The sequence below is a fragment of the Carassius auratus genome, unplaced genomic scaffold (genome assembly GCF_003368295.1).
Source record: "Carassius auratus strain Wakin unplaced genomic scaffold, ASM336829v1 scaf_tig00216092, whole genome shotgun sequence".
NCBI classification, from domain to species: Eukaryota; Metazoa; Chordata; class Actinopteri; order Cypriniformes; family Cyprinidae; genus Carassius; species Carassius auratus.
The window spans coordinates 54,637-192,713 of record NW_020528403.1 but is presented as its reverse complement, the minus strand read 5'-3'; the positions used below and the strand labels follow the sequence as shown (position 1 = coordinate 192,713).

The 138,077-nt window shown below is 38.4% G+C and overlaps 2 protein-coding genes, 3 long non-coding RNA genes and 1 pseudogene across 6 annotated transcripts in view; 3 read left to right on the top strand and 3 right to left on the bottom strand.

The window, feature by feature from the left end:
• Positions 1-2,182: 2,182 nt before the first annotated feature.
• Positions 2,183-6,245, bottom strand: LOC113097042 (neoverrucotoxin subunit alpha-like; annotated as a pseudogene).
• Positions 6,246-14,976: 8,731 nt separating this feature from the next.
• LOC113097041 (uncharacterized) lies at positions 14,977-15,571 on the bottom strand. The gene is made up of 3 exons (XR_003288759.1): positions 15,414-15,571; positions 15,122-15,218; positions 14,977-15,043 (listed from the first exon to the last, which is right to left on the bottom strand). It is a non-coding gene; the product is annotated as an uncharacterized LOC113097041 (long non-coding RNA).
• A 3,805-nt stretch (positions 15,572-19,376) lies between these two features.
• Positions 19,377-74,298, top strand: LOC113097043 (verrucotoxin subunit beta-like). 2 transcript variants are annotated; one of them, XM_026262275.1, is made up of 4 exons: positions 19,389-19,475; positions 36,295-36,426; positions 37,622-37,714; positions 72,360-74,298. In XM_026262275.1, exons 3-4 carry the CDS (start codon positions 37,624-37,626, stop codon positions 74,219-74,221), a joined length of 1,953 nt encoding a protein of 650 aa, XP_026118060.1. In that variant the 5' UTR covers positions 19,389-19,475; positions 36,295-36,426; positions 37,622-37,623; the 3' UTR covers positions 74,222-74,298. The 2 variants fall into 2 exon arrangements, with proteins under 2 accessions (XP_026118059.1, XP_026118060.1); XM_026262274.1 differs by lacking the exon at positions 36,295-36,426 and having other exon boundaries at positions 19,377-19,475.
• Positions 55,753-57,835, top strand: LOC113097044 (uncharacterized). The gene is made up of 4 exons (XR_003288760.1): positions 55,753-56,773; positions 56,892-57,053; positions 57,249-57,345; positions 57,424-57,835. It is a non-coding gene; the product is annotated as an uncharacterized LOC113097044 (long non-coding RNA).
• A 35,028-nt stretch (positions 74,299-109,326) lies between the features above and the next one.
• On the top strand, positions 109,327-110,226 carry LOC113097045 (uncharacterized). Its single transcript, XR_003288761.1, has 2 exons — positions 109,327-109,486; positions 109,616-110,226. It is a non-coding gene; the product is annotated as an uncharacterized LOC113097045 (long non-coding RNA).
• A 25,452-nt stretch (positions 110,227-135,678) lies between these two features.
• Positions 135,679-138,077, bottom strand: part of LOC113097047 (tripartite motif-containing protein 16-like protein) — a 5,589-nt gene continuing 3,190 nt past the window's right edge. Inside the window, exon 3 of the mRNA XM_026262277.1 lies at positions 135,679-136,369. Coding sequence (XP_026118062.1) covers positions 135,816-136,369 — 554 coding nt within the window. The 3' untranslated portion in view covers positions 135,679-135,815. The remainder of the gene's footprint in view (positions 136,370-138,077) is intronic.

Genomic DNA, 138,077 nt, shown 5'->3' with positions numbered 1-138,077 from the left:
TTTGAACTCTCTCACTTTGAGACACCTAACGATGTGAAGCAATTGCTCTTCAAAATGTGTACTTCGGAGTCCATGTACTGTTCAAACTTTATTATTTTCAATAAAACAGTGCTAAAGTTTCCTGAAGGAGAAGTGAGGGCTGCCAATGCAGGGCCAGTGCTAAGGGGTCAATGCTTTATGAATGAGCAAATTCTCAGGGGCCCTGCGCTGGTAGCAATAAGTTGGCCTATCACAGGCCAGTGCAGACTTGTTTGCAGGGAAAGAACATCACTGGACTGGTTAGTCTATTGTGAGTTTATTCATTAAAAAAAAAAACACTCATAAGTGAAGCTATCTACACTGTATATATGAATTAAATCTCTTACCGCACTGCACATATCTGCAGTGCATTACGGCTTTGATAGGGCCACTGGAGCTGATCTTGCACTCTAGTCAACTTTCTGAAGTGTCCCAGAAGTGGCTCTCTGTGCTACATCACTAAAGTTAGGTGCCTATAGCCTCTTTTTGATGAATAATAATAATAATAATTACCCTCTTGCTTTCACCAAAGACATCAGCAACAGCCAATATTCTGACTATAGGCAATACACGATACTATCATCTATCAGCACAGCCCTAATAAAGGTGATACTCCAAAGATACTCCACAGCAGAGGAAATGGATACATGCATGGCAAGCACACAGACCTAGCAAAACCATGACCCTCTCTCATCCTAATCACCCACAGCTGAGTGATGTCACCTTGATTTTGACCACCCAGCTTGATTTTTTTTGGTTCTAAAAATGTTCTAAGAACATTCCCATGGATTGTTGTAACAATGTTTTTAGCGGGTAGTTTTATTTTTGTTGCCAGAATGTTCTCTCAAAAGATAGGATAACGTTCCTTAAAAAACATAAAAAATGTTATTAATAACATTATTTGAATATTATCCCCAAACATTATAATTAAGATTAAAGCAGTGGTTTAGATGTGGATGTCTGTTTAAAAGTAATAGTTTGGTTTAATGTCACCATATAGGTGGTAAGTGTTGGCTTTAGTTGTGCAAATCTTTATTAAGGCAAAAGCAGTAAGAGAACATCTGGTTAGACAATGCTGGTTGTCTCAATGGGTCTACAACCTGAGACCCTACAGAATTTAAAGCAGATCATTTCAAGGGTTTAAGAACACAAACCTCAAGATTCAGTGTATGAGTCTCAACAATGTTGAGATGCTTCATGCTCCAATGTATTCTGGCTGCATCATACAAAACTCATACACTGCACCCAGAAGTCCCTGTGTGTCTAGGTATTCTGTGGTTCATGATTAATGTAACTTAAAAAGAACAGGCTCAAAAACTTATGATATAAATCTACAGGATCTTGTGAGTTGCAACACATCTGCTTTAGTCACTAATATTAAATTAATAACATACGAGAGACTCCAGGTAAAAGCAGTTGACTAGACCGTTACATGAGAAAATTTGTAACATCAGCAAGTAACCAACTTCACCTGATGAAATTTTTCGCTTACTATTTTTGCTGTAACAACTATAGCCACAGCAGTTAAATGAACAATTACACTGAAAAGAGTCATACTGTCCAAGTACTGATCACAATAATGGTGACATCAAACTAAAACTATTATTTTTAATAAACATCAACACCTCTGTTAATCTCAATAAAAACTTTTTTTTATGACAGAAATAAATCTTGTTTATAATAAGTGAAGTTGGTAATACAGTTTTTGGAGTATTTACACTAGAGTTTGACACCAATCAGAGGTTGGGTTTTCACTTTACACCAACATCTGACTTCTGAGCAATGTCAGTCCACATCTAGTGTGATGGGAAGCTTTATTAGAATGTTAGATGATAAATGTTGTAACAATGTTATCAATAGACATTTTTAGAATGTTTTAAGAGAATTTTATCCTACCTTTAGCAGAACATTCTGGAAACTAAAATAAAACTAGCCGCTGAAAACATTCCTAGAACATTAAACATTTCTAGGTGGGCATGTACCTAATACACCTAATGGGTTTTTATTAATATAGTAGCTGTTCAAATAATGAATATGCTGCTATGTGAACAGGACAGTTTGGTTGTCACACTTGTTAAATACAGTCCTGAACATAGTTCGATGTTCAATGTTTTGAGGAAGTTAAAAACAACGTAATATATACAAATGTGCAGATGATACTTACTTGAAGAGGGTGTAGGGCTGACAGTCTCACTGGCTTCACTCATTCCCACTTTACCCACTATCCTGTAGCGGATCAGGTACTGATTTCCAGGCTTCAATTCAGTCAGCGTGAAGTCATCATCAGCTGTGTCTATGACAAGCCACTGTTCCTCAGCTCCAGAATCTGCTTTCACCTGCTTGTACTCCACTCTGTACTTCACTGTATCTCCAGTTGGGGACTTCTGCAGTTTTAGGGACACAGTTTGTGCCAGGACATTATTAACTACTGGTGGGGGTGGCCTGGACACAGGCTGGAAATTTGTGTCTGTCAATTTTCCATTTTCATACAGATAGATGGAGGAGCCTGGAATGGAGTGATTGGAAATGGCAGAAATAATGAATCGGATACTCTTCACATTTTTATTGGCCTCTGAAAATCTCTTGAAGAGACATAGGTTTGCTCTCATCTTTGCAATGACATCAGGATCTTTGAACCACTTTCCATCTGATGTCAAAGAAAGCAGGGTCTTGTTTCCATCTAGCTCTTTAAACTTGTCAGATTTTAGAAACTCTGTCAGATTTGAAAGATATGGGTCTTTGCATTTTAGAGATGTGAAGGTCAGAGACAATGCTACATCAGTTTCAGGATCAAGAAGGATGGCGTTGAGCCTGTCTGAATCTTCAATGTTGATCTCATTCAGCATATTGATGTGATATTGCAATAAGAAAAGCTCAGAGTTTGAATCATCTAACCATTGATTAAGTAAGCCAGCATTAAAAGGGGAGCTGCTGTGTGCCTTCAGGATGTCTGCCAGAGATTGTTCCTCCAGACCTCCTCCTCGAATGGCAGGCAGGACCCTGGCCAGTTCTTTCTGGAGCACCGTCTTGTAAATCTTAAATGTAACCTGAAATAAGTGCAACCTTGCATTAATGTCACTGAAAACATTTACCTTTGTTCTTCTGGCCAGGTCATTGCATGTCCTCTCTACCTCCCCCAGCCCCTCCATTATATCTTCAGTGTTGGAAATCAAACAAGTGCTGATTTCCCTCTCCAACCGGGCAGAATTTTTTTCCAGTAAACTCAGAGGATAGAGCCAGACTTTTATTGGCACTGCATTTTCTGGATTTCTCTTCAGCAGAGTGGGGAGCTTCTTGTACACTTCTAGGGCCTCTGTGTACGTGGTGGGATTCTGCTCAAGGCCAACATCACCGTGAAAGGTGCAGGTGATATTCTTAACCTTTTGTTATCCTCATCTGTCATTTTTACACCACCTTCTCCCTCAATGGAAAATTTAGGGAACTTCTTGACCATGACATTCAGTTCTCCCTCAATGTCCTGACTGTTTTCATCATCTGCAAATGAGCGATCAAACACCATGAAGGCTTGAGCTCCGTAAAGCACAGCCGTGACCACATGAGTTGCAGTTTTCTGGTCAAACACCTGAGGGTAGGTGATCTGGCCCAGCTGAGTCATAGTGAGTTGATCAAATCTTGAGGTTTCACTGTAATGCATTGTTACTCTGGACTGTTGGTTGGATGATTTGGTGTTATGCAGATACTTGGCAGATCCTTCCACCTCCACCAGCCCCCCCAAAAAACTGGCCTTTAGTGAAGCACTTACATTCAGGAGACTTGACTTACTAGAGATGGAGTCAGAGCTACTGAACTTCAAATCCGTCATGAGCTTTGAATGAGTGTCCACATCTTCCCTCAGTGATTGCTTATCCCACAGAGTAACACCTAAAATAAAATAAAAAATGTTTTTAAAATCTACATCCCGTTTCTCAAATCTTGTCCTGGAGGTCCAATGCGCTGCAGAGTTTAGCTCCAACCAAGTTTATCAAAGTCACCTGCCTGTAATTTTCTAATGATCCTTAAGACATTGATTGGCATTGATTAACGTGCTCAGGTGTATTTGATTAGGGTTATAGCTAAACTCTGCAGGATAGTGGATCTTGAGGTCCAGATTTGAGCATCCCTGTGTTATATTGTTATATATGTTTGTTGTGTAGTTTAAAGGGTTAAAGATTTAAGATGAAAGAAAAATAATTTAACAGTAATATACTGTAATTAATGTGCGACAACAAACTGTAGAAAAACAGATGTTTACTGGCAACCGTGCTGACAGTAAATAACAGTTTTTTCTACAGTTTGTTGCTGTAAATTAATGAATGCCAGTAAATAACTTTTTCTACAGTTTGATGTTGTTAAGTCAAGGAAAAAACAGCAATATACTGTAAAATGTAAAAGTCACATTTACCATTTTTTTTTTTAATTTGACTGAAATATTTGTGAACATCCATAGAAAAAAAGTTATGCAAAGTCAAACACTGATAAGGAAAGTAAATACTGAACTCAACTGTATTAACGTGTTTTTGCACAAGATAGATCTGCTTCAGTCAATGATGAGCCATAAACACTGATATTGTGCTGCTTAATTTAAAGACAGAAAATGTGGAGTTGCTGATAAAGTGATGACCTCTGCGTTAAGTACTTCAGCACATAAATGTCTGCTATAGCTGTCAATGAACTGCAGTGATTTGAGTAAAAGTCATGCTTTTGGTCACTTTACTATTACACATTAAGTGTTTGCAGTTTTATATTAAGAAATATTTATTCTCAGTGGACTCTAATGAAATAAGTTCACAGTACTAACTGTATGAATGCTAGTTTTTAAACTCGAACTGTTTGAAGCAGTGGGAGTGGAGTTAATTTCCACTGCAGAATTATGGTAAAACACTTTAAGAACACTAAATTACAATTCAATTCCCCAGGAACAGGTGAAAGGTAAAAATCAACAGCCTGAATGCACTGTAAGTCGCTTTGGATAAAAGTATCTGCCAAATGTATAAATTTAATTTAATTTAATTTTAATTTAATTTTATTTAAATGTACATCTCTCAACCAAATTCCAGTTCAAATCACCAAGTAAAATAATTTCTTTCTCATGTACAATAGCTGCAAGTGCAGTTAAACTTATGGATAAGCCTTCATTATTAGCTGAAGGGGGTCTATAACAGCAGGCAACAGTTAGTCTGGTATTTCCTAATGTTAAATCAATAGCCAACATTGGGATTTTAGGCATTAAACTACAGAAATTCAAATGAACAACTTTCAAACCAGGTCGACTTGAAAACTCAGACAGAACATACAAACATTCAGGTTTCAGGACCTGGATTTGATTGAACATTTCCTGCCATAAGTAACATCAGTAATATAAGACGACGTTTCCACTCGTTTCGATATTCCTTCCTCAGACAAAAATTTCAATGAGTCAAATAAAACAACAACAGTTTTCTTTAACCAAAAACAAATAAACTAAAGTGAGATCGACTTTAAGTCCATGTTGAGATGATTTGCAAAACTCCTGTATAGGAGTGTACGTGTACAATGTACATTTTGACGGCGCCTGTGAAAACAATGTCCTTTGTACATTTGGTGCTTTATCGTTCGTATAGCAAGTCTTTAAATCTAAAAGACTATCTATTAATCTATTAATGAAAGTTATGATAAAGTGTTAAGAAAACATACTTATGCTTATACTCAGATCTGGACCTCGAGATCCACTATCCTGCAGAATTTAGCTATAACCCTAATCAAACACACCTGATCACGTTAATCAATGCCAATCAATATCTTTGGGATCATTCGAAAATTACAGGCAGGTGACTTTGCTAAACTTGGTTGAAGCTAAACTCTGCAGCGCATTGGACCTCCAGGAAAAGATTTGAGAAAGGGGGATATAACATATGTAGCTTAAAGACACAGATATAGCAATCAAACAAAACTTAAAGTTCAAAAGTCAAGGGTCAGGACCCCAACTAAAGCAAATACTGATTTCCACAATGTGTGACGATGTGACATGAAATAAGCAATTAAATGTTAATTTATCCTAGTTTATTAGTCATTTTTAATTTGTAAAATGATCCGAGTTCATTATCCATGGGAATCGAAGTGACGTATATAGTATGTGAATCTGCGGTCGTTATAGGATAACGATGAAGATGGTGACGTCAACGGCATGGCCCAGTCACCTTTATCTGGATGACGTGCGCTGCTCAAGGAAGCCACTGAGTGTACCTCATGGAGCTCCGCTCGAAGACTCCCGCGATTTATTGTTTTATCCGTGGCAAAAGTGTATCATCTGCGTTCTAATCAATCACGCTCTGGATAATTAAAAGGAAAGCATGGTATCCTCGTCATTGTGTTACTAGCGGGTGGTCATTTAGACGCTGCAGGGCTAACAGTAAGAGTGAGCAGTTCTAAAACCTGGGCAGAATTGACGGATTGGGAGCCTCCAGCCTGTATACTCACGTCTGAGGCCAGTTCTGATGACAGCTTTCACGTGACTTGACTTTTGACTGTTTTTTCATCGGGGAAATGTATTTTTATATGTTTTCCCTTATTGACTATGGGAACTATATGTATTAAATTGTTAGAATTACTGCTGATCTTGTGACTTGGAATAATTTTGTTTCTTTTTTGTAGCTTTGTGGCGGGTCTATTTGTGAACTATTTTTTTGTTGATGTTGTTTTTCTTTTTCATACTCAAACCAAAAAGTCATTTTTGAGACACTTGAAACATACACATTTTTGAATGAATTCTAGTTGTTTGTCATATTGATTGTAGTAGTGGTCTATTTAAGAGAGTTTTTTGGGGTATTATTTATTGCATTGCAATTCTTTTCTCAAATAACTGAGGGGTTTTGTGAAAGACAAACCAGACTGCACAAGACCTTGGAACGTTTTCGTAAACTGAACTAAATTAATGACAGAAATCCTGTCTGGCACCCCAGCATAAAAGAAAACAACCCAAAACAAAGAGAGTGTGAAAACGTTACAAATGGTAACGTCAAACAAAACAATAAAACATCATCATCTAAATGGCTGTAACTCTCAGTAAGATCTTTTGATCTCTGATCTGACAAAAATAATGTCAGTATGGTTAGTAATGTGTGAAGCTGGTAAAGCTGTTTGTTGATTGTTTAAACCTTTTGTTGATTTCATCTAAGGCTGTGGCTGAAGTCAGTTGTAGTTTTTGTATGTGTCTCGTTTCTATTTTCTTCAATGATTTGGCTTGTTAACAGCAGCTGTTCACCAGTGTCTGAATTCACTCATTCATTTTCATTATGGAATGCAGACCTGCGGTTGTCGCTGTTGGACAGTGTTATTCCTGTTTCCTGATTGCCTTGCTGCTGTTTTGTGATCGTAGCTTCGTGTAGCTTTGTTTTTTCTGTAGAATCTTTATCTTGCTATTACTCTCTGTTGTTTAAAGTGATAAAATATAACTTAATTCCCACCATATTTCTGATATTATTTATCAATCTTATCTGATTCATTTGATCGTTCACTTTTATTTTAAATCGTTAGCATTCGTTAGCTTGTAATTAACGTTTCCATTTCCATTCAACACTGTTTTCTTTTCTCCTCTCCTCTCTCTCGCTACTCTCTCTCTCTCTCTCTCTCCAGTTTTTCAAAAGTTCATCAAACAACTGTAGTAAGAACTTTTCATCAAGCACGGTGAGTTATGGCTTCTCCTGCTATTGTTATTTGCACCTCTTGCCACATGTATAGTTTATCTATCTCTGTTGGAGATGAGGGATTCACATGTGATAAATGCTGGGAAATAGTTAGGCTGACAGAGAAGATTTCAGAATTAGACACACACATCCAAACTTTAATTGAGGACAGTAAGAATGTTAGGGCTCTAGACACTGCTTTGGATGCGTCTAGCTCAGGGATTCCTGTACATTGTCCGGTTCCAGCAGAGCCCCTGCAGCAGGGCAACTGGGTGACAGTGAGGCAGCGTAGTCTTGGGTCAAAACACCGCTCTTCTGTTCGGATAAAAACATTAAACAGGTTCTCCCAACTCAGTGATGCATCCACTGAGAAACCCGATGAAAGTGCTCTAGTTATTGGTGTTTCTATTATATGGGACGTGAATATAGAGACACCAGCCACCATACTCCAATGTTTACCGGGAGCCAGAGTGCCTGACACTTTTAAAATGTAAAAGTGCCGGCTAAACGTAAATTCAGTAAGATTGTTATTCACGCCGCCGCTAATGATGTTCGACTTCGCCAGTCGGAGATCACTAAAAATAACATTAAAGAGGTGTGTGAACTTGCAAGCATGATGTCAGACACTGTAATATGCTCTGGTCCCATCCCTGCTTACCGTGGTGACGAGATGCATAGCAGATTGTCATCACTCAATGGCTGGATGTCTAAGTGGTGTCCACAGAATAACATAGGTTTCATAGACAATTGGACGAGCTTTTGGGGCAGACCTAACCTGTTGAAAAGAGATGGTCTTCATCCCTCCTGGGGTGGCGCCACTCTTCTCTCTAGAAATATGGCACATAGTCCTATAGTGGCACATATCTTCCTGATATATCCGAATTCTTTAGCAAATCCAAAACCTCAGAACAACTTGATGTAACAGAAACTATGGACTCTCTTTTCTACACTGTAAAAAATTGTGCTGTAAAATAAGGGTAATCTACTGGCAGCTGTGTTTGTCAGCATTGTACTATTAATTTATATCTCTCTACATTTAATTTACAGCTCTTCATTTTTACAGTATGTTACTGTTATCCGACCATGTGGTAACTCGTTTCATTTGGGAAACCGATTAGTTTAAACCATTTGAGTTAAAAACAACAACAACAACAACAAAAACGACTGTTTAGGTGATGTTATTGTGGTGAACTTATTTGAGTCCACTAAAAATAAATACTTCTTAATAAAAAGTTGCAAACATTAAAAAGTATAACAATAAAGCAAACAAAACATGACTTTTAGTCAAATCATTGTAGACTGTCAGTAATTAGCAACAGTCACGTATTACATTCACATATTAAAATGTTTGATAAGGAGAGAGTCATTGAATCAAAAACTATACAGTTATTGCTTTAAACAAAGCCACAGAAAATCTGTGTTTGTGGCTCATTATTGACTAAAGCATGGGCTCTACTCTCCAGCACTATGGTGAACCACAAAACCACATTAATACAATTCAGTTAAATATTTACTTTCCTTATCAGTAAATGACATTCCATAGCTTTTTTTCTAGGAACATGTACTAATATTTTAGTGAAATTAACTTGTTTTGCTTGGTAAATTTGACTGTTAGGTTTTACAGTATATTGCTGCTTTTCCCTTGAATTAACGGTAGTCTACTGGCAGCTCTGGTTACCAGCATGCTACTGTTTTTCTACAGTTTGTTGCCGTAAATTAATTACGGTTTATTGCTGTTAAATTAAGTTTCATGCTGTTTTTTCTTCATCTTACATCTTTAACCCTTTAAACTCCACAAAAAAATCCTCAGTTTTAAATGAACACTTATAATGTGTGCACTACAGAGTGTTAGAGTAACACTGAATCAGTGAAGTTAATGAGACAATTCTGTGATTAATTGATGATTAAGCATTAGTGATGAACACCTGTTATTAACAATAACTGAAAGAAAGAGAAACACAAGAACTACTACTGACTACAGCCACAGCCTTAGATGAAATCATCTGAAATAAAAGTCATTAAGGGGGCTTTCACACTGGCAGTTAAGTGCAGAACGGGGCATTGTTCGTATGAAAGATTGCTAATGTGAACACGGTCATCAGACCCTGGTGCACACTGGGGTAGCAAACCCCAGACTACCTGGAGAAGGTAATCTTAGTTCGGTTGCTCCCGAACTGGCTTGCGGTTCATGTTAATGTGTAAGAAACACGGACTCGGGTGCGCACTTGTTCAGGAAGTAATAACACTGTCGATATCACTGTTTCCTCAACACACGAGAGAGCCGAGGTTGATTCCACACACTCCTAAAAGTCAAAATTAAATTAATTATAATTTAATAATTAAAATGTATTATTATGCTGCGAACAATAGCACCAAAATAACAAAAAATTACAACTATGCTCAGTCGCATTGTGTTCTCCAGGTGTTTTCCGTGTGCGTTTGTGATGACGTATGGTGACTGCAAACGCACCTGGGTTTGATAGAACTATTGAATGTGAAAGCAGACCAACGCTGCAGGCGGCACCAGGAAAATTGCGCTCAGGCTCGGACTGCAGCAAACGAGCCCAGTGTAAAGCTCTATAAATCTCACCAGCTTCACATTATTAACCAGAATGACTTTATTTTTGTCAGGTGTTTACAGAAGATCTTATTGAGAGTTACAGAAGTTTAGGTGTGTTTTCTCTACCACAATGGAAATCAAAGTTTACATTAGTTGGGCTCTTGAACAGTGACTTTTCAACACTAAGTTTTTTTTGCTTGCTTTAACATTGGGTTTTTGGAACTTGTTATAGCAAAAAAAAAAAAAAAGGTTAGCATAAAAAACCGTGATTTGATGTTGTTATTTATAGATTGATAAGAACAAATGTTCTCTTACTTCTGATCTAATCTCAGGTCCCTTCTCTTATTGAATATTGATACTAGAGCAAAAGGAGGAACACTACTGAAGCCCCGAAGACTTAAGAAAATATCATTTCTTGTTGAAATTTAGACAGACACATTGTTAATAATTGCTGTAAAAAAACGGCCAAATGTTAACAGTAGTATGCTGTTTTTTTAACAGTGCATTCTGGGTAATATTCATAATTTTCGAGAACGTGGCCTGCTGCTATAAATCGTAAATTAACAGCATTCAAAGTCGACACTCAGAGGCTGTGTTTCAAATCACACCCTACACCCTCATTCACTATTCCCTACATGAGTTTGCTAATACAGTCCACCTGACAGAGAGAATGAAAACTAATGAGTGGATTCAGACACTGATCAACGGCTGCTTTTAACAAGCAGAATTACTGAAGTAAAGAGAAACAAGACACACACAAGAACTACAACTGACTTCAGCCACAGCCTTAGATTAAATTAACTGAAGATTTAAACAATTAACAAACAGCCTTACCAGCTTCACTCTTTACTAACCAGTCTGACCTTATTTCTGTCAGATCAAAGATCAAAAGATCTTAATGAGAGTTAGAGATTTAGATGAAGATTTTTGTTCAGTATTTGCTTTAATTGGGCTCCTGACTCTTGACATTGAACGTTATTTTTTGTTTGATTGCTATATCTGTTTTCTAAGATGCATATATTATAGCAACAATGTTTATTTTAGATGTCAAGTTATTGTGGCTGTTTCTAATAGCCATAATCTACTATATCAGCATAAGGTGTTGGGGAGTTAATTTGGCATTTTGGAATTTAGAGAATTTTTTTCTCTGATTTATTCTTTAAGACTGCACAGAGATGTGATTACCAGAAAATAAGGATTTAATTGAAGTTTAAAATACTCTGAGCTTTCACTTGTAATTAACACTCAAAGAGAGGTATCATCAATCAGCATATGAATCTCAATGGTGACAATAAAAATGTTCATGATGCAATGCATTCTGGGTACCAGCACAGGACAAAACTCATCCATGACTCCCAGCATGCACTATGCCAGTAATAAATTATGCCTCTGAATTTTCCCCTTACTGTCTTAAAATCTTATGTGCTTGTATTTTTTTTTTTTTTTTGTCTTAAGTTTTAATAGCATGTTCAGAACTTATCTCTTTATTCATTCTCTGATTCTTGATGTGTCTGTCTAAACTGAGTGATATTTTATTAACTGTCTTTCATGGCTCAGCTGTGTTCCTTCATTCTTTTGATCTAGTATTAATAATCAATAAAAGAAAGGGCACAGGATTAGATCAGATAACACTTAATTTTATAAATGACTTTTACTTTTATAAACAACATTACATTACAACTTTTTACATGCCGACTTTTTTCTATAACAAGTTCCAAAAACACATTGTCACAACAAGCAAAAAAACAAAACAAAAAAATCTAATCCTAATCTCCATCATGGTAGTGAAAAAAACCCCCACCTAAACCACTGTAACTCTCAATAAGATCTTATGTAGACATCTGACAGAAATATATTTATTCTGGTTAGTAATGTGAAGCTGCTGAAGCTGTTTTAGGAGTTGTTTCATCAGATCTTGAGAGATTTGATGTATTCTTTTATTTCAGTTGATTTCTGTGTCTGAAGTCAGTTGTAGTTCTTGTATTTCTCTTTTGTTCAGTGATTCTGTTTGTTAACAGCAGGTGTTCATCACTAATGTTCAATCATCAATTAATCACAGAATTATCTCATTAACTTCACTGATTCAGTGTAACTCTAACACTCTGTAGTGTGCACACATTATAAGTGTTAATTTAAAACTGAGGATTTTGTTTTTGAGTTTAAAGGGTTAAAGATTTAAGATGAAGAAAAACAGCATGAGTAATAAACTGTAATTAATTTATGGCAACAAACTGTAGAAAACCTGTGCTGCCAGTAAATAAATGTTTTTCTACAGTTTGTTGCTGTAAATTAATGGTTGACAGTAAATAACAGTTTTTCTACAGTTTCTTGCTGTTGAGTCAAAGAAAAAAACACCACTAAACTGTAAAACAGAAGTCAGATTTACTAAACAAAAAAAAGTTAATTTGACTAAAATATTTGTGAACATCCATAGAAAAAGTTATGCAAAGTCATACACTGATAAGGAGAGTAAATTCTGAACTCAACTGTATTAATGTGTTTTTGCACAAGAGAGATCTGTTATGTAGTTTGTTGTTCACCATTGTGCTGGAGAGTAGAGCCTGTGCTTCAGTCAATGATGAGCCACAAGAAGCTGATCTTCTGCTGCATTAACTCAATGAAATAAGCTGCATTGACTCAAATGAAATAAGTTCACAGTACTAAAATCGTTTGATTGCTCATTTTTAATCCTCTGGAGTCGATTAACGCGTATACGCGTTATGAGGAATTTTTCTCCTGATAACCCCGAAAAGAAGAAGAATTGTACAGATAAGAGCAATACATCAATCGAATCTGTAAAGGGTCTATTTTTTTGTATAGACATAATAAAAACAGAACTTTGTGCAGTTATAAAATAAAGATAACAAACAAGGTGTGCTGTCTGCAGCCTTTGTCTGCGCTGATCTTCATTTACAAACACGTCAATAAAATCGACTGTAACTCTGTGAATACTCAACGAAGAGACATGAGAGATATCTATAGATATAGTACTGCCGAAGACAAATATTCTGTGATAAAGAAATCCATATGAAAACAACGCGATGTCCGTTTTTCACGTCTTCCTTCATTATCTTCTAATGCAACCACGCCCCCGCGTTGAACATGCTATTCAGATTCTAATGTTTCACTGAAGTGTGCGGCTTGAATACACCCATAACAGAAGACAACGCAGCCAGACTGTTCTTCAAATTCTTTTAATTTTACTGTTTGCTTCGCGATGAGACGAATAAGACATAATTCACCCCGAAAAGATGGAGGAAGAATTTGGATTTCCTCAGAAAAAAAGGATGAAGTGCTTTATTCAGCAGAGATCATAAACATGAGTAAGTCTCTTTTTATTTATTTATATACTTGTACTAGTTTTCACATAACGTGTAAACATTTTACTAGTTAGACTTTTTCCAAAGACATTTTCCAAACTGTAATTCATGACTAAATGTATAATCAAGTGAAATATTATGAATATTATGTTTCAATAACAATATACAATACAATACAATTCAAAAGCTTGATGTAAATAAATGTAACAATTAAATGTTACTGTAACAAATGTAACAAACAATGCTGTTCTTTCAATTTATTCCCCCTAAAAAACCTGAAAAAATATTCTCAGCTCTTTTCAACATTAATAATAATAATAATAATAATGATAATAACAATATATATATATATATATATATATATATATATATATATATATATATATATATATATATATATATATATATATATATATATATATACTTTTGTTTGTAGAAAATAAGATTGTTAAAAGGATTTCTGAAGGATTGTGTCACTGGAGTAATGATGAAAATATTCAGTTCGAAAGTCAGCTTTGATTGTTCCTAATAAACTGTTTAACTGCTCCCCCAAGTGGATATTAAATTACACTGTAAACCCTGATAAGTTAACTCAAATAATTTGAGGAAACTTATTACCTCAACTTTTAAGTTGATAAAATTAATTGTTTTAAGTCAGTTACACTTAAAATCATAGAACAGATTAACTCAAAATTATTTATTTGAATACACTTTTTGTATGCATTTTATAACTCAAAATTTTTAAGTTGATAAAATGTATTGTTTTAAGTCAGTTTCACTTAAATCCACAAAACAGATTAACACAAAATTATTGATTTGAATAAACTTTTCTTCTATGTATTTTATAACTCAATTTTTATTGATCAAATTAAAAGTACTATATTTTTGTTATACATTTAAAAATGAATAAAATACTTAATTTGCAATTTTCAAAGAAATTTGACCTCAAAATTAGCATTAGCAAAATATTATTCCATAAACATTAGAAAGAAAGACAATTTCAAACTCCATATAAGAAAGTATGTTTTATTTTGCAAAAGGCATTTTTTGCAGCATCATACAGACCTCTGTATACATTAGAATGTAACTGTATGAGACACAACAAATGTAAAGGACAGAGGTGTAAAAAACTAGTGCATCCAGAGATACAGGAAAAACTCTCTAACAAGTAAATAATTTTTTTAAACTGACTCAGCAATCTGGGAGTGTCAGTGGCTTTGAGTCATCCAAACCAAGTAAGACTTTTTGGATGAAGTTAAAGGTGTGGGTCAGCTCTTTGGGGTAGTTGACATGTAATGCATATCAAACCAAACATCAAAAGAAAAGAATCAGCCAACCTGGAAATGTCCCTTAGAACAATGTCACCTTCCAGCACAATAGCAATCCCAGCAGGGTCAAACTGAACACAAATTCGAGTCTCCATTCACCATGCTGACAAGAGCTACAGCTGAATCTGTAATGTCTGGCTCATCCACCTCTTCAGTCTGGAAAGCATTAGAGAACTTCATAAGCATAATCAGATAAATAACATTAAAATTCAAATGAGATGTATAAAAACCTACATTCCACATCTGGAAAAACACAGAGTCATATTCGCGCAAGTAGACAAGGGAGGGTTCGAAGTACAGCTGTACGTCTGTTGTTAATATCGTAGTGATCCTGAAAAAAGACAGAACTGTCTTAGTGATGCAAGAGAAAAGAATAAAATAGAGATAAAAGTACAGATGAAAGAAGGGAAGAAATTTAAAGCAAAAAAAGTTCAAAGCCAGGTTTAAACAATTACCAGATAGCAGTAAAATACTTGTGCACATTAACCAATTAACTTGTACTATAAATGTAATTAACAAAATTCACCGTAAGATCATAGGCACTACAGATGCTTCTTAGTCCTGCCTTGCCTGTACGGGCAGCCTTCTGCCTGTAAACAGCAATCAGTCGAGGATTATGGTTGTCCAGCTCTGCATAGAACTTGTTTTTCAAGCTGATATTAGTAATTCTGTGGAATTCTGCAGGAATCTGAAAGCAAGCATTCAAACGAATAACATAAAGAAATGTTAAATAAGAAAACAAAAGTAACAGATACACATAAACACACAAAAAATGGAATCTAACAGATAGCAACTGAGAAAATTACCTGAGATTCCAAACAAAGTGCAGGCAACTTTTCCAAAAAGTCCTTCACTGGTTGTGATGGGTTATCTACAACGATCTGTTTGCGACGCAGAGCAAATGTACTTTGCATGAGTCTCTCGATCAGCCCAAGACTTCTTTCTGTCTTAGACACTTTCTCAACTATTTGCAATCTTTGTTATTCCAAGCTTTTAGCACTCTCTCCTTTTGGAAAATTTGGTAGGTAGTTTACCTCAGCTCGATGAGCTCTTTTGATGTTGGAGTGGGGAGACTCACTCTCTGGATTATTTTGGCTTCTCTTCCCCGAGTTAACAGCCACCTCTTCACAGCCAGATCTGCTGAGTTTTGTGCGAAAGTTGCCCATTTTAAACTTGTCTTCCAGCCATACCATCCACATTGACTTCCTGGTTCTGTGAGGCAGGGGTGCTTCGAAATAAGAGCCTCAGCTGCTTTAGCTACTTCTTTGTTGCTGGGGTAAGCCTTAAAGCTGTGCATTGCCTTGGCCATATTTTCGAGATTTTTCGAGATTGTTTTTGGCCTTTAGTTAATTTTAAGAACTTTCCACTGTTTTGATAGGCCATATTTCCACCATTGAGTCTGTGCTCGACATCATAAGAAAATTGAGGAACTGGGAAGACATCAGGCCAACTCTGCAAGCGTCCTGGGGAGTATTTCTGTGTGTGAAGTTGCAGCTGACCCGGCATCAGTCTCAGATCTGTGTACTTTCAATACAGCCTTCTCTGGCAGTTCTGAAATGTCTGTTAGAAAGCAGAGTTGCCCCCCAAAGTGTGGGTCTTCATATTGGAGGTTGAAATCAAAATCAATCGAGGTCTGAATTTCTCTTTAATCACTGTAATCAACTCTTCTACTGTACTTTGGCGTGTAGAAGGGTTATCTTGTGGGCGATGTCAGGAGCAATGTAAACTCTTTTAGTAAAAGTTTCTGGGATTCCGCCATCTAGGAGACAAAAACAACAAGGTAAAAGACAAGTTAAAAATATAGCTTCGAACAAGATGGACTGGACATTATGAACTACTTTACTTCTAAAATCGATACTATTAGAGATAAAATTGCAACCATTCAGCCGTTAGCTACATTTTCATATCAGACAGTGCACTATAGACCCCCTGAGGAACAGTTCCACTCATTCTCCACTATAGGAGAGGAAATATTGTATAAACTTGTTAAATCATCTAAACCAACAACATGTATGTTAGACCCTATTCCATCTAAGCTCCTAAAAGAGGTGCTTCCAGAAGTCATAGGTCCTCTTCTGACTATTATTAATTCCTCATTGTCATTAGGATATGCCCCCAAAACCTTCAAACTGGCTGTTATTAAGCCTCTCATAAAAAAAAACACAACTTGACCCCAAAGAACTAGTTAATTATAGACCAATCTCGAATCTCCCTTTTCTGTCCAAGATACTAGAAAAGGTGGTATCCTCACAATTATATTCCTTCTTAGAGAAAAATGGTATATGTGAGGATTTCCAGTCAGGATTTAGACTGTATCATAGTACTGAGACTGCTCTCCTTAGAGTTACAAATTATCTGCTCTTATCATCTGATCGTGGGTGTATCTCTCTATTAGTTTTATTGGATCTTAGTGCTGCGTTTGACACAATTGACCACAGCATTCTTTTGCATAGACTTGAACACTTTGTTGGCATCAGTGGAAGTGCATGAGCATGGTTTAAATCGTACTTATATGACCGCCATCAGTTCGTAGCAGTGAATGAAGATGTATCATATCGATCACAAGTGCAGTATGGAGTACCTCAAGGCTCAGTACTAGGGCTGCTACTCTTCACACTTTATATGTTACCCTTGGGAGATATCATCAGGAAACATGGTGTTAGCTTCCACTGTTATGCTGATGATACTCAGCTCTATATTTCCTCACAGCCCGGTGAAACACACCAATTTGAAAAACTAATGGAATGCATAGTCGATATAAAAAATTGGACAATGAGTAATTTCTTACTGCTAAATTCAGAAAAAACAGAGGTGTTAATTATGCTTGTAATAACCTAGAACACTGTCTAAGACTTGATGGTTGCTCTGTCAATTCTTCGTCATCAGTTAGGAACCTAGGTGTGCTACTTGACCGCAATCTTTCCTTAGAAAGCCACGTTTCTAGCATTTGTAAAACAGCATTTTTCCATCTCAAAAATATATCTAAATTAATGCCTATGCTCTCAATGTCTAATGCAGAAATGTTAATCCATGCATTTATGACTTCAAGGTTAGACTATTGTAATGCTTTATTGGGTGGTTGTTCTGCACGCTTAGTAAACAAACTACAGCTAGTCCAAAATGCAGCAGCAAGAGTTCTTACTAGAACCAGAAAGTATGACCATATTAGCCCGGTCCTGTCCACACTGCACTGGCTCCCTATCAAACATCGTATAGATTTTAAAATATTGCTTATTACTTATAAAGCCCTGAATGGTTTAGCACCTCAGTATTTGAATGACCTCCTTTTACATTATACTCCTCTACGTCCGCTACGTTCTCAAAACTCAGGCAATTTGATAATACCTAGAATATCACAATTAACTGCGGGCGGCAGATCATTTTCCTATTTGGCGCCTAAACTCTGGAATAACCTACCTAACATTGTTCGGGAGGCAGACACACTCTTGCAGTTTAAATCTAGATTAAAGACCCATCTCTTTAACCTGGCATACACATAACATACTAATATGCTTTTACTATCCAAATCCGTTAAAGGATTTTTAGGCTGCATTAATTAGGTAAACTGGAACCGGAAACATTTCACATAACACCCTATGTACTTGCTACATCATTAGAAGAATGGCATCTACGCTAATATTTGTCTGTTTCTCTCTTGTTCCGAGGTCACCGTGGCCACCAGATCCAGTCTGTATCCAGATCAGAGGGTCACTGCAGTCGCCCGGATCCAGTACGTATCCAGACCAGATGGTGGATCAGCACCTAGAAAGGACCTCTACATCCCTGAAAGACAGCGGAGACCAGGACAACTAGAGCCCCAGATACAGATCCCCTGTAAAGACAAGACCACAGGAAACAGATGATTCTTCTGCACAATCTGACTTTGCTGCAGCCTGGAATTGAACTACTGGTTTCGTCTGGTCAGAGGAGAACTGGCCCCTCAACTGAGCCTGGTTTCTCCCAAGGTTTTTTTCTCCATTCTGTCCGATGGAGTTTCGGTTCCTTGTCGCTGTCGCCTCTGGCTTGCTTAGTTGGGGTCACTTCATCTAGAGCGATATCATTGACTTGATTGCAAATAAATGCACAGACACTATTTAACTGAACAGAGATGACATCACTGAATTCAATGATGAACTGCCTTTAACTATCATTTTGCATTATTGAGACACTGTTTTCCAAATGAATGTTGTTCAGTGCTTTGACGCAATGTATTTTGTTTAAAGCACTATATAAATAAAGGTGATTGATTGATTGAAAGGAAATGAGGATGCACAAATAAGAATTGAGAAGCACCCTCAGTGTCACTGATTTAACACTTTTAATAACTTCCACTTTCTATTTCCAAGAAATGCAGTATGTTCTTGTAAATGTTGTTTGCTCTTTTTTTGCCCCTAGGGCCTTTTTAAGTCACCTTGAAAGTGAAAGTAAAAATGTCACAATATAAAATCTCTGCAGCAGTTGCTTTCTGTTCAGTAAAGCAGCAGAAGGAATCAACATCAGCATAGTTTGAAGTGTTGTGATCTGTGTTATCCTCCAGGAAACATTAGGATCCCCTCAGACGATCTTCAGGCCTTGAAAATAAAAACAGGTAAGCAAGTTTTTATTTTTTATTTTAGTACTCAAGTTCATATTTATCTCATTTGAAGTCACTATAATGACATTAATAGACATGATTGAAGTTTATTAATTAGTACTGATTAAAATGTATTTGTGTAATTTAGTATATACAGTGTAACCACAGACTAGCAATCACATATTTACTGCTAAATGTTTGTTTAATTGAATTATATATCTATCAAGCTAGGAATTGTATTGTTCTAAGAATGTTCCAAGAACATTGCATGTTTCTTTTAACTGTATTTTATTTTGACAATGAACAAACTGCAATGTCAATTTAGCAAAAATATGCAATCAAAAAATGTTTCAGTCTAAATTCAAACTGTATGTATTTCAATTACATTACATACAAATTTTCCATCCATTTAGATCACATAGTTTTAACAAATCAATAAACTAAATGTGACTCCATGAATGAAACCGGTAGGTTTTATGTAATGATGAGATCCAACAGTAAAATAATAACAGGACTACCTGAATCTACATCTAATAAAGTATAATTTGAAACCCTCAGTAATGCAGACTCTGTACTATGACCAACTCTAAAACCTGACTGAAATCAAAATATTATTACTAACTAAAAAAATCAATTTTACAAATACAATCTTTTCTAAAATCTTTGAAATAAAAGATAGTTTTTAAATAGGATGAAAATTAACAATGTTTTTAAGTTGTGACATAGAGACAGGAACAAAACTTGCTAAACTCTTAACCCACACCCTGACGCAGGCGTCCTGAACTCCCCTTGTTTGCACTTGTCAGTATTTATGAATAGATTAAATTTGTCCCTTTCATTTAATCTTCACAAACTATATATCATTATAAAGATCTACACTGTAAAAATTTTTTGCCGTTAAATAACAGTAATTTTCTGGCAGCAGGGGTGCCAGTAAAGTACTGTTAATTTACAGCTCTTAACCATTAATTTACCGCTCTTATTTTTTAACAGTATTTTACCATAAATTCTACCATGGAAATTAACTCCACTCCCACTGCTTCAAACAGTTCGAGTTTTTAAAACTAGCATTCCTACGATGTTAGTACTATGAACTTATTTCATTTGAGTCCACTGAGAAGGAATATTTCTTAATATAACGATGCAAACACTTAATGAGCAGTAATAAAGTAACTAAATACATGACTTTTACTCAAATCACTGCAGCTCATTGTCAGCTATAGCACACATGTATGTGCTGCAGTACTTAACACAGAGATCATCACTGTATCAGCGACTCCACATTTACTGTGTTTATATAAAGCAGCAGAAGATCAGAATTTGTGGCTCATCATTGACTGAAGCACAGGCTCTACTCTCCAGCACAATGGTGAACAACCAAACTACATTAAACTAAACGATCTCTCTTGTGCAAACACACATTAATACAGTCAAGTTCAGTATTTACTCTCATTATCAGTGTATGACTTTGCCTAATTTTTTTTCTATGGATGTTCACAAATATTTTAGTTAAATTAACTTTTTTTTCATTTGGTAAATCTGACGTTTACATTTTACAGTATATTACTGTTTTTCCTTGACTTAACGGCAACAAACTGTAGAAAAACACTTTTTTTGCTGGCAAACATTTATTTACGGCAAGAAACAGTAGAAAAACAGTCATTTACTGGCAGCAGGGGTGCCAGTAAATAACTGTTTTTCTACAGTTTGTTTCCTGTAAATTAATTACAGTTTATTACTGTTAAATTATGTTCAATGCTGTTTTTTCTTCATCTTAAATCTTTAACCCTTTAAACCCCACAAGAAAATCCTCAGTTTTAAATGAACACTTATAATGTGTGCACACTACAGAGTGTTAGAGTAACACCGAATCAGTGAAGTTAATGAGATAATTCGGTGATTAATTGATGATTGAGCATTAGTGATAAACACCTGCAGAATCACTGAAGCAAAGAGAAACACAAGAACTACAAATTACTTCAACCACAGCCTTAGATGAAATCAACTGAATAAAAGAATACATCAAATCTCTCAAGATCTGATTAAACAACTACTAAAACAGCTTCACCAGATTCACATTACTTACCAGACTGACTTTATTTCTGTCAGATGTCTACAGAAGAACTTATGGAGAGTTAAATAGGTTTAGGTGTTTTTTTCACTACCATGATGGAGATCAGTGTTTACTTTAGTTGGGCTCTTGAACGTGACTTTTCAACAATTAAGGTTTTTTTTTTTTTTTTTTATTAACATGCTGTAACAATGCGCCTTTGGAACCTGTTATAGCAAAACAAAAGTACACAGAAGAAAAAAAATCTGATGTTGTTTATAGATTGACAAGAACAAATACTATTATTTCTGATCTAATCCCATGTCTCTTCTCTTATTGATACTACAGCATAAGAAGGAACACTGCTGAGCCATAAGTTATAAAAGACTGTTAAGAAAATTTCACTCATAATAATAAAAAAAAAAACCTTTGCTGAAATTTAGACAGAAACATCAAGAATCAGCGTATGAATCACAGCAATGGTGACAATCCATAAAATAAATGAACAGATCAGTTCTGAACATCACAACACATGCTACTAAAACTTAAAACAAATGCAAAATGATAAGCACATAAGAATTCAAGAAAATAAGTGAACAATTCAGTGGCATAATTTATTCATGCCGCAATGCATGCTGGGAGTCATGGATGAGTTTTATCCTGTGCTGGTACCCAGCATGCATTGCATCATAAACCTTTTGATTGTCACCATTGTTGAGATTAATATGCTGATTGTTGATGTCTCTCTTTCAGTGTTGTGAGGACTGCTGCCCAAAATATTTAAAGCTCAAAAATCCATATCCAGATAATCACATTACCGTTCAATCTTATAAATTTGAAGAAACAATCAAAAGAAAAGTGTTATTCACTCACATATTTCATCACCAAATTATTATTTGACTACTATAACAACAAGTCAGTCTAGTAGATCATGCCTGACAGAAACAGTCATAATCACTTGACCATGAAGATTAATATTGCTGTAACAGATGTATCATAAAGATACAAATATAGCAATGAAACAAAAGTTGAAGTACAAAAGTCAAGGGTCAGGAGCCCAACTAAAGCAAACACTGATCTCCACAATGGTGATGCTAAACGAAACTAAGATTATCATCTACACCTCTGTAATTCTCAATAAGATCTTTTGATCTCTGATCTCTGATCTGATAGAAATAAAGTCAGTCCGGTTAGTAATGAGTGAAGTTGATAAAGCTGTTTGTTGATTGTTTAAATCTTCAGTTGATTTCATCTAAAGCTGTGGCTGAAGTCAGTTGTATTTCTTGTGTTTGTCGTTTCTTTTTCCTCAGTGATTCTACTCATTAACAGCAGCTGTTGATCATTGTCTGAATTCACTCATTAGTTTTCATTCTCTCTGTTAGGTGGACTATATTAGTAAACTCATGTAGGGAATAGTGAATGAGGGAGTAGGGTGTGATTTGAAACACAGCCGCTGAGTGTCGACTTTGAACGTTGTTAATTTACGATATATAGCAGCAGGCTACCTTCTCGAAAACGATGAATATTACCCAGAATGCACTGTTTTACTGAAAAACAGTATGTTACTGTCGAAATTTGGCCGTTTTTTTACAGCGATTTTTAACAGTGTAAGCCTCAAGCATCGACGGCGGATTGCTTTTTTTCAATGGAAAGCTTATAAAGAATGTATTTGCTAAATTTGTGTAAACAGTACACATCAAAACATTGAGAATGAAAATGCAGTACATACAATATTCATTGTAATAATGAGTCATAAACGCATCCATAGCTATATGTAAGTAAAAGTTACTTATAAAATCTTGATATGAGGGGGGTCTATAAATAAGGGCGCATAGCACAAATTTAAATTAATTCAGCATAATTGATTGCACCTCAAACATTGAGAAAGCATCAATCAGTTTGCATTTAAAATTATTTTTAAAAATAACAGCAAGACTGTCCAGCTGGCTTTGGGGTGCTTTGGGGACCTTGGGGTGCTTGAAAAAACTACAGTCTGGAGGAAAAAGTAAAGTGGAACGCACTTCAAAATGGCAGCGGGATTCCCCTGGGTGGAACTGCTTGGGGAAGTTTGTGAATGTGTGTCTAAAAATGGAGTGGAACTCAGCACAAGAACTACAACTGACTTCAACCATACCCAAAGATGAAATCAACTGAAGGATAAAAGACATTAAATCTCTCCAGATCTGATTAAAAAACTCCACAGACAGCAGATTGACCCGACTGACTTTATTCCTTTCAGACCTTTCAGAGAATTAACAGAGGTTTAGATGTTTTATTGTTCCATTTGAAGTCACCATACAAAACATCAGTGTTTTATTTTATTGTGCTCTTGACTCTTAACATTTTAGTATTGCTATTGCTATGGTCATTTTAATTGTGTGTTCATATAGAAAACATTTAACTTAGAGAACACATCCAAGAAAAAAAGTATTTCTCACAATCTTTCTCTCTCTTTCTCACATGTCTTGCAGAATATCTAAAAGATGTAAAATATGAGGGAGTGAGCAAAGGCCTGTGGCCTGTGGCATAAAGTGACTGATTAATAATATGCATTGCTAAGAACTTTAAAGGTGATTTTCTCAACAACAAAAAAAAAATCTTTTTTTCATTGGATTCTCAGATTCCTGTTTTTTTAAATAGTTGAGTCTCTGCCTTATTTATTCAGCTTTCAGAATATTTATAAACCTCAATTTCGGAAAAAGAAAGACCCTTATTGGTTTTGTGGCCCAGGGTCACATATAAGCAGTGAGACACTGTCATACTGGAAGGCAAAGGCTGTACTACGGACTATTTCAATTGAGCAGCGTAACTTTGTTTCTGTTAATGTATTTTATTTTGTTTGTTTATTTAACTAACATACTGAAAGTTACCACAAATATGCAATCAAAAATGTTTCAGTCTAAATTCAAACTGTAGACAAATTTCCATCCATTTAGATCACATAATTTTAACATAAATCAATAAACATAATCCAATTCAAATGTGTCAGTCATATGTGAATGAAACAAGAAAAATTTATGTTATCACTTAGCAAAAAGTAGTATACTTCAAGTTTATTTTATTAAGTTTACTTAAGTAACGTTCAAGTATACTTTAAAGTATACTTTATGTAGCAAGTATACAAAGTGTTCTAGTAGTATACTTGTAAGTGTACTGTTTCAATACTCCTTGGGACTAAATCGGCCCACTTTCTAGTATATAAAATATACTTTTAAATATACTTTAAGTATAACAGTAGCAAACTTTGAGTACACAACTAGTTTACCTCTATGTTTTTAGTTTGTACTGCAATTATAATAAAAGTGAACTTGATTTGCTGATAGTTTACTAATTAAATACTTTGAACACTTATAATGCAAGTATACTCATAAGTTGTCTTTAAGTGAAATTTATATCATACTTTAAGACTACTATGTCCCTATTTAGGTTAGAATTTATATAAATTTTGTTATATGAATATCTGATCATGCAAAACATACAAAGAAAGAACAGTGTATCTGCTTGTAAACAAAAACATTTCATTCTAGCTTCATACATTCTTTTTTTAAACACTTTAATGTGGGTAAGTTACAAAAAAAAAGTTGATAGATGCAGGCTATGCACACAGAAATCCTTGCAAAATTCCAATCAGACAACGGATGAGGAGATTTCGCTCGAGCAATTGAAGACATGGCTGAGAAGAAAATGTTTAAGTGTAGGTATTATTATAGTTTTTATGACCAAGATGAACATTTTACCAGTTGTTACCTACAGTTTATACAAACATTATGGTCATCGACCAGTGATTGATATCTCAAACATAATAATAGCGGTTAGACGTTGGATTTTGGTTGAAAATGAAAATCGTGTTGACGTCTAAATCCAACGACTGTTTGACGTCAAGCTCCAATGTTGGCAAGCTCCAATGAAATGCATGGCAGTACACGTATTACCAACTTCACTTATTACTAACCAGTTTGACTTTATTTCTGTCAGACGTCTACAGAAGTTATTTTTGAGAATTAAGAGAGGTTTAGATGTTGATGTTTTATTTGAAAATGTTTGGTCACCATTATTGTGATCTGTCTTTGCTTTAGTTGGGTTGTTTGACTCTTGACTTAGTAAGTTTGTGGTTCCTGGGGCCTGTACCATGATGGCAGCTGAACAAATTCTGAGTCACAGGATTAGTTTTGAGTTGACAAAACCAAACCTCTCCAATCCGGCTCTGTTGGTACCATGATGCTGTTCATCAACTTTCTTTGTCAACTCAGGCTTTGATCCTGAGTTTGTGGAGCGCATGCACATGAATGTGTGACATCACTGGCGAACAGCCAATCACGAGCCTTGCAACAAAAAGCAAGTTTGATTTACTTCTAGAGAGAGACCCAGCAAGATTCAAAACTAAAAGTTAAATGTTTTCCTAAGGGTTAAGAAACTGAAGAATATGACAAATTTAAACAGGACAAATAAAATAAATAATCTTGCTCTATCAGTGAATTCACAAGTGAAACTTGTTAACTTAGTTCATACATTAGAAAATATATAGCGGTAGAGACTAGAACATGTAAGATCAGATTTTTTATTTTTTTAAATAGTGCAATATTTTGATATTACAGCTTTTTTATATCACATGATCGGTATACATTTATATTTATTTAAAATAAACGATTTGAAATAACTGTTTAACTAAAATTGCTTGTGTGAAAAAGATAAATAATAATAATATGAACCACAATAATTATATAACTCATAAAATGACTGAGTAATTATCATTAAAGTCAGACTTCCAATTTTTCTTTTTTTTTTTTTTTAGCATTAGTGACCTTTAATTTGGAGCAAGATAAACTGGAGTAACTCGGTGTCAGACATGTGTCACTTCTCTCACATCTGATTGGTCCAGCTTCAGTTTGAGATCTCTAACCCAGAACATAACCTGCCATGGAGGAGGTTAGCCGTGGAGTGTAAGTTACTATGGCAATGAATGCCGCTAAAAGCCAAGCCACTTACATGGTACCTAAACCCAGGATTGGTGCAAACTTAACTGAAACTTACCTGGCTAGCCAGCTAATCCATCTTTATGGTACAAGCCCCTGTAATAGTGTTTACCAAAACATGTAATATATGTTTTTTAAAAGGAGCCATAAACAAAAATAAGGTGACATAGTTTTCATCATCATGAAGAAAAATGATTGAGGAAAATTTAAATTTTATCAATTTTTATTGACCCAAAGTGGTTATTTATTATTAATGAACAATATTCAAGAGACAATACTTTCTTACCTCAGATCAGACATTCTGATTTTTTTTAAATTTTTAAATACATTTAGGGTTAAAAAGCTTTCGCGACACATAAACATCAATAATCAGTATATGAATCTCAACAATGGTGACATGCTTCATGCAGCAATGCATGCTGGGAGCCACCACAGTATAAAACTCATGGCTCCCAGCATGCATTGCTGCATGAAGCATGTCACCATTGCTGAGATTCATATGCTGATTGGTGATGTCTGTGTGTGTCACAGTAGGTTAAGCTTTTATTAAACGATTTTAACTGATTGTTATAATACCGCTGGATCTCATGTGGCAGAAACATAGGGTTTGTAATATGAATGCACTAATGGAACAACATAACTGTTAAATAAAAAACATCAGCGAATCAGGTTATTTCATGACTATTATAAAACCATTAACAGGTTACAGCCATCACTTGGTCTCATGTCACTTTAGCTTTCTTTGATGCTGCAAATGTGCTTGACAAACAAACTGTCACAATAGCCAATACATATAATAAGTGTTAAGAGCTCAACTAATGGAAACACTAATCACTGTTATGGTGTTTAACTGTTATGCTGTTATGGAAATTAAACACATTAGAGTTAAACCCCTGTTAATTTTCAATAAGAGCTTTTGTAGACGTCTGACAGAAATAAAGTCAGTCTGGTTAGTAATACGTGAACCTGGTAATGCTGTTTGTGGAGTTGTTTAATCCTCCTCTGCTGAGATCTTGAGATATTTAATGTGCTGCCATGCATTTCACCCATTATTGCAGTGTGGTACTTATTCCAACCAAAATTCAACGTCTGTCTGATGTCGGAGTGTGATGTCAAACAAAGTTGGGTTTAGACGTTAATTTTCAACCAAAATATGACGTCTGACTGACGTTGGATTAGTTGGAGTCCAACGTCTTCCTGACGTCACATTGATGTTACTGTTTCTTTTTCTTCTTCACTTATGTATTTTTGAAAATTTTGTACAGAAGATGCATACTAGCACCCTCTACTATAAAACAATGAAAACACAGATTCTAGGAGTATAGCTCAAATATATTTAGACTTTTTGTAAGTATAAGTCAAGTATACTTAAACGTAATTTTAAGTATATTTCTGAGAAGTACATAAGTAGCATTTCTGTGAAGTACATAAAAAGTAAACTAAAAGTATACTGTCCTATTTTTAGTTTAAAAGAAGTATACTAATAGCACACTTGAATAAACTTCTTTTTCGTAAGGGATAGTTCACAGCATAGTCCCGACACTGCTCAGTCAGTGTATATGTATTTCCACACTACACAGTGTTATAGTAGTAAAGGTGATTTTCTCAGATTTGTTTTTTGTTTTTTTTTTTGCACCCTCAGATTCCAGATTTAAAGAAAAACAGTTGTGTTTCTGTGTTATTTATTCAGTGTTCAGATTATTTATATACAAAAATGTACCCTTACTGGTTTTGTGGTCCAGAGTCAAGAGTGAGTGGAAGCTGGAAGCCTAGAGGCATAGAGTGAGCTGTGGTCTAGAGTGAGCTGCGGTCTACAGTTAGCCACGGCCTAGAGTGAGCGAGGCCTAGAGTGAGCCATGACCTAGAGTGAGCTGTGGCCTAGAGTGAGCAGAGACCTGTAGTGAGCTATGGCCTAGAGCGAGCTGCGGCCTAGAGTGAGCGAAGGCCTAGAGTGAGCCGTGGCCTAGAGTGAGTGGAGGCCTAGAGTTGAGGGTTAGAGTTAGGGTGGCTGGCTGGCGGATTCTACAAAGGAGTGGATGGGGGTTACGGCAACCACATGTGAAGACCCTGGGCTGGACTCCGCTTCATCCACAGTGCAAAGTTGATGAATATCCTCAGCGACCAGCACGGATCAGTTCCAGGCATGACGAAGCGGATATCATCTTCTTTTGGAAGACCAAATAAAGTAGTTTCGCTTCCACAATGAAACACACAGCGTCTAAACGACATGGCGATGGCGGCCACAACAATACTAAAATGAGAATCAAAGCTACTCCTCCTTTCTTTGAGTGAACATCTGGGCAGAGGTGTAAAGTCCAGGGGTCAGAAAGTAAAAGTCCTACCATATGTTCATTCCACCCATGAACTCAGCAGCTGATTTCACCAGAGGAAACAAGTCATTCCTTTTGAGTCAAATCCCTCAAAGCCCTCAAAGAGTTAAAGTCAATGAGATAATTAAGTGACTAATTAAATGATGATTATGCATTAGTGATGAATACTTGCTGTTGTTGAGAGTTATAGGCGATCAGATTATGTTTTATTGGTTAAAATGATACCACCATTATGGATATCAGTTTTGCTATAGTTGGGCTCCTAATTGGATGTTATCTGCACAATGTTTGAATTTGATATTAAATGGTTGTGTTTCATTCAGTTATTTTTATTTTGAGAAATATTGTTTTTAAGCAGGCTCAATGAAATATGCTTAAAGTATTAGTATGTTCATGTTAAAAAAATGTTTATAGACTTGATTGACAGTTGATTAATCTAAGTAAGTCGTTTTAAAATAAATTAGTTAACATGAGTTTTAACTTAATACACGGTATCTTTACAGTAAAATACTTTCAACTAGACTACAGTAAATAACTGCACAATTAAAAGTAAATTATTGTCAACAGTATTGCCAATATTTTACTATGAATTTCCAATGCAAGGTTTTAATGTAGATGTTTGACCTACAGTAACAAGCTGGCAAAAATGTTGCTAATATATTATAGTAAAAATGCCTGTTAAGGTCTAACAGTGTGGCTTCAAAATAGAAGACTCCTGTGCTGGATAAAAATATCCCTGTCCCAACTATTTTGAGACAAACTTTCTCAGTTCAAAAGTGTTATTTTATCTATAATATACAATATTGCCTCATGTGATTTGAAATTCTTTTAGTTTTCATTTTATTCAAATTTATAAATCGTCCCAACATTTCAGAAATTTGGGTTTTGCAATATTGTCTATTTTTGTCATATGAACAATAGCAACGATAATATAAAACTATTGTTGTTATAATCTAATTGCTTGGATTCTTAAAATAATATGCTTTAGTTGGGCTCTTGAACTTTGAATTCCTGCGTTAGATTTTTCTCTGTAACGCTGTATGTGGTGTTGTAAAGTAGTGAAATCAGTGTTATGAAGTGAATAGCTATTAATTGCTTTTATATGGTGAAATACTTCCAAAAAAACTATTTTTTTTCATCATTTATATGTTTAGATTTTGAATACTCAATTCTGTGGAACTACAGCATGAAAGAGAAAAGTTGATTTAATAATCTTGAACGATTGTTTTAGCTAGACACAGAGACATTACGAACCAGCATATGAATCTCAACAACGGTGAAAATCAACAAAATGCTTCATGCTGCTGTGCATGCTGGGTAACGCCATAGTAAAGGCTCCCATCATGCACTGCAACATGAATAATTATTGAATAACCACTGTTGAGGATCATACGATAAGTGTTCATATCTAAAAGCCTGAGCTGAGGCAGATCTTTTAAATTACTTAAATATCAAAGCATTACAGAGGTGTTTGTTTAGTGGGATTTTTTGTTTAATTTAGTTCATTATTGGCTGTGAATCAGTTGATAACCCAAAGAAAAAAAAACACCTCATGATGTTCATTCATTGTGAGTTACTATTAGAAAGAGTAAGCTCAACTGTTACTTCAAGGTTTGATTTAACAATGTACAATCGTTTGTTGTGAAGCAGCCTAGCAATTACTAGTGATGGGAAGTTCGGTTCTTTTCCACAAACTGATTTATGTTCACCCATTTGAACACACCAAGAGCTAAATTTAGATGTTTGTGAGCTGTTAAACTGAGAAAATGAAACCACCATTTACTGAACACTGGAAAGAAAAAAAAGTCTACATACAGAAACTACATCCCTTTACATTAAAACACTCTGGAGAATCAACACAAAACAATTAGAAGAACATATTATACAGATGAAAATTTGTGTTTATGAGTGCTTGTGAGATTTTCTTTGTGTAAGGGCTGAACATCACATCGATTGCTCTGCACTCCAGCACACGGTGATGTCTGGCTTTTCGGCACTAGAACGGACAAATAAATACACATTCCATTCCCACTGACAAGCTAAACTAACATATGTTATTATTACTGGTCAGATCTCATTAATAATTGATGTCTTGCCAGAGAACAGTGATAAAGACCAGAGAGGAATCACAGGGCAGTCTCACAAAGAGCTCATAATAAATGCATTTTTATAGTTTTAAAGAGCTTTTTAAAATAAAATATTACCACCAATGCACACAATCCACCCATTAGAACATAACAAGAGGTAAATTCAGGTGTTCGTGAGCTGTTAAAGTGTGAAAATGAAAGACTATCTGACAGTGCGAGACTGCCGTTTTCTGAACAATGGAAGGGAAAAGTCTACATACAGAAACTACAGCCTTTTACATTAAAATACTAATATATCAAGAATATATTATAGAGATTAAAATGAGTGCTTGTGAGATATTTTTGTCTAAGAGCAGAATAACATCGATCTCTTGAGCTCCAGAGGACAGTGATTCTTGCTTTTCGTTGCAAGAACGTACAAATCACGTACAAGATTGTTTAAAATACATAATAGCTTGGCAAATATAAACCAAAACAGCCACGTGAACATAAACTATTGAGAAATAAATCATAAATGGATCCTGATACTGGATTTGAATATTAAAGTAACTACATTTACCATCTGCTTTCTATCTTCAATTTTAATCTATTAAAAAACAGAAAATCAAATAGTCTTGGCTGCTTTTTTTGTATGTATGTATGTATGTATTCATGTTTATTTTTGCTCTAACAAGAATTTATCTATATTTAACCCTTGGGCATTGTTCAAATTCACTACCGTTTCGTTATGTTCGGGATGAAAACATCCACTTAATTAAACTGCTGTAAAAATGTATCAGATTCATATATATTTTTCTTTTTTTTCATAAATCTGTTAGTCAACTTCAGTCCTGATAAAAAAAAAAAAATCCAAGATTTGAACTCTTTAATTGCCAAGTTCATAAATGATGTCACTGATTTGGGGAAAAAACACACACAAAATGACTTATTTTCAATATAAAGGTAATTGTGGCTGGATTTTTTTAAAAACTTTTTATAACAGTCTTGGGCATGTCAAAGATTAATAGCAACACTGGCTTTGATGCATTGTTAGTTTTTGTGCAGCATTAGATTTAATTTTTTTCTCCCTCATTTACTGTTCGTGGCTGTTTTTGCCCCATTGACTTCCATTATAACGATTTTTTTGTTTATTGCAAAGCCATGACATCATATAATCATGCATTCTGATTGTTTGTGGTATTCCCTTTTGGGAAGAGGTCAAATTTGTTATTTTTTCAGTTGATCACTAGGTGGGACCATTAAACACTTCTTAAAATGTAAGTTGAAAATTTAATTCTTAAAGCATGAAATAAGACACAGAATCAGTAAATTAGTGTTTAATTTTTAGTAATGACCATTATTGTTGTCATAAAAACCTTCCACATTACAATACAAAATACCAATTGTCAATAATAAATATCATGAAAACAATAACTGTTGTACTTTTTTCATTGTATAGATTATGTATTATAATTGTAAAAACAAAAACAAATTTAGCAACTCGCATAGTAATCATTCAACACTGCTTAAATATTTTGAAAATTAAAACTCTTAAAGCATGAAATAAACAACAGAATCAGTAAATTGGATTTTAATGTGGGTATATTATCAGTAATCTAATTATTTAAATATTTGTAATCATTAAAAAAATATTGGCCCCTTTCATAATGTTGTTCAGAAATGAAAGCCACAATGCTGATTTTGTCCACACAATGGCACCACAGGATAGCAAATACTTCAAGATTTCTTCAAAGACTTGAAAATGTTTCATTTATGTGCATGAATAAAAAATGCATATACATTCATTCTTTTTTCATAAACTTTAATGAAGCCCAATATAGTTATTATGCAAAAACTATAATCTCCTAAATACCATTACTTTTTATCTTATTTTTAATAGTAATGACAACATATTTCTCAAGTTATCACACATTACTGAAAAAGTGAAGAAAAGACACTATATTAGTTATCTATTTTCATGTTTTGCATATAATAGTACTCACATAAGGACTCATAATTTACTTGAAAAGAGATACGTCCATTGTGTAACTGTATCATCTACACAAACCATTGTGCTTGGGTCCCCTAATGATCACATTGACTTAAAAAACATTGTTTCAGTTACCTTCTGTGTCGCTGCCCACAATGCTTCAGTGACGGGAATGTGAAACAGTAAACAGGGGAAAAAATAAAAGGCATGACTTTATTTGCATCCAGCTAGCCAACTTTATTACAGATGTTCCATAGCCAAGACTTTTATTAGAATAGAAAATATAAAGGGTTCATAGAAAAATACTGTTGCACGTTTTTTGCAGTGGAGCAGCTCAAGAAAGCTTGGCACACAAGAACTCTGGCTCTTTTGCCCCAAGGCCAGCCAAGCCAACATCAAAGTTTGGACCTCAAACTTTAGCTTCTAGTTATTATTATTTTTCTAAGACTAAATTTCTGACTGCTATTCCTCCTAGAGCTTTAACTCTAAAGACTCCAAACTCAGCCCAGTTCATCAGACTGATCTGACTCGAGTTGATATATCTTTTCTAACTGATCGGACTTAGGGTTTAAAAAAAAAAATTTTTTTATAATAACATACTTCTTCAGTCTACTTCTACTTGGCTATACCCACAACTAACATTGATGACACCGTACTTGAGTCCATACAACTTTTAACAAGTAAAGCAGAGACTACACCACCATTCAAGGAAAGATTGGAAAATTTGTTCATGGACTGGCCTTCTGTCTGCTCTACAGAGGTTGGGCATACAAAGATAGTTAAGCATAGAATTATAACCACGGATGAACTCCCAGTCAGAAAAAGGGCATACAAACTCTCCATGGAAAAACAAAGGTAAGTTGACAATGAAATCCAGGAACTGCTGGACAAAAAAAATTATACAACCTTCTGTTTCCCCATGGGCATCTCCAGTTGTTGTTGTCCGCAAGAAGGATGGAAGTTCTAGGTTGTGCATTGATTATAGAGGCTTAAATTCCAAAACCCATCTTGATGCATACCCCATGCCACAAATCCAGGAAATATTGCAATGTTTGATAGGGAGCCAGTGCAGTGTTGACAGGACCGGGCTAATATGGTAATGCTTCCTGGTTCTAGTAAGAACTCTTGCTGCTGCATTTTGGACTAGCTGTAATTTGTTTACTAAGCGTGCAGAACAACCACCCAATAAAGCATTACAATAATTTAACCTTGAGGTAATAAGTGCATGGATTAAAATTTCTGCATTAGACATTGAGAGCATAGGCCGTAATTTAGATATATTTTTGAGATGGAAAAATGCAGTTTTACAAATGCTAGAAACGTGGCTTTGTAAGAAAAGATTGCGATTAAATAGCACACCTAGGTTCCTAACTGATGACGAAGAATTGACAGAGCAACCATCAAGTCTTAGACAGTGTTCTAGGTTATTACAAGCAGAGTTTTTAGGTCCTATGATTAACACCTCTGTTTTTTCAGAATTTAGCTTTAAGTTTTTTATATTGACTATGCATTCCATTAGTTTTTCAAATTGGTGTCTTTCACCGGGCCGCGAAGAAATATAGAGCTGAGTATCATCAGCATAACAGTGAAAGCTAACACCATGTTTCCTGATGATATCTCCCAAGGGTAACATATAAAGCATGAAGAGTAGCGGCCCTAGTACTGAGCCTTGAGGTACTCCATACTGCACTTGTGATCGATATGATACATCTTCATTCACTGCTACGAACTGATGGCAGTCATATAAGTACGATTTAAACCATGCTAATCCACTTCCTTTAATGCCAACAAAGTGTTCAAGTCTATGCAAAAGAATTTTGTGGCCAATTGTGTCAAATGCAGCACTAAGATCCAATAAAACTAATAGAGAGATACACCCATGATCAGATGGTAAGAGCAGATCATTTGTAACTCTAAGGAGAGCAGTCTCAGTACTATGATACGGTCTAAATCCTGACTGGAAATCCTCACATATACCATTTTTCTCTAAGAAGGAATATAATTGTAAGGATACCACCTTTTCTAGCATCTTGGACAGAAAAGGAAGATTTGAGATTGGTCTATAATTAACTAGTTCTTTGGGGTCAAGTTGTGTTTTTTTTTGATGAGAGGCTTAATAACAGACAGTTTGAATTTTTTGCGAACATATCCTAATGACAATGAGGAATTAATAATAGTCAGAAGAGGATCTATGATCTATGTTGTTGGTTTAGATCATTTAACAATTTTATACAATTCTTCCTCTCCTATAGTAGAGAATGAGTGGAACTGTTCCTCAGGGGGTCTATAGTGCACTGTCTGATGCGATACTGTAGCTGACGGCTGAATGGTTGCAATTTTATCTCTAATAGTATCGATTTTAGAAGTAAAGTAGTTCATAAAGTCATTACTGCTGTGGTGTTGGGAAATGTCAACACTTGTTGAGGCTTTATTTTTCGTTAATTTAGCTACTGTATTGAATAAATACCTGGGGTTATGTTTGTTTTCTTCTAAAAGAGAAGAAAAGTAATCGTATCTAGCAATTATTAATGCTTTTCTGTAGTATAGGTTACTTTCCCACCAAACAATACGAAATACCTTTAGTTTTGTTTTCCTCCAGCTGCGCTCCATTTTTCGGGCTGCTCTCTTTAGGGCGCGAGTATGCTCATTATACCATGGTGTCAAACTGTTTTCCTTAACCTTCCTTAAGGGTAAAAGAGCAACTGTATTTAAAGTGCTAGAAAACAGAGAGTCCATAGTTTCTGTCACATCATCAAGTTGTTCTGAGGTTTTAGATATGTTAAGGAATTCTGATACATCAGGAAGATAACTTAAAAAGCAGTCTTTTGTTGTAGAAGTGATGGTTCTTTGATACTTGTAACAAGAAGTAGAATTTACAATTTTGGCTATATGAAGTTTGCACAAAACTATATAATGATCTGAGATATCATCACTTAGCTGCATAATTTCAACTCTATCAACATCAATTCCATGTGACAGTGCTAAATCTAGAGTATGATTCCGACAATGAGTAGGTCCTGAAACGCCCAATAGAGTTCAGAATGTCTATAAATGCTTCACACTCTGACAATATTGCAGCCCGGAATTGAACTGCTGGTTTCGTCTGGTCAGAAGAGAACTGGTTTCTCCCAAGGTTTTTTTTCTCCATTCTGTCACCGATGGAGTTTTGGTTCCATGCAGCTGTTGCCTCTGGCTTGCTTACTCGAGCAGCGATATTGTTGACTTGATTGCAAATGATTGCACAGAAACTATTTAAACTGAACTGAGATGACATCACTGAATTCAGTGATAAACTGCCTTAAACTGTAATTTTGCATTATTGACACTGTTTTCCTAATGAATGTTGTTCAGTTGCTTTGACGCAATGTATTTTGTTAAAAGCCCTATATAAATAAAGGTGACTTGACTTGACTCTTCCTCAATAGCCTGCCAACGAGCCTCTGGGATCCGGTAGGGCCGTTGCTTAACAAGGACTCCTGGTGGTGTTTTGATGTCATGTTGGAGGACACTGGTTCGCTCGGGGACTGTGGAGAACACATCCAAGAACTGACGATCAGGTATTGCAACTCCACGTTTTGACTGGCTGACAGGTTGGGGTTCGTGTCCACGGTTACTGGTTCCACAATGGCGAGGTCAGCAGCTTGGTCTCGGGTTCCTACCCACCTCTTGATCAAGTTGATATGATATAACTGCACTGTGTTTCGTCTTCCCGGCTGGTGCACCCGATATGTCACCGGACCCACTTTTCCTATGACTGTGTAATGCCCCTGCCAGGGGGCCAGCAACTTGCACGCCATCGTTGGTACCAGCACCATCACCCGATCTCCCATTTGGAACTCTCTTGGCTGGGTGGCCTGGTCATAATTACGTTGTTGCGCTTTGGTGATAGCCATGGTATTACCCTTTCAAACCTCTGCCACATTTTGGTGACATTTTCGACTACTGAATGTTAGGGAGAAGGCTGCTGTTGTTCCCAAGCCTTTTCGGCCACATCCAGTAGCCCCCTCGGCTGCCGGCCGAAAAGAAGCTCAATCGTTGTGAAGCCTGTGGATGCTTGGGGGACCTCTCAGACTCCGAACAGGACATATGGCAGCATCATGTCCCAGTCCCATTTATCTTCTGCGGCCACCCATCTTAGCCACTGAGAAGGAATAAGGAATTCTTAATATAAAACAATAACATGAATATAACAAATATTCTGGGTAATAAAACATGAATATTACCCAGAATGCACTGTTTTAATGAAAAACAGCATGTTACTGTCAAAATTTGGCTATTTTTTACAATGATTTTTAACAATGCATCTGTCTAATACTCAACATCAAACCAACTTTATCTCGGTTAGGGTTAAACGTGTAAGATAAAATGACACACCAAGGAAAAATGTCAAATCACAAGAGGGAGTGGGTGAGGCTGACAGGTTTGTTATCAGAATCCAATAATTACCCTCCTTTTGAGCAATATGCCATGCTATGTTGTTAGACTTTAACCACCTTTCAACATTTCTTGAGTAATAAGTTTTTAACTGTTGTAAAAACTGTTTCTGTTGTAAAAGCCCCTATGGACAGGTGTTGAAAATTAGCACATGTGCTATAACGCTTTAAACAATGCATCTGGTTTGTCCAATGTTAATGCTATGTCCATATGAAATAAATAAATAAAAAAAAAACAAGAATTTTAGAATGATAAAATTATGATGTTTAGAATTTAAAACTATTCTCTTTGTTCTTGCTGTTTTTTTTTTTACTACAGACATGGCATCAAAACCCATTGAACTGGCAGCCCTGGGAAGGCCTCTGTTTCCTGGTATGCTGTATGACTGCAGAATGGATTCCTTCATTCCAGGTGCTTTACCTACTTTAAAACTTTTTTTACTTTTTACCCAATTTGAATCCACAAAAAATATGGAAACATTATAATTTTTTTAATAAGATATTAACATGCATTATATATTGTTTAACAGCTCATTAGTTATTACATATACAAATACCTACACGTATGAGATAATGTGCTCCTAAATGTGTACTAATGAAATTATTAAATATTACATATTGATTAACCAAATCATCAGTTCATGTGAATCAGGGATGGACAACCTTGAAATGTGACGCTTTTTCTCTTTTATACCAAAGGGCCTAATTACTAGTCCATGTCCAAAAACCTTTAACATAGTCTTACTCAAATGACTTTTTATTAAAGGAAATCAAAGTATAATCAATGTAATTTGTTTTTAAATATTTTATGGTTATATTTTTTTGATAGTCCACTTTAGACATTCTACTAACTATTAGTAACTTTTTATCTACATTTATTTATTTAAAAGTAATAGTTTGGTTTTTGGTCTTTTTTTTTCCGGCCGATTTTTGCGCCCGTGTGCACAGACAACATTGTAATCATTTGCTATCCTGTAATTTGTATGGAAGTATTTCGAAATCTGTGCGCAGAACACGGGCAGCCGTTCAGCACTGGAAGTGCAGAACTTCATGTCTTAGGCACCGATAGCGGGAAGCAAACAGCAGCTGGTAAACTGGTGCACAAATAAGAGCCTTTCCCTGCGCGAGCGTACTGTACCTGTCCACGCCTATATAATTCCATATGTGTCCTGCACAAGCGGAGACAATGAAGGGATGTTCAGCTCAACTTCTCGCATGTTGGATGAGAAAAGAAACAGACTAAACTGTGACAAAACTGAAATGCTTTTTTTTTTTTTTGTATAGTATAACTTGCAAACACGTTTGAAAAGCCAGAAGTAAACGTCAGTTCTATATAGGATGATTATTTTTCTTTTACCTTAAAAATACATCGACTTAATTTGATTTAAAAATCACCTGCTGTTGCACACTGAAAAAAAGTGTTTCATTCATCCAATGAAAATATTTTAGGGTGATGATTCACATCTATATTTTTTAACTTGAGCAAATAGTTATTTAGTTTTTCATTGCCTCAAGTAAAACAATATAGATGGGAATCATTACCCTATTTTTTTTTAATTGGATGTATGAAACACTTTGCATCTTTGTTTTAATCGCACCAACATTATTTGATTTTAACATTTTGGTATAATTTATTTATATAGCATGCTATTTTTATTCTCACTGGTGACGTTTTATTTATTTATTTATTTAAAACCAAATTTAAAAACTAAAACAAATACTGAATGCTGATTAAGAAACATCTTATTGAATGTGTGTTGATTGTGTTGTTTGGATTGTAGAACTATGCAGTTGTTGCCTTTAATTTCACATGGTTACAGTTAATCTTTTCATTTAAGGCCAGTTCTCTATAGTTTCAACCAAATTCAAAAACAAAAGCTAAATGCTGATGTCTGTACCATCTATGTTTTTATTGGATGTAGGCTACTTATTGTGCAATTACAGCCATTTATTTTCAGATGGATACGGTTATTGTTTTCAATAGACAAAAGCCAGTTTGGCCTATTAAATACCAAATAAACATCTTGTTTATGCATACTTTCCTTCTTTCTTGTTTGTTGCATAAAAAAAATGGAAATCGGTATCAGAATCGGCCAGTTTTCTTGTAAAAAAAATCGGTATCAGAATCGGCCATGAAAAATCATGATCGTGCATATCTCTAATAGTATCGATCTTAGAAACAGTTCATAAAGTCATTACTGCTGTGATGTTGGGAAATGTCAACACTTGTTGACATTTTATTTTTCGTTTATTTAGTCAATGTATTGAATAATACCTGGAGTTATGTTTGTAATTTCTAAAAGAGACAAAGTAATCAGATCTAGCAGTTTTTAATGCTTTTCTGTAGGATAGGTTACCTTCTCGCCAAGCAATACGAATTACCTCTAGTTTTGTTTTCCTCGAGCTGCGCTCCATTTTCCAAGCTGCTCTCTTTAGGGTGCAAGTGTGCTAATTATACCATGGTGTCAGACTGCTTTCCTTAACCTTCCTTAAGTGTAAAGGAGCAACTGTATTTAAAATGCTACACTGCACTGTAAAAAAAGACTGCCGTTAAATAACAGTAATTTACTGGCAGCATGGGTGCCAGTAAGGTACTGTTAATTTTACAGCTATCAGCTGTTAATTTGCAACTCTTCTTTTTTTACAGTGTTTTACCGTAAATTCTACCATGGAAATTAACCCCACTCCCACTGCTTCAAACTGTTCAAGTTTAACCCTCTGGAGTCTAAGGGTTTTTTTGGGGCCTGGAGAAGTTTTGTCAGGCCCTGACATTTGTGCTTTTTCAGTTTTTTATACACATCTAGATGGCTAAAGTCTAATCTCACTGTAATCAGCACAAACTGGGCTATAATAATATGTGAGCAGTATGTATGTACATGATTGTGTTTTTGAGAAAAAAAAATTATGCGTGGTTAGTGAAAAACTAAAAATGTTAAAACACTTGGCATATAAGGCATATAAGGCAATAAAACACGTAAAGAACATTGGTTCTCTGGATTTTTGAGAACTGGATCTGGTAGCCTAGAATTTTTCTTTCTAAATTATGTGAAAACCATCTTGTTTACTCACTTATAGAAAACAATATGTTTGTGCTTAATTTTACAGTACGTGTACTAACATGTACTTATAGTATTCTTACAGTGTATTTATCTAAGAAAGTTCTGTTAACAGAAGGTAACTACATGGGGTAGGGTTTGGTTTAGGGGTCGGTACAGGGTTAGTACCTAGTTATTACATAGTTATTGTTATTACTATAATAAGTAAATAGTATGTACATGAGGAACAGGACTGTAAAATAAAGTGCTACCAACAATATATTGATTTAAACTTTCTGAGACACTTTTTATTGGTAAAAGTCATATGCGAGTAGGCGTCAACTATCATGAATATCATTGTGATTTACACCTGAGAAGACAAAGCCCTGCATAATGAGCTGCATAATGAGACTCTCAGTCAGCTGTTTGTCACTGAGAGGGAGGAGTAACAAGAAAGAATGTGAGGACAAAATAAATCTATATAATTTTATGTTTGTAGTTTATTTAGAATATATTTAATTATCCCACAACATACACTGTATTTCCGAACAGTATAACCTACTTATAAAAAATAAGTGAACTATACTTAAAACTGTGAAACAGTTCATTCAACTTAAAACTTCTAAGTTTGTTCAACGATTTGGGCGTTTTAACTTCCAGGAACTTAAATAAAATAAGTAAAACATGACGTCATCTTATTAACATAGCCTTATTTTTGCCTCTTGGTGGCGGTAATGAGCTTTATTGCGTTCCAATCTGCCAAGAGTCTCTACACTCAAAAACATTTGAAAGCCTTTTTAATAGATATACAAATATCAATAGTAATGATATGATGATCCTTACATATTTTAATTGAATAATTGATTAGGGATTGTTCATTTATTCAATTAAAATATGTATGGGTTATTTAATTCAATTTGATGGAATTTTACTATTAATTGAAATGCATAAATCTAAATTGTAGTGTACTCAATGCACTTTATTTGCTATTTTTAAAACATAGTAGGTAAAACTCTCCAAAACAGACTAGTCAACATGACCATCATGATATGTCCGTTTATTTCATGACTGTAAAAATAACAACGAAGTAAAACTAATTACCAAAGCCTAATTTTTGCCTCTTGGTGGCAGTAATGAGCTTTATCGCATTCCAATCTGCCAACGAAAAGGAAGAGTCTACTTGGTGCACTTTATTTGCATGTTTTTAAAAACATAACATACCAGGTAAAACTATACAAAACGCAACAAAGAGTCAACATATCATACCATGTCCGTTTATTTCATGTTTTACTCAAATGACTGTAAAAAATAATTCTGATCCGATTTGAAATTGAGCGCTCAGATTTGAACTCGGAAGCAGGCCATGTCATGCAGGAGTCATTGCCTCAACGTGGTTCTGTGGAATCAGTATCGTTCATCATCGTCATCGTTTCTGTGTTTGCTGCGGTTTGTTTAGCGGCTATAATCTGGTAAGTACTTCTTAATTCTAGTAATCTGCATCAGAATGTGACAATATAGTCATCAAACTGAAACTATTGTTGCATTTAGCTAATAGACGACCTAAAATAGGATATTAATTTGTGGTACTGCTGGTTATCGCAGTTGCTTGTATTGCAGCTTTTCGGTTATAGAACCTAAATTGAAACAGAAAAAAAAAAGATTAAAACCACTTTCATTCAATATTACTTGTTTTTTATCCAATGCTTAAAATTAAATTAGCTGCAATGGAAGCCAAATGTTATAAATTCTGAAATTGTTGTATGACTTTGACATGTCTCTGCCTCACTATTAATTTGTGTTTTTATTTTTTCTACAGGTTAAAACTTGTGAGACCAGAGCATATATGTGAGTAAAATTACAATTTGGAATTTGGGGGTGAAAATACACATGTAAACACTAAAAGTATGCAGCATTTTAAAACTGATAACAACTGATTTTAGAGGTTGGCATAGCTCAGGGTTTGCTCATGTCTTGTCATTGTCATGATTTTTCATGAAGGATTGGAAATGCAGGTGTGATTCCTCCTCACTTACCCGTGCACAGTTACTTGGGCACTATGGTTTGCAACATAGCCATTTTTGAAAGGTTAGCCCTTTACCGTGTCTCTATGACTCCACATTTGTATCATTCAATGCACTAAAAATTCATGTATCACGATTTCACAATGAGAAGGATAAGCGTGTCAAGAAATCCAGGTGGTGTACACATGTCCTTTATGTGGGTTCAAGCAACCTTTTTCAGAAAAAAATCTCTTTGGTCATTTAAGAGGGCATTTGAGAAGTCATAAAATGGTAACATGTCCATATAAAAACTGTAGGTATACGACAAATGTTTACTCATTTAATTCTCACAAAACCAGGGCCCATGGAGTAGATGTTAGTTCAGCTTGCTTGGACCTTTTTGATGATGAATTTGCTGAAGATGATGGCTGTTCTGCAGCTGCGGAGCCTCCATTTGAGGATCCTACTCAGTCTGAGAATGCAGACATTTTGGATATTGTTGATTATACAGTGTGAAACAAGCCAATTAAAAGCGCAACTACAACGCAATTTAGACTCTCTGTTTTTGAAGATGCAGGCTATACTTCATGTGTCCGATATAGCTGCACAGGAAATAGTAGAACATTTGTGTCAGCTGTTTTCTTTGTCAAGGCCGCTGCTGAGAGAAGCAGTTAATGACGTATTACAGAGACATTGCTATACTGTGAGTGAAGCTGCTCTTGATGAAACTTCTAGTGTTGTTATGTAATTATCAATGAAGATTTGGGAGGAGCGCGTCAGATACTTAGCCTAATCATCACAGGTGGACCACAATCAAGTAATCAATCCCACAGTATAAATATCGCTGACTTACCTCTATCCATTGACGGTTTATCAGCATGCTGGTTCGCTTCGTCAGTCACCTTATCACAGACCCAATTTTCGTACCAACGAAGAGTGCTACACAGGGGATTTATAAGACCTGCTGCTTTTGCCGGACCCGAGATCATTTCTACCCAGCCAAACACGGCCGTTGAGCAGCATTAAGCGTCATCGCGACAGCTGCTATCCTCACCAAGCCACACATCGTGGCCAATAGACCGTGCAACTCCGAGCTCGCCTTGCTCGATACAGGATCGTGCCGCCCGAGACCGAGCTCTCGTCGAGCGCTGGATTGCAGCAGAAAGAATCCAACCACGGCTCAGTCTTTCACCACGGCGTTCTGGCCGAGTGGCAGTTTGAGGCCGCTTCCTCTAGCGGCGCAGATTAATACATTTCCAGGCGAAGACGCAAAAAAAAAAACAGGTTCTTCTTTTTCTTCATTGGATTTTTACGGCAGTTTGCATTCAAAGTGTTGCATCTAAAAGCAGTTTTGCGGCTAAAGTTTTGTTAAACTACGTCTTGACGTAGTTCCGTCTTCTTCTAGTAGTGTTTTATGGCGGTTTTGGCAAACCAACGTAAAGGTGCATTGCCGCCACCCGCTGATCCGGGGTGTGGATCCTGCATAGATTTGGACTACAGATACACCGTTCCGTCGGATGATGATGCCACTTTTTAACCACGAAGCCAAAGGCATTAGGTTAGATTATTGTAATGCCTCGTTCTCAGGCCTTCCAGCTAAATCGTTGAGCAAGCTACAAATTCTGTCGCACGCTTGTATTTCTCCTCGCGAACACATTACACCGGTTCTTTCACAATTACACGGACTTCCCGTAAATGTGAGAATTGATTTTAAAATTCTTATCTTAACATACTAGGAACTTCATGGGACTGCACCTGAGTATCTTTGTGAACTCATCAGTCCTGATATTCCATCACGCTCTCTTCGCTCTACTAACTCTCTTTCACTTCACCAGCCATAATGTGAGCTAAAGACCATGGGGGAAAGAGCCTTTTCATATAAAGCCCCTAAGCTATGGAATGTACGTCTTCTACACGTCAGATATGCACCTATGTTGGGCGATTTTAAAAAGTTGATTAAGTCACATTTATTCAAGACTGTCTGTCTTTAATGAATTGTTGTACTGCTTTTGGCGTTTGTTCCTACAAATAAAATGCATTATTATTATTATTATTATTATTATTATTATTGTTACATTCGCCTTAACGCGCACGTTTAAACCTCGCCGAAATGATACAGACATAAGTTAAAAAAAAAAAAAAACTTAAGTCTCTGGATAAAAGCGCCTGCTAAATGCTTAATTTAATTTAAAATTTTCATTTCCATGCAAGTCTTCTGGTAGGACCAAATCATTTAGGGACCTATATTACCATTCACTGGCGTGATCACTCAAAATTAATCTAAAACGCATCTGCCCTCGTGTTTTGATGCAGGATAGCAAGCGTGAGTAAAATTACCATCGCCTTTTAAGGACCGTAATACGGAAAACCGGAAAGTAAATCTCTTTAGAAACCACTTGGAAGCGAATAGCACATAACTGCCGTTAACCCATTTGCTGCAAGCATCGCCAACGGCCCCAGTCTATGTTTCGTTTTCACAGCACGTTAAACATCACTCTCTTACTTGATCTGGATAAACCGCGCATCAATTGAAGTCCAAAGACTTTGGCTTTTATATTTGACCAATATTTCGATAAAACATAATTCCAGTGATTAATTTTCCATCATGTCAGGAAAACTATTCCTATTCCTGAACGGTAAACGTCAAAGTGTTAGCTCGTGTACAAATGTTGATCATGGATCTAGTCAGAAAGAATCATGAACAGAAACATCTTTATTTTGGGTATATAATTTCTGCCTCCATGCCAAAAATGGGGGGTGTCTTGTAAGGGGTTAACGTTACTGCTATAATCATGTCTTTCGGTACAACGCCTTACAAGACTAAACATGCTCAATCGTTTCCAAAAGCCTCTGTTTCCACAGTCCATAATACAACGTGAAAACAGCGTTCCAAACGTATCCGCTCGGGAGTCCGTCTAAAGAGCCTGGAGGCCAAATGAGAGGAAAGATGCTTTTCCAACAGGAACATAATAAGGTGGACAAGGCCTGAGGAATTGTCAAATCAGGCAACAAATTGCTAAGCTGGTAACACAGTAGGCTACCCATCCATTTTTAGCTTGCCCCATCAAATATTACTAACACTTTTTACTCTTCCCACAGCCAACATCTACAGCAGACGAAGCAAGTAGCCTTTCATGTACCTCCTCACTGCCGCACCAGTGTCTGCTCCCGCAGGAGCCTTTCCTGTACCTCCCTACCGCCGCTGCAGTGTCTGCTCCTGCAGGAGCCTTTCCTGTACCTCCCCACCGCCGCTGCAGTGTCTGCTCCCGCAGGAGCCTTTCCTGTATCTCCCCACCGCCGCTGCAGTGTCTGCTCCCGCAGGAGCCTTTCCCGTATCTCCCCACTGCCGCAGCAGTGTCTGCTCCCGCAGGAGCCTTTCCCGTATCTCCCCACTGCCGCAGCAGTGTCTGCTCCCGCAGGAGCCTTTCCCGTTCTCCCCACTGCCGCAGCAGTGTCTGCTCCCGCAGGAGGCCTTCCTATACCTCCTCACTGCCGCGCAGTGTCTGCTCCCGCAGGAGCCCTTCCTATACCTCCTCACTGCCGCGCAGTGTCTGCTCCCGCAGAAGCCTTCCTACAACTCCTCACTGCCGCGCAGTGTCTGCTCCCGCAGGAGCCTTTCCTGTACCTCCACACTGCCGTAGCAGTGTCTGCTCCCGCAGGAGCCTTTCCCGTTCTCCCCACTGCTGTAGCAGCGTCTGCTCCCGCAGGAGCCTTTCCTACACCTAAATATATATATAAAAAATAAATAAATAAATAAAATACCACACATCACCTCCGTCTAAAGGCATGCCATGCATCCGAGGTTGCGGTGATAGCATCATGTATCGACAATAGCCAAGACGATATTAGGCCCATTCTCCAACCAACGTTTTGTATAATAATCATTAGGCGGCCTACCTTAATTCGGCTATCAAACCGCTCCGTTATCCCATCTCAGCACTGCATTTCCCGCTCGCCCGTGCCCTCAAAGGACGATGTGAGCCCGTAGGTTTAAAAAAAAAAAAAAAAAAAAACAAATTCACTGGACAAGCGAGATGATCGTAGTGCCGACTACATGAACTAGCAGTATTTAAATATAGTATTTATACTTAATACCAGTGTATCAGTACGTCCGAAAGTATATTTTTTTGATTATGGGCGATTCCATAGGATCTTTTCGTGCACCTGCATGGTCAAAATGGTAAATAGTAAGCTCAGACAGTATAAAGAATCTTTCTCTAACTCCACCCATGCACGATTACATCGTCGATATGTACCATCGATCTCACGTGCTGACAATGACCACATCGCCGATACATGGCACCCATTTGTCGTACACTGGCACAGGAAATCCTAATTTATTTTTGCACGCTTAATTTCGGATACTATGACTGCACCAAGATTTTTTCGGACTCATTATCGGAAGCAACTCATTGGATTTGCTAAACAATTATTCAAGTAAGCCTCACAGCGTCTACCCTCGTAGACAAATAAATCATCCTTAGTATCAAACTCCCTGCCAGGCGCTGCAAGAGGGCTCCCGGTAGAACCAACCTTTGCCTTCTCCATTCAACTATCAGCAAAGCTTACTCGTTTGACAACGCAAATATTAAAATCCTGCCAGATGCTTTCCCACTTAATCAATCTTGGACTTTCCATCCGACCACCAGCGAAGCTTACCCGATTAAAAAAGGCCGATTAACCAAAAAAAAAAAAAAAAAAAAAAAGCAACATTTACCTATCGAACACCAATGAGTACATTGCAGCCCAAATAAATTTTCCCTCAGATGGCAAGATGTACCCATTCAATACCGCAAGTTACGCTTTCGCCGAACACTAACGGGCTCTTCGCAGATAAAACAATCTAAATTTTCCCTCCGATGGCTGGAGAGACTACCCATCTGGTGTCGCAAATTTTAATAAATATAATAAATAAAAATACAAATAAATATAGAAAATAAATAAATAAATAAATAAATAATAAATAAAAAGACACCGGATGCTGGCCATAGCCTCCCGACCAGATAACCTTACCTTTTTCAATCCTATGGCCGGCAAGGCTTCTCTCTTCGATGCCAAGAGCTTGAGCTCCCATCGGATGCTGACGAGAGCCTCCCGGCCAGACAACCTCACCTTTTCCATTCTGCGGCCAGCAAGGCTTACCCGTTCGTTGCCAGGAGCTCACACTCCCTTCGGACGTATTTGAAAGCCCCCGGCTACCTGCTTTACCATTCTGTCTTACGTACGGAGAGGTTTACCCATCCAATGCACGGAGTCAGGGCTCCCATTGAATGTAGGTGAGAGCTTCCCGGCTAGACAACCTTACCTTTTCCGTCCTTTGGCCAGCGAGGCTTAACCGTTCTATCCGGGAGCTAAGCTCCTGTCGGACGAAGGTAAGAGCCTCCCGGCCGGACAACCTTTTCCGTCCTTCAGCCAGAGAGGTTTACCCGTTCGATTCTTGGAGCTAAGCTCCTATCGGACGTCGGTCCGAGCCTCCCGGCTAGACAACCTGACCTTTTCCACCCTTGGCCAGTAAGGCTTACCCGTCCGATGCGAGTGCTCCCATCGGACGCTAGCGACAGCCTCCTGGCCAGCCAACCACGACCTTACCGCGTGGTTTAGGTTACAAACATACAAGCAAGCTGTTCAAATGCTGCAAGTACCAAACACACAATAAACTCTCCTTCCTTCCTATGGTCGCCAAGGCTAACCCGTCTCTTGCCGGGAGTAGCAAACTCCCTTAAAACGCTGACGACAGCCTAACGACCACACAAACTTACCTTTTCCATCCTACGGCCTGCGAGGCTCACCCAGTTTTGTCCCCGCCGGACGCTGGCAAGAGCCTCCTGGCCACCTATCGTTACCTTTTCTGTCCGCCATCCGGAGAGGCTTACCCGTTCGATGCGTTTGCTCCCTTCGGACGCCGGCGAGAGCCTCCCGGTTAGACCACATTACCTTTTCCTTTTCTATGGTCAGCGAGGCTTACCCGTTCGATGCGTGTGCTCCCTTCGTACTCTGGCGAGAGCCTCCTGGACAGACTTGCTTTACGTTTCCACTCTACGGTCGGCGAGGCTTACCCGTTCGATGTGTGTGCTCCCTTCGGACGTCGGTAACAGTCTCTCGGCCACGCAACTTACCTTTCCATTTGACGGTAGGCGAGGCTTAGCCGTCCGACGCTACGAGTCTCGTCCTCTCGCCAAATCCTGCAAAAAAAAAAAAGCTACCCTCAGCTACTCTCACATCTTTTAACCCCGTCTGGCGAGGCTTACCCATTCGATGTTCTGAGTTAGAGGCCCCATCGGATGCTGCGAGAGTCCTCCCAGTTGGGTTTTCCTTTCTAACCCTCCCCGTCCGCCGAGGCTTACCCATCTGTCGCGTGTGCTCCCTTCAGACGTCTGGCGAGAGTCTCCCGGACGGGCCTATGCTTGCCAGCCGCAAGCGAGTCTCATCCATCCGATGCCATGAGTCGGGATCTCCCTTCGGATGTTGCCAGAGTCCTCCTTGTCGGCTAGCCCAAAAGCTTTTTATCTGCCAAACCGAGAAGACCCAGACGTCCGTCATCCTGAGTCTCAATCTCCTGACGGAGGCTTCATGGGCCCTCTCGGTCAGCGTTAGGCCCTTCACCCACTGAATAGCAGGGGCTATCAGCCAGTAGGGCCCGTACGCCGACACCGTGACCTATTCCGGTCGAGGCAACTCGGGTCCTCCCGGTCGGGCACCACAACCACGCTGCTCCTCCTCATCGGCCGGTAGGGCTCACCATTCCAACGCCAAAAAGCTCCAGTTGAGCATCGGCCCGAGCCCTACCGACCGGGCGCCAACAACCACGTAGTTCACTAGCTGCAGCCCGTAGGGCCTACTCTCCCAACTCCCAAGTCGCTCCCTCCGGAGTACGTAGGCCCTTCCAGCCTGCCAACGAGATGACTTCTTAGAAACCAAATCAGCCCCCGCCAGTACTCTGGTTTTTTGGGGGGGCATTCTTTAAACTGGCGGCTGTCCTCTTGTACATTTGCCTTTTTGGGGGGTACTCTAGGTTCGGGCAATTCCCGAGCTCGGAGCCCTTCCCCGGACAGCACGCCAAATATGCATACCATACCTCAGCTAATTGTATGTAAGCGTGAACTAGTGAAATGTAATTATCAATGAAGATTCGGGAGGAGCGCGTCAGATACTTAGCCTAATCATCACAGGTGGACCACAATCAAGTAATCAATCCCACAGTATAAATATCGCTGACTTACCTCTATCCATTGACGGTTTATCAGCATCCCTCCTCCACCCCATCTCCTCACTTCAAGTTCACTTTACAATATACGGGGAAGGGGGGGTACTCTAGGTTCGGGCAATTCCCGAGCTCGGAGCCCTTCCCCGGACAGCACGCCAAATACACATACCATACCTCAGCTAATTATATGTAAGCGTGAACTAGTGAAATAGACAGTAATGTTTTTGTCAGTGCAACTGATAAAGGAGCAGAATTGTCCTTAAATAAGCGACGAAAAACCTTTATTGAGAGAAATTACCCAATGGTTATGCCGTTTCAGTATGTTGTAGCACCTGGGCGCACAGCTGTTTATGTCCCTATACTGCCTATGATTCAGTTGTTGTTTAAACATACTGATGTACTTGACAGAATTAAATAATCACATTCTTCACAATCCGGTCAATACACAAATCATCGAGATGGTTTGTATTTTCAAGAAAATGAGCTGTTATCAGCATCAGAGGAGTTTAAATTGCCACTGCTGATTTACATCGATGAGATAGAAGTTGCAAATCCATTAGGTACTTCGAGGAAAATACACAAACTCTGTTCGGTGTACTGGGTACTTGCTGATCTACCTAGCAAATACCGATCAGCATTGCATGTGATACAGCTAGCTTTGCTGTGTAAAGTTCCTGATGTCCAGAAATGTGGCTATGAGAGTGTGCTTGGCCCTTTAATGCAAGACATATGTAAATTAGAACAAGATGGTGTGTTCATTGAGTCTCTTGGTCAATCTGTTAAAGGCACGGTTCTTTTTGTTGCAGCAGATAATCTTGCAGCTCACAGATTGGCAGGCTTTGTACAATCATTCTGTTCAGAGTATGTGTGCAGATTCTGTCTGGCAACTCAAGACCAGTTTCAATCGCATGAAGTTGCTGAGGGTGAATTCAGTCTGAGAACTAAGGTAACTCATGATCTGCATGTCCAGAATGTCTCCAGTAGAAATGGGGAAAGTTAATTGTGGTGTGAAATGGGACTGTGTCTTAAAACAAAAGCTGCAGTATTTTCAATCAATCACTGGTTTCCCCCCTGATATTCTCCATGACCTCCTTGAAGGTATTGTGCCAGTAGAGTTGGCTTTATGCATTCAAAAAATGATTTGTCTGAAACACTTCACACTTGATTATTTGAACAGTAAAATTTAATCATTCCCATTTCAGCATACAGATAAGGTTGATAGACCCAAGCCAATTTCCAAAACTTATACTACAAAAATGACAATAGGTGGTAATGGTCATGAAAATGCTGCATTACTTCGGCTACTTCCATTCATGGTTGTCAGTGTTGTACCAGAGGGAGATAGTGCATGGGCAGTGTTAATGGAATTGAAAGACATTGTGGAGTTTGTGCTGTCTCCAACATTTACTGAAGAGATGATTCAGTATTTATGGAGTAAAATTAGGGACCCCAGGCAGATTTTAAGCTTAGGCCAAAACATCACTACGTCGAACATTATCCAGAGCTGATCAGATTTGTTTTGGACCTCTTGTACATTTATGGACCATGCGTTTTGAAGGCAAACACCGCTTCTTCAAACGGGTTGTGCACGATACACACAACTTTTAAAATGTGCTGAAGACACTGGCAAGCAGACACCAGCATATGATGGCTTACCATCTAAGTGCGCCAGCGTTCTTCAAACCACATTTGCAGGTATCAACTGTGACATCTGTTTTAGTTTCAACACTACCTGAAGTGGCAATACAGTATATTAAACAGAAGACTGATAGTAGCACTATATACTGTGCATCTCAAATCACCATTGATGGGACAAATATTTCTACTGGGGAATATTTTCCTGCTGGTTTTGAAGCAGGGTTACCTCAGTTTTGTAAAACTGAGTCAATCCTCCTTGTGAATGATCATGTGGCCTTCCTATGCAGGGAGCACAAGTCCCATTATATTGAACACCTAAGAGCCTTTAATCTGTGTTTAGGTGATATACAGTTTTGTTCAAAATAATAGCAGTACAATGTGACTAACCAGAATAATCAAGGTTTTTAGTATATTTTTTATTGCTACGTGGCAAACAAGTTACCAGTAGGTTCAGTAGATTCTCAGAAAACAAACAAGACCCAGCATTCATGATATGCACGCTCTTAAGGCTGTGCAATTGGGCAATTAGTTGAAAGGGGTGTGTTCAAAAAAATAGCAGTGTCTACCTTTGACTGTACAAACTCAAAACTATTTTGTACAAACATTTTTTTTTCTGGGATTTAGCAATCCTGTGAATCACTAAACTAATATTTAGTTGTACGACCACAGTTTTTTAAAACTGCTTGACATCTGTGTGGCATGGAGTCAACCAACTTGTGGCACCTCTCAGCTGTTATTCCACTCCATGATTCTTTAACAACATTCCACAATTCATTCACATTTCTTGGTTTTGCTTCAGAAACAGCATTTTTGATATCACCCCACAAGTTCTCAATTGGATTAAGGTCTGGAGATTGGGCTGGCCACTCCATAACATTAATTTTGTTGGTTTGGAACCAAGACTTTGCCCGTTTACTAGTGTGTTTTGGGTCATTGTCTTGTTGAAACAACCATTTCAAGGGCATGTCCTCTTCAGCATAGGGCAACATGACCTCTTCAAGTATTTTAACATATGCAAACTGATCCATGATCCCTGGTATGCGATAAATAGGCCCAACACCATAGTAGGAGAAACATGCCCATATCATGATGCTTGTACCTCCATGCTTCACTGTCTTCACTGTGTACTGTGGCTTGAATTCAGAGTTTGGGGGTCGTCTCACAAACTGCCTGTGGCCCTTGGACCCAAAAAGAACAATTTTACTCTCATCAGTCCACAAAATGTTCCTCCATTTCTCTTTAGGCCAGTTGATGTGTTCTTTGGCAAATTGTAACCTCTTCTGCACATGCCTTTTTTTTAACAGAGGGACTTTGCGGGGGATTCTTGAAAATAGATTAGCTTCAAACAGACGTCTTCTAACTGTCACAGTACTTACAGGTAACTCCAGACTGTCTTTGATCATCCTGGAGGTGATCATTGGCTGAGCCTTTGCCATTCTGGTTATTCTTCTATCCATTTTGATGGTTGTCTTCCGTTTTCTTCCACGTCTCTCTGGTTTTGCTCTCCATTTTAAGGCATTGGAGATCATTTTAGCTGAACAGCCTATCATTTTTTGCACCTCTTTATAGGTTTTCCCCTCTCTAATCAACTTTTTAATCAAAGTACGCTGTTCTTCTGAACAATGTCTTGAACGACCCATTTTCCTCAGCTTTCAAATGCATGTTCAACAAGTGTTGGCTTCATCCTTAAATAGGGGCCACCTGATTCACACCTGTTTCTTCACAAAATTGATGACCTCAGTGATTGAATGCCACACTGCTATTTTTTTGAACACACCCCTTTCAACTAATTCAACTAATTGCCCAATTGCACAGCCTTAAGAGCGTGCATATCATGAATGCTGGGTCTCATTTGTTTTCTGAGAATCTACTGAACCTACTGGTAACTTGTTTGCCACGTAGCAATAAAAAAATATACGAAAAACCTTGATTATTCTGGTTAGTCACATTGTACTGCTATTATTTTGAACAATACTGTATCTGTTAAAACAATAACAGATTTGAGTGACACATCCCCCCTTTCTGCCTACAGCATAGAGGGCATGTTGCTGTTGACGCCAAAGTGATTTCTACCTTTACAATAAGGTAAGATTTCTACATTATTTGGAAACCCATGTCAATCAATCAATCAATCACCTTTATTTATATAGTGCTTTAAACAAAATACATTGCGTCAAAGCACTGAACAACATTCATTTGGAAAACAGTGTCTCAATAATGCAAAATGCCAGTTAAAGGCAGTTCATCATTGAATTCAGTGATGTCATCTCTGTTCAGTTTAAATAGTGTCTGTGCATTTATTTGCAATCAAGTCAATGATATCGCTGTAGATGAAGTGACCCCAACTAAGCAAGCCAGAGGCGACAGCGGCAAGGAACCGAAACTCCATTGGTGACAGAATAGAGAAAAAAACCTTGGGAGAAACCAGGCTCAGTTGGGGTCAGTTCTCCTCTGACCAGACGAAACCAGTAGTTCAATTCCAGGCTGCAGCAAGTCAGATTGTGCAGAAGAATCATCTGTTTCCTGTGGTCTTGTTCTGGTGGTCCTCTGAGACAAGGTCTTTACAGGGGATCTGTATCTGGGGCTCTAGTTGTCCTGGTCTCCGCTGTCTTTCAGGGATGTAGAGGTCCTTTCTAGGTGCTGATCCACCATCTGGTCTGGATACGTACTGGATCCGGGCGACTGCAGTGACCCTCTGATCTGGATACAGACTGGATCTGGTGGCCACGGTGACCTCGGAACAAGAGAGAAACAGACAAATATTAGCGTAGATGCCATTCTTCTAATGATGTAGCAAGTACATAGGGTGTTATGTGAAATGTTTCCGGTTCCAGTTTACCTAATTAATGCAGCCTAAAAATCCTTTTATGGATTTGGATATTAAAAGCATATTAGTATGTTATGTGTATGCCAGGTTAAAGAGATGGGTCTTTAATCTAGATTTAAACTGCAAGAGTGTGTCTGCCTCCCGAACAATGTTAGGTAGGTTATTCCAGAGTTTAGGCGCCAAATAGGAAAATGATCTGCCGCCCGCAGTTAATTGTGATATTCTAGGTATTATCAAATTGCCTGAGTTTTGAGAACGTAGCGGACGTAGAGGAGTATAATGTAAAAGGAGGTCATTCAAATACTGAGGTGCTAAACCATTCAGGGCTTTATAAGTAATAAGCAATATTTTAAAATCTATACGATGTTTGATAGGGAGCCAGTGCAGTGTGGACAGGACCGGGCTAATATGGTCATACTTCCTGGTTCTAGTAAGAACTCTTGCTGCTGCATTTTGGACTAGCTGTAGTTTGTTTACTAAGCGTGCAGAACAACCACCCAATAAAGCATTACAATAGTCTAACCTTGAAGTCATAAATGCATGGATTAACATGTCTGCATTAGACATTGAGAGCATAGGCATTAATTTAGATATATTTTTGAGATGGAAAAATGCTGTTTTACAAATGCTAGAAACGTGGCTTTCTAAGGAAAGATTGGGGTCAAGTAGCACACCTAGGTTCCTAACTGATGACGAAGAATTGACAGAGCAACCATCAAGTCTTAGACAGTGTTCTAGGTTATTACAAGCATAATTAACACCTCTGTTTTTTCTGAATTTAGCAGTAAGAAATTACTCATTGTCCAATTTTTTATATCGACTATGCATTCCATTAGTTTTTCAAATTGGTGTGTTTCACCGGGCTGTGAGGAAATATAGAGCTGAGTATCATCAGCATAACAGTGGAAGCTAACATCATGTTTCCTGATGATATCTCCCAAGGGTAACATATAAAGTGTGAAGAGTAGCAGCCCTAGTACTGAGCCTTGAGGTACTCCATACTGCACTTGTGATCGATATGATACATCTTCATTCACTGCTACGAACTGATGGCGGTCATATAAGTACGATTTAAACCATGCTAATGCACTTCCACTGATGCCAACAAAGTGTTCAAGTCTATGCAAAAGAATGCTGTGGTCAATTGTGGCAAACGCAGCACTAAGATCCAATAAAACTAATAGAGAGATACACCCACGATCAGATGATAAGAGCAGATAATTTGTAACTCTAAGGAGAGCAGTCTCAGTACTATGATACGGTCTAAATCCTGACTGGAAATCCTCACATATACCATTTTTTCTCTAAGAAGGAATATAATTGTGAGGATACCACCTTTTCTAGTATCTTGGACAGAAAAGGGAGATTCGAGATTGGTCTATAATTAACTAGTTCTTTGGGGTCAAGTTGTGTTTTTTTTTATGAGAGGCTTAATAACAGCCAGTTTGAAGGTTTTGGGGGCATATCCTAATGACAATGAGGAATTAATAATAGTCAGAAGAGGACCTATGACTTCTGGAAGCACCTCTTTTAGGAGCTTAGATGGTATAGGGTCTAACATACATGTTGTTGGTTTAGATGATTTAACAAGTTTATACAATATTTCCTCTCCTATAGTAGAGAATGAGTGGAACTGTTCCTCAGGGGGTCTATAGTGCACTGTCTGATATGAAAATGTAGCTAACGGCTGAATGGTTGCAATTTTATCTCTAATAGTATCGATTTTAGAAGTAAAGTAGTTCATAATGTCCAGTCCATCTTGTTCGAAGCTATATTTTTAACTTGTCTTTTACCTTGTTGTTTTTGTCTCCTAGATGGCGGAATCCCAGAAACTTTTACTAAAAGAGTTTACATTGCTCCTGACATCGCCCACAAGATAACCCTTCTACACGCCAAAGTACAGTAGAAGAGTTGATTACAGTGATTAAAGAGAAATTCAGACCTCGATTGATTTTGATTTCAACCTCCAATATGAAGACCCACACTTTGGGGGGCAACTCTGCTTTCTAACAGACATTTCAGAACTGCCAGAGAAGGCTGTATTGAAAGTACACAGATCTGAGACTGATGCCGGGTCAGCTGCAACTTCACACACAGAAATACTCCCCAGGACGCTTGCAGAGTTGGCCTGATGTCTTCCCAGTTCCTCAATTTTCTTATGATGTCGAGCACAGACTCAATGGTGGAAATATGGCCTATCAAAACAGTGGAAAGTTCTTAAAATTAACTAAAGGCCAAAAACAATCTCGAAAAATCTCGAAAATATGGCCAAGGCAATGCACAGCTTTAAGGCTTACCCCAGCAACAAAGAAGTAGCTAAAGCAGCTGAGGCTCTTATTTCGAAGCACCCCTGCCTCACAGAACCAGGAAGTCAATGTGGATGGTATGGCTGTAAGACAAGTTTAAAATGGGCAACTTTCGCACAAAACTCAGCAGATCTGGCTGTGAAGAGGTGGCTGTTAACTCGGGGAAGAGAAGCCAAAATAATCCAGAGAGTGAGTCTCCCCACTCCAACATCAAAAGAGCTCATCGAGCTGAGGTAAACTACCTACCAAATTTTCCAAAAGGAGAGAGTGCTAAAAGCTTGGAATAACAAAGATTGCAAATAGTTGAGAAAGTGTCTAAGACAGAAAGAAGTCTTGGGCTGATCGAGAGACTCATGCAAAGTACATTTGCTCTGCGTCGCAAACAGATCGTTGTAGATAACCCATCACAACCAGTGAAGGACTTTTTGGAAAAGTTGCCTGCACTTCGTTTGGAATCTCAGGTAATTTTCTCAGTTGCTATCTGTTAGATTCCATTTTTTGTGTGTTTATGTGTATCTGTTACTTTTGTTTTCTTATTTAACATTTCTTTATGTTATTCGTTTGAATGCTTGCTTTCAGATTCCTGCAGAATTCCACAGAATTACTAATATCAGCTTGAAAAACAAGTTCTATGCAGAGCTGGACAACCATAATCCTCGACTGATTGCTGTTTACAGGCAGAAGGCTGCCCGTACAGGCAAGGCAGGACTAAGAAGCATCTGTAGTGCCTATGATCTTACGGTGAATTTTGTTAATTACATTTATAGTACAAGTTAATTGGTTAATGTGCACAAGTATTTTACTGCTATCTGGTAATTGTTTAAACCTGGCTTTGAACTTTTTTTGCTTTAAATTTCTTCCCTTCTTTCATCTGTACTTTTATCTCTATTTTATTCTTTTCTCTTGCATCACTAAGACAGTTCTGTCTTTTTTCAGGATCACTACGATATTAACAACAGACGTACAGCTGTACTTCGAACCCTCCCTTGTCTACTTGCGCGAATATGACTCTGTGTTTTTCCAGATGTGGAATGTAGGTTTTTATACATCTCATTTGAATTTTAATGTTATTTATCTGATTATGCTTATGAAGTTCTCTAATGCTTTCCAGACTGAAGAGGTGGATGAGCCAGACATTACAGATTCAGCTGTAGCTCTTGTCAGCATGGTGAATGGAGACTCGAATTTGTGTTCATTTTGACCCTGCTGGGATTGCTATTGTGCTGGAAGGTGACATTGTTCTAAGGGACATTTCCAGGTTGGCTGATTCTTTTCTTTTGATGTTTGGTTTGATATGCATTACATGTCAACTACCCCAAAGAGCTGACCCACACCTTTAACTTCATCCAAAAAGTCTTACTTGGTTTGGATGACTCAAAGCCACTGACACTCCCAGATTGCTGAGTCAGTTTAAAAAAATTATTTACTTGTTAGAGAGTTTTTCCTGTATCTCTGGATGCACTAGTTTTTTACACCTCTGTCCTTTACATTTGTTGTGTCTCATACAGTTACATTCTAATGTATACAGAGGTCTGTATGATGCTGCAAAAAATGCCTTTTGCAAAATAAAACATACTTTCTTATATGGAGTTTGAAATTGTCTTTCTTTCTAATGTTTATGGAATAATATTTTGCTAATGCTAATTTTGAGGTCAAATTTCTTTGAAAATTGCAAAATAAGTATTTTATTTATTTTTAAATGTATAACAAAAATATAGTACTTTTAATTTGATCAATAAAAATTGAGTTATAAAATACATAGAAGAAAAGTTTATTCAAATCAATAATTTTGTGTTAATCTGTTTTGTGGATTTAAGTGTAACTGACTTAAAACAATACATTTTATCAACTTAAAAGTTTTGAGTTATAAAATGCATACAAAAAGTGTATTCAAATAAATAATTTTGAGTTAATCTGTTCTATGAATTTAAGTGTAACTGACTTAAAACAATTAATTTTATCAACTTAAAAGTTGAGGTAATAAGTTTCCTCAAATTATTTGAGTTAACTTATCAGGGTTTACAGTGTAATTTAATATCCACTTGGGGGAGCAGTTAAACAGTTTATTAGGAACAATCAAAGCTGACTTTCGAACTGAATATTTTCATCATTACTCCAGTCACACAATCCTTCAGAAATCCTTTTAACAATCTTATTTTCTACAAAAAAAAAAAAAAAAATATATATATATATATATATATATATATATATATATTGTTATTATCATTATTATTATTATTATTAATGTTGAAAAGAGCTGAGAATATTTTTTCAGGTTTTTTAGGGGGAATAAATTGAAAGAACAGCATTGTTTGTTACATTTGTTACAGTAACATTTAATTGTTACATTTATTTACATCAAGCTTTTGAATTGTATTGTATTGTATATTGTTATTGAAACATAATATTCATAATATTTCACTTGATTATACATTTAGTCATGAATTACAGTTTGGAAAATGTCTTTGGAAAAAGTCTAACTAGTAAAATGTTTACACGTTATGTGAAAACTAGTACAAGTATATAAATAAATAAAAAGAGACTTACTCATGTTTATGATCTCTGCTGTATAAAGCACTTCATCCTTTTTTTCTGAGAAAATCCAAATTCTTCCTCCATCTTTTCGGGGTGAATTATGTCTTATTCGTCTCATCGCGAAGCAAACAGTAAAATTAAAAGAATTTGAAGAACAGTCTGGCTGCGTTGTCTTCTGTTATGGGTGTATTCAAGCCGCACACTTCAGTGAAACATTAGAATCTGAATAGCATGTTCAACGCGGGGGCGTGGTTGCATTAGAAGATAATGAAGGGAGACGTGAAAAACGGACATCGCGTTGTTTTCATATGGATTTCTTTATCACAGAATATTTGTCTTCGGCAGTACTATATCTATAGATATCTCTCATGTCTCTTCGTTGAGTATTCACAGTTACAGTCGATTTTATTGACGTGTTTGTAAATGAAGATCAGCGCAGACAAAGGCTGCAGACAGCACACCTTGTTTGTTATCTTTATTTTATAACTGCACAAAGTTCTGTTTTTATTATGTCTATACAAAAAAAATAGACCCTTTACAGATTCGATTGATGTATTGCTCTTATCTGTACAATTCTTCTTCTTTTCGGGGTTATCAGGAGAAAAATTGCATCATGAACATTTTTATTGTCACCATTGAGATTCATATGCTGATTGATGATACCTCTCTTTGAGTGTTAATTACAAGTGAAAGCTCAGAGTATTTTAAACTTCAATTAAATCCTTATTTTCTGGTAATCACATCTCTGTGCAGTCTTAAAGAATAAATCAGAGAAAAAAATTCTCTAAATTCCAAAATGCCAAATTAACTCCCCAACACCTTATGCTGATATAGTAGATTATGGCTATTAGAAACAGCCACAATAACTTGACATCTAAAATAAACATTGTTGCTATAATATATGCATCTTAGAAAACAGATATAGCAATCAAACAAAAAATAACGTTCAATGTCAATGTCACAAACACAGCCTCTGTGGCTCCCTCCGATCACCACCAGAGGGAACCATCGCCCGAGTATTAACCTCTTTCAATACTCCATTTCCCATAACACCCCGTACCTGGGGCTGATTACCTGCACAGGTGTCGCTCATCTCCATCCCCTATTTAATGAACTCGCCCTGTTCTCTCAAACGCAAAGTCTTGTTGTGCCCATGCAGACATTACCGAGCGTTTTCCCATTGTTTGATCTCCCGTGTATGACCTGGACTGCTTATTGGACTCTGATTCTTTGCCGCCTGCCTTACCGACCACTGCCTTGTTCTCTCGTCTCTGCCTGCCAGCCGCCAGCCCTGATTCTACGCTCTGTCAAGGTTTATGATTCTGATTTGTCTACGTTGTATCTGACGCCCCTGATTGATCTGTTTCTGTTTACTCTGTTGATTATTGAAATAAAGCTGCTTATGGATCATAACGCCCCTGACTCAGCGTTACAGAAGACTTTGCCCTATATTGATCCAGCGGCTTTCTTCCAGATCACGGCAGAAGTATCCGCTCAAGCCGCGGCGCTGACAGCCCATCAGCAGCAGCTGAATCGACTCACCTCTCTCAACGAAGAAATGATCCGAACCCTCCAATCACTCCGCCTGCAAACCCCGGAGGGAAATATTCCAGCAGCACCCCAACCACAGCAAATGGCCGCCGCCGTGGCCACACCTCCCGCTTCAGTAAGCCCGCGCTTGGCGTTCCCAGAAAAGTTCGATGGATCACCTGCCAGATGCAAGGGGTTCCTATTACAATGTTCGATGTTTGTTAACCAGCAGCCCTCGTTATATCCCACAGAGGACAGCCGGATTTCGTTTGTGTGCTCTTTGCTCACGGGGAGAGCACTAGAGTGGGCCACAGCCATCTGGAACGGTGATCGATCAGTTTTCACCACCTTTTCAGCATTTCTGCTCCGATTCAGAGAGGTTTTCGAACATCCCGCAGGAGGAAAGGAGGTTGGCGAACAGCTTATCGCACTCCGTCAAGGAGGAAGATCGGCCGCAGATTATGCTCTCTCATTCCGCACCCTAGCTGCACAGACTGGCTGGCCAGACGACCCTTTACGCCTGCACTTCAGGAGGGGACTGGATGCTGAGCTGCAGACCGAACTAGCCTGCCGAGATGAGGGCAAAACCCTCGAACAACTCATCGATCTGTCCATCAAGGTAGACAATCTGATTCGGGCACGTCGGCCCCGATACCGAACTTCATCACTCACCCCAGTCAACAGCTCAAGCCCGGATCCAGAACCCATGCAAATCGGAGTTACCCGATTAAGCGAGGAGGAAAAGTCACGCAGGCGACAGCACAACTTGTGTTTATACTGTGGCTTGGCTGGACATCTACGGGCTTCATGCCCCACTCGACCGCCGCGACATTCAGCTGCGGTGAGTTGTCCTTCCAGATCTTCTTCTATGTTAGAAATACCAGTCATGTTATATGTTAAGGGAATTAGCATCGAGGTGAGGGCATTGATTGATTCCGGAGCTGCGGGAAATTTTATTGATACCACTTTCATGGAGACTCATAACATCCCTTGTACTCCATGTACCTCTCACTTGGCAGTGGCAGCTCTAGATGGGCTACCGCTGGGCTCCGGTCGCATCCAAACCATCACTGAGGAGTTAGAACTCACCGTCGGGGCCCTCCATTCTGAAAAGATCCACCTCTACAGCTTCCAATCTCCTCATAACCCCATCATCTTGGGACTGCCCTGGCTGGAAAAACACAATCCAATCATCTCCTGGTCCACGAAACAGATATCACAATGGTCAGATTACTGCAAACAACATTGTCTCCATTCCTGCAACCGACCCACGATCACTCATACTTCCTCATCGGTCTCTCAACTGCCTCAAGAGTATGACGATCTCCAGGAGGCTTTAAGTAAAACCAAGGCTGCGCAACTACCTCCTCATCGACCAGGCGATTGCGCCATTGAGCTGATGCCAGGCGCTCAACCACCCAAGGGCAGAGTGTTTCCGTTATCTCAACCCGAAGCCGCAGCCATGAAGGAGTATATCGAGGAGGAATTAGCCAATGGATTCATTCGACCTTCAACTTCACTAGCCTCTGCAGGATTCTTCTTCGTGAAGAAGAAGGACGGAGGACTCCGCCTTTGTATAGATTACCGCGGCCTCAACGACGTTACGGTGAAGTACCGATATCCCTTGCCACTCGTCCCAGCGGCTCTAGAGCAACTACGCCGAGCAAAGTACTTCACGAAGTTCGACCTCCGAAGCGCCTACAACCTGATCCGAATTCGAGAAGGGGATGAGTGGAAGACGGCCTTTTCAACCACCACTGGGCACTACGAATACCAGGTCATGCTGTTCGGCCTTTCCAACAGTCCTTCCGTGTTCCAAGCCTTTGTGAACGACGTATTCAGGGATATGTTGAATCGTGGGGTCATAGTCTACATAGACGATATCCTCATCTACTCCGAAACGTATACAGAACATGTGAAACAGGTCAAAGCCGTCCTCCAACGCCTAATCCAGCACCAACTGTATGCTAAACTGGAGAAATGTGAATTCCACAAGCAGACTATCTCCTTCCTGGGTTATGTAATCAGCGCTGGAGGAGTAGCCATGGAGGAGGGGAAGGTTCGCGCTGTAGTCAACTGGCCCCTACCCCAGACTCTCAAAAAACTACAACGCTTCCTGGGTTTCGCTAACTTCTATAGAAGGTTCATCCGCGACTTCAGCTCCATCGCAGCACCAATGACTTCTATGGTTAAGAAGGGCTCTCAGCGTCTCCACTGGTCCTCCGCCGCCCTCAACGCCTTCCAGGCCCTCAAGGATAGATTCACCACAGCGCCCATCTTACATCATCCTGATCCAGAGCAGGAATTCATTGTGGAAGTAGACGCTTCAAGTTCAGGTCTCGGGGCTGTACTCTCACAACGTCAGGGAGATCCACCGAAATTATACCCATGTGCCTTTTATTCTCGGAAACTAAACGCAGCCGAGAGGAATTATGATGTTGGAGATCGCGAGCTCCTCGCTATGAAAGCAGCATTCGAGGAATGGAGGCACTGGCTAGAGGGGGCTAAACACACCTTCACAGTCCTTACGGATCACCGCAACCTTGAATACCTCCGGTCAGCCAAACGCTTGAATCACAGACAAGCCAGGTGGTCGCTCTTCTTCACAAGATTTAATTTTCAAGTCACTTATCGTCCGGGTTCCCAGAATACCAAAGCAGATGCACTCTCTCGTCTCTACGAAACCAACAACCAAACTCCAGACCACGAACCCATCATTCCTCCCACGATCGTTCTTGGACCCATCCAATGGGACATTATGACTGAGATCATTGAGGCCCAACGCATCGAACCTCCACCTCCTGAGACTCCCCAGAATCGCACATTCGTCCCTCAAACACTGAGACAACGAGTACTACATCAGGTCCACTCTACCCCAAGCTCAGGACACCCCGGTATAACCGCCACCATCCAGCTCCTATCTAACCGCTTCTGGTGGTCCTCAATGCAAGCAGACACCATCAATTACGTTAGAAACTGTATCACTTGCAACACCAACAAATCATCCCATCAATTACCCGCTGGTCTTCTTCACCCGTTACCCGTTCCTCAACGTCCTTGGTCCCACATAGCCATCGACTTTGTTACTGATCTGCCTCTCTCGCAGGGCAAAACCACAATTCTATCTGTGATCGACCGCTTCTCCAAAGCCTGCCGCTTCATCCCATTACCCAAACTCCCGACTGCCTTCGAAACAGCAGAGGCACTTTGTGAGAATGTGTTCCGGTTCTATGGCCTCCCGGAGGACATTGTCTCCGATAGGGGTCCCCAATTTACCTCCAGAGTATGGTCGGCATTCTACCAACAGTTGGGCATCAATGTTAGTCTCACATCAGGTTACCACCCAATATCCAACGGACAGGTCGAGCGTCTGAACCAAGAACTCTCTCGTTTCCTTCGATCCTACTGCAACCAGAATCAAAATGATTGGAGCCGCTTCCTTCTCTGGGCCGAGTACGCACAAAATTCCCTTCAAAAACCTTCCACTGGCATGACTCCCTTCCAGTGCATCCTAGGATTTCAACCTCCTCTCTTCCCATGGTCTGGCGAACCATCCGAATTACCTGCAGTTGATGCTTGGCTGAGACGCTGTGAGGAGACCTGGGACAGCGCTCATGTTCACCTTCTCCGAGCAGTTCGTCGGACCAGAAATCAGGCCAATCGACACCGCAGAGCTCATCCGGATTACCAGCCCGGACAATGGGTCTGGCTGTCCACACGGGATCTTCGCCTCAGACTACCATCCAAGAAACTTAGCCCCAGGTACGTGGGCCCTTTCAAAATCCTCCGTCAAATCACCCCAGTATCATTTAGACTATCTCTCCCATCTCATTACCGTATCTCACCCACTTTTCATGTTTCCTTGCTCAAGCCCGCTGGTGGACCGAGAGGAGCGGAGAACCTAGAGGAGGCTGGTGACCAGAGAGCGCCTCCCCTCATCATCGATGGCCAGGAGGCCTATCAGGTACACGAAATCCTGAATTCACGTCGCCGGGGCCGATTTCTACAGTATCTGGTCGATTGGGAGGGGTACGGTCCGGAGGAAAGGTCCTGGGTCAATGCTGATGACATACTGGACCCCACTCTCATCACGGACTTCCATCGAGATCACCCAGACAGACCCGCTCCTAGACCCCGAGGAAGACCCCGGCGACGATCACCTCATCGCGTCAGGAGCCGCTCGCAGGGGGAGGGCTCTGTCACAAACACAGCCTCTGTGGCTCCCTCCGATCACCACCAGAGGGAACCATCGCCCGAGTATTAACCTCTTTCAATACTCCATTTCCCATAACACCCCGTACCTGGGGCTGATTACCTGCACAGGTGTCGCTCATCTCCATCCCCTATTTAATGAACTCGCCCTGTTCTCTCAAACGCAAAGTCTTGTTGTGCCCATGCAGACATTACCGAGCGTTTTCCCATTGTTTGATCTCCCGTGTATGACCTGGACTGCTTATTGGACTCTGATTCTTTGCCGCCTGCCTTACCGACCACTGCCTTGTTCTCTCGTCTCTGCCTGCCAGCCGCCAGCCCTGATTCTACGCTCTGTCAAGGTTTATGATTCTGATTTGTCTACGTTGTATCTGACGCCCCTGATTGATCTGTTTCTGTTTACTCTGTTGATTATTGAAATAAAGCTGCTTATGGATCATAACGCCCCTGACTCAGCGTTACAGTCAAGAGTCAGGAGCCCAATTAAAGCAAATACTGAACAAAAATCTTCATCTAAATCTCTAACTCTCATTAAGATCTTTTGATCTTTGATCTGACAGAAATAAGGTCAGACTGGTTAGTAAAGAGTGAAGCTGGTAAGGCTGTTTGTTAATTGTTTAAATCTTCAGTTAATTTAATCTAAGGCTGTGGCTGAAGTCAGTTGTAGTTCTTGTGTGTGTCTTGTTTCTCTTTACTTCAGTAATTCTGCTTGTTAAAAGCAGCCGTTGATCAGTGTCTGAATCCACTCATTAGTTTTCATTCTCTCTGTCAGGTGGACTGTATTAGCAAACTCATGTAGGGAATAGTGAATGAGGGTGTAGGGTGTGATTTGAAACACAGCCTCTGAGTGTCGACTTTGAATGCTGTTAATTTACGATTTATAGCAGCAGGCCACTTTCTCGAAAATTATGAATATTACCCAGAATGCACTGTTAAAAAAACAGCATACTACTGTTAACATTTGGCCGTTTTTTTTACAGCAATTATAAACAATGTGTCTGTCTAAATTTCAACAAGAAATGATATTTTCTTAAGTCTTCGGGGCTTCAGTAGTGTTCCTCCTTTTGCTCTAGTATCAATATTCAATAAGAGAAGGGACCTGAGATTAGATCAGAAGTAAGAGAACATTTGTTCTTATCAATCTATAAATAACATCAAATCACGTTTTTTTATGCTGAATTTTTTTTTTTTTTTTTTTTGCTATAACAAGTTCCAAAAACCTAATGTTAAAGCAAGCAAAAAAAACTTAGTGTTGAAAAGTCACTGTTCAAGAGCCCAACTAATGTAAACTTTGATTTCCATTGTGGTAGAGAAAACACACCTACACTTCTGTAACTCTCAATAAGATCTTCTGTAAACACCTGACAAAAATAAAGTCATTCTGGTTAATAATGTGAAGCTGGTGAGATTTATAGAGCTTTACACTGGGCTCGTTTGCTGCAGTCCGAGCCTGAGCGCAATTTTCCTGGTGCCGCCTGCAGCGTTGGTCTGCTTTCACATTCAATAGTTCTATCAAACCCAGGTGCGTTTGCAGTCACCATACGTCATCACAAACGCACACGGAAAACACCTGGAGAACACAATGCGACTGAGCATAGTTGTAATTTTTTGTTATTTTGGTGCTATTGTTCGCAGCATAATAATACATTTTAATTATTAAATTATAATTAATTTAATTTTGACTTTTAGGAGTGTGTGGAATCAACCTCGGCTCTCTCGTGTGTTGAGGAAACAGTGATATCGACAGTGTTATTACTTCCTGAACAAGTGCGCACCCGAGTCCGTGTTTCTTACACATTAACATGAACCGCAAGCCAGTTCGGGAGCAACCGAACTAAGATTACCTTCTCCAGGTAGTCTGGGGTTTGCTACCCCAGTGTGCACCAGGGTCTGATGACCGTGTTCACATTAGCAATCTTTCATACGAACAATGCCCCGTTCTGCACTTAACTGCCAGTGTGAAAGCCCCCTTAATGACTTTTATTTCAGATGATTTCATTTAAGGCTGTGGCTGTAGTCAGTAGTAGTTCTTGTGTTTCTCTTTCTTTCAGTTATTGTTAATAACAGGTGTTCATCACTAATGCTTAATCATCAATTAATCACAGAATTGTCTCATTAACTTCACTGATTCAGTGTTACTCTAACACTCTGTAGTGCACACATTATAAGTGTTCATTTAAAACTGAGGATTTTTTTGTGGAGTTTAAAGGGTTAAAGATGTAAGATGAAGAAAAAACAGCATGAAACTTAATTTAACAGCAATAAACCGTAATTAATTTACGGCAACAAACTGTAGAAAAACAGTAACATGCTGGTAACCAGAGCTGCCAGTAGACTACCGTTAATTCAAGGGAAAAGCAGCAATATACTGTAAAACCTAACAGTCAAATTTACCAAGCAAAACAAGTTAATTTCACAAAAATATTAGTACATGTTCCTAGAAAAAAAGCTATGGAATGTCATTTACTGATAAGGAAAGTAAATATTTAACTGAATTGTATTAATGTGGTTTTGTGGTTCACCATAGTGCTGGAGAGTAGAGCCCATGCTTTAGTCAATAATGAGCCACAAACACAGATTTTCTGTGGCTTTGTTTAAAGCAATAACTGTATAGTTTTTGATTCAATGACTCTCTCCTTATCAAACATTTTAATATGTGAATGTAATACATGACTGTTGCTAATTACTGACAGTCTACAATGATTTGAGTAAAAGTCATGTTTTGTTTGCTTTATTGTTATACTTTTTAATGTTTGCAACTTTTTATTAAGAAGTATTTATTTTTAGTGGACTCAAATAAGTTCACCACAATAACATCACCTAAACAGTCGTTTTTGTTGTTGTTGTTGTTGTTTTTAACTCAAATGGTTTAAACTAATCGGTTTCCCAAATGAAACGAGTTACCACATGGTAGGATAACGGTAACATACTGTAAAAATGAAGAGCTGTAAATTAAATGTAGAGAGATATAAATTAATAGTACAATGCTGACAAACACAGCTGCCAGTAGATTACCCTTATTTTACAGCACAATTTTTTACAGTGTAGAAAAGAGAGTCCATAGTTTCTGTTACATCAAGTTGTTCTGAGGTTTTGGATTTGCTAAAGAATTCGGATATATCAGGAAGATATGTGCCACTATAGGACTATGTGCCATATTTCTAGAGAGAAGAGCGGCGCCACCCCAGTAGGGATGAAGACCATCTCTTTTCAACAGGTTAGGTCTGCCCCAAAAGCTCGTCCAATTGTCTATGAAACCTATGTTATTCTGTGGACACCACTTAGACATCCAGCCATTGAGTGATGACAATCTGCTATGCATCTCGTCACCACGGTAAGCAGGGATGGGACCAGAGCATATTACAGTGTCTGACATCATGCTTGCAAGTTCACACACCTCTTTAATGTTATTTTTTTTCGATCTCCGACTGGCGAAGTCGAACATCATTAGCGGCGGCGTGAATAACAATCTTACTGAATTTACGTTTAGCCGGCACTTTTACATTTTAAAAGTGTCAGGCACTCTGGCTCCCAGTAAACATTGGAGTATGGTGGCTGGTGTCTCTATATTCACGTCCCATATAATAGAAACACCAATAACTAGAGCACTTTCATCGGGTTTCTCAGTGGATGCATCACTGAGTTGGGAGAACCTGTTTAATGTTTTTATCCGAACAGAAGAGCGGTGTTTTGACCCAAGACTACGCTGCCTCACTGTCACCCAGTTGCCCTGCTGCAGGGGCTCTGCTGGAACCGAACAATGTACAGGAATCCCTGAGCTAGACGCATCCAAAGCAGTGTCTAGAGCCCTAACATTCTTACTGTCCTCAATTAAAGTTTGGATGCGTGTCTCTAATTCTGAAATCTTCTCTGTCAGCCTAACTATTTCCCAGCATTTATCACATGTGAATCCCTCATCTCCAACAGAGATAGATAAACTATACATGTGGCAAGTAGTGCAAATAACAATAGCAGGAGAAGCCATAACTCACCGTGCTTGATGAAAAGTTCTTACTACAGTTGTTTGATGAACTTTTGAAAAACTGGAGAGAGAGAGAGTAGGGAGAGAGAGGAGAGGAGAAAAGAAAACAGTGTTGAATGGAAACGTTAATTACAAGCTAACGAATGCTAACGATTTAAAATAAAAGTGAACGATCAAATGAATCAGATAAGATTGATAAATAATATCAGAAATATGGTGGGAATTAAGTTATATTTTATCACTTTAAACAACAGAGAGTAATAGCAAGATAAAGATTCTACAGAAAAAACAAAGCTACACGAAGCTACGATCACAAAACAGCAGCAAGGCAATCAGGAAACAGGAATAACACTGTCCAACAGCGACAACCGCAGGTCTGCATTCCATAATGAAAATGAATGAGTGAATTCAGACACTGGTGAACAGCTGCTGTTAACAAGCCAAATCATTGAAGAAAATAGAAACGAGACACATACAAAAACTACAACTGACTTCAGCCACAGCCTTAGATGAAATCAACAAAAGGTTTAAACAATCAACAAACAGCTTTACCAGCTTCACACATTACTAACCATACTGACATTATTTTTGTCAGATCAGAGATCAAAAGATCTTACTGAGAGTTACAGCCATTTAGATGATGATGTTTTATTGTTTTGTTTGACGTTACCATTTGTAACGTTTTCACACTCTCTTTGTTTTGGGTTGTTTTCTTTTATGCTGGGGTGCCAGACAGGATTTCTGTCATTAATTTAGTTCAGTTTACGAAAACGTTCCAAGGTCTTGTGCAGTCTGGTTTGTCTTTCACAAAACCCCTCAGTTATTTGAGAAAAGAATTGCAATGCAATAAATAATACCCCAAAAAACTCTCTTAAATAGACCACTACTACAATCAATATGACAAACAACTAGAATTCATTCAAAAATGTGTATGTTTCAAGTGTCTCAAAAATGACTTTTTGGTTTGAGTATGAAAAAGAAAAACAACATCAACAAAAAAATAGTTCACAAATAGACCCGCCACAAAGCTACAAAAAAGAAACAAAATTATTCCAAGTCACAAGATCAGCAGTAATTCTAACAATTTAATACATATAGTTCCCATAGTCAATAAGGGAAAACATATAAAAATACATTTCCCCGATGAAAAAACAGTCAAAAGTCAAGTCACGTGAAAGCTGTCATCAGAACTGGCCTCAGACGTGAGTATACAGGCTGGAGGCTCCCAATCCGTCAATTCTGCCCAGGTTTTAGAACTGCTCACTCTTACTGTTAGCCCTGCAGCGTCTAAATGACCACCCGCTAGTAACACAATGACGAGGATACCATGCTTTCCTTTTAATTATCCAGAGCGTGATTGATTAGAACGCAGATGATACACTTTTGCCACGGATAAAACAATAAATCGCGGGAGTCTTCGAGCGGAGCTCCGTGAGGTACACTCAGTGGCTTGACTTCCGCCAGCCGCTTCAACTTCCTTGAGCAGCGCACGTCATCCAGATAAAGGTGACTGGGCCATGCCGTTGACGTCACCATCTTCATCGTTATCCTATAACGACCGCAGATTCACATACTATATACGTCACTTCGATTCCCATGGATAATGAACTCGGATCATTTTACAAATTAAAAATGACTAATAAACTAGGATAAATTAACATTTAATTGCTTATTTCATGTCACATCGTCACACATTGTGGAAATCAGTATTTGCTTTAGTTGGGGTCCTGACCCTTGACTTTTGAACTTTAAGTTTTGTTTGATTGCTATATCTGTGTCTTTAAGCTACATATGTTATATCCCCCTTTCTCAAATCTTTTCCTGGAGGTCCAATGCGCTGCAGAGTTTAGCTTCAACCAAGTTTAGCAAAGTCACCTGCCTGTAATTTTCGAATGATCCCAAAGATATTGATTGGCATTGATTAACGTGATCAGATGTGTTTGATTAGGGTTATAGCTAAATTCTGCAGGATAGTGGATCTCGAGGTCCAGATTTGAGTATAAGCATAAGTATGTTTTCTTAACACTTTATCATAACTTTCATTAATAGATTAATAGATAGTCTTTTAGATTTAAAGACTTGCTATACGAACGATAAAGCACCAAATGTACAAAGGACATTGTTTTCACAGGCGCCGTCAAAATGTACATTGTACACGTACACTCCTATACAGGAGTTTTGCAAATCATCTCAACATGGACTTAAAGTCGATCTCACTTTAGTTTATTTGTTTTTGGTTAAAGAAAACTGTTGTTGTTTTATTTGACTCATTGAAATTTTTGTCTGAGGAAGGAATATCGAAACGAGTGGAAACGTCGTCTTATATTACTGATGTTACTTATGGCAGGAAATGTTCAATCAAATCCAGGTCCTGAAACCTGAATGTTTGTATGTTCTGTCTGAGTTTTCAAGTCGACCTGGTTTGAAAGTTGTTTATTTGAATTTCTGTAGTTTAATGCCTAAAATCCCAATGTTGGCTATTGATTTAACATTAGGAAATACCAGACTAACTGTTGCCTGCTGTTATAGACCCCCTTCAGCTAATAATGAAGGCTTATCCATAAGTTTAACTGCACTTGCAGCTATTGTACATGAGAAAGAAATTATTTTACTTGGTGATTTGAACTGGAATTTGGTTGAGAGATGTACATTTAAATAAAATTAAATTAAAATTAAATTAAATTAAATTTATACATTTGGCAGACGCTTTTATCCAAAGCGACTTACAGTGCATTCAGGCTGTTGATTTTTACCTTTCACCTGTTCCTGGGGAATTGAATTGTAATTTAGTGTTCTTAAAGTGTTTTACCATAATTCTGCCATGGAAATTAACTCCACTCCCACTGCTTCAAACAGTTCGAGTTTAAAAACTAGCATTCATACAGTTAGTACTGTGAACTTATTTCATTAGAGTCCACTGAGAATAAATATTTCTTAATATAAAACTGCAAACACTTAATGTGTAATAGTAAAGTGACCAAAAGCATGACTTTTACTCAAATCACTGCAGTTCATTGACAGCTATAGCAGACATTTATGTGCTGAAGTACTTAACGCAGAGGTCATCACTTTATCAGCAACTCCACATTTTCTGTCTTTAAATTAAGCAGCACAATATCAGTGTTTATGGCTCATCATTGACTGAAGCAGATCTATCTTGTGCAAAAACACGTTAATACAGTTGAGTTCAGTATTTACTTTCCTTATCAGTGTTTGACTTTGCATAACTTTTTTTCTATGGATGTTCACAAATATTTCAGTCAAATTAAAAAAAAAAAGGTAAATGTGACTTTTACATTTTACAGTATATTGCTGTTTTTTCCTTGACTTAACAACATCAAACTGTAGAAAAAGTTATTTACTGGCATTCATTAATTTACAGCGAAAAAACTGTTATTTACTGTCAGCACGGTTGCCAGTAAACATCTGTTTTTCTACAGTTTGTTGTCGCACATTAATTACAGTATATTACTGTTAAATTATTTTTCTTTCATCTTAAATCTTTAACCCTTTAAACTACACAACAAACATATATAACAATATAACACAGGGATGCTCAAATCTGGACCTCAAGATCCACTATCCTGCAGAGTTTAGCTATAACCCTAATCAAATACACCTGAGCACGTTAATCAATGCCAATCAATGTCTTAAGGATCATTAGAAAATTACAGGCAGGTGACTTTGATAAACTTGGTTGGAGCTAAACTCTGCAGCGCATTGGACCTCCAGGACAAGATTTGAGAAACGGGATGTAGATTTTAAAAACATTTTTTATTTTATTTTAGGTGTTACTCTGTGGGATAAGCAATCACTGAGGGAAGATGTGGACACTCATTCAAAGCTCATGACGGATTTGAAGTTCAGTAGCTCTGACTCCATCTCTAGTAAGTCAAGTCTCCTGAATGTAAGTGCTTCACTAAAGGCCAGTTTTTTGGGGGGGCTGGTGGAGGTGGAAGGATCTGCCAAGTATCTGCATAACACCAAATCATCCAACCAACAGTCCAGAGTAACAATGCATTACAGTGAAACCTCAAGATTTGATCAACTCACTATGACTCAGCTGGGCCAGATCACCTACCCTCAGGTGTTTGACCAGAAAACTGCAACTCATGTGGTCACGGCTGTGCTTTACGGAGCTCAAGCCTTCATGGTGTTTGATCGCTCATTTGCAGATGATGAAAACAGTCAGGACATTGAGGGAGAACTGAATGTCATGGTCAAGAAGTTCCCTAAATTTTCCATTGAGGGAGAAGGTGGTGTAAAAATGACAGATGAGGATAACAAAAAGGTTAAGAATATCACCTGCACCTTTCACGGTGATGTTGGCCTTGAGCAGAATCCCACCACGTACACAGAGGCCCTAGAAGTGTACAAGAAGCTCCCCACTCTGCTGAAGAGAAATCCAGAAAATGCAGTGCCAATAAAAGTCTGGCTCTATCCTCTGAGTTTACTGGAAAAAAATTCTGCCCGGTTGGAGAGGGAAATCAGCACTTGTTTGATTTCCAACACTGAAGATATAATGGAGGGGCTGGGGGAGGTAGAGAGGACATGCAATGACCTGGCCAGAAGAACAAAGGTAAATGTTTTCAGTGACATTAATGCAAGGTTGCACTTATTTCAGGTTACATTTAAGATTTACAAGACGGTGCTCCAGAAAGAACTGGCCAGGGTCCTGCCTGCCATTCGAGGAGGAGGTCTGGAGGAACAATCTCTGGCAGACATCCTGAAGGCACACAGCAGCTCCCCTTTTAATGCTGGCTTACTTAATCAATGGTTAGATGATTCAAACTCTGAGCTTTTCTTATTGCAATATCACATCAATATGCTGAATGAGATCAACATTGAAGATTCAGACAGGCTCAACGCCATCCTTCTTGATCCTGAAACTGATGTAGCATTGTCTCTGACCTTCACATCTCTAAAATGCAAAGACCCATATCTTTCAAATCTGACAGAGTTTCTAAAATCTGACAAGTTTAAAGAGCTAGATGGAAACAAGACCCTGCTTTCTTTGACATCAGATGGAAAGTGGTTCAAAGATCCTGATGTCATTGCAAAGATGAGAGCAAACCTATGTCTCTTCAAGAGATTTTCAGAGGCCAATAAAAATGTGAAGAGTATCCGATTCATTATTTCTGCCATTTCCAATCACTCCATTCCAGGCTCCTCCATCTATCTGTATGAAAATGGAAAATTGACAGACACAAATTTCCAGCCTGTGTCCAGGCCACCCCCACCAGTAGTTAATAATGTCCTGGCACAAACTGTGTCCCTAAAACTGCAGAAGTCCCCAACTGGAGATACAGTGAAGTACAGAGTGGAGTACAAGCAGGTGAAAGCAGATTCTGGAGCTGAGGAACAGTGGCTTGTCATAGACACAGCTGATGATGACTTCACGCTGACTGAATTGAAGCCTGGAAATCAGTACCTGATCCGCTACAGGATAGTGGGTAAAGTGGGAGTGAGTGAAGCCAGTGAGACTGTCAGCCCTACACCCTCTTCAAGTAAGTATCATCTGCACATTTGTATATATTACGTTGTTTTTAACTTCCTCAAAACATTGAACATCGAACTATGTTCAGGACTGTATTTAACAAGTGTGACAACCAAACTGTCCTGTTCACATAGCAGCATATTCATTATTTGAACAGCTACTATATTAATAAAAACCCATTAGGTGTATTAGGTACATGCCCACCTAGAAATGTTTAATGTTCTAGGAATGTTTTCAGCGGCTAGTTTTATTTTAGTTTCCAGAATGTTCTGCTAAAGGTAGGATAAAATTCTCTTAAAACATTCTAAAAATGTCTATTGATAACATTGTTACAACATTTATCATCTAACATTCTAATAAAGCTTCCCATCACACTAGATGTGGACTGACATTGCTCAGAAGTCAGATGTTGGTGTAAAGTGAAAACCCAACCTCTGATTGGTGTCAAACTCTAGTGTAAATACTCCAAAAACTGTATTACCAACTTCACTTATTATAAACAAGATTTATTTCTGTCATAAAAAAAAGTTTTTATTGAGATTAACAGAGGTGTTGATGGTTTATTAAAAATAATAGTTTTAGTTTGATGTCACCATTATTGTGATCAGTACTTGGACAGTATGACTCTTTTCAGTGTAATTGTTCATTTAACTGCTGTGGCTATAGTTGTTACAGCAAAAATAGTAAGCGAAAAATTTCATCAGGTGAAGTTGGTTACTTGCTGATGTTACAAATTTTCTCATGTAACGGTCTAGTCAACTGCTTTTACCTGGAGTCTCTCGTATGTTATTAATTTAATATTAGTGACTAAAGCAGATGTGTTGCAACTCACAAGATCCTGTAGATTTATATCATAAGTTTTTGAGCCTGTTCTTTTTAAGTTACATTAATCATGAACCACAGAATACCTAGACACACAGGGACTTCTGGGTGCAGTGTATGAGTTTTGTATGATGCAGCCAGAATACATTGGAGCATGAAGCATCTCAACATTGTTGAGACTCATACACTGAATCTTGAGGTTTGTGTTCTTAAACCCTTGAAATGATCTGCTTTAAATTCTGTAGGGTCTCAGGTTGTAGACCCATTGAGACAACCAGCATTGTCTAACCAGATGTTCTCTTACTGCTTTTGCCTTAATAAAGATTTGCACAACTAAAGCCAACACTTACCACCTATATGGTGACATTAAACCAAACTATTACTTTTAAACAGACATCCACATCTAAACCACTGCTTTAATCTTAATTATAATGTTTGGGGATAATATTCAAATAATGTTATTAATAACATTTTTTATGTTTTTTAAGGAACGTTATCCTATCTTTTGAGAGAACATTCTGGCAACAAAAATAAAACTACCCGCTAAAAACATTGTTACAACAATCCATGGGAATGTTCTTAGAACATTTTTAGAACCAAAAAAAATCAAGCTGGGTGGTCAAAATCAAGGTGACATCACTCAGCTGTGGGTGATTAGGATGAGAGAGGGTCATGGTTTTGCTAGGTCTGTGTGCTTGCCATGCATGTATCCATTTCCTCTGCTGTGGAGTATCTTTGGAGTATCACCTTTATTAGGGCTGTGCTGATAGATGATAGTATCGTGTATTGCCTATAGTCAGAATATTGGCTGTTGCTGATGTCTTTGGTGAAAGCAAGAGGGTAATTATTATTATTATTATTCATCAAAAAGAGGCTATAGGCACCTAACTTTAGTGATGTAGCACAGAGAGCCACTTCTGGGACACTTCAGAAAGTTGACTAGAGTGCCAAGATCAGCTCCAGTGGCCCTATCAAAGCCGTAATGCACTGCAGATATGTGCAGTGCGGTAAGAGATTAATTCATTATACAGTGTAGATAGCTTCACTTATGAGTGTTTTTTTTTTAATGAATAAACTCACAATAGACTAAACCATCCAGTGATGTTCTTTCCCTGCAAACAAGTCTGCACTGGCCTGTGATAGGCCAACTTATTGCTACCAGCGCAGGGCCCCTGAGAATTTGCTCATTCATAAAGCATTGACCCCTTAGCACTGGCCCTGCATTGGCAGCCCTCACTTCTCCTTCAGGAAACTTTAGCACTGTTTTATTGAAAATAATAAAGTTTGAACAGTACATGGACTCCGAAGTACACATTTGAAGAGCAATTGCTTCACATCGTTAGGTGTCTCAAAGTGAGAGAGTTCAAAACAAAGCAGTTTGTGATATCCGGTTTGTGAACGAATCTTTCGATGTAACCGGATCTTTTTGAACCAGTTCACCAAATCGAACTGAATCATTTTAAACAGTTTGCATCTCCAATATGCATTAATCCACAAATTACTTTAGCTGTTAACTTTTTTTAATGTCGCTGACACTCCCTCTGAGTTAAAACAACGCAATATCCTGGAGTAATTTATTTACTAAAACAGTACACTGACTGAACTGCTGTGAAGAGAGAACTGAAGATTCAGTGTCCTAGGACACTTGCTCTCCTGTGGTCTTCTCTCCTCCTGTGTTTTTTTTTCTTTCTGGAGTTTGATATCCTCCCTGAGCATCTTAAAGGGTTAGTTCACCCAATAATCAAAATTATGTAATTAATAACTCACTATCCCTCTGATTGGATAGTGAGCTTTTGATGGACAGGTGCTCTCTGACCGGGAAGTACAGACGCCACCCAGTGGCGCGCATATTGGAAAGCTCTCACGGAGATTAAATCTGGTCTATACCGCAAAAAATTCTTTTTCACAGTCAAAGTGAAAGACATTTAGGTTGCACTTTATTTTACAGTACGTGTACTTACATGTACTTATAGTGTACTTACAGTGTATTTATCTAAGAAAGGTCTGGTAATACAAGGTAACTACATGGGGTAGGGTTAGGTTTAGGGGTAGGTTCAGGGTTAGTACCTAGTTATTACATAGTTATTGTAATTACTATAATAAGTACATAGTATGTACATGGGGAACAGGACTGTAAAGTAAAGTGCTACCAACATTTATTTTAAGCTCATACACAGGTTCTACCCTGTAAAGAACTGTATACAACGATTTAAATATGACATTGATCTTACATGCTCTTTTTGTTCGAGTTCTGAAGAAACTGTACACTTATTTTGGTCATGTCACTACACTCAGAAACTTTGGGATGATATTGGTGTGTTTGTCAAGTGTAAGATTTTGCCAGGCTTCTCAGTACATATGAAAAACATAATATTTGGGTATTATGACTCTGACCCCACAAATGAAAATAACAGTTTTGTTATTAATTAAAAGAAAAGTCCTAAACAAATTTCACATTCACAAATGCAAATTATCCAACTGTAAACCTGTCTTCTGTGTTTTTCTAAAAGAAATGGGAAACTATTTGAATGTAATCTCAGTGTCTAATAAGAAAGCCATAAGGACTGTTAGATTTGCTCTGCCTTTGATCTCCTTTTTTAGATTTGTTTAGATTTTGGCCCTCTTTTTATTCTTTGTGTTTATTTATTTAATTTTTTTTGTGGTTGATATTATGTGATGTATGTTTATACCTTTGTATGTTTTTGTCCTCTGCATTAATAAAAATAGAAAAAGAAAAAAAATCTATTGTTGTGATTTGTATGCAATACATCCTGCCTTGTGTTACTAAATATATAAATAATATTTGACCTTTGATCGTCTCAGTAAAGATGAGCTTTCAGGAGACAGAGACACGGAGCTGCATCATCTTCCTCCTCCGCTTGTCCTTCAAGGCAGCTTGAAGTAAGCTTGTGTTACTGAAGTAACCAATAACACAGATACAAGTTTTTCATGTTACATTGTGCTACAGTTTGTTGCGGGTTATTATTGTCATTCAGTAACACAAGCTTACTTCAGGCTGCCTTGAAGGACAAGCGGAGGAGGAAGATGATGCTGCTCCGTGTCTCTGTCTCCTGAAAGCTCATCTTTACTGAGACGATCAAAGGTCAAATATTATTTACATATTTAGTAATACAAATCACAATCACGAGAGAGCTTTCCAATATGTGCACCACTGAGTGGGGTCTGTGTACTTCCCGGTCAGAGAGCACCTGTCCATCATAAGCTCACTATCCAATCAGAGTAGATCACGGTTAAGCCCGCCCCCACGAGAGATTTGTGTCAAAACACCAAACGCAAAACTGCGAAACGTAAGCGAAATCTGTGGCAATGAATTCAGAATCCACGATTAGCGAAAACGAATCTTTGAAAAACATTAACAAAGAATGAAGTATATTTGAAGAGCCTGTTAAATTTGTGCAACTGAGTTAATTTTTTTCGTTTTTATTATTTTTTTTCTTGTTTTGTAATGGCATATTTTTTATATTTTCTGAAAAAGTTACATTCAGTTTTATAAAGTTTCGTTCATTATTATTGAAACAAATGTAATGCCATATAATTTCTGGAAGCTTAATTTGCTCACAATACCACCTGGTGGCCATAGACGTGGTAAGACGAGCAGATATATTACAGACAGAGGTGTAAAGGTCAGGGGTCAAAAAAAGTAAAAGTCCTGCCATATCTTTATTCCACCCAAGAACTCAGCACCTTATTTCACCAGAGGAACCAAGTCATTCCTTTCAAGTCTCAAATGAGTCTTGAGTCAAGTCCATAAGTCCTCAAGTCCAAGTTATCTCAAGTCCACAAAGAGTTATTTAGATAGTTAAGTGAATAATTAAAAGATGATTGTGCATTAGTGATGAACACCTGCTGTTATTGAGAATTACAGAGGATCAAATGCTGAGGTTTTACAGGTTAAAATGGTTTTTATAGGTAAAAACTCATCGCGAATGAAAATGTGACAAAGGTTTGAAGATCCTTCACCCATTTTCAACATTCCAGGAATTCAAAAAAAGTAAAAATTAAAAGTCAAAATAATAACAATAAAAAAAATTGTAACAAAAATTCCAACACTTCCTAGTCACACACAGACAACCAGCATATGAATCCCAACAATGGTGACAATCAACAAAATGCTGCATGCTGGGTAACACCTTAGTAAAAACTCCCATTATGCACTGCAGAATTAATAATTATTTTCAACACTGTTGAGGATCATATATTAAGTATTCATGTCTAAAAGCCTGAACATAATAGTTTGTCTTTTTTCTCCAATATTTTAGTATTGTGATGACATTTGTTTAATAGGACTTCAGAGACTCATTTGTGACTGAAAAGGAATAAATTACTGCACTATCTCTGGTGAAATCAGCTGCTGATTTCATGGCAGGGCTTTACACTTCTGCTCAGAAATAATATTTTGATTAAAAGGTAAAACCCGACCTTTGTTTAATATCAATCTCTAAAGTAAGTAACTCAAAAAAAAAAAAAAAAAAACAGTACCAGCTTCACTTATAAACCAGACAGATTTGATTTCTGACATTACCTTTACGAAACGTCTTATTGAGATTAATGGAAGTTTAGATGTTGATGGTTTATTGAAAATACGTTTGGTTTGACGTCACCATAATGTTGATAAGTAGTTAAGCAGTTTAAGTCAAATTGTTTAATTAGTTACTGAAATAAATGTGTTTAGGAAATGTTGGTTACTTGCTGGTGTTAAAGATGTCATCACATAGGGAATTGATCTCATCTAGAGTCTAATCTAAACTATTACTTTTTTATTACATAAAATCAACATCACAAAAGCTGTTTTTTTTAATCAGATAATCTTTATTCATGTCTGCAATTAAGTCACTTTGTGCGCAAACATTTTTTCCCTACTGAATACTTAGACACACACAGACATCAAGAATCGGCGTATGAATCTCAACAATTATGAATGCATAAAGAATGTCACCATTGTTGAGATTCATACACTGATTATTGATGTCTCAGGAAACACACTTTGTTATATCTTTTTTCTCCGGAATCAGAGCAATGATACAGTTTAGCTTGCTTTTGTGTTCTGAAACCAATTAGTTTTACTTATCACGTTGCTTTAAAGTCTTATGTCTCATCAAGATTCCTTGCCCACCTTTCCATAGCAGCTTGAAATAGCAGCTTGAAGCATTTGTTTTTATAGACCAGCTAGAATGTTATTGTTGTAAGAACATTACATGTTCTGGGATTAATTTCAGTAGCAAGTTTATTTTAGTTCCCAGAATTTTCAGTTAAGAAATTAGGATCAAACACTCTTAGAACTTTCTAAATATGTGTATTAATAACTTTATTAGAGCATTAATACCTAACATTTGAATTAAGATATAAATTGGACATTGGATGTGTAACCCAACTTCAGGGAGAATAAATGTTTGTGTCTGTTATGGAATAACTCATATTCAGAAAACTGCGTCTTGGTAGTAAAAAACAGCATGTTTTTGTAGCGGACACTGTCACAAACAGAATGAGATGATCCACAAAAAAAGTGAAATATAGGCAGATGATTGTTAAATTGAATTGTGGCGCTCTCTCGACAATTTGTGACGCGCACTGTGACACCTGTCATCTGATGGAGGTGTGACTTAGCGATTTGCTTTTTCTTTAATTGTTTAATTTTTCAACATTTTTCATATATGTGTGAGTGTGTTTTATATTGAATGTGTCTGTATCTGCATGATTACCATCTGTTTAAATCTGAATCAGCATGCTATTACTGTACATTTCTAGCAATCTCAGGATGTGCTGTAACTGGCATACATAGTTAAATATTTTTTAATTTGCTTATTTATTTTTATTACTCAAATTATTTTTACTGTATTTTTCTAGTGCTCAAATAAATCACTTATATGAGTCTAAGATTCTGTCTATTGTTTTATAATTGAAAAACTACGCAGTGGTATGTTTAATGACTAAAATAGTTAGTTAAGCCTAACCTAACCCTAACCCACACTTTATAGCAGTCATAGAATACCACTGCATGAAACTTAGTCCTGCTTTATGATTATTACATTGTTAGGATGTCTTTAGCACTTACTTAGCATGATGCTGTCACTTTTTAGAACATTACTAGTCTGTTTAAAACATGGTTTAATTACATTTTATTTTTATGACATGGTTTTCACAATCAACAGAAGCCACAATTATAGTTGAAGATATCTGATTAATCACACAGTGCTGTGCACGTGTGCACTGGTGTTTGTTTACTGACTGAATGTGACTCTGTTCTTTGAATTCACAGTCAACAACTGGACCAGGAATGACTTCCTACAATGTAAGTCTAGACAACAAGCAGTAAAGCTTTAATCTTATAAATGATTGGGATAATGACACACACACACACACGCACACTGGGTTTTGTGCTTTAGAAGGACTTTGATGTCCAAACCAGTAGGACTAGGGCTGCCTTCGAATAAATCTTTTTCCTGGTAGACTAGTAGTTGTTCATTTTAAGCATTAGTCGACTATTAGTCGCACATTTATTAATAAACCATATAAATCACAATAATGAGCCTTTAATTGCCTATATAGCCTTAGCACGCAAACACAGCTTGCCACAGCACACTGGCGCATATAATACTTTTGAATGTGTCAGAGAAAAACAGCAAGGAGACTGCATTAATTAATCAATCAATCAATCAATCACCTTTATTTATATAGTGCTTTAAACAAAATACATTGCGCCAAAGCACTGAACAACATTCATTTGGAGAAACAGTGTCTCAATAATGCAAAATGATAGTTAAAGGCAGTTCATCATTGAATTCAGTTATGTCATCTCTGTTCAGTTGAAATAGTGTCTGTTTTAATTTGCAATCAAGTCAATGATATCGCTGTAGATGAAGTGACCCCAACTAAGCAAGCCAGAGGCGACAGCGGCAAGGAACCGAAACTCCATCGGTGACAGAATGGAGAAAAAAACCTTGGGAGAAACCAGGCTCAGTTGGGGGGCCAGTTCTCCTCTGACCAGACGAAACCAGTAGTTCAATTCCAGGCTGCAGCAAAGTCAGATTGTGCAGAAGAATCATCTGTTTCCTGTGGTCTTGTCCTGGTGGTCCTCTGAGACAAGGTCTTTACAGGGGATCTGTATCTGGGGCTCTAGTTGACCTGGTCTCAGCTGTCTTTCAGGGATGTAGAGGTCCTTTCTAGGTGCTGATCCACCATCTGGTCTGGATACGTACTGGATCCGGGTGACTGCAGTGACCCTCTGATCTGGACACAGACTGGATCTGGTGGCCACGGTGACCTCGGAACAAGAGAGAAACAGACAAATATTAGCGTAGATGCCATTCTTCTAATGATGTAGAAAGTACGGTGTTATGTGAAGTGTTTCCGGTTCCGGTTTACCTAATTAATGCAGCCTAAAAATCCTTTAACGGATTTGGATATTAAAAGCATATTAGTATGTTATGTGTATGCCAGGTTAAAGAGATGGGTCTTTAATCTAGATTTAAACTGCAAGAGTGTGTCTGCCTCCCGAACAATGTTAGGTAGGTTATTCCAGAGTTTAGGCGCCAAATAGGAAAAGGATCTGCCGCCCGCAGTTGATTTTGATATTCTAGGTATTATCAAATTGCCTGAGTTTTGAGAACGTAGCGGACGTAGAGGAGTATAATGTAAAAGGAGCTCATTCAAATACTGAGGTGCTAAACCATTCAGGGCTTTATAAGTAATAAGCAATATTTTAAAATCTATACGATGTTTGATAGGGAGCCAGTGCAGTGTGGACAGGACCGGGCTAATATGGTCATACTTCCTGGTTCTAGTAAGAACTCTTGCTGCTGCATTTTGGACTAGCTGTAGTTTGTTTACCAAGCGTCCAGAACAACCACCCAATAAAGCATTACAATAGTCTAACCTTGAAGTCATAAATGCATGGATTAACATTTCTGCATTTGACATTGAGAGCATAGGCCGTAATTTAGATATATTTTTGAGATGGAAAAATGCAGTTTTACAAATGCTAGAAACGTGGCTTTCTAAGGAAAGATTGCGATCAAGTAGCACACCTAGGTTCCTAACTGATGACGAAGAATTGACAGAGCAACCATCAAGTCTTAGACAGTGTTCTAGGTTATTACAAGTAGAGTTTTTAGGCCCTATGATTAACACCTCTGTTTTTATGTTTTAATAACTTATTGATGAACTAGTGCTTTCATTGTTTTTCGGTTTGAGAGATGAAGTTGGTGACACTGACTCATAATACACAGCAATATCCCCAGTGTTAATTTAACACTCTGAGTGTGGATACATAAACACTGAAGCAGTGTTAAAAGTAACAGTTGAAGTTAATGACATAATTAAGAAGTTAATTGAGTTATGATTGACCATTATTGAAGACACCTGATGTTAACAAGCAGAATCACCAAAGAGAAAATCACAATTTGTATGTCACCATTATAGTGGTCAGTGTTTGCTTGAGTTGTGATATTGGCTTGTAACTATTTAATTTTCAAACTTGTATGTCAAACCAACAGCAAAATCGTCAGGTGGTGATAATTATGTTTTAATGTAATCGTTGCTTGACCTCAATCACTGAACTCCTTTACAGTCTCTTCTCTTCTTATCGGTCATCATTGATTGTAAAAATTTTTTGTTCCATAATGAAAGAGTCTGTATTTTCTATACATTTTGTAGGCGATTATTTATTTATTTTTATTTAAGGAGTTTTAGTTTTAGGCAAACACAGATAACAAGAATCAGCATATGAATATCAACAACGGTGGCAAACCGCATATTCAGATAAACAGATCTACTCTGAACATCACAAAATGAGATACTAAAAAAGCTCATAATTTATTCATGCCGCAATGCATGATAGGAGCCATGGATGAGTTTTGGTCACCGTTGTTGTGATGCTCAAGCTGATTCTTGATGTTTGTGTGTCTAAACTAAAGAACTCTTCCTTTATGTAGAACTAACTTTTAAAAACATGTCATTATGCCAGAAATGCTGGATCAATTTTTTATCCACCTAATTTATGTACACAGTAAAGGAACCTGAACAGGTCACTCCGTGACAATTAGTCCAAACCACAATCAAATCCATAAGATTGCCTTAGCTCTGGTCTGTCTGTATGCTATAACTCAGTTACCGCAGCCACACAAAATCTAAAGTTACTGAAACACTGACCACAATAATGGTGACACACAAATTGTGATTTTCTCGTTTGATACACCTCTCATCAGCTAAACACAATTTATAACTCATAAAAAAGTGACTAAATTGAATCTGCTTTACTACTCATACAGAGACCTTTAGAACACACACACACATATATATATATATATATATATATATATATATATATATATATATATATATATATATGAATGACATTTTGTTTGCATTACGAGATAATGTCACTCCTTACGTGTGTATAGATTAACTTGTTCTCACCAAGTACAGGTGCATCTCAGTAAATTAGAAGGTTGTAGAAAAGTTAATTTCATTAATTCAAGTCAAATTGTAAAACATGTGTATTAGAAAAATTCATTGCAAACAGACAGTAGTTTAAGTCTTTTTTTATTGTGATGAATTTGGTTCATCTCAACAAATTAGAATACTTCATAAGACCAATAAAAAATTTAAATAATAAATAATAATAATAATAATAATAATAATAATAATAATAATAATAATAATAATAATAATAATAATAATAATAATAAACATTTTAGTGAATTATTGGCCTTCTGCAAAGTATGTTCATTTAGTGTATACATACTCAATACTTGATAGGGGCTCCTTTTGCTTTAATTACTGACTCAATTCAGCATGGCATGGAGGTGATCAGTTTGTGACACTGCTGAGGTGGTATGGAAGCACAGGTTTCTTTGACAGTGACCTCCAACTCATCTGATTTTTTGGTCTCTTTTTTCTCATTTTCCTTTTGACAATACCCCATAGATTCTCTCTGGGGTTCAGGTCTGGTGAATTTGCTGGCCAGTCAAGCTCACCAACACCATGTTCATTAAACCAACTTTTAGTTCTTTTGGCAGTGTTGGCAGGTGCCAAATCCTGCTGTAAAATATAATCAGCATCTTTCAAAAAGCTGGTCTGCAGAAGGAAGCATGAAGTGCTCCAAGATTTCTTGGTAAAGAGGTGCAGTGACTTTAGTTAAAAAAAAAAAAAAAACTAAATAGACCAACACCACAGATGACATTGCACCCCAAATCATCACAGACTGTGGAAACTTAACACTGGACTTCAAGCAACTTGGGCTATGAGCTTTTCCACCCTTCCTACAGACTCTAGGACCTTGGTTTCCAAATGAAATACAAAACTTGCTTCTGAAAAGAGGACTTTGGACCACTGTGCACCAGTCCAGTTTTTCTTCTCCTTAGCCCAGGTAAGATGCCCTTGACATTGTCTGTGGTTCAGCAAATCACTTGACATGTCTGTGTTTGGTGCTCTTGATGGTCTCAGTCCATTCCTTGTGAAGTTTATTCAAATCGATTTTGCTTGACAATCTTCATAAGGCTGCGGGTTGTGCATCTTTTTCTTCCACACTTTTTCCTTCCACTCAACTTTCTGTTAACATGCTTGGATACAGCACTCTGTGAACAACCAGCTTCTTTTGCAATGAATGTTTGTGCCTTACCCTCCTTGTGAAGGCTGTCAGTAATTGTCTTCTGGATAACTGTCAGATAAGCAGTCTTCCCCATGATTGTGTAGCCTAGTTTACTGAGAGGCCATTTTGCAGGTGTTTTGAAATGATTAGTTGATTGGTATGTCTCCATATTCTAGTTTGTTGAGATAGTGAATTTGTGTGTCTTTGTTAAATGTTGTTGGGAACTCATAAACGAAGACCAGGAGACTCTTGGGTAATCTTCAGCAGGATTCTTTATTGAGAATGCTCTGCGTGATAGGAGTCACGTGACACGATGCGAAAGGAGGCTGAGTAACAGCGAGCTCCGCTTCAATCTGCTTAATTTATCCTATCATTCACTTTGTTCCGATGAAAGTTTTTGTGATTTGGGCGTCTAAGTGATATTTGAACAAGATAATGTCAAAAAACTCGAAATCCTCGGCCTGTGGGGACATTAAAAAACACTTACGTTCACACGCGCCCGATGCGTCTCAGGATCAAGATGGCCGAGGCCCAGCCGAGCCTGAAACGGTCTCGGAGTCTCTTGCTGAGAAACACGACATCGCCAACATTTACACGATCCTGACAAAAATATCCGGTGACATGGATGGTATTACGGAGATACGGAAAACTACCGCGTCGATGGAGGCTAAATTATCCGCTCTCATCACAAGGCTGGACGAGGTGGAAAAACGAGTGGAGTTTTTGGAAGGATCCGAGAAAGAACTAAAAGCTAATCCACCTGCCAGTAAAGTCGAGCTGGATCAGTTATGGGACAAAATTGAAGATATGGAAAATCGCAGCAGACGCAACAATATTCGTATCGTCGGAATTCCGGAAGGCAAAGAAGGCCAGGATATGGTGAAGTTTCTGGACGGCATTATTTCGCCTCTGATTGATCGGTCGGACCGGCAATTAGAGATAGAACGCGCGCACAGATCCCCCAGTCAACGTCCCAACTCGACTGACAAACCCCGGCCTATACTGGCAAGATTTCTACGTTCTGCCGACAGGGACTTTGTGCTTCGTGCAGCCAGGAATAAAGGTAGTCTAAGCTGGGAAAACAACAATATAATGGTCTTCCCGGACTTCGCCAGATCTACTCAGCTGAAGAGAGAGCGTTTTAAGGAGTGTAAAAAAATTCTCCACACGAAAAAGGTGAGCTTCGCGCTTCTGTATCCTGCTAAACTGAGAATCGAAGCAAGAGACGGCCGCAGGACTTTCACATGCCCGCGACAGGCTATGGCTTTCATTGAAAAAATGGAGTAAACCTTGTCACTGCCTTTTCCTTATCCCTCTTTTTATTTTTATTTTTTTATTTTATGTTTTTTTTTATTTGTAATGTTTTTTTTTTTTTTTTTTTAATTCCCCCCCCCCCCCCCCTCATATTGAACAGAGACATGCAAGGCATGTATCTTGCATGTTTACGGCGATTTTATTTATTTATTTATTTATTTTTTAAATTTATTTATTTATTTATTTTTTTTTATTATAATTTTTTTTTTTTTTTTTTTTTTTTTTTCTCGTCCTCACCACCGCTGATGGGAGTTTATTGTCTTTCATTGGATAAGTTATTGTAGAAGCAGACTCTACACGGAGTACCTCCTGATCAAGAGCCACGGACCTCTGGATCATTGTGAGATGGACTTTAGATAAGGTTAAGCGCACTGTTCAGGTTCAGCGCACCTTTTCTTTTTCTTTTCTATGGGTTGTTTGGGGCTTTAAGGTCATATTATTGCTTAGTTATGTTTCAGAGAAACTGGGCTTGGCTATATTTGTTACTGTTTATGAAGAATGTCACTTTCTGATTTAGACAAATTATCTTTTTGTACTTGGAACGTGAATGGGTTGGGGCATCATATTAAAAGGAGGAAGGTGGTGTCTGTACTTAGGCGGAACAGATTTGATATTATATTTTTACAAGAAACACATCTTGCTAACCAGGAAGCTGAGAAACTGGGCAGGGCAGTCGGAGGATTTGTGTTCTGCAGTGAAGGGTCAAGTAGTAGTAGGGGGGTAATGATTTTAGTTAAAAAACATCTACAATTTAGATTGGTTAAACAAATGAATGATACAATAGGAAGAGTTATTATGGTCTGGGCTGAAATCCAGGGCCAAAATATACTGTTGGCAAATGTTTACGCACCCAATCTTGATGATCACAATTTTTTTATAGATTTGGAATCAAAGATGCAAGCAACTAGGAACCACTACGAGATTGTTCTGGGTGGAGACTTTAATTTATTAATGGACCCTGTTCTTGATCATAGTGGCTCAAAAGTTTGTACTACACCTAAAGCTAGAATGGTGCTACAAAGGATGTGTAAATATTTAGGCCTTACTGATATTTGGAGACTCCTGAATCCACAAGGGAAAGATTATACTTTTTTTTCAAATGCACATAATATTTTTTCTAGAATTGATTTTTTTCTTCTGTCAAGATCACTTATCCCATCTGTAATTACATGTAACATAGGAAACATCTTAGTTTCAGACCATGCCTGGGTGGGTTTGCAGATGAAACCTTATATTGAGAGGAAAAAAACATTCAGATGGCGTTTGAACAAGTCCCTTTTACAAATTCCAGCATTTAAACAAATGTTAAAAACAGAAATTAATAATTACGTAGATACTAATTGGGCATCTGTGTCCTCAGTTGGTCTGGCATGGGATGCACTTAAGGCAGTTATTAGAGGTCGTGTAATTCAATACGCGAGCTTTTACAAAAAGCTTAAAGAAAAAGAAATTTCGGAATTGGAAAATAATATAAAAAAAACTGAAACAAAGATGAAACGTCATACGACACCTAGTGGCCTCAGGGAATTAACGCAACTAAAATATAGATATAATAACATTTTGTCTCAAAAGATGGAGTTTCTGTTATTTAGAGCAAGACAGACCTACTTTGAGTCAGGGGATAAGGCAGGCAAACTTTTAGCCAATTATATTAAACACAAGGAGTCCTCAACAATTATTGCAGCTGTCAGAGCTCCTGGAGGAGAGTTTTTTACTGCTGCTACAGATATAAACAAGCAGTTTAAAGATTTTTACATTGACCTTTATAAATCTACATCCTCGTCAACTAACGAGGAAATTAGTAATTTCCTGGAGCCACTAGACCTTCCTCAATTATCAAGTGAGCAGAAGGAATTTCTTGACTTAGATATAACGTTGGAGGAAATAATGGAGGTTATCAAAGCATTACCTACAGGGAAAGCTCCTGGACCAGATGGCTTTGTTGCCGAGTTCTTTAAGGATCTGGTTTCAGAACTGGCTCCGTTAATGTTAGAAGTCTTTATGGAGGCATTTCAGAGGGGTGAATTGCCACAAACAATGTCACAAGCTGTCATTAGCCTTATACTTAAAAAGGACAAAGATGCAAGTGATTGTAAAAGCTACCGCCCAATATCACTGATCCAATTGGATACTAAAATTTTGTCAAAGATTCTAGCTAATCGCTTAAACAAAGTTATTTCATCGCTCATACATGTGGATCAAGTAGGCTTCATTATTGGTCGAAGTTCTTCTGATAATATTCGAAGGTTTATTGACATCTGGTGGTCAGTAATGGAGGAACAAATCCCAATTGCAGCCATTTCATTAGATGCGGAAAAGGCTTTCGACATGGTAGAGTGGCATTATCTTTTCAAAATTCTAGAAGTTTATGGTTTTGGCAATACATTCATTAGATGGATTAAATTACTTTATAAACAACCCTTAGCTACAGTGCAAACCAACGGTCTGATGTCAGAGTATTTTTCTCTGGGCAGAGGAACCCGACAAGGCTGTCCCCTTTCCCCATTGTTGTTCTGTCTAGCTTTGGAACCATTAGCCGCTTCCATAAGAAAAAATAGTGATCTTCCCGGAGTCATAGCAGGGGGAGAAGTACACAAGCTTATGCTTTATGCTGATGACATTTTATTGTTTGTTTCTGATCCCAGCAGATCTATACCCTGCCTCCTTAGAACAATCGACTTGTTCTCTAAGTTTTCTGGCTATAGGGTGAATTGGTCGAAAACTGAAGCTCTTGCACTAACTGCTTTTTGTCCATCAACAGCCTTTCACCCTGGCATATTTCAATGGCCCAAGTTAGGTTTAAGATACTTAGGCATTCTATTTCCCCCTGACTTTAAGGATTTAGTTAGAGTTAACTTTGATCCCTTAATGAAAAAAATCTCATGTGATATGGAGAGGTGGGCTCCACTCCTCTTGTCACTGGCTGGGAAAGTCAATGTAATTAAAATGAGTTGTACACCCAAACTTAATTACTTATTACAGTCACTCCCAATACAAATACCTCTTTCATATTTTAAACAGTTTGATAGAATTTGTAAGAATTTTATTTGGAACGGTAAGCGGCCCCGATTACATTCCAATAAGTTACAGAGGCCCGTAGAAAAAGGTGGTCTAGGGCTGCCCAATGTATTGTATTATTATTACGCTTTTAGTCTTAGACACTTGGCTCACTGGTCACTTCCCCCTGAGCGAGCCCCCCCTTGGTACAAGATTGAACAGTCTGCTTTGCCATCCATTTCGCTTTTACAAAGCATATCCATTAAACTGGTTGGAAAGGTAAAAAAGCATCCAATTATTTCACACTTAAATGCAATTTGGTTAAAGATCTCACGTCTGCATAGTTTTAACCCCTATTTAAATGTTAGCTCAAGCATCTGGCTGAATCCAAAACTGTGTATTAATAAAGCTCCCTTTCTTTGGAAAGACTGGGCGAAGAAGGGTCTTGTCAATCTAGGAGATCTTTATGAAAATGGTAGTTTGAAGTCATTTGAGTGTATCCAGCAGCAATACAATGTACCTCGATCTCAGTTTTTCCAATATTTACAACTACGACATCTACTATGTGAAACTTTTGGTTCCACTACCCAGCTTCCTGAGTTAGCAGATGCCCATTGTAGGATTTTTTCATTATACGGGAAGGGTCATGAAGCATCTATGTACTACTCGTGGTTGATTCAAAACATTGGTGAAGCAAATTCTCAAGCGCTTAAGATAATATGGGAAAGGGATCTGAACATTATATTAGATAACAAAGAGTGGCAGGGAATTTTAAAGAATGCTAAAATGGCTTCGAGGGATGCCAAAATACGTCTTATACAGTTTAAGATTGTACATCGGTTTTACTGGACCCCTTCCAGATTGTTTAAACTTGGGTTAAAGGATACACCTTTGTGTTGGAGATGTAAGGCTGAGACTGGTGATTTAGCTCATGCCCTTTGGTCCTGCATAAAAGTTCAAGATTTTTGGTAAAGAGTTCAGGAACACATATGTTTAATCTTAGACCTCCAGGTCTTACTATGTCCTAAGCTTTTTATATTAGGTGGGTGGATAAATAATGATATAATAAACGCCGGCACAAAATCCTGGATTCAAACTAGTCTATTGATTGGCAGACAAATTATTCTCCGGAGCTGGAAATCAGAAGACGCCCCCTCTTTTCAAGAATGGGTAGCTGAACTCTCAAGAGTGGCTGCATATGAAAAAATGTCATATAAGCAGAGGGACAACTTAAAATTGTATTTTAAAAAATGGTCCAAGTACTTAATCTATTTGGAAGTGGAGCATGTGAATAGCATGTTTTGATTGTGACACTGTAAAGACTACATTTTATTTAATTTTTTTTTAAATTGTTATTTCCACTCCTTTTTCTTTACACAATGTTGATTGTGTGGTTCGTCTAACTTTAGCCAAGGAATGACCTTAAAGCCATCTTTAGGGAATAGTTCGGGTGGTTTGTTAAAAGGAAAAAAAAAAAAATCAGATTCTGAATTGTATTCTGTATTCTATCCTGTCATCTGCATGAGAATCAATAAAATTGTTAATCTCAAAAAAAAAGAGAATGCTCTGCGTGGCGCTGCAGTCATCAATAGTCTAATTTGTCCTTAAGACATTGTAGATTATATAAATTCAAGTGGGAGGGATCCATACAGTAGAGGTGGAGACCATTTTAACAAAGCATGCAAATGCAATCAGGAAGATACCAGACACTGGCATCTTCCCAGCCTGGATCTTATCAGCATAACAGTGTCATTTAAATACAGAGGTGCCTGACAGTATCGCTGATCTTAACATTATCATAGAGACAAAAGGCACAGCTGTGCCTTGAGCTTCAAGGAAGAACACAAAGACAAAAAGGTTAATGTCTCAGACACTTGATTTTCCTGATTTGAGCTTCTTGGATGTCAGCTTTATTACCCCAAAAAGTCTACTATTATATTGGAACCTAGATTTAACATTTTATACATTTGTAATCCCACAGTCCTCCCGTTGAGAGTTCTAATAACTTTCACATTATACAAATTTAAACTTTCATAAGTCCATTCTATGGCCTATGTTTGTTAACATAAGCCCCATCTTCAGTCATGTAACTTGAAAAGGTTACAGGCACGTATAACTTATTCTGTGTCTTGTCCTAGATTAACTTAGGTGTATATTTAGAACCATAACTGTTGACACCTATGGCATGGATGGTAACACGTTGTACAAACTACATGATGACACAGAAAAATCATGTAGTATAAGAGTGGAAGTCTTGAAGTCCATGGCTTCCGAATAGCTGTGAAGTCTGTTTTCTGTAGTCCATTTCGCATGTAGATTCACTCAGATGACTCTTTGTCCTCATGAAGCTTGTTCATGGGTGTCTGAGGTGAGGCTTTACACCAGGGTGTCACATATGGAAATGACTTCTCATGCACGCATACCTGCAACAGAAGAAAACAAGGAAACAGCAGACCAGCAGTATTCATGCATAGACATTTTTAGACTTCTGTAGATCGTATAGTGGTTTTAAAGTCTGGTGATCATATAGTGTTTTTCTCAACCTAGTTTTAAGTAATTTGACACCTATGGACCAGTGAGGTGGGGATAAAACTATGGATAGGGGAAACCTATGAGGAACTCTTCACCACAGGGTTGGCCCCCGAGGCCTGTTGCACTTCGGTTCTTCCCTGGGCTCCTCACTGGTCTGTGTGTGTACTAGTCTGTCCCTGTAGCTGGTGTGCAAACTTTACTGGGTGACATCTCCATCCTCTAATGAAACATCAGTCATAACAAGACATCATAACCCAAAAAGAATAGGAGCGACTGGAGTGTGCTTTAGTACAGCTTTGAAGGCTGTGAGTTTACTTAACATTCTCTCAATGAAACATTCTCTCAAAGGAAGTGACAGTAAACATATTTACAAAGGATCTTTCATCTTTGTTTTACATTACTGGGGAAGTTAAGCACTCACAGCCATTAAAGTTAACACCTGAGCAAGCTGCTCCAACAGTTAGGTGACATGGGGAGGGGCAGATTCAGAGTGGTAAGTAGACTGAGTAGGAGCTGAGTAAAGCTGTTCATTTCTCTTAATGTCTTCTTGCTTTTTCTACACTCTTTCATCCAGTGTCCAGTTTTACCACAAAAATGACAACTACCCTCCTTCTTAGGACTTCTATGTTTCGGTCGGTTCTCTGTTTTGACCTGAAAAGATGCGGCTGCAATCTTTACTCTGGCTGTGACATCAGAGTTTCTTTCCCAAGTAGCTAAACTGTCTAGATTACTTCGGAGAGTTTTGTTAGACCAAGTTAGATCTAAGAATGGCAAGGCTTTTCTGTACTCAGCTACAAGGCCATCTGACCAGATGCGAACTAATGGTCCCTTGTCCTCTAACACACTTTCATTATCATCAATTATTCCACTGTAAGTTACTGCTGACTGACAAAATCTTTCAGTGTATTCACTCACAGTTTCAGCCTCCTTCTGTACACAACTAGTGACCTTTGACCAATCCACTTTTGGTCCAACAATATTCTTTAACTCTCTCAGAACTCCCTCTCTCAATTCATCTTTACTGGCATGTTGAAGTTCAGAAGTAACAGCAGACTCAAAACTGTTGAATTCAGATTCAGTAAGTATTTGTGACATCAGCTTTGTGACTTCTAATAACGACATGTCATAGAGACGCATTTTGCTGATCGATGCTCTTCTGAATTCAGTAAAATTTGTGCGTACAGAGGGTAAGCTCTGGGATAGTCTCTCTATATCTTTAGGTCTTAGCGCGTTGGCAACAGTTTTTACTTGGACAACAGAAGAGTTGGCAGGAACACTTTCAGTTCCTTCAATCCTCTGAGATATTTTCCTCACTCCACATACCTTTACTGAATCTACAGTTACATCAGTTACTGACTGGATGGCTTCATCTGTTTCAAAGAAAGCTTGTAAGTCAGGATAATTGTTATCAGTCTGACTAACTTCTTCCACATCAGTTTTTCCTGCAGCTTTGTTGCGATTGAGTTTCTTAGTCAAAGAGGATACTCTGGCTCTGAGCTCTTTGATCTGTTCCTCTATTTCTGAGGTACGCTGAGAATGTTGCATAGCTAGTGCTAAACCAAATTCTCTGTGGCAGCAGATAATGCCTTTCGTATTGTTTTTCCGAATACATGATCCTAGTACCATTTTACATTCTTCAATTGACCATACTTTTTCTGGATCAATACAAAATTTCTTTATCAAATCCAATCTGACTGAATCTGTCACTATTGAGTCCATGTGCTGTCCTAACAATGATTTGAACTCATTGTCTGTCCATGAAGGAGTAGCTAGTCCACCTTTCTTAGTTGTTGGAATCAGCTGAGGTTTCCTTCTCAACATTTTGTAATGTATTTCTGACACAAAAGGACACTTCTAACACTTCCCTGACAAGCAGAGGATGAAAACACAAACTTTTAGCCCTTTATGCTAAACTTCCCTGTCAGACATAGAGGGTAGCAAAATATTAGCATGTGATGTTAATCTTCCCTGCCTAAACAGAGGATTGTTTTCATCTCTAAAATAGAATTTTTAGAGGGTAACTTAGTTAACCAAATCCTACAAAGTCTTTCTGACACAAGAGGACACGTATAACACTTCCCTGGCAAGCAGAGGATAAAAACACAAACTTTTAGCACTTTATGCTAAACTTCTCTGTCAGACACAGAGGGTAGCAAAATATTAGCATGTGATGCTAATCTTCCCTGCCATAACAGAGGATTATTTTCATCTCTAAAATATCCTTTTTAGAGGGTAACTTAGTTAACCAAACCCTACAGCTGTCTGTTAACTCTTCTCTGACGGCGCAGAGGGTAACACATTTGTTCTGGTCTTAAAGGTTCTTTTGGATAGAGGTACGCTCACCAACCATTGGTTGTACAGAAAGATTCAGTCTGGAATGAAGTCTGATCTTTGTTGAGGTTGCGGTTCCAATCTGGATTCAGGTGAGAAGCTCTATCCGGGTCACAGCACCAAAAACTGTTGGGAACTCAGAAAGGAATACCAGGAGACTCTTGGGTAATCTTCAGCAGGATTCTTTATTGAGAATGCTCTGCGTGGCGCTGCAGTCATCAATAGTCTAATTTGTCCTTAAGACATTGTAGATTATATAAATTCAAGTGGGAGGGATCCATACAATAGAGGTGGAGACCATTTTAACAAAGCATGCAAATGCAATCAGGAAGATACCAGACACTGGCATCTTCCCAGCCTTGATCTTATCAGCATAACAGTGTCATTTAAATACAGAGGTGCCTGACAGTATCGCTGATCTTAACATTATCATAGAGACAAAAGGCACAGCTGTGCCTTGAGCTTCAAGGAAGAACACAAAGACCAAAAGGTTAATGTCTCAGACACTTGATTTTCCTGATTTGAGCTTCTTGGATGTCAGCTTTATTACCCCAAAAAGTCTACTATTATATTGGAACATAGATTTAACATTTTATAAATTTGTAATCCCACAATGTGAGCCAAAATCATCATAATTAAAAGAACCGAAGACAAACTATTTTATTTAGTGTGCATTGATTTTTTTTAATACACAAGTTTCACAATTTGAGTTGAATTACTAAAATAAATGAACTTTTCCATGACATTCTAGCTTATTGAGATACAACAGTATATATTAATAGATGCTGAAATAGGGTTAGAAAGAAATAAACAAATGTCACAAAATGACATTCAGGCATATCAGAGGTGTAGGGTCCAGGTTCAGATCTTCTCTAGCTGATGAAAACAGCAGTTCAATTTCAGGCTGCAGCAAAGTCACATTGTCCAGAGGACTCATCTGGTGTCCTAGTGGCCGGCTGAGATAAGGTATTTAAAGGGGATCTGTATCTGGGGCCCATTTATTTGTCCTAGTCTCTGCTTACTTTCTTGGCTGTAGAGCTCCACTCTAGGTGCAGATCCACCATTTTATCTGGATACATACTGGATCCAGGTGACTGCAGGGACATTCTGTTCTGGGTACAGAATGGATCTAATTAAAGATATTGTCCTTTATTCTTGATTTAAACTGACAGAGTATGTCTGTCTCCCGAACAATGATAGGTAGGTTATTCCAGAGTTTAGGCGCCAAATAGGAAAAGGATCTGCCGCCCGCAATTGATTTTGATATTCTAGATATTATCAAATTGCCTGAGTTTTGAGAATGCAGCGGACGTGGAGGACTATAATGCTTCGTTTGAGGTCACTTCATTTACAGTGATATCATCGACTTGTTTGCAAATGATTGCACAGACACTATTTAAACTGAACTAAAATGACATCACTGAATTCAATGATGAACTGCCTTTAACTCATTTTGCATTATTGACACACTGTTTTCCTAATGAATGTTGTTTAGTTGCTTTGATGCAATTTATTTTGTTTAAAGCGCTATATAAATAAAGGTGACTTGACTTGACTTGATTTCACTTCACTTAATGTAACAAGAGCTCGTTCAAATACTGGGATGGTAAAGCATTCAGGGCTTTATAAGTAATAAGCAAGATTTTAAAATCTATACAATGTTTGATATGGAGCCAGTGCAGTGTTGACAGCTGGAGTTTGTTTATTAAGTGTGCAGAACAACCGAACAACCAAACAAAAATGCATTACAATAATCTATCCTTGAGGTCATAAACACATGGATTAACATTTCTACATTTGACATTGAGACCATAGGTCGTAATACAAATTTATTTTTGATATGGAAAAATGCAGTTTTACAAGTGTTATAAATGTGGCTTTCTAAGGAAAGATTGCGATTAAATAGCACACCTAGGTTCCTAACTGATGACAAAGAATTGACAGTGCAACCATCAAATCGTAGACCGTGTTCTAGGTTATTACATATTTTTAGGTCCTATAATTAACACACCTTTTTTTTTTCTTTTTTTTTTCAGAACTTATCAGTTAGAAATTACTCGTCATCCAGTTTTTTATATCGATTATGAATTGCACAAATTTTTCAAATTGGTATGTTTTGCCGGACCGCAATAAAAGAAAAGTAGACCTGAGTATCATTAACATAACAGTGAAAGCTAATACCATGTTTCCTGATGATATCTCCCAAGGGTAACATGTAAAGCGTGAAGAGTAAAAGCCCTAGTACTGAGCCTTGAGGTATTTCATAATGCAGTCGTGATCGATACGATACCTCTTAATTCACTGCTACGAATTGATGGTGGTCATATAAATATGATTTATACCATGCTAATGCACTTCCATTAATGGCAACAATGTTTTTTAGTCCATTCAAAAGAATGTTGTGGTCGATAGTGTTCAAACACAGCACAGCAAGATCCAACAGCACTAATAGTGAGATACATCTACAATCAGATGATAAAGAGCAGTCTCAGTACTATGATACAGTCTATATCCTGACTGGAAATCCTCACAGATACCATTTTTCTCTAAGAAGGGATATAATTGTGAGGATACTACCTTTTCTAGTATCTTGGACAGAAAAGGGAGATTCAAAATCGGTCTGTAATTAAACTAGTTCTTTGCGGTCAAGTTGTGTTTTTTGATAAAAGGTTTAATAACAGCCAGTTTGAAGGTTTTGGGGACATATCCTAATGATGAATAAATAATAGTCAGAACTGGATATAAGACATCTGGAAGCACCTCTTTTAGGAACTTAGATGGAATAGGTTCTAAAATGCATGTTTTTGGTTTAGATGATTTAACAAGTTTATACAATTATGCCTCTCCTACAGTAGAGATCCCAGCTAGGAATGTTATTGTTCTACAAATGTTTTGAGAACATTAAATGTTCTGGGAATGTTTTCAGTGGAAAGTTTTATTTTAGTTCCCAGAATGTTCTACTAAATGTTAGGATAATACTCTCTAAAAACATTATTTACATTATTAGAATATTATCACCAGAGGTGGGAAGTCCAGGGGCCAAATAGTAAAAGTCCAGTCATATTTTTGCTTTATTCAAGAACTCAGCAGCTGATTTCAACAGAGGAATCAAGCCATTCCTTCCAAGTCACAATCGAGTTTCAATTTAAATTCCAAGTCCTCAAAGAGTTAAAGTCAATGAGATAATTAAGTGACAAATTAAATGGTGATTGTGCATTAGTGATGAACACCTGCTGTTATTGGAATTTCAGAGGATCAGATGTTGATGTTTTATTTGTTAAAATGATGCCACCATCATGGAGATCAGTGTTTGATTTAGTTATGCTCTTGACCCTTGACTTGTTGTGCTAGATCTCTCTTTGTAGCTCTGTATGTGCTGTTGTGGGCAAGAGAGATCACTGATATACAATGAACATGTAGTTACTAAAATAATATTTTCTTTCTTTGTATGATAGCATTCAAAAGAAAATACTGCTCTAATATTTACAGGGAATTAAGTTTAAATGTGTGTAATACCTATAGAAATTTGAAGTCCAGGGCTTTCTCTACGCACACAGATATCAAGAACCAGCATATGAATCTCTACAATGGTGACAATCAACAAAATGTTTCATGTTGCAATACATGAAAAACTCCCATAGTGCACTGCAGTATGAATAATTATTTTCACCACTGTTTCACTGGGTCATATGATAAATGTTCATGGCTAAATGCCTAATCCCAAAGCAGGTTTTTTTCTATTTTTTTTTAACAAATTTATCAAAACAGCTTAAAAAAAAAAAAACAAAAAAAAAACAAAGCTAAACAGCGCAACTGAAGCAAGTACTCACCACAATTATGGTGGCAATTTTTTTTTTCCAATTGATTTCATCCAAGTCTGTGCTTAAAGTCAGTTGTAGTTCTTGTGTTTCTCTTTTCTTCAGTGATGTTTGTTAACTGCAGGTGTTCATCACTAATGCACAATATTCATTTAATTAGTCACTTTATAATATCATTAACTTTAACTCTTTGAAGACATTGGATTTGACTCAAGACTCGGTTGTGGCATGGAAGGAATGACTTGGTCCCTCCTCTGGTAAAATCAGCTGCTGAGTTCATGGGTGGAGCAAAAACATGAAAGGACTTTTACTCTTTGGCCCCTGGAATTCCCACCTCTGATTATTGCATAACATTTGAATTAAGATATAAGTGGGAAGCATCCCACTGGACATTGTATGTGTACTCAAATGTTGCTCAGACGTCAATTTTGGTTGTATGCAAAAGATCAACTCCAAAAACACAATCTCCAACTTAAAGTCGTCACCTTTATTCATATAGTGCTTTAAACAAAAAAGATTGTCAAAGCAGCTGAACAACATTAATTAGGGAAACACTGTGTCAATAAATGCAAAATGACCGTTAAAGGCAGTTCATCATTGAATTCAGTGATGTCATCATTTCAGTTCAGTTTACATAGTATCTGTGCAATCATTTGCAATCAAGTCAACGATATCGCTGTCGATGAAGTGACCCCAACTAAGCAAGCCAGAGGCGACAGCAGCAAGGAACCGAAACTCCAACGATGACAGAAAAGGAGAAAAAACCTTGGGAGACGAAACCAGCAGTTCAATTCCAGGCTGCAGCAAAGTCAGATTGTGCAGAAGAATCATCTGTTTCCTGTGGTCTTGTCCTGGTGGTCCTCTGAAACAAGGTCTTTACAGGGGATCTGTATCTGGGACTCTAGTTGTCCTGGTCTCCGCTGTCTTTCAGGGCTGTAGAGGTCCTTTCTAGGTGCTACTCCACCATCTGATCTGGATACAGACTGGATCTGGTGGCCACGGTGACCTCGGAACAAGAGAGAAACAGACAAATATTAGTGTAGATGCCATTCCTCTACTGATGTACACTGTAAAAAAGTGATACACTATATTTACTCAATAAAATTGTGGCAACAGATTACCAGCAATATTATTAATACAATTTAACTCATAAGAATTAATTAGAATTAATCAAATGATATGCTTAAAAGCAATCATTCTAAATGAGTAAAATAACATGAAAAAATGAAGTATAATGTATACAAAAATATTGGTTTTGTTGAAAAAAAAAAAGAGAAGCAACAGGCTGCAGCCTGCATATAGAGGCGAGGTTGCACATTAACCCGCCACATACCTACTTTGATTGGTTCGATCGTCTTTCATAGGCATACATGATTGGAAATGTGTGCGTAGTTGGAGGACACTGTTAAAAATAATACACTATATTTAATTAATAAAATTGTGGCAACAGATTACCAGCAATATTATTAATAACACTTAACACATAAGAATTCATTAGAATTAATCAAATAAGATGCTTAGAAATTAACCATTCAAAATGAGTTAAATAGCACAAAAAAGTAAAGTTTAAAAAAAACTAAAAAAATAAAAGAAAAAGAAAACCCTATGCTAATGAATACTATGTACCAGGCCAGTAGTTGGTGACTAAGAAACGCAAAAATTTAATTCACAAATTCATGTTTTATATGATTACATGGAGATGATACAGGCATCTTGTTCAAAAGCTTATGTGTTCAAGCCCCCAAACGGAATTATTTTAGACACCTGATGCTAACAAAACAGAATCACTGAATGAGAATAATCTACATTTTTGGTTACCATTATCCTTAAACTTTTTTTTGGTTTCTGTAATTGTGATACAGCAGCTAGACAAGACAATACAGAGTAAGCTCAGGTGATGTTGTTTGGCTGTGTCTTATCAACAACAGGTGTCCAATAGTTGTACAGTTTAAGGTCTGGTATTGTCAGCATAATCTGAAAGATTCTTAAAAGCATTGTCTTCTTTTCAAAACATAAAAAAAAAACTTAATTTACGCACACTGACCTCAAGAATCAGCCTGAGATCCTCAACAATTGTGACTGGTGACCATAAAAAAAGCATGTTGCACTGAATTCTGGGTGCCACCAATCAAAACATTTATGGCTCCTATAATGCTTTGCGGCATGAATAAATTATGACCAAAATTGTTTAATATTTATTCTTACTATTTTATTTTATTTTTTATGCAATGTTTTTGTAGCTTGTTTTGTTATGTTTACAGTTCATCTGTTTATTTGACTATGCTGTTTGTCACCATTCTTGAGATGCATATGCTGGTTCTTGATATCACATAGTGAAAATAAAAAAAATCTTAATCAGAACTCTTAAAATCTTGGCTTTACAGAAAAAATGCTAGTCTTCTATTGTTGAAGTACAGGTGCTGCTTTAATGAACGTTAATTGATCTCAGAGAACAGTCTCTATTTATAACACTCAGGCCAGATAATGATTATGTAGAATCATCATCAGGATAACTTGAACAACCGTTCTCTTATTTAAAGTCAAGGGTCAAGAGCCCAACTAAAGCAAACACTGACCACTATAATGGTAACCTTATAAATTTACCCTTTTCTCTTTCAGTGATTCTTTTTCTGAACTTTGTGTCTTCAATAACTGTGTTTTAGGGGACTGAAGACACAAACTTCTGAACATGATGCCTGTATTATATCTATGTAAGCAACAAAAATGTGAATTTGTAAAAAAGTGGAAGTCATGTGCATGCATATAATGTTTTTGCAGGGTGTTTCATGATCACCAACTACTGGTCTGGCATGTATAACATAGTATTCTTTAGCATAGTGTTTTTTGTTTGTTTGTTTTTTTTTAATTAAATCAATATTTTTGTTTAAAGTTTACTTTATTTTTAAATGTTATTCTACTTATTTTAAATGGTTGACTGTAATCATCTTATTTGAATATTTCTAATTAATTCTAATGTGTTAAATTTAATTAACATTTTTTCAAATTTTACATCCAATATTATTAGAGTAAATATAATAATTATTTATTATATCTAATAATTTTTTACAGTGTAGCAAGTACATCGGGTGTTATGGGAAGTGTTCTCGGTTCCGGTTTACTTAATGCAGCCTAAAAATCCTTTAACGGATTTGAATATAAGAAGGGTATTAGTGTGTTATGTGTAAGCCAGGTTAAAGAGATGGGTCTTTAATCTAGATTTAAACTGCTAGAGTGTCTGCCTTCCAAACAATGTTAGGTAGGTTATTCCAGAGTTTGGGTGCTAAATAGGAAAAGGATCTGCCACCCGCAGCTGATTTTGATATTCTAGGTATTATAAGTAATTTAGCGTCAAACACTCCACCATCATCCCTGTTCCAAAGAAACCCAAGATAATAGGACGTAATGAATACAGACATGTGGCTTTAACATCTGTCGCCATGAAGTCGTTTGAAAAACTGGTTCTGGCTTATCTGAAGGACATCACTGGACCCTTAATGGACCCCCTGCAGTTTGCTTACCAACCAAACAGATCCGTCGATGATGTAGTCAACATGGGATTTCCCTTCATCCTGCATCATCTGCAAAAACAGGGACTTATGTGAGGACGCTAACCCTAATTCTGAGTTCGTCATATTTTATCACCATTTTTTAAACTATAGCAATTAAACTGTGATAATGTGAGAAACTTTGAAGGTGTCTAAATAAATGTTGGTTTGATGGTATATTTATTTTTTATAGTGAAGACTATGCAGTGCTATTTTGCATTAGATTTTTCGGTTTCTTTACCTGGACACCTACAAACTTGAAAAAACTTAAACATTGTGAAAATAGCACAAATAAAAAAAACAGGATGACCATACAAATTAACCAATTTCAAATAGGGCCCACTGGAATGACCTGCAATGGGGGCCCACAAACCCCAGCTAAAGCCCTGACTACGAGTACTAGGTATCAACCGGTTTCAATTAAATCATGCATCTAATGTTGCTTTAAAAAAAAAAAAAGATACATTTTGAAATATTTCTCTGTGGTGTGATTTTTCGAATGATTTATATTTCATTATGGTTTCTCAAATGTTACCCTGGAGGGCCAATGCGCTGCAGAGTTTAACTCCAACCCTAATCAACTTCAACTACAGGTGATTTTCTAATGATCCTGAATATACTGATTAGCTTCCTCAGGTGTGTTTGGTTAGGGTTAGAGCTAAACTCTGCAGGAAAGTGGACTGCGTGTGCCAGGTTTGAGGATCCCTGCTCCAAGTCTTCAAATGTCTGTGTCAGATAAGAGAGACACCAAAAAACATGCAGTGTTGGGGTTCCCCAGGACCAGGATTGGGAATGACTAGTGTAGATAAATGGACCAGACTGGATTCAGACTATAGTTTTAATTACACCAGTACATTTGTTACTTTCGCTTGGCAACAGCTGCTGTCACTGTTGCTAGGAGACCAGATCAATCCTTCCCTGAGAATTATGAAAATATTAGCATTTATTTTATATATATATATATATATATATATATTTAATATCATGTGTTTTTGGGTCTGATTTAATCATTGAGTCATGATTGCTGATTCTGATGTGTTTTATCTCAATCAGATTGTCATCAGCTCACTCTGGATCTGAACACAGTGAATAAGTTCATCCATCTGTCTGACAAAGTCCAGCAGTATCCTGATCATCCAGACAGATTTGATAGTGTGCCACAAGTGTTGTGTAGAGAGAGTGTGTGTGGACGCTGTTACTGGGAGATTGTGTCGAGAAGGTTTGGACATGTGGAGATGTCAGTGTCATATGAGAGCATTGTCAGGAAGAACTGGGGTGAGGAGTGTTGGTTTGGATATAATGATCATTCCTGGGGTTTTGAATGTTGTTATGACCGTTATGTATTCAGACATAATAAGACAGAGACTTGTCTCCCTGTTAAGTCCATCAGTGGAAGAATAGGAGTGTTTGTGGATCACAGTGCAGGAACTCTGTCCTTTTACAGCATCTATGGAAACACTATGAGCCTCCTCCACAGAGAACAGACAACATTTACTCAGCCACTCTATCCTGGGTTTTTTTGTGCTCGTGATTCATCACTGGAACTGTGTGACTCTGAAAACACTGACAAGAGATTCTATTCATAATGCTTTGAGCTCTATGATAATTTTAACAGTGAGATGTTATACACCACAAAAAAAAACATTTATAAATATCATAATGATATGAAAATAACTGATTTTGAATTAAAAAATAATAATAAAAACCAAGAATCAAGAGCCTAACTCAATCAAATGCTTATCTCCACAGTGGTCACTTCAAACTTTATTATTGTCAATAAACATCAAAATCTGAACCTCAGTTAATTCTCAATAAGAAGTTTTGTTTGAAATAAAGTCAGACGTAATGAGTAAAGATGTTGAGATCTAGAGAGATATGTTAGTGTTTAATGTTCTGTTGGGATTAAAAGGGTTTCTGTTGTCTGAGTTTTGTGGGTCACCATTGTGCTGAAGAGTAGATTGTGTGCCTCAGTCCAAGAGAAGACCAAGAAGTGACGTTGTTATGCTGCATGTTTCTGTTTTTAAAGGCAGTAGCTGTGCTGTTGATGTAGTGATTCTCATCTAGACAGTTAATCAGTGAGTGATGATCTGTGTTTTTGTGGTTTGCTCATTAAAATAAGTTTCACATCATTTATTTGCATTAGTATTATAAAATCCAGGCTTATTCGTGCGATTTTCTCTGTTGATTGTAATAAAACACAATGTCAAATTGTCCCGAGATCATATTGTAATGGATGATGAATATCTGAAATACTTGAATGCTGTATGAATTAAAATCAATTACTCACGAGATTGAAATCAGCTTTATTTTCTTACATTATCAAATATAACATAATTTATTTAAATATATTTATTATAAGCACAGTGAAAACGTTAGGTTATTATGAGAGCTCCTTCAGTGAAAGAAGCTGCCAAAATATTTACTTTCTTTTTAATATCTATATTATAATATATTATATATTATAATATTTTAATAGAGTAGCGAAATGTTTTAATGACAGTATATTCACTTAACAAAAATCAATTATATACTTAAACATATCAAAATGTGTTCAAACATGCAATCTTTGCTGAAGTGATTTAAACAAATATTACCATATAAATAACTCAAATATACTTTAGCTGAAATATTTATCAACACTGGGATCCTTTTTATTTAATTATTAATTCAATATAACAAATACTTACAGAAATGTGTTACAAATACAATATTCAAATTCAACTGACAAAGTGACTTTTCAATAATAGAAAACAATACAAATACATAGCAATGACCAAAGTATTAATCACATGTAAGTATTATTTAAATGATAACAAATCACTAAAAAAAATTCTGACTTCAATAATTATATGCATGCATTGTAAAAAATGTCCATTTAAATAACAGTAATTTACCTGCAGCAGCGATGCCAGTAAGGTACTGTTAACCAGACCCTACATTATGGGATTAACAGCTGAAAGTGCTATACCAAACTTAAAATTGTAACAGTTCCTGTGTGTTACACAGATGATTTTGGTGACTTTGTAAAGAAGACCCTTTGGGCTTTACTTTACTTTTATATATAAAAATACATGAAATCAGTCCTAGAGAAATTAATGGAAATTAATTTTAAAATGAATGGGTTGAAAGTCAAATGTCTCATGAGTTTATATTCAAATCTGAAGAAGATACCATGAAAAATGAGATTCCTGCAACCATTTTTCTGAAAGGACCTCTACAGCCCTGAAAGACAGCGGAGACCAGGACAACTAGAGCCCCAGATACAGATAATAATAATAATAATAATAATTCCTTACATTTATATAGCGCTTTTCTAGACACTCAAAGCGCTTACATATTCAGGGGGTGTCTCCTCATCCACCACCAGTGTGTAGCATCCACCTGGATGATGCGACGGCAGCCATAGTGCGCCAGAACGCCCACCACACACCAGCTTACTGGTGGAGAGGAGACAGAATGATGAAGCCAATCAGTAGATATGGGGATTGTTAGGAGGCCATGATGGTCAGAGGCCAATGGGCGAATTGGGCCAGGATGCCGAGGTCACACCTCTACTCTTTTCGAAAGACATCCTGGGATTTTTTTTAATGACCACAGAGAGTCAGGACCTCGGTTTAACGTCTCATCCGAAGGACGGTGCTTGTTGACAGTATAGTGTCCCCATCACTACACTGGGGCGCTAGGACCCACACAGACCACAGGGTGAGCACCCCCTGCTGGCCTCACTAGCACCTCTTCCAGCAGCAACCTAGTTTTCTCAGGAGGTCTCCCATCCAGGTACTGACCAGGCTCAGCCCTGCTTAGCTTCAGTGGGAAACCGGTCTTGGGCTCCAGGGTGAAATGGCTGCCGACAATCGACAGATCCCCTGTATCCCCTGGAATTGAACTACTGGTTTCGTCTGGTCAGAGGAGAACTGTCCCCCCAACTGAGCCTGGTTTCTCCCAAGGTTTTTTCTCCATTCTGTCACCGATGGAGTTTCGGTTCCTTGCCGCTGTCGCCTCTGGCTTGCTTAGTTGGGGTCACTTCATCTACAGCGATATCATTGACTTGATTGCAAATAAATGCACAGACATTATTTAAACTGAACAGAGATGACATCACTGAATTCAATGATGAACTGCCTTTAGGGTTAGGTTAGGTTTGGTAAAGTACAACAGCTTCCCCCAACCTAGCCCTCGTCTAGGCAAGTTTGGGATAGGGAGACTGAGGGAAAGGTGCACGGGCCCACACTTGTCAGATTATACCATATCGTGTGAGATCCTCTCCGGTCTAGGAGCTGCGCTTGTCTAAGAATTGGGCCTAAAAAAGTGAAAGTTAGGTTTTTAAACGCTCGGTCTGTAATGGTTAAGTTTAGGCTGTGAATTCATTCACCCTTAAGTTTCACAGTGCTTGAGTTGAACCGGCTGGGTTCATAATTGCTGAGGTTATGGTGGTTAGCTTGAGAGTGCGGTTTGTTCCAGCACTCAATCTAGATCTAAGTAGATATGAGAACACAAAGTTCTTGACTTAACTTGTTCCAGATCGGTGAACCAGACCACAACTCCAAGGTCGCAGTCTGATAATCTCGACCCAGCATCGTGCTCTGCCAAAAAGTCTTGTTTCAGCCAGACTGCCATGTTATCAAAGAGGGTTAATGTCATAGTTAAATTATAATCATTGGGTCTGTGATGGTTAAGTTTAGGCTGTGGTTTCATTCACCCTTAAATTTCACAGTGCTCAAGTTGAACCGGCTGGGTTCATAATTGCTGAGGTTATAGCGGTTATCTTGAGAGTGCGGTTTGTTCCAGCACTCAATCTAGATCTAAGTAGATATGAGAACACAAAGTTCTTGACTGAACTTGTTCCAGATCGGCGAACCAGACCACAACTCCAAGGTCGCAGTCTGATAATCCCGACCCAGCATCGTACTCTGCCAAAAAGTCTTGTTTCAGCCAGTCTGCCATGTTATCAAAGACGGTTAATGTCATAGTTAAATTATAATCATTGGGTCTGTGACGGTTAAAGGGTTAGTTCATCCAAAAATGAAAATTATGTAATTAATAACTCACCCTTATGCTGTTCCAAACATGTAAGACCTCCTTTTATCTTCGGAACACAGTTTAAGATATTATAGATTTAGTCCGAGAGCTCTCAGTCCCTCCATTGAAACTGTGTGTACGGTATACTGTCCATGTCCAGAAATGTAAGAAAAACATCATCAAAGTAGTCCATGTGACATCAGAGGGTCCGTTGGAATTTTTTGAAGCATCGAAAATACATTTTAGTCCAAAAATGGCAAAAACGATGACTTTATTCAGCATTGTCTTCTCTTCCGTGTCTTTTGTGAGAGAGAGTTCAAATCAAAGCAGTCTGGATATCCGGTTCTCGAACGAATCATTCAGTTCACCAAATCAAACTGAATCGTTTTAAACGGTTCGCATCTCTAACACGCATTAATCCACAAATGACTTAAGCTGTTAACTTTTTTTAATGTGGCTGACACTCCCTCTGAGTTCAAACAAACCAATATCCCGGAGTAATTCATGTACTCAAACAGTACATTGACTGAACTGCTGTGAAGAGAGAACTGAAGATGAACACCGAGCCGAGCCAGAGTCAGTCTATTGTTCGTTATCTTGCTCGGCTCGGTGTTCATATTAGGGTTAGAGTTAGGGTTAGAGGAATGAAACATCCAAGGTCCAGACCTGAGGTCTGAATCTGGTTGTGCACGGTCCATCCATCCACTGACCACTATCCCGGACACCACTACTCGACTTCCAGGGGCCCAAAAATATTTTTCTGTTGATGCAAAAAATCCCAAAATGGGGTTAGAGAACTCAGGGCTCTTTCCCTTAGGTCTGCACAGCAACTGTGGCTGGTAAGTTTTGTGTGTGTGGTGTAGTTCACCTTTCCCCAAAGAAAAAAAACTGTGTACGTCACTTCATCGGTGTAGACGAAGGAAATAAATTTAATTTGACTCTCTCGTCTTTTAGATACACTTTAATAAATTTAGTTTGACTCTCTAGGGTTAGGGTTAAGGTTAGGTTAGGTTAGGTATATAGATACAAACGAGTTTCACCCTCATTAATTCCACCCTCATTAGCATATGCGATCTGATTGGCCAAAGCTTACCTGTCCGTATCTTTTGAAGCGTACGTCCGATGTGCACATAACTGGTATCGTTGGATTCAGAAAGCAGCCTTCTTTCAGGTAGCGTGGATCTATGGAAGAAAGGATGTCACTTTCAAATCCAAAGTGACCGTACATCGGTCTAAAGCGTGACAAAAAGGAAGTCAATCATCGGTAAAAGCGAGAAATACATCCAAATGAAATAACCTGTGAAATCATTTGTCTTTTTAGCAAGAAGGTATCACTAGCCTGAATAAAAAGAGTTTTCCAGCCAGTTCATGTGTGTCTGTGTGTTTCGAGTGCATGTGTGTGAGTGTGCACACGTGTGTGTGAGTGTTCACAGGAGTGTATGTGTGTGTTTGTGAAAGAGAGAGAGAGTGCATCATTAAAATCAGACTCGAAAGATGTCTTTGAATGAAGTCATCCGCTCAAGAGTTCCGCCCGGAGTGTCAAATTCTGCTAAAATATTGGAATCCTAATCAGTTTTTTACACAAGGCTATTCACAGTTTTGTCCAGGAGAAGGCGACTGAGAAGCCAAGGGTTATATCCCGGAGAATATGATATTAATCTTATGATATTTCTGTACAGAATCCAACGATACCAGTTATGTGCACATCGGACGTAAGCTTCAAAAGATACGGACAGGTAAGTGTAACACAGGTTAAATGAAGTTAATTATTTTATTTAGACAATTTAGTTATATGATTTTCCCTTAATAAAAGTTGAAAAGTGATGTATTATAAAAAGAAAAAAAAAAGATTTAACTCAAACAGTTGACGTTTTAAGTTATTACTATTTGATTGGTGATTGACCAATGAGCGAGCTCCGTCATCACGCGCTGTGTGTGTGTGTGTGTGTGTGGTTGGACGCGCCTGCGTAACGAGAAGAGAGCTGAGCATAGAGGAGAGAAGACGCGAGTCGATCTCTGCGATCAAAACTAGAAGTGCATAATTGAAGAAAAGTAGAGAATCTTTAATTTGATAAATTTAATACCAAGCAGCGTATGGAGAAGCCGAGTGAGTGTTGTTGAGTCACATTTCACTCCAGGCTTAGAGTGAATCGTGTGGGTATTCATCGTTCACCAACGCCATTGCTGGCCGACGCGTGCTTGGGTGAAAGCAAAAGACGCTACATATAGAGGTAAATGATTAATATAGGATTAAAAGTTCTTGTGAAAAATTAATATTGATATGTTCTATCGTTTAATTGTACTATTTCACTCTAAATGAGTATAAGTGTGGTCATAGTGAACCGCGTGGTTATTCCTCCATTTCAGTTCACCGGCGCCATTATTGGTCACATGCGCATGTGTGAGGAAGACAGATAGGATTGTTCTAGAGGTAAATTAGTGTAATATATGATGTCTTGAAACACATATTTGTGTGTTTAATTGTTTATTTTGATTGTTTCGATCTTTGATGTGAAATTGTTTTTGAAATCACTAAATGAATGCTCTGGTCTGTGATCAGGCCAGGTTTTTTTTGTCCCTTTCTTTTTTTTTCTCTTCTTCCTTGTATTTCTATTTTTTTTCCTTGGTTCTGGATTGTGATCTTTTGCGATATCCTGTGAAATTCACGTTTGATGGCGAGCCACCCGAATCTGCTACAGAGAGGAAAAGACTACAATTCATAAAGAAGAGGACCATATCCTTTCTTTCATTCTCCAGTCTTGCTTTAAGTAAGACAATTCCTATTAGAGACTATTGAATACATTTTTTGTTTTTGAGATTGACAAATACAGGGATTGACAAGAAACTGATCCATGCTTTGAATAGCATTGAACACTCTTGATGGTGTATGGTTACCCATAGCCATAAGTTGATTGAAATTGATATGTGATATATTTTGAGAAAGGTGTTTTAAAAGAGAAAAAAAGACACCACTCCTTTGAGTATTTTTTTTATTTTATTTCTTTTTGTCATTTCATTTACCAGTCTGTACAATACTTTTCTGTTTTCTGGGGTAAAAGAAGAGTGCACTCTCGAGGGGATTTTCATGCTTGAGATTTGTATCATTGCCTGATATTGTATTTAACCTGATTATAATTCTCACTGGAAATCTAATTACATACCAGTTTGCATCTAACTTGTGTTGTCTGTTGTTTCTCACTACAACCCGCTACCTCCTTTACGACTCTTAGAATCTTCTGATAAACCTATTTGCACCAACAGCAATTAATTTAATTAATTATTTGTTAAATTCTTTAAACACCTGTTACATAAACTATGGCGAGCCAGCCAGGAGGTGGCGCTGTTGCTGAGAACTAACAGCTGCACATTAAACAGGAACATTTTAGGTCTTTTTCTTTTGCTCTCAAACAAGCACCTATAATCAATCAATCACCTTTATTTATATAGTGCTTTAAACAAAATACATTGCGTCAAAGCACTGAACAACATTCATTTGGAATACAGTTTCTCAATAATGCAAAATGATAGTTAAAGGCAGTTCATCATTGAATTCAGTTATGTCATCTCTGTTCAGTTGAAATAGTGTCTGTTTTTATTTGCAATCAAGTCAATGAAATCGCTGTAGATGAAGTGACCCCAACTAAGCAAGCCAGAGGCGACAGCGGCAAGGAACCGAAACTCCATTGGTGACAGAATGGAGAAAAAAACCTTGGGAGAAACCAGGCTCAGTTGGGGGGTCAGTTCTCCTCTGACCAGACGAAAACCAGTAGTTCAATTCCAGGCTGCAGCAAAGTCAGATTGTGCAGAAGATCATCTGTTTCCTGTGGTCTTGTCCTCGTGGTCCTCTGACACAAGGTCTTTACAGGGGATCTGTATCTGGGGCTCTAGTTGTCCTGGTCTCCGCTGTCTTTCAGGGCAGTAGAGGTCCTTTCTAGGTGCTGATCCACCATCTGGTCTGGATACGTACTGGATCCGGGTGACTGCAGTGACCCTCTGATCTGGAAACAGACTGGATCTGGTGGCCACGGTGACCTCGGAACAAGAGAGAAACAGACAAATATTAGCGTAGATGCCATTCTTCTAATGATGTAGAAAGTACGGTGTTATGTGAAGTGTTTCCGGTTCCGGTTTACCTAATTAATGCAGCCTAAAAATCCTTTAACGGATTTGGATATTAACAGCATTTTAGTATGTTATGTGTATGCCAGGTTAAAGAGATGGGTCTTTAATCTAGATTTAAACTGCAAGAGTGTGTCTGCCTCCCGAAGAATGTTAGGTAGGTTATTCCAGAGTTTAGGCGCCAAATAGGAAAAGGATCTGCCGCCCGCCGTTGATTTTGATATTCTAGGTATTATCAAATTGCCTGAGTTTTGAGAACGTAGCGGACGTAGAGGAGTATAATGTAAAAGGAGCTCATTCAAATACTGAGGTGCTAAACCATTCAGGGCTTTATAAGTAATAAGCAATATTTTAAAATCTATACGATGTTTGATAGGGAGCCAGTGCAGTGTGGACAGGACCGGGCTAATATGGTCATACTTCCTGGTTCTAGTAAGAACTCTTGCTGCTGCATTTTGGACTAGCTGTAGTTTGTTTACCAAGCGTGCAGAACAACCACCCAATAAAGCATTACAATAGTCTAACCTTGAAGTCATAAATGCATGGATTAACATTTCTGCATTTGACATTGAGAGCATAGGCCGTAATTTAGATATATTTTTGAGATGGAAAAATGCAGTTTTACAAATGCTAGAAACGTGGCTTTCTAAGGAAAGATTGCGATCAAGTAGCACACCTAGGTTCCTAACTGATGACGAAGAATTGACAGAGCAACCATCAAGTCTTAGACAATGTTCTAGGTTATTACAAGCAGAGTTTTTAGGCCCTATGATTAACACCTCTGTTTTTTCTGAATTTAGCAGTAAGAAATTACTCGTCATCCAATTTTTTATATTGACTATGCATTCCATTAGTTTTTCAAATTGGTGTGTTTCACCAGGCTGCGAGGAAATATAGAGCTGCGTATCATCAGCATAACAGTGAAAGCTAACACCATGTTTCCTGATGATATCTCCCAAGGGTAACATATAAAGCGTGAAGAGTAGCGGCCCTAGTACTGAGCCTTGAGGTACTCCATACTGCACTTTTGATCGATATGATACATCTTCATTCACTGCTACGAACTGATGGCGGTCATATAAGTACGATTTAAACCATGCTAATGCACTTCCACTGATGCCAACAAAGTGTTCAAGTCTATGCAAAAGAATGTTGTGGTCAATTGTGTCAAACGCAGCACTAAGATCCAATAAAACTAATAGAGAGATACACCCATGATCAGATGATAAGAACAGATCATTTGTAACTCTAAGGAGAGCAGTCTCAGTACTATGATACGGTCTAAATCCTGACTGGAAATCCTCACATATACCATTATTCTCTAAGGAGGAATATAATTGTGAGGATACCACCTTTTCTAGTATCTTGGACAGAAAAGGGAGATTCGAGATTGGTCTATAATTAACAAGTTCTCTGGGGTCAAGTTGTGGCTTTTTTATGAGAGGCTTAATAACAGCCAGTTTGAAGGTTTTGGGGACATATCCTAATGACAATGAGGAATTAATAATAGTCAGAAGAGGACCTATGACTTCTGGAAGCACCTCTTTTAAGAGCTTAGATGGTATAGGGTCTAACATACATGTTGTTGGTTTAGATGATTTAACAAGTTTATACAATTCTTCCTCTCCTATAGTAGAGAATGAGTGGAACTGTTCCTCAGGGGGTCTATAGTGCACTGTCTGATGTGATACGGTAGCTGACGGCTGAATGGTTGCAATTTTATCTCTAATAGTATTGATTTTAGAAGTAAAGTAGTTCAGTAAGTCATTACTGCTGTAGTGTTGGGAAATGTCAACACTTGTTGAGGCTTTATTTTTCGCTAATTTAGCCACTGTTTTGAATAAATATCTTGGGTTATGTTTGTTTTCTTCTAAAAGAGAAGAAAAGTAATCAAATCTAGCAATTTTTAATGCTTTTCTGTAGGATAGGTTACTTTCCCGCCAAGCAATACAAAATACCTCTAGTTTTGTTTTCCTCCAGCTGCGCTCCATTTTTCGGGCTGCTCTCTTTAGGGTGTGAGTATGCTCATTATACCATGGTGTCAAACTGTTTTCCTTAACCTTCCTTAAGTGTAAAGGAGCAACTGTATTTAAAGTGCTAGAAAAGAGAGAGTCCATAGTTTATGTTACATCATCAAGTTGTTCTGTGGTTTTTGATATGCTAAGGAATTTGGATAAATCAGGATGATAACTTAAAAAGCAGTCTTTTGTGGTAGAAGTGATGGTTCTACCATACTTGTAACAAGAAGTAGAACTTACAATTTTGGCTATATGAAGTTTGCACAAAACTAAATAATGATCTGAGATATCATCACTTGGCTGCATAATTTCAACACTATCAACATCAATTCCATGTGACAGTATTAAATCTATAGTATGATTTCGACAATGAGTAGGTCCTGAAACGTGTTGTCTAACCCCAATAGAGTTCAGAATGTCTATAAATGCTGATCCCAATGCATCGTTTTCATTATCAACATGGATATTAAAATCACCAACTAATAAAACTTTATCTGCAGCCAGAACTGATTCGGATGTAAAATCACCAAACTCTTTAATAAAGTCTGTATGGTGCCCTGGTGGCCTGTATACAGTAGCCAGTACAAACATAACAGGGGATTTATCATTAACATTTGTTTCTCTGGATAATGTTATATGAAGCACCATTACTTCAAACGAGTTATACTTGAAGCCTGCCCTCCTCCTGCAGCACCTCCTCCTTTGCCTTTTAGACGTGGCTCATGTTTATAACAGTAATCTTGGGGGTGGACTCATTTAAAATAATGTAATCATCAGGTTTTAGCCAGGTTTCTGTCAAACAGAGCACATCTATATTATGATTAGTGATCATATTATTTACAAAAGTGTTTTCGTAGAAAGAGACCTGATATTGAATAAGCCAAGCTTTATCATTTGTTTATCCATATTGCATCTGTTTTTTATTTGTTGAACCTCAATTAAATTGTTCATCTTAACTTGGTTTGGACGTTTTTTGTATTTTCTAGTTCGGGGAACAGACACAGTCTCTGTAGTGTGATATCTAGGTGAAAGAGTCTCTGTGTGCTGAGAATTAGCTGACCTCTGTGACGTGAGGCAGCTAGCAGACGGTCGGTTAAGCCAGTCTGTCTGCTTCCGGACCTGGGCCCCAGTTAGTCAGGTATAAACACTAAGACTATTTGCCATTTTTCTAGACAGAAGAAGTCATTTTTAGTGATCTCCGACTGGCAAAGTCGAACATCATTAGTGCCAGCATGAATAACAATCGTACTGTATTTATGTTTAGCATTAGCCAGCACTTTTAAATTTGCAAAGATGTCAGGCGTTCTGGCAATAGAATCACCAATAACTAGAGCACTTTCATCAGGTTTCTCAGTGGGTGCATCACTGAGTGGGGAGAACCTGTTTAATGTTTTGATCGGAACAGAAGAGCGGTGTTTTGACCCACGACTACGCTGCCTCACTGTCACCCAGTTGCCCTGCTGCAGGGGTTCAGCCGGAACTGGACAATGTACAGGAACCCCTGAGCTAGACGCATCCAAAGCTGTATCTAGATCCCTAACATTCTTACTGTCCTCAATTAAAGTTTGGATGCGTGTGTCTAATTCTGAAAACTTCTCTGTCAGCCTAACTATTTCCCTGCATTTATCACATGTGAATCCCTCATCTGCGACAGAGATAGATAAACTGTACATGTGGCAAGAGGTGCAAATAACAATAGCAGGAGAAGCCATTACTCACCGTGCTTGATGAAATATTCTTACTGCGGTTGTTTGATGAAATTGTGAAAAACTTGAGCAAGAGAGAGGAGAGGAGGAAAGAAAACAGCGATAGGTTCGAACGAAAACGCTAATGACAAGCTAACGAGTGCTACCGCTTTGCAAGTGTACTGCACTCTTTTAGAAAAAAACAAACATAACCCCAGGTATTTATTCAATACAGTGGCTAAATTAACGAAAAATAAAGCCTCAAGTGTTGATTGACATTTCCCAACACCACAGTAGTAATGACTTGAACTATGAACTACTTTACTTCTAAAATCAATACTATTGGAGATAAAATTGCAACCATTCAGCCGTCAGCTACAGTATCACATCAGACAGTGCACTATAGACCCCCTGAGGAACAGTTCCACTCATTCTCTACAATAGGAGAGGAAGAATTGTATAAAATTGTTAAATCAACTAAACCAACAACATGTAAGTTAGACCCTATACCATCTAAGCTCCTAAAAGAGGTGCTTCCAGAAGTCATATATCCTCTTCTGACTATTATTAATTCCTCATTGTCATTAGGATATGTCCCCAAAACCTTCAAACTGGCTGTTATTAAGCCTCTCATCAAAAAACCACAACTTGACCACAAAGAACTAGTTAATTATAGACCAATCTCAAATCTCCCTTTTCTGTCCAAGATACTAGAAAAGGTGGCATCCTCACAATTATGTTCCTTCTTAGAGAAAAATGGTATATGTGAGGATTTCCAGTCAGGATTTAGACCGTATCATAGTACTGAGACTGCTCTCCTTAGAGTTACAGAAGATCTGCTCTTATCATCTGGTCGTGGGTGTATCTCTCTATTAGTTTTATTGGATCTTAGTGCTGCGTTTGACACATTTGACCACTACATCCTTTTTCATAGACTTGAACACTTTGTTGGCATTAATGGAAGTGCATTAGCATGGTTTACATTGTACTTATATGACCGCCATCAGTTCGTAGCAGTGAATGAAGATGTATCATATCGATCACAAGTGCAGTATGGAGTACCTCAAGGCTCAGTACTAGGGCCGCTACTCTTCACGCTTTATATGTTACCCTTAGGAGATATCATCAGGAAACATGGTGTTATCTTTCACTGTTAGGCTGATGATACTCAGCTCTATATTTCTTTGCGGCCCGGTGAAACACACTAATTTGAAAAACGAATGAAATGCATAGTCGATATAAAAAACTGGATGATGAGTAATTTCTTACTGCTAAAAAAACAGAGGTGTTAATTATAGGACCTAAAAACTCTGCTTGTAATAACCTAGAACACTGTCTAAGACTTGATGGTTGCTCTGTCAATTCTTCGTCATCAGTTAGGAACCTAGGTGTGCTATTTGATCGCAATCTTAGAAAGCCACGTTTCTAGCATTTGTAAAACTGCATTTTTCCATCTCAAAAATATATCTAAATTACTTAGTGTCAAATGCAGAAATGTTAATCCATGCATTTATGACATCAAGGTTAGATTATTGTAATGCTTTATTGGGTGGTTGTTCTGCACTTTTAGTAAACAAACTACAGCTAGTCCAAAATGCAGCACCAAGAGTACTTACTAGAACCAGGAAGTATGAGCATATTAGCCCGGTCCTGTCAACACTGCACTGGCTCCATATCAAATATCTTATAGATTTTAAAATATTGCTTATTACTAATAAAGCCCTGAATGGTTTAGCACCTCAGTATTTGAATGAGCTCTTTTTACATTATAATCCTCTACGTCCGCTACGTTCTCAAAACTCAATTTGATAACATCTAGAATATCAAAATCAACTGCGGGCGGCAGATACTTTTCCTATTTGGCGCCTAAACTCTGGAATAACCTACCTAACATTGTTTGGGAGGCAGACACACTTTTGCAGTTTAAATCTAGATTAAAGACCCATCTCTTTAACCTGGCATACACATAACATACTAATATGCTTTTAATATCCAAATCCGTTAAAGGATTTTTAGGCTGCATTAATTAGGTAAAGCGGAACCGGGAACATTTCCCATAACACCCGATGTACTTGCTACATCATTAGAAGAATGGCATCTACGCTAATATTAGTCTGTTTCTCTCTTATTCCAAGGTCACCGTAACAACCAGATTCAGTCTATCCAGACTTGACTTAAAGTCGAACCCTGGGGAACCCCACACAATAACAGGGACCTCTTTTACACACACAGAAACAGATCTATCTGCAAGATATGATTTAAACCGTTTAAGGACATTCCCCTTTAGACCAACCCAAAATTCCAGATGCTGCAGTAAAATATTGTGGTCCACCATATCAAACGCAGCACTGAGATCAAGAATCATCAATACAGAGTTTTCCCCTTTGTCCAGATTCAAGAAAATATAATTGAGCACCTTCACCAGTGTTGTCTCAGTGCTGTGCCTTGACTTAAAACCAGATTGAAAAATCTCAGTTATGGAGTTCGACCACAGGTGGTCTTGAAGCTGCTTAAAAACAACTCTTTCTAGCACATTTAAAAAAAAAATGGCAGATTTGAAATCAGCCTAAAATTATTTTTGACTTCCATAGAGAGGTTTGGCCATTTTAACAAAGGTGTCACAACAGCATGTTTGAAATGAGTTGGACAGATGCCCTGGCTAAGGCATTTGTTGATTAAATTCAAGATATTGAAATCCACGGTATCCACAGTCTGCTTAAAGAGCCATGGCAGGTGGCATGATGTCGTCTTTTAAAGAGGAATGTTTTAAGTGTGCAATAATATCTGCTAGAGCAGATCGAGTCATAGGATAAAAGTGGCTCCACTCCCTAGGGGAAGTCCATGGTGACTCAGAGGGAACATCAGCCCCTACCTGTGGTATATGAGCACGGAGGTTCTCAATCTTCCCTTTGAATTATTTTTTTTTAAATATTCACAGGGGATAGTTAAGGAGTCGGGATGCAAATTTTAGATTGATCGCATTGATTGTGTAAAATATCACTTTGGGATTATTATTATTAAAATTTTTGCTTGGCGTCCTTTGACACCTTTTGAAATTTAACCAAAGATTCTCTGAACAAGTCAAAACTTGAATTTTAGATTTTCTCTATCCTCTCAGCCTGCCTAGACAGTCGTCTCAGCGTGCGAATGTCATCATTTACCCATGGCGGAGAAGTATGAATAGAATGTTGAGCTGTGAGCGGAGCAATAACATCAAGAATTTCAGAGCAGACAGATTTGAATTGCAAGAGATGTTCATCAATGCTTAGAGAGAAGAGAGCAGTTTCAGAGCATGTGGTTGCATAATTTCTGTCATAGAGCTCTGCAAACTCACCACTCATCACAGTTATTTTTCTAGCCCGCTTTTTTGTCCGTGACCTCATTAAAGTCTTTGCAATACACAAATTAAAAAGCACTGATTTATGATCTGAAAAGGGCACTTCATCACATTTAAGTCCTGAATGGGCAGGTTATGAGATAAAACCAGATCTCACATATGACCCAATCTATGAGTAGGCCCATTTACCAGTTGTATTAAGTCCTACGAGTCCATCACATTCACAAACTCCTTTGAGACTGTGTCCTTAGCAAAGCAGGGATGTACATTCAAGTCCTCAAGGATTAAAAACCAATCAAACTGCGTTGTCAGTCTGCCTAAAAGATCAGAAAATTCTGAAATTCTGTCTTTGTTTGCCTTGTTGGGCGATACACAAGTGCAATGGTAATATGATTTATTGACATAATCTGAAACACTTGGAGCTCAAAGCTATTGTAAAGGACAAACACTATTTGTCAACATTTAAAAACATCCTTAAAGATAATGCCAGTGCTTATCATGCCGAAAGCCAGGGGGCTTTGGAGCAGTTCCGTCAGACGCTTAAGTCCTTACTGTGTGTTTATTGTATGGAACTGGAGGGTGATTGGAAGGAGGGATTGTCATGGTAAACGTTCTCAGCATGTAAGGTATGTCAAGAAAGTACTGGGTTTAGTCCTAATGATTTGGTGTTTGGGCATACTGTTTGTGGCCCACTGGATGAGCTTCATGATAAATGCAGTTTCATAACAAGGTTCGGGAGGACCACTTCAGATACTTAGCCTAATTAGCACAGGTGGAGCCACTTAAGATAATCAACCTTAGGGTATAAATACAGCTGAATTAGCCTACCTGTCTCCATTGGCGGTTTATCAGCATCCCGCTTCGCTCTGTCTGCCATCTTATCACAGACCATATTTTTCTTCCACCAAGGAGATCCATACCGGGGATTTTTCAGATCTGCTACTTTTGCTGATACCCATGATCATTAAACACGGCCGCTGAGCACCATCAAACGTCGTTGCGACAGCTGCTCTTCTCGCCAAGCCACACGTCTTGGCCAATAGACCATGCAAAACCCGAGCTCGCCTCGCTTGACACCACGATGGATCCGATCAAGACCGGGCTCTCCTCGAGTGCTGGAATCACACTTCAGTTCTTACCCACCGCGGCTCAGCCTGTCGACGCAGCTTTTCCGGCCGAGACACAGTTTGAGGCTGCCTCCTCTAGCGGCGTAGACCGCGCGTCGTAATCAATACATTTTCAGGTAAAAACGCTAAATGCAGGTTCGCGGCTAGAAGTAGTGCGGCAGCTGCGTGGAGTTCCGATCACATACGTATATGGAAATTTCAGATCTGATTTGAGCCTCGGATGCGTGCAAATATTTGAACTCCTGCGACTAGACCGTATGCGAACGCCCAACCGGATGTGACGTTTTCTAATCTAATCTATCGGTGCGAGGTAGAGCTGCAACTAAAGATTTTTTTTTTTCTGTCGACTAATCTAACGATTATTTTTATTACAATAAATAATTAATCTAATGTTCTTTTTTTAATTAGTTAATGAATCCTTTGGAGAACTTTACAGAAAAAATATAAGTACAACTTCTAATATAATATTTCAACCTTATTCATTTTCAACCAATGTGGTTGAAGTTTTTACAGTATAAAATAATAAAGAGGCAAAGAAAATGATTTTACTATGGTAATATGAGTTTATGATTAAACCACAGTAGCCATAAATTTACAGTAGTCTGAGACGTTATGAAATGTTCTTTAGCATCACAAACCATAAAATGTAGTCATGGTTCTGCTATGGTTTAGCTTGGTTTCCAGAGATCTGGAGCTGATTCGGGGTAGCTCGGTGGTTTGTGACTGTTGTCTCGCGGCGTGCCGTCTTTTAAGGGGCCGTTCACATATCACGTCATTTCCAATGTAGATGCACGATAAGCGCGCTCATAATGGAAGCGACACGGTGCGTGTCGCGACGCACTCTTTTTTCCAGTTAAAACATCTCAACTTTTCAGAATGAGAAATAATTATTAAACCATTATTTATTTGATTAGCCCCATAAAACCTACGGTTTTATTTGGGGGTCATCTGATTTGTGACGATGTATTCATACTAGGGATGCTCATTTCGATTAATTTTCCCGACCGACAACGGCCGCTCCTTAATCAATTATTAACCGTTAACTGATAAGATTATAATATTGAATTGGCATTAAATACAAATAAACTTGACGCGTATCTGTGACCCTTTAAAAAAATACAATTTTTTTTTTTTTTTTATCAAAGGGTTTATTTTAACATGCAAAGTGCAAACAGCAGAATACAGAACAGATCAACAACAGAACCTGGATTCAGTTTAAATTTCTACGCACCTGCAGCATTTCTGACAGTGAGAGAAAAATAGAATAAAATAATAGGCTACAAATAAAAAAAAAATAGGCCTACACTAAATATATTTTTTAAACTTAAATAGCCTAATTAACAAATTAGGATGACAAAAAGAAAACACTGAATCCGTTTGAACGAAGCTTTCAAAAACCGGCAATTTTTTTCGATAAAAATAGCAGCCCTACCTCAACACCTTGTCTAATTTTTATTTAAAAAAAGCAACATATCAACGTGATGTGGGGTCAGTCTGGAGCGCAGCCTGTTGACAGTTAGACCCGCGGCAGAAAACACCCTCTCCGATGGGACAGATGTACCGGGAATACACAGGTAACGTCTCGCTAGAGTGGCCAGCTTCGGGAAGCGCCTTTCATTTGCTTTCCACCAGTCAAGAGGATTAATATCCAGAGGAGGATGATCGTCTCTCATGTAGATGTTAACCTCTGCTTCTGGATAATCAGTGGCTTGACGAGGGGTGCTGTAGTCACCTCCCAGGAGCATAATCATGGCGTTGCTTTGGCTGCGGTCTTCATCTCCAGCTTGGGTAGCAGACACTGCTTTCTCATCTCCTTCCGCATTGGCCATTACCAAAGCAGCACACATTTCAATAAGTTTTGCTTTTGCGGCTTCTTTCTCCGTTTGTGCAAAAAAAGGGAGATGTTTATGGCGTGGGTCCAGAGTACAGAGGCGATCAGCGCAGGTTTGGCCACCAGATCATCCTTGTCAACCTGTGACGAACATATAACCTCCTTATTAATTCAAAACAACGACAATAAATAATAATAATAATAATAAATAATATTTAATAATAATAATAATAATAACTACCTCCATGCGGCCACTTAAGGACTGCCGAACCTTTGCCTTGAACTCCGTCACTCTGTGGTCGTCATCCTCGGCTCTAATCAGGTGTGTATTCAGCAGGCTAAAGGTGATGGGGTAAATGTTGGAAATTGAAACGTTCTTTTCTGATGACATTATGGTGGTTGCACATTTTAAAGTTTCCAACATGGGCGCAATCTCCTCCATTATTTGCCAGTGTTCGTCTCGTATCTCCAGGGTTCTGGCATCTTGCAGCCTTGTAACTGTTCGGTCAGACAGAACAGCTGTAACAGCCCACCTTTGTTCGAGAAGTCTTCCGAACATGTCACACACCGAGTTCCATCTTGCTTTACAAGACTGAATGAGCTGGTGTTTCGGAAGTTTCATTTGTGATTGTTTATCTTCCAGTGCCTTGAATGCAGGGGTGCTGTGGTTAAAATGCCTAACCAGGCGCCCAGCTGCAATGATGACCCGATGCACGAACACATTAAATCCATCATTTACAGCGAGCTGTAATGTATGAGCAAAACAGGGAACCGAGTCCCAGTTGACCTGTTCCGGAGAGTTTGCAGCCACGATGTTGCGTGCATTGTCATGAACACATGCAGACACTTTCCCATCAAGTCCCCATGTCTCCACCGCATCAATTAGTTTAGGTGCGAGGTTCTCAGCTGTGTGTCTGCTTGGCATACTCTGTGTTAGAAGGACAGCTGTCGATGTAGTGGCACGTTATTGTTATATAGCTCTCTGTTGTGAGTGCCGTCCAGCAGTCAGTCGTAAGGGCCACAAACTTTGTGCTTTCGAGTTGTGATTTAAGCGATTTTTTTTCGCTCCTCAAAACGGGCCTCAATTCTACGGGTAATAGTGCATCTTGATGGGATTTCGTAATTGGGCTCAATATAGCCCAGTAGCTCTTGAAAACCTTCACCACAGACGACACTTATGGGCAAAGTGTCTTTAACTACCATTGAACAGATTCTCTGCGTTATCTCCTCAGATCGCCGTGCATCGCATCTTCTCCCTGATAACATGGAGGGCAAAGTTGGTTGCCCTTCATCACTCGAAGCTTGTGGATGTTTGCTTCGTAAATGGTACTGCATCGTACTTGTGCTACTGCTGTATTTTAATACGGCGCTGCATAATTTACAGGTAACTTCGTCGCCCTTTCTGTTAAAATGATCCCACACAGTGCTTCTTTTCGCTCGCTTCATTTTGCTTCCCTTGCTCGAAAAAAAAAAATCTTTAGGCATGTGTCACGTGTGTGGTTGCGCGTGCCGACGCGCTCCGTGAGTTAATAAATATAAGCTATAGGATATAGTAGGCTATTTTATTTTTAAACCATGCAGCAAACTAAAAAAAAAAGAACCTTAAAAAAAAACGTTTTAAACCGTTTAACTGATAGTATTAATCGGTCAAAATTTTTACTTTCGGTTAACGGTTAAACGGTCAATATGAGCATCCCTAATTCATACATTATATTCATTAAAATTATTAATTTTACCATCGTGAACATGCCAAGGTAACAGTTGCTGCACGACCAGTTTGAAAGTTCTGCACGACTGCTTAGAGTGAGAAATATGACAATCGTGTCCAAATGTCGTGTGCCATGGAAGGTGGCTTAAAGTTTGTTAAATGAGGTTATGACATTCTGTTGGATGACGATGCCAATTTTTACCACGAAGCCAAAGCTTTTTCCCATAGTCGTCATCCACACTGAAATGTACAAAGATATTATCTGCCTTACCGTGCATGTTTAAACCTCACACAGACATAAGTTTCATGCAATTATTCTGGCAGGATCAATTTATTTAGGGATACATTTCACAATTTACTGGCGTGATCGCTCAGAACTTATCTAATACACCACTACCCTCGTTTTGCCATAGGACAGCAAGTGTGAGTAAAAAATTCTGTTGTCTTTCTAGGTCTATAATATGAAAAGCATGCAAGTAAATATCTTTAGAAACTGCTTGGAAGTGAATAGCACATAACTGCAATTAATGTTATTGCCATAATCATGTCTATTGGTATGTTTTACAAGACTAAATGATGTTCATTGTTTTCAGAAACCCTATGTTTCCAAAGTCTATACTACAATGTGAAACCAGTGTTCCAAATGTATCCGTTTTGGAGGCTGCTTTAAAAGGCCGGAAGGCCAAAACAAGAGGAATGATGCTTTTCCAACAGGAACGTACTAATGTGGACAAAGGCTTAAGGAATTGTCAAATTAGGCAACCAATCGCTAAGCTGGCAACACAGTAGACTACGCATTAATTTTTTAGGTTGCCCCATCAAATGTTACTAACCTGTCTACTCTTACCACAGCCAAGGAGGGGGAAGATGGGCCTAGTGGTTAGAGAGTTTGACCCCTAACCCTAGGGTTGTGGGTTCGAATCTCGGCCTGGCAATACCATGACCGTGGTGTCCTTGAGCAAGGCACCGAACCCCCAACTGCTCCCCGGGCGCTGCAGCATAAATGGTTGCCCACTGCTCCGGGGGGGTGTTCATGGCGTGTGTGTGTGTGTGTTCACTGCTGTATGTGTGCACTTGGATGGGTTAAATGCAGAGCACGAGTTATGAGTATGGGTCACCATACTTGGCTGAATGTCATGTCATTTTTTTTTTCACTTTCAACAACTACAGCAGTCGAAGCAAGCTCCGCAGGTGGCCAAAGCAGCTATCTCTCCTCTTCTTCTCATGCTCCCCTTTACTTATCTGTTTTCCGTATCTCCTCACTACCGCAGCAGTGTCTGCTCCCGCAGGAGCCTTTTCTGTATCTCCTCAAAAAAAAAATGGGTACTTGGTTCTCTTCTGGCAAAGTCGACATCACCTCTGCTTCCAAGTTATGCCTATCCATCCTAGGTGGTGGTGATAGTATTACGTATCGATTATAGTCAAGACGATATTAGACTCATTCTCCTATTATTGTATTTTATTATCATTATTAGGCGGCCACTATAATCCAGCTACCAAACTGCTCCGTTATTTAATTTCACGCTTGCCCGTGCTTGCAAAGATGATTCGAGCCTGTAGGTGATGAAGAAGTCTCAATCCACAAACAAGGTATTTCATTGCACTGTAACAAGTAATCTGGTATGCGCAATATTTTAAACAAGCCTCACTAACTAAGTTTAATGCCTCAGTTATGTTAGAATGTATCTCATTCTTTTGTTTTTGTGGTGTTGTGTCGGTCTCATCATGAGGCGCATGGTCCGGAGCGCGTACGACCAATGCATCAGTTTCAACTAAACCTTACTCCAAATATATTTACCGGTTTTGAATACTATATTTAACATGTTCGTTTACGTCCATATTAGGGTTTAATTATTGAACTTTAAATGAAATCCTCTATTTTTTCACCATTGACCGATTTCCAGATCGTTTAGATAGATAACTTCAGTGTGCAGATGCTGCAAATTTTTCACAAGACAAGCGAGATGACCGTAGTACCCGATTACATGAACTAGCTGTTTTAAATATAATAATTTCATATTTAACATCAGTTTATCAGTGCATCTGAAAGTATATTCTTTTAGACTACCGGTGATTCCATAGGCTCTCTTTCTTTCACCTGCATGGTTTAAAACAGCAAAAAGTCATGCCATGACAAGAACAGAGTCTCTCTCTTCCTCCACCCAAGCACGATTACATACGTATACGTATCATCGATCTCACGCACTGACAAGATGACGATTGACAATGGCCATATCGCTGATTAAAGGCACTCATCTGAGGTACACTAGCACAGGAAATTCTATTTATTTTTTGTACACTTAATTTTTCAAATACAATGACTGCACCAAGATTATCTGACTTTATATCGGAAGCAGCTCATTGGATTCGTTAAACAATTATGCAGTAATCCTCATAGCATCTACCCTTTAGACAACCAAATTGTTCTTAGTATTGAACCCCTGTCAGGCACTGCAAGAGTGCTCCCGGCTTGATCCAACCTTTGCCTTTTCCGTGTAAAAAAAAAAAAAAAAAAAAACCTCCTTCACTGTCTGGCCAAATACTGGCCATACAACTTACGTATTGAGTATTACTTGAGTATTGAGCTCCCATCGGACGCCTGCGAGAGCCTCCTGGCAACACAACTTTACCTTTCCGTCTTACGTCCGGAGAGGCTTATCCGTTCGATGCCTTGAGTATTGAGCACCCATCGGACGTCGGCGAGAGCCTCCCGGCTAGACAACCTTACCTTTTCCTTTCTACGGTTGGCGAGACTTACCCGTTCGGTGCCTTGAGTATTGAGCTCCCATCGGACGTCGACGAGAGTCTCCCAGCCACTTAAACTTTACTTTTCCATGCTACGGTCGGGGAGGCTTACCCGTTCGATGCCTTGAGTATTGAGCTCCCATCGGACGTTGGCGAGAGTCTCACGGTCACCTAAACTTTCGTTCCTGTTTGACAGGTGGCGGTGCTGGCATACGACGACGAGAGTCTCCACTTCCCGCCAAACTCTGTCCAAATCTTTTCCCCCCCGTCTGGTGAGGCTTACCCGTTCGATGTTCTGAGTCCTGATCTCCCATCGGATGCTGCGAGAGCCCACGCAGTCGGGTTTTCCTTTTCCTGCTCCCCGGCCGGCGAGGCTTACCCGTCTAATGCCGTTGAGTATTGTGCTCGTGTCAGATGTCGGCGAGAGTGCTCCCGGTCGGGTTTTCTTTACTTGCTGCCCACAAACAGGTCTTATCCATGCGATGCCGTGAGTACTGATCTCCCGTCGGGTGTCACAAGAGTCCTCTTTGTCGGCCGCCCAAAGCCTGTTTATCTGCTCAACCGAGAGGACTTACACATCCGTCGGCCTTGATCTCCAGTCGGAGGCTTCATGGGTCCTCTCGGTCAGGTATCTGCCCTGGTTGCCCACTGACTAGCAGGGGCTCATCAGCCAGTAGGGCCCGTACGCCAACACCGTGACCTATTCCGGTCGAGACAACTCGGGCCCTCCTGGTCGGGCAATCCAATCACGTCGCTCCTCCGCTATCGGCCGGTGGGGCTCATCCGTTCCAATGCAGTGAGGTGCTCCAGTTGTGCAATGGCTTGAGCCCCCCCCCGACCGGGCGCCCTAAATCACATAGTCCGACACAAGCAGCCGGTGGTGCCTATTCCTCCAATAGGTAAAGTTGCAATCACTGGAGTACATGGGCTCTTCCGACCTGCCTTTTTGAAATATCAGTCCCCGCCAGATGTCAAAGCTATTGTGGGGGGTCCTTAGTCTGGTGGCTGTCCTTTCCGTTATTGCTTTTTGGGGGGTACTCTAGGTTCGGGCCATTCCCGAGCTCAGAGCCCCTTCCCCGGACAGCACGCCAAATATGCATTATAATACTTCAGCTAATTATATTTAAGTGTGAACTCGTGAAATGCAGTTTCATAACAAGTTTCGGGAGGAGCACGTCAGATACTTAACCTAATTAGCACAGGTGGAGCCACTTAAGATAATCAACCTTAGGGTATAAATACAGCTGAATTAGATGGTATGAATCAGGGAAGATGGCAAAAGAACAATTGTGTTCTTTGCAGAGGTGTATGAAGTCTCTTTTTATGATCGATGAACCGAGAAATGGCAATTTATGCCAGGTGATCAAGTGTTGGCTCTGTTAACTATGGAGGGCTCACCTTTTCAAGCTCAGTATACAGGTCCTTTTATGCTGGTTAAACAAGTAACTGATTTAAACTATTTGATTGCCACCCCAGATAGAAGGAAATCAACACAGTGGTGTCTTATTAATTTGCTGTAACCTTATTATTGCCATTCTCAGAGAGCCTTAGACGCTAAGATGAAGGTGAAACCTGTGTATATATATATATATATATATATATATATATATATATATATATATATTTGTGTATATATATTAAAGAGTACTTCACCTGTTCCCTTGGAGAAGGAGATTGATGAAGTTGTTTCTTTTCCAGAGGATACGGTATTGTTGGGACTAGTGTTGTCACAGTACCAAAATTTCAGTACCAATACCACTGAAAATCCACAGTTCTCAGTACCAATTTCGGTACCAAACCAAAGTTTAATTTAGACTAAATTTACCTGTAAACATTCTTGGTTCTCGGTACCAAAGCAAAAACAAAAACATGCTAGCTATTTTTATTAATAAAGTTAAATGGCGTAAGAAATAAATTAAAATAAATTACAAACCTAAAAAAACTATTTATTTATAAATTAAACAAAATATGCCATGACTGAACAAGTTATAAATTAAAATATTATTATAAATGTAAAAAAAACATGGCATAATTTAAGTATTTCAGACCAAAGATTGTAAACACTTGAGTAATTAAATAACTAGATAAATAACAAGCATTTTTTTCAAACAAGTTTCACTTAACTTACTCTAAATACTTCAGTGTGTAAAAGCAGTAAATGACTTTGTCGTCTTGTTTGTTTTTTTACCCTTATTAAATGTATAGGAGCCTTAAATAGTTGATAAAGAATCTTAATTCTAACACATTATATTAGTATTAGCTGCATCATGGATGCTAACGACTTACTACAAAAAAGGCTGTTTATTTCTATCTGACTGATTCCGACATTCAAATTAAAATATGATATGTAATTCATGACAGAAGCTCTGTGAACCATTTGAAATTAGTTTGAAACTTACCTGATTAACTCTTTCATCAGATCCGGGTGTCGGTTTTTGAGGTGTTTTATTAAAATAGATGCGTTTCCTCCTTTTGAGAGAAAACTTCGATGACATTGTTTGCAAATGGGTTTTTGATTATCAATTATGTTCTCCTCGTCATCAGCTGCAAATCTGACATATTTCCACACACGGCTCTTTCTTCCTTCTTTAATCAACAAGTGGATTTACAGCTACCACATCAGCTGCACTGCTCATCTCCAGGACGCGCAACTGCACGTGCCCAGTGCATGCACATCAAGGAACCGGGTTTGAACGGGTCCTCGGTACCACCGGTACTTAAGAAAACTTGGTACCGTGATGTTTACATTTTTTTTTTTAGTACCGACTTTGTACCAAAGTAATGGTTCTTTTGACAACACTATTTGGGACGTCTTACAAATTCAGAGCCTCTTAAAAATTTGCATAAAATATTGGCCCATTTGCCAGAGAGTAAATGTGCTGACTTTATTGCTCTTAGTAACAGCCATGTCTCTTTATTTGGTGATATACCTTAAGGTCAATAAATTCAGCTGTTCCATGGACTGGTGCCTTGTCGTGGCGGAACAGCTTGTTAGTTCCAATGACCCTGAGAGCTAAGCTGGCAGGGGCCTTGTACCCCTGGTAGCTTCAAGCAAGCCAGACAGGTCAAAGGCGAGAGACCAGACAAAAACCCAGTCCACCCTGCTAGCCTGGCAGCAGGGGCTGGTATGCTGAGTATCAGAGCGCGTTTGCTATCACAGCACCTGAGTCGGTCTGTCTCAGCCACCCAGTGAGCAGAAGAGCATCTCGCCAATGGTAATGGGGCAATATACCTAGTCAGTTGGTCACTGCGGGGCAACTCAAAAATACACCAACCATCACACACCTGTGTTCCGTTGGAATCTGTAGCATTGAGTCCAGAGGTGGAAGTTTGACCTGGGCATGCATGCTTTCACTTATTTTGCCTGGCACTCTCTACTATGAGCATCTTATCTCTCCATTATGATGTCTAACAATCAGCCTCCATGATTGGCAACACGGGAGCACTCTGTCCTTAAGAGAGCTGTCATTGCTCAGCAAGGTTTGAGTGTATGGCAGGTGCGACCTGATCGTCATCCTGCAACTGTCATGTACACTTCCATTGCATGCTGGAATGTGCGTTCTCTTGGCGTTAGTTCTGACATGGACTGCATCTCACCTCGTAAATCAGCCCTGATTGATGCAGAACTACTCCGACTTAACATCTCCATCGCTGCCCTGAGTGAAGCCTGGCTGACCGGTGTTGTATCTTTCCGGAAAAAAAACTATACTTTATTCTGGAACGGATACACAGACGGTGACAGGCCAATGCACGGTGTTGGCTTTGCAATCCAAAACAAGTTACTGTCCTCAGTGGAAAAACCTGTGCCCATCTCCTCACGTCTCTCCTTACTGTGCCTGCACACAAACTGTGGCCCAGTTAGAATCATAGCCACTTATGCAACTACACTAACTTCTGATCTAGATGTAAAGGAATCATTCTACAATCAACTTAGCGCCATTGTTCAGAAGACCCCCTCAAACGAACGTTTGATGATCCTTGGTGACTTTAATACCAGAGTGGGTGCTAACTCTAGTGCATGACCTAACATTCTGGGAAACCATGGATACTTGAGAGAACTGGTTCCAGTGACCTGTACACCATTCTTTGTGAACGCCACCTCCGCTGGACTGGGCATATTTGTAGAATGAAAGACACCCACCTCCCAAAAATCTTGCGATATGGCGAGCTGGCAAATGCCCCCCGCAAACATGGTCGGCCCCATCAATGTTTTAAAGACGTCATTAAAAGGGATCTTCAGGCCTTTTCCATCAACTTGGGAGGCACTTGCATCAACTTCCATCAACTGGAAGGCACTTGCAAATGACAGACCCAACCTTGCGCACAGCGATTAACAACGGCCGCAGGGACTCTCAGGAGGCCTACAAGTCATTTCTGGAAGAGAGACGCTCAAAACGAGAAGCAGTTTGTCGTACTCGACATGAATGGCCATAGTAGTAGTATACCTTCACGTACGCACTGTTTGGAGCATGATTTTGACGTTGGTGATGCTGAGCCCATTCTCCAACATTTTGTTAGGTGTTGTAATAGTGTTCTTTTGTAGGAAGAAGGAGGCGGCAACCAGCGGACAATCAAAAAGCTTTAATAATAAAATAAAGACAAAATAGAGTGGCAGCCCCAAAAACCAAACACAATTAAAAATTTTTAGTAAATTCGACCTGCTTGAGGGCTATCGGCAGGTTCCTGTGACCCAAAGAGCTCAAGAGATTTCTGCCTTACGTTCTGCCCCTTATTACATCTGAGGGGTTATTTTCTTATAATGTTATGAGTTTTGGCCCCCAAAATGCACCAGCAACCTTTCAGCGAACTATGAATAGGGTTTTTTTGGCTTGGAGGGAGTCGCGGTTTATTTAGATGATGTGGTGGTTTTCAGTGACTCATGGGACCAACACCTGAGTCATATTGCAGACATGTTTGCTCGTTTTGGAGAGGCTGGTTTAACAGTAAATTTGGCAAAATGTGAGTTCACCAAGGCCACTGTGACTTACTTTGGTAAGGTCGTTGGACAGGGCTGTATGCGGCCAGTTCAGGCCAAGGTTGAGGCTATCAATCTATTTCCTTCTCCTACTACAAAGAAGGAATTAATGTGTTTCTTTGGGTTAGTAGGTTACTATACAGGATTTTGTAGGATTTTTTCTACTGTAGTAACCCCCCTCACTGATTTGCTGAATGCAAAAAGCAGCTTTTTTTGGACTCCTGTCTGCCAGGAAGCCTTTGAGGCAGCTAAATCATTGCTTGTTTCTGCTCCTGTGTTAGCAGCTCCCCAGTTTGATCAACCTTTTAGCTTGTGTGTGGATGCTAGCAGTGTTGGTGCAGGAGCTGTATTGTAACAGGCCGATGATGCAGGCATCCACTGTCCAGTTAATTATTTTTCTAAAAGGTTTTCTTCTTATCAGTTAAATTATTCTGTGGTTGACAAGGAAGCATTAGCTTTAATTTGGACGATGCAAAATGTTGAGGTGTATGTGGGATCCGTGTCAGACCCATTGGTTGTGTATACAGACCATAATCCACTCACTTATTTACACAGTTTAAGGTGCCCAAACCAGTGATTGACTAGTTGGTGCCTCTTTCTACAATTATATGCCCTTGATATCCGACACATCAAAAGTGCTGACAATGTGGTGGCTGATGCATTGTTTAGAGCTCCTTACTCTGCTTAGCTGTTGATTTGACAGAGTGGTGGGTGTCCTCCAGTATGTCGGGGTTATCGGTTGAAGGGTTAGGTTGGGTTTCATAAATGGACACTTTTCTATGGGGGAGGGTGCTATGAACCCAGTATGGGTCATATTTGTTGGTCGCCTGTGTTTTTCTTTGTTTTGCAGGGTGAGTGACGTCATGATGGCTGAGGATTTACACTTGTGATGCCGGCAGATTTAAGCAGTTCCTTACAGTTGCACATGGCTCACTTTTCTTCCTTCGTGTTGCTTTAGTCCTGATCTTTTTCTAATTTAAACTTACTTTAATAAATGTTATTACTTTTTCTTATCATGATCCAATGTGGTGTCTCCTTCTTTGTTGCGGCTTGCAAGTCGGCCGTGACAAAATCATAAACAAATTTTGGGACATATAAATAAATATATTATATTTACATTTTAGAATTATTATTATTAATTGTATTTATTATTATAATAATAATTATTATTAAAAGCAGAGTTTTTATTGTTTTACTGCAATAGGAGTATATTGTGTTATTGATCTCATGTAGACAGTAATAGACAGCACTGCTCTTTTGGTTTGATTTCTTCTGATGTCTTCATCTTTTACTGTCTTTGGATAAAAGTGTCTTAGTTCATTGAAAAATCAAAACTATGCAATTAATAACTCACCCTCATCTCGTTCCAAACCCGTGAGACCTCAGTTTATCATCGGAACACAGTTTAAGATATTTATGATTTAGTCCGAGACCTCTCAGTCCCTCCGTTGAAACTGTTTGTACGGTCTATGGTCCATGTTCAAGTTCAAGTCTGCTTTATTGTCAATTTCGACATGTACAGTACATACATACAGATAATCTAAATTGCGTTACTCTCAGACCCCGGTGCATACAGATAACATTAACATTAAAGCCTAAAAAAATAACTAGATCAAATATAAAATGTAGATACAACTATACAATAAGGGAATGATAAAAAAAGACATATAATAAAATTAAAAATAAAGTTAAATAAAGCAGCGCAAGGCAAATGACAGATATAGTGCAAATCAATGAAGTGAACAACAGTGCAGTTAAAAGATTTTTTAGTGCAAAAAAAATCACTTATTAAAAATATTTTATTAAGTCTGATTAAAGTGACAAGTGACCAAGAGCAGTTATTTAACTGACTGATGAGGTAGTGGAATGACGTCAGTTCCATGCCGAATGAGGTAGTGAGCAGACCAATTCTGCACAAGTGACTAGTGCATGCCATCATATAATTAGTGTGTGTGGGGGGGTCATAGTTCAGTGGTGCCTGGGGAAGAAGCGGGGAGGGGGGGCAGGTTCGGGAGGGAGTTCAGCTTCCTGACAGCCTGGTGGATAAAGCTGCCCTTCAGTCTGCTCAGTCAGTCCAGGAGAGGTCCTCTGTGATGTGCACTTGGTGCTGCTCACTCTCTCCACAGTCGCACCGTTGATGGTCAGAGGAATGTGCTGAGTATGTGCTCTCCTGAAGTCTACAACAATCTCCTTTGTCTTCTTCACGTACAGAGACAGATTGTTGTCACTGCACCACTTGGCCAGGCGGCTCACCTCACTCCTGTAGTTAGTCTAATCTTTGTTGCTAATGAGACCCACCACAGTCGTGTCATCTGCAAACTTAATAAAGAGGTTGGAGCTGTGTGACGGTGTGCAGTCATGGGTCAGCAGAGTGAAGAGGAGAGAGCTCAGCACACATCCTTGGGGGGCCCCAGTGTTCAGTCTGATGGTGCTGGATGTGTTGTTGCCGACATGTACTGCCTGAGGTCATGTTCAGAAAGACATGAAAACATCATCAAAGTAGTCCATGTGACATCAGAGGGTCAGTTAGAATTTTTTGAAGCATCGAAAATACATTTTGGTCCAAAAATAACAAAAATTACGACTTTATTCAGCATTGTCTTCTCTTCCGTGTCTGTTATGAGAGAGTTCAAAGCAAAGCAGTTTGTGATATCCAGTTCGCGAACGAATCATTCGATGTAACCGGATCTTTTTGAACCAGTTCACCAAATCGAACTGAATTAATCCACAAATGACTTAAGCTGTTAACTTTTTTATGAAGTTTATTGAAAATTTAGATTTTTCGATGAACTAACCCTTTAATGTAAATGTGTATGATTATTATTGCAGTCTTAACATTTCTTTATTGATTTGATTTAATTTAAATTATAATTACAATCAAATTAAGATTTTAGACATTATGTACAAACCTGATTCCAAAAAAAGTTGGGACACTGTCCAAATTGTGAATACAAACATAACGCGATGATGTGGAAGTTTTCAAATTTTAATATTTTATTCAGGATACAACATAGTTGACATATCAAATGTTTAAACTGAGAAAATTTATAATTTTGAGGGAAAAATAAGTAGACTTTAAATTTCATGGCATCCACACATTTAAAGAAAAGTTGAGACAAGGCCATGTGTACCACTGTGTGGCATTCCCTCTTCTTTTTATAACAGTCTGCAAACATCTGGGGACTGAGGAGACAAGTTGCTCAAATTTAGGAATAGGAATGTTGTCCCATTCTTGTCTAATACAGGCTTCTAGTTGCTAAACTATTTTAGGTCATCTTTGTCGCATCTTCCTCTTTATGATGCGGCACATGTTTTCTATGGGTAAAAGATCTGGACTACAGGTTGGCCATTTCAGTACCTGGATCCTCTTTCTACGCAGCCATGATGTTGTAATTGATGAAGTATGTGTTCTGCCATTGTCATGTTGGAAAATGCAAGGTCTTTCCTGAAATAGACAACGTCTGGATGGGAGCATATGTTGTTCTAGAACTTGGATATACCTTTCAGCATTGATGGTGCCTTTCCAGATGTGTAAGCTGCCCAGGCCACACACACTCATGCAACCCCATACCATCAGAGATGCAGGTGTTTGAACTGAGCACTGATAACAACTTGGGTTGTCCTTGTCCTCTTTAGTCCACATGACATGGTGTCCGAGTTTTCCAAAAAGAACTTCACATTTTTTTCGTCTGACCACAGAACAGTTTTCCACTTTGCCACAGTCCATTTTAAATGAGCCTTGGCCCAGAGAAAATACCTGCGCTTCTGGATCATGTTTAAATATGGCTTCTTTTTTGACCTATAGAGTTTTAGCCGGCAACGGCGAATGGCACGGTGGATTGTGTTCACCGACAATGTTTTCTGGAATTATTCCTGAGCGCATGTTGTGATTTCCATTACAGTAGCATTCCTGTATCCGATGCAGTGCCATCTAAGGGCCTGAAAATCATGGGCATCCAATATGGTTTTCAGCCCTTGACCCTTCGCATGGAGGTTGTTCCAGATTCTCTGAATCTTTGGATGATATTATGCACTTTAGATGATAATAACTTCAAACTCTTTGCAATTTCTGATATTGCTCCACTATTTTTCGCTGCAGCATTGGGGGAATTTTTGATCCTCTGCCCATCTTGACTTCTGAGAGACACTGCCACTCTGAGAGCCACTTTTTATAGCCAATCTTGTTGCCAATTGACCTAATAGTTGAAAATTGGTCCTCCAGCTGTTCCTTATATGAACATTTAACTTTTGTCCTCTCATGCTACCTGTCCCAACTTTTTTGGAATGTGTAGCTCTCATGAAATCCAAAATGAGCCAATTTTTGGCATGACATTTCAAAATGTTTCACTTTCAACACTTGATGTGTTATCTCTATTCTATTGTTGATAAAATATAAGTTTATGATATTTGTAAATTATTCCATTCCTTTTTTACTCACAATTTGTACAGTGGCCCAACTTTTTTGGAATCGGGTTTGTAATTGTACTTTATAGTATTTGTAACATGTTTCTGTAAGTATTTGTTATAACTGAATTATTAATTAAATTAATATAAGGAGCCCAGTGTTGATAAAAATATTTCAGCTAAAGTAATATTTGCATTTTTTCTAAATTCATATTTAAATCACTTCAGCAAAGCCTGCTCTTTTGTATTATGTTATATTATATAATTATATTATTTACATATATAAATTATATTGGTTTATAATATAACTCATTTTTGTTCAGTACTGTCATTAAAACATTTCAATCCTCAGAAGAAAAGAGATATTTCAGAAGGTAAATATTCTGTCAGCTTCTTTCACTGAAGGACATCCCATGATAACTGAATATACCTTTGCTGTAGTTATAATAAATATATTTAATGCTGTTATAACTGATAACGTCAGAAACTGAAGCTGATTTCAGTCTTGTAATTCAGAACAAAATTCATCACACTGTGATCTCAAGATGATTTGACATTGTCTTATTACAAACAACAGAGAAATCAGAAGAATGATGAGACAGCAGACTGATTATGATAGTAATAACAAAAGACAGATAAAAGCAGAGAAACACAGATTATCACACAGTCTAGATGAGGATTCATTACACGTTTATTCTGATTCATGTTCATATTAATGTGATGAAGAGACTCTATAACATCCACTGTCACTGATTCATCATGCAGCTCAAAGCATTATGGGTAGAATCTCTCATCAGTCTATTCTGATTCATCAACACAGTTTCACTGATGATCCTAAACAACTAAGCCCAAACCCAAGATAGAGTGTCTGAGTGAACGTGGTCTGGACTGAATGGATGAGGCTCATTGTGTCAGAGATGCTGTAGAAGGACAGAGTTCCTGCACTGTGATCCACAAACACTCCTATTCTATTGACTTTATCATACACTCCTGTTCTACTGCTGATGGGCGTCACAGAGAGAACAGTCTGTATGTTATTGTGTTTGAATGAGTAACTGGAGCGAGAGCAGAGCAAACTCCAGGACTGATCATTACATCCAAACCTACACTCATTACCCCATCCCTTCCTGCCGATTCTCGTATATGACACTGATATAAACACTCCTTTATCTGCACTCCACTCAATCTCCCAGTAACAGCGTCCACACACACTCTCTCTACAGAGCACCTGACGCCATGCATCAAATCTGTCTGGATGATCAGGATACTGGTGATCTGTTTTAGTGCGAGTAATCACTCTGTTGTTCTCAGACAGACGGAGCTCTTTATTCACTGTGTTCAGATCCAGAGTGAGTTGATGGGAATCTGATGGAGATAAAACACATCTGAATCATCAATTAATACATAAATCAGACACACAAACACATGATTATAGCATTATCCAGACCTGCACTAACCTAAGCCTGTGTCACAGAACACATCCTGTTATATATCCTCATATATCTTATGTGTATGTTTAAACAGTATTTGATAAGATTATGATATAAGAGTGTTGAGATTTTAGAGATCTGGTCTCTGAGAAACAGTGTCAGCAGCTGTTGCCGAGCAACAGTAACGACAAACTGATATTGATCTGTCTGAATCCATTCATGTACATCATAAACACATAATCACATCACAGATTGACTGATCCACATTTACAGTGCTCTGAAGGGATCTGTATCATCAGCTCTCTGACTGACACGAAAGCACTGCTTGTAGTGCCTCCACAATGGTGTCATTTAAGTCCCTTTTAAAAACTTTTTTTTTTTCTGCCAGGCTTTTTTGCAAAATGCTATTCAGTGAAATGCTATTCAGTTATTATTTGTGAAATGATTATTTTATTTTATTTATTTATTGATTATTTAAGTATGATAGACAAGAAAAGAAAATGTACCAGTATTAGTTGGTTAAGTGCTGGCGAAACAAATGAGTAAAAATGAGTTTGAAAATGAGTAAAGACTGAGATCGGGAGGTCATTCCACCACGGGGCGCACAGTCCAGGAAAAGGTCTGTGAAAGTGATTTTGAGCGTCTTTGGGATGACATCACAAGGCATTGTTCACTTGCAGAATGCAAACTTCTGAAGGGCACATAAGACTGAACTAGTGAGCTTAGGTATGTTGGTGCTGTGCCAGTGGTCATCTTGTAGGCAAGCATCAGTACCTTGAATTTGATGCGAGTGGTTACTGGTAGCCAGTGTAACCTGATGAGGAGAGGAGTAACGTGAGCTGTTTTTGGCTCATTGAAGACAACCCTCGCTGCTGCATTCTGGATCATTTGCATAGGCTTGATAGTACATGTAGGAAGAGCCAGGAGAGCATTACAATAGTCCAGTCTGGAGGGAACAAGAGCTTGGACAAGAAGTTGGGTGTCTTGCTCTGACAGGAAGTGTCTAATCTTCCTAATGCTGTATAAGGCAAATCTGCAGGACCAGGTAGCAATATGGTCTGTGAAGCCTAACTGATGATCCATCACAATTCCTGAGTTTCTGGCTAGCCTGAAAGGAGTTATGGTTGACAAACCCAGCTGTATAGAGAAGTTGTGATGTAATGATGGGTTAGCTGGAACCACCAGCACTTCTGTCTTAGTAAGGATGAGCTGAAGATGATGGTCATTCAACCAGCTAGAAATGTCACTCAGACAGGCTGAAATGCGAGCAACTACCGTCAGGTCATCTGGTTGGAATGAGAATCAGAGTTGAGTGTCATCAGCATTGCAGTGATAAGAAAAGCCACCCTTCTGAATGACAGATCCTAATGACGTCATGTAGATGGAGAAGAGAAGTGGTCCAAGTACTGAGCCTTGAGGAACCCCAGTAGCAAGTTGTTGTGACTTAGAAACTTCACCCCTCCAAGACACCCTGGAGGATCTATCTGAGAGATAGGACTTAAACCACAGGAGTGCGGTTCCAGAGATGCCCATCTTTCTGAGGGTGGACAGGAGAATCTGGTGATTAATGGAGTCAAAAGCAGCAGACAGGTCCAGTAAGATGAGTACTGAGGATCTGGAAGCTGCTCTTGCCAGTCGCAGGG

What these genes read in the sequence shown, in the direction of transcription:
- LOC113097043 (XM_026262274.1), top strand. Translation starts at nt 37,624, where the DNA reads ATGGCATCAAAACCCATTGAACTGGCAGCCCTGGGAAGGCCTCTGTTT. An exon ending in AATGGATTCCTTCATTCCAG is followed by an intron (nt 37,715 to 72,359) that starts GTGCTTTACCTA and finishes ATTTTATTTTAG; the next exon opens with GTGTTACTCTGTGGGATAAG.